This window comes from Talpa europaea (genome assembly GCF_964194135.1).
Source record: "Talpa europaea genome assembly, chromosome: 9".
NCBI classification, from domain to species: domain Eukaryota; kingdom Metazoa; phylum Chordata; class Mammalia; order Eulipotyphla; family Talpidae; genus Talpa; species Talpa europaea.
In genome coordinates, this window is record NC_140076.1 from 83,357,987 (window position 1) to 83,502,165 (window position 144,179).

At 39.8% G+C, this 144,179-nt stretch overlaps 1 protein-coding gene across 4 annotated transcripts; it reads right to left on the reverse strand.

Moving 5' to 3' along the window:
- Positions 1 to 28,091: 28,091 nt before the first annotated feature.
- CLINT1 (clathrin interactor 1) lies at positions 28,092 to 93,905 on the reverse strand (the record flags this gene model as incomplete). Of its 4 annotated transcripts, none has more annotated exons than XM_084243354.1 (12): positions 28,092 to 28,438; positions 30,034 to 30,184; positions 32,010 to 32,302; positions 36,191 to 36,265; positions 43,285 to 43,354; positions 46,467 to 46,713; positions 49,952 to 50,129; positions 53,241 to 53,405; positions 54,301 to 54,409; positions 55,964 to 56,060; positions 56,590 to 56,694; positions 93,865 to 93,905. In XM_084243354.1, 12 exons carry the CDS (start codon positions 93,903 to 93,905, stop codon positions 28,092 to 28,094), a joined length of 1,878 nt encoding a protein of 625 aa, XP_084099480.1. The 4 variants fall into 4 exon arrangements, with proteins under 4 accessions (XP_084099480.1, XP_084099479.1, XP_084099482.1 ...); XM_084243353.1 differs by having other exon boundaries at positions 30,034 to 30,238; XM_084243356.1 differs by lacking the exon at positions 36,191 to 36,265.
- Between the last annotated feature and the right edge of the window lie 50,274 nt (positions 93,906 to 144,179).

The following is a 144,179-nucleotide window of genomic DNA, read 5'->3' on the forward strand; positions in this document are numbered from 1 at the left end:
TGTGCACTTGCTATGGCCTTCTCAGCAGTATCCAGCTCTGTTAGGTGATGTCAAGGCATCAAGAATGGAAAGTAAGGTTTCACACCCAGAACTTTCTTTGTCCCATAGATGTGATTCTGCTCTACCATTAGGAGAATTTGCACTTTAGGTTGTTGGTTCTAGTATTTGGGAAGCATTTATGCTTCCTTTCTGGGACACTGTTATGACAGAGGTAGGCCATTTGTGAGATGTTAGCCAGAGTTAGCAGTGCCCAAAGTGAGTGACTTTGACCAGCCAGTGCCTTGCTCTCTGTGTATGGATATGTCAAGTCAGAAGGCTTAGTAAGCTTTAGCACTGAAGTGTAGGTGCATAGAAAGCCTTGCTGGGTACCCTTAGTGGGTCAGCAGGGACTTTAGCCTCATGGGGAGATAGTGCAGCAACTCCTTAGAGATTATCCAGTCATGAGCTATGAACTGCTCTTAACCCTCAGAAACCTTAGAGAAACCCAGGTATACCATTCTACCCCTTTTGAAAGAATAAGCAGAAACCTAACTTGGTGAAGAATGGATGTTTGTATTTCTATTTGTACTATTCCTGTAGCAGCTGACCTGGGCAAAATCCCAGAATAGAATTGGTTCTGTAAATTGTTCTTTAAATTTTATCTTTAGGAAAAAATTAAAAATTCAAAGACAGCTAGCTGTCGCTGGTGCTGCCCCAAAGCCTCCCAGTCTTTGATGCGTTGAAAATGAGTGAAAGCAGTTGCCGTGGGGCAGTGAAGGCTTGCGTAAGACTACCGTGGCATAGAAAGAATGGTTTTGCAACCATTTTAATTTTTCTTTTCCCATGCCAGATAGATGGTAGTTGACCCCTTTTCACTAACTTCTCTTCATCAGCCTCTGTTTTTCTAAGCAATAACTTCCAAAAGGCTTTCCTTAGTGATCATAAAGCAAGAAATTCTTCTTTGGCTGACATGCCAAGCACGGGTGGCTGCCATCACTTCCCAACAATAGAATTGATGGATTTCAGGTGAGCCTTTGGGACATCTATCAGGGTCCTGGGCCTCCTGTACTTAAGGTATTTTTCATGTATTTGTAAGTTCTCTGCACCCCTCTAAGACAGGCGTTTGGATGGCTTGGAGATCTGGGGGAAAAGGCAGCACACCTGAGACTTTCTGTTGATCTTTTATTTATTTAGAATAAAAAGTAGTTTAATAAGGTTTAAAAACACCCTCTCTCTGAACATGTAGGAGCTGTCCCTCAGGAAAGCTCTAAAAGCTCTTCCCAGTACGGTGCAATTGCTTTGATTTTGTAGTCCTTTGGAGCAAATGTCTGATGTTATATCTGATACTTTCTAGAGCTGTGGAGAAAAAATGTCTAAACAGTTTAAAGGGGAATTATTTAATCTGTGATTATCTGGCTGTTTTTTTGTTTTTTGTTTTTGTGATTTAGCTTGCAGGGCAGCCGTCCAGTTCTTTTCCTGTTGTCCTATAGTAAAGCAGAGAGTGAGCCATGTCTTGGAAAGTACTTTCTGGTTTCATACTGACATCAACATTTTGCTTGGCAGTTATGGGGAAACCTCTCTGCACTGTGACTTGTTGCTGAGTTGTGGCCAAGGCTAAACTTGGATGACTGTGTCTTTATAGTTTCACTATTCATGTACCAGCTGCTAAGAGAAAAAACATGACTTGTAATCTTGTCTTGAAATTACTCCTGATTGTTAAGTCCGCCCAAAGCCTTCCCATTCGGGGAGGATCGCTGCTAGTGGTGTCTGTTTGCAGTGTTCTGCTTTGGATATGTGTCGTGGAGGAGTCTGGAAACTGTAATAAATATGATCGCATTAATGTATTGACTGCTTTGTCTCTGATGATTTTGGGGAGCCTTGGGGGTGGGGTGGAGGGAGAGCCTGTTACCAAGTAAAGATGCTGAGCTGGGACATGAGAGCCTCTGAAGCCTCTGCAGACCCATTGTCAACAATTTTTGCCTTTTCTTGACCAAAGCACGCCCATCTAGATCACTGTCCTTGGGGTAGCTTTGTTCTACCAAGTTTATTTGAAGTTTATGCTTGGTCCACAACCCCAAGCAATGGTGACCATGCTGTGAATTTATTCTTCCTCATAGCCCACTGGCATGAATCCAGTCACGACCACTGAGAGCGATCCACTCTGCTGAGATCACCACTGACTCTGCTTCCCTCTTAGGGCTTTACCACCTTGACTAATTGATCCTCACATGTTCCAGAACCATCTAAATTTGCCGCCAGCTCTCCTCTGTGCATATAGGGACCATTTGCCACATCAATTACTCGCTCTCTATGCTTCCAGAATGGAGTTACCTGGGGAAGGTGGACAAACAAAAATCCATGGCTTCGTAGAGAGGAAGACTTCAAGTTGAATGTGTGGCCTCAGGTCCCCACTTTCAAACTCTACATGAAGTGGCTCAGCTGACATTCAGGATACTTGTAGCAACCACTGTGGAGGAAAGGGAGGCCAGGCCCAAGCCCCATGTGTTCTGGCCCTTGCTTGTTTATTTTTAATCTCCAAGACTTCTGATTAGTTGAGAATGGCCTCACAATGCAACACCATTATAGTTCAGTACTGGCAGGGGTGAGGAAGCCAGTGGAATGAAATGGCTCTCACTCTCCCTGTGCTTCCTGCCTGGGGTAGTAGGGAAAGAAAATTCCCTCACCCAATCCCATCCCCTCCTTGGGCAGAGCACGGCATGGCCTGCCTCTCTATCACCACTAGGTGGCAGTAGGTTAAAAAGAACCAGGTCTTCACATCTCAATCCCCGATACAGTTTACTGTTCACGATCATCAGTCCCACCAGAGGTCATCAAGGAAAAGCAAACTAGAATCAGCCCAAGTGGCAAAATATATGTTTCTTACCGATAATTGAATTTGTCTACTTTGGAGCTTAGGCGAGTGACGGCAGTCAGCCTGCAAATACACTGGAGAGGAGATGGCCCAGTATCCTATTCTCGCATCACGAACTTCCTCATTTCTTCTCAGAATATAGTCAACTCCACCCAGCCTCTTTCCAGCTGCTGGCTAAGGCTCACCCTAGGAAACTGCCCTGGTTCTCAGCAGTTGTCTCACCTTAGTTGCATATCACTTCCCCCCAGGGTCAGTGCTGGAGAACCCATTGTGAGAAGAATTTCAGCTCTCTTAGGAGTTGGAGCCCAAAACTGAGCCTCCACCCCAAGACTAAACAAACATGCTTTGAGTCAGATGAAAAGACCGTTGTTTTAGAGACAGGGGGTGGGTGGGCGGTGCCAGCAAGTCTCCTGGCACTTCCTGTCAGGCCCTTCAAAGGACCTTCCCCTCTCTGCCTCATGAAATAATTTCCCAGCAGCTTGGTGAGGAGGAATATAGTATGTGAAATAATACATACTGCTCTTCAAATGAATCTCCAGAGATAAGATAACAGCACAGAGCTACCTCTTGCCTTTTTGCAACCTCCCCATATTTCACTCAATACACAGTGTGAGGGGCAGATCCTTTTTGAACATTTGTCCTGGGACGATCCTTTTGTCCTTTTTGAATATTTCAGCCCTGGGACGATCATTTTCCATGCATTACCTTGTTTGGATACCACCACCACAAGAGGAGGTTTCATTCCCATTGTTATAGAGCAGTCCTGATATTGAATGGGTTCCTCACCCGCGGGCTTAAAAGGTACTTAAGAATACTCCACTACAGGCACACACAAAAGGTTAATAAAAGGTTTATTTACAAGGGAAAAGAAAATAAGGAAAATGTACAACTCAGGAAAAAATAGGGAAATAAAGTCTTTAATGCGTCCTACCCGATCCTACGACCTGGAAACCCAAAGTCACTCTTAGAGCTGGTGGAGAGCCAAAATGGGGATTCCCCAAAGCCCACGTGTCTGCCTTTTATATCAACCTGGCTGCTTAACCCCACCCTTAGGTCCCAACTACCTTTCCTTTGGTGGGGATGGGTTTTGGAGTTCCCAGTGTCTTTGGCTTTGGCCTGGGGTGGGGGTGGAGTCCACAAAGCCTGTATGGAATTAGCTTTAGGACATTCTTTTCCCCCTAACACCATCACATATATGAATGAGCTTAAGTAATTTGTCAGCTTCTCTCTGCACATAAGTGGCAAGTTCAGGATGCTATCTAGATCTGACTTCCTGTGTTTATTGTGGTTTGCACCTTAGGACTATTAGATTTCTCAGACATTGACTCAGAAACTTTGAGGGCAAGCTGCATCAGTGCCTTCCACTAACTAGGGACCAGATGGCTGCATTAGAAAATGGCTTGGTGCTTTGCTTCAAGTGGCTGTGGTCCCTGTTTTTTGGGCTGCAAGTGGACACACACACAGGGCTTCGTGGCTTCCAGAGAGGACCAGGGCAGAAGACAAGCCATGGTTCTATGGAGGGGCCCAGGGAGATATTTCCCACACTTTGGTGTGGCTGGGAGGAGCATGGATCCAATCTCTTGTCAAAGAAGATGCAGTGACTGGTCATTTTGCTAGGGGGAAAAGAATGTCCTAAAGCTAATTCCATACAGGCTTTGTGGACTCCACCCCCACTCCAGACCAAAGCCAAAAGACGCTGGGAACTACAAATCCCATCACCACCAAAGGGAGGGTTGCTAGAACCTGAGGGTGGGGCTAAGCAGCCAGGTTTGGTATAAAACCAGACACGTGGGCTTTGGGGAATTCCCTTTTTTTTTTTTGGCTCGCCTCCAGCTTGCAACTCAGGCAGCTCTCAGAGTGTCTTTGGGGTTTCCAGGTCGGCGGATAGGGTAGGACGCATTAAAAACTTTATTTCCCTATTTTCTCCCTGAGTTGTACATTTCCTCATTTCCCTTTCCCTTGTGAATAAACCTTTTATTAACCTATGTGTGTGCCTGCAGTGGAGTATTAATAAGTCCCTTTTTAGCGCGCGGTTGAGGACCCATAGCCAGGCAACCCATTTTATTTCGGGGTTGCTCCTTAACAATTTTGGCTCTTGAGTCTCACTCAAAGTCTGCTATCCTTTCTTCCCATCATGCTCTGACACCTGGAAGGAAGGCATTCTCTGACTTTGACTGTAAAGTCATCTTTTTACAGGAACTTTTCCAGTTTAAACTATGGACATGCCAAAGCTACAGGAAAAAAAAAAAGAAAGAAAAAAGAAAACAGATTACCTGAAGGCCTACAGTCTTTCTCCAACGATCTTAAAGCAAAAAAAAAAAAGTGGCTAGCTGCCTCCCCATCTTGTGGAATTCCCCTCCAACTTGGTGATGTGTTCACTTCTAGAATATGGTAATCCTGGGGGAAGCCCACTCTCCTTGGCTCCTTGGTTACTTCTGAACCTCGGTTTCCTGCCTCTAACATAGGGACTGTGCCGCCTGCATCATGGGGTGATGACAGGAAGTATCCAGCCTAGACAGCAAGTTTTAGTGTCACCTGTGCTACAGTGCACTTGCTTGTGAAAGCAGCTCTCTCTCTATTCCATGCTTGCTTTTCCAGTCCTGTGACCAGGCCTGGCAAACACACAGCACCTTGCTGCTGCCCATCCATTCAGCACACAGGTGATATTAAGAGCGTCCCCAGCTTCCCGACGTCTGCGTCCTTCCTCACTTGGCTCTTCCTGGGTTAAAACTTCAGACGATCATCCACGTGTCTGCTGAGCTCCCCCAGGAGTGACATTAAGCTCCACGGGACATTCATTAGTTGGGGTGATGGGAGGACCACAGGGCGCTGGAATGGTAATTTCCTACATGGGACCCCGGTGACCCAGCTCAAGCTTGCTCAGCTGCTCTGAGCATGTGGCTAATGAGGGAAGGGTCAGGGTCTCACTCCTGTGTGGGCCAATTAGTGTCACGTGGCTCCAGGGGCAGCAACAGCAGCCACACTTGTGCGTGGCCTGGTCACCAGGACAGCTCAGTGTGGCCTCATCACATTCAGAAAACCAGCCCAAAGCCTCCATCTTCCTCCTGCTCATTACCCAGCCCTTAGTGTCCAAAACCTGAGTTACTTGGAGATACGCTCAGGATTTTCGCCTTGTGCTATTAAGCAAGTCACTGTATTTTTATCTATTCAGTATTTTCCTCTTAACTGACTCACCTGTTTAGCTCACACTTGAAAGGAAGCCCCACATCACTACTATCAATGGAAACACACATTAAATTAAATATACAACTACTGCCGTTACAATATTTTTCTTCACACTCTCTGCAGACACTTCTGGGTCCAAGCCACGTAGGTGCTGTGCTGCGTGTCGCATGTGGAAGGGCCCCCTGTGGTAGCTGGCTAATGAAATACACTGTTCTGTGCAAAAATGGTCACATCAGCAAAAAACATCTTATAAAGCAGTCACTTGGTGGGAAATGTTAGAATCCGTGACTGGGTGTTTCATACGTGAGTGATGAAATTCTTGTCAGAATCACCACACCAAATGTCCTAAGAGCTATAAAACCTAAACCCTGACAGATCTGGGGGTTTAATTTACATCTAACTTGCTCAGAACTGTGCCTTGTGTTTGCACTGTCATTAACACCACGCTTCTCACACATCCTTATCAGCATCGCCTGCTGTATGATAAACAAAGCACAAACACACAACGCAGATGTGCTAACTGCTCAGCGGCTTTGTTTCCTCCAGCCCTGAGCCGGTTCAAGCTGATCTCCCCACTTAGCCATGCCTGATGCAAGGCGATCAGGAGAGAGCCCAGGTGGTAGTGGTGGAGATAAAAGCATATTCCCTAGTTGGGCATTTATAGCCAATCTAGTTAGGAAAATGTGCTCTGCAGGACAAAACCATGAACACCCACACACATAGGCGTCTGATTTTTGAGGCTCCCGGTACATTAAACAATGAAGAAATGGCAGAGAGCAGAGAGAGTTGTAAAACTGTTAGTATCTTCAGCCAATTCAAGCTCCACCCGCCACAGCTTTCAGTCCTGAGTGTGGGTGTGTGGCCTCCTGTGGAGGCAGAGCCACAGTCTGTCTGTGAGGTCTTTGTGAGTGTGAGATCCAAAGGGCCTTCATTCCCAGGAGCACAGACTTCTCTGAGGATCTGTGTATCAGCTTAACATGTGGGAACACTAACTGTTTCACTTACCAGTGAGGTTGACATGGACAGAGTAGGACTGGAATATCATTCCTCTCCTTCTTGTGTTCCCTGACCTTGTGGATCTCATGTTACTTCAGTGTTGCTGGGTCTGCCCATATTTATAGCTTTCTCATCAATCTTAGAAAGCCTTTCCTCAGTAGCAAGAGGGCCAGATCAGTTCATAAGTGCCGGGAGACTTACTTAGGTCAGCAAATTTAAATATTAAGCAAGAATGCAGTTACACAAATACTAGATATTTACATAGCAGGTAATTTGACCCAGTAAAAATCACTCTCAAAACCAGTGGATGTTAATAAACATCCTGAGGGCTCTGAGGTTAAGAGGCTGGGGAAGATAAAGGGACAAGGACTTAGGGGATGGTGGTGGGGGAAAAAAAGAATTTGTATATGTAAAAAAAAAAAACACCACAATTGAATGGGTATTGAGCATGCTTTTCTTTGTGTTCTCTGCATGAGGAGACACTCTTCCTCAGATTATTGCATTTCAGTTCACCATCAACTTTGTAGATGTTATTGACAACTCTTTGTCCAGTGTATTTCCGTTATCCTCTTAGGTTGAATTGTTTAGGGTCTTTAAAAAAAAAACAAAAAAAAAACAGGCCTCCCTGGTGGCGCAGCGGTTGAGCGCTGGGTTGCGAAGCTGCCCGCAGCCTCTGCAGCGCCGGTTCGATCCCCGGCTGCACCCCGGCCCTGGAGGAGGGTCCCACATGGCGCATAGACCTCTCCAGCCACCCGCTGCTCCCCTCAGCAGTGTACTTCGGTCCTTCTGCCTGTTCTGCTCCCCGCTCTGGCTCTGGTGAATTCTCTCACCCTCCCGAGCTTCTGACTGTACCCAGTGCTTGTATAAATAAATAAAAATAAATCTTTAAAAAAAAAAAAACAGCTTTCTTCCTTTGCACATGGGCCTGATGAAAGCTTGAAGCACAAGAACTGGAATGATTGTATATATGCACGCGCATGCACACGTACCCACACACACAGTAAAGAGCAAGGAGAGGAACCCGTACATTGACGTCCACAGTGTTCTCACTGAACAATACTCACTGGAACAGTAAGATTGTGTAGTTGTGTATATATTATGTAAAACAGTACAAAGATGGCATTTGCTTAAGATAATCTATTCGGATCCTGTTTGTATGGCCTTGATTTAAGACTGGTGCATGCATATGATCTCTACCTCTGAGGGGAGAAATCACTTCCTTCACTTGGGGGTTCTGTGTGAATCCTGTTCAATCTCTCCCTCCCCTGGCCAGGTCCAGTCAAGCCTCAGGAGATATCACCCTCCCTTCTCCCCCAAAGCTCGTCAGAGCACAGCTGTTGCCCCACAAAACACATTTTGGCAAAAGTTGCTCTCCCCTGTGGAAGGAAGAAGTCATCTGTCCTGAGTGCCTTAGCATGGTTTTTACTTACTCTATTCATATATATGTAGTCACATTTATGTGTCTTTTATAGGAATATATGTCATTTTTTTTATGGAGGTAACATTGTTTTATATTGCTGTATATGATTCAGAGATAGATCTGAATCTCTTTAGAGATAGCTCACACCTCTTTAGATATATGTTACCACACCACATCCAACACTCAGTCCTTCACTATAGTCCATGCTTTTTTTCACACATAGTCCTCCACATTTTGCTCTCCACACTTCCCTCCTCCCCCATAGCCTAAATTCTACAGTAAGGTTTCTAGTATTTATTTTTGGTTTGGTTTTGTCTAATCCTTTGTTTCATTTCTTTATACTCCACATGTGAGTGAAACCATCTTTTTCCTTATAACACACTTGATTTAGCATAAGTATCTCCAGTTCCATCCATGTTGTTACAAATGGCAAGACTTCATCTTTTTTTATAACTGCATTGTGTTCCATTGGGTATATACACCACAACTTCTTAATCCATTCATCTTCCCTTGGGCACTTAGGTTATTTCCAAAACTCAACTATTGTAAAAAATGCTGCAATGAACATAGGAGTCCACATTAGTGTTTTTAAATTCTTTGAGTAGATACCTAAGAGTGAAATTCTTGAGTCATATGGCAGATCTATTTTTAACATTTTGAGAAGACTCCATACTGTTTTCCCTCAGTTCTGTGCCACTCTACATTCCTACCAACAGTGTACAAGAGTTCCTTTTTCTCCACATCCTCACAACACTTAGTCTTTTAAGATGGGAGACATTCTCTCAGGTGTGAGGTTGTATCTCCTTGTGGTTTTGATGTGCCTTTGATGTGCCTTTCCCTGATATATGTTGATGAACATTTTTTCACATGCCTGTTTGCCATCTGTGTGTCTTCTTTAGAGACGTGTCTATTCAATTCTTCTGTTCATTATTTGATCAGGATTTACATTTTTTTACATTTTTGTTGTTGTTGAATTCTTTGTAGATCTTAGATATTGGCTCCCTCTCAAATATATGATGTACAAATATTTTCTACCATTCCGTAGGGTGTCTTTTCATTTTACTTATGATTTCTTTTGCTGTGCGGAAGCTTTTTAGTTTGATGTAGTTTCATTTATTCACTTTTTCTTTTGTTTCCATAGCTGTTGGAAACGATGTCATCTTAATAAACCAACATTATGGCATCAAAGCAATAGTGATGAAGATTTCAACTCCAAAATGCTTCAGAGACTTTTCAGCCCTTACCTGCCGAGAAAGCACCCAGGGAATTCGGAATATTTCATTTCATCTGTACCTTTTTCTACCCCAGTCCTTCCCAGATACAACCCTCAGTGGGCATACCTCAACTCTAAGCTTTTGGATGGAGTGGGTAGTCAACACTGAATACTAACTATTCATTTAGATAAATATAAGTCAGGACTTAGGCCTTATGTCAAGTCATGAAGATCTTCTAGAAAGTAGTGTGCCTGGGGGTTCACCCCACATGAACAGCTGAGTGGTTATAGCCTTGGCATGCTGAGTTATGTAATAGATGGCTCAGTTCTCGAGGCACATGTCAACAGGGTTCTGGGGGTGGGGGTGACTGAATGGTAGGAACAGAGTAGGAACATGGAACCTGCCCAGATGCCCAGATGATGTCTTCTAGAGCAACACATGTGCCCGGTGTGGATTTGCTAAGGTATCAGCAGCTGAGGCCAATGGCAAAATCTTCCCCTGCTCATCAAGGGCACAGCTTAGCTATAGAAGTTCATGCCCTGGGTGCCCAGGATGCCAGGAACAACTCCATAATATGCAGAGCCCAATGAAAAAGTAAAAAATGTAAATGTGAGCCCTTGTTCAAGAATTATTTAGGGGCCTCCCGGGTGGCACAGCGATTGACCGCTGGGCTGTGAAGCTGCCCGCAGCCTCTGCAGCGCCGGTTCGATCCCTGGCCACGGGGTGAGGGTCCCACATGGTGCGTAGACCTCTCTGCCGCTCACTGCTCCCCTCAGTAATGTACTTCATCAGTGTGCCTGCTCTGCTCTCCCCTCTGGCCCTGGTGAATTCTCTCACCCTCCCGCGCTTCTGACTGTACTCAGTGCGTGTATAAATAAATAAATAAATCTTAAAAAAAAAAAAAGAACATTTTAGGAAAAAAAAAAAGAGATTTATTTAGAATTCAGGACGGGACCTACTAAGCCAGCAGCTACACAGGTTATCCATCCTTGATGCCAGCCCCATGAATTACATAGCCAGATTGAGGGGTCACGGTGTTCAGTCGGTGGGAGAGGGGCCAGTAGGTTCTTGGTGGGCACAGCCCTGAGTGTGCCTTCACAGAGACTGGTTTCTTCCCTCTGTTTATGATTGGTGTGCCTTTGTAGTGGTATCTCTGGCCCTACAGGGTGTATACATTCTAGGTCTACAGATTAAAGTGTTACCATTATTTTAAGGTACTTTGCAAAAGTGCCCAAAGATTTGAAATGCATTCACAGAAACTCAAGGAATTTCAACATAGGAAATGTCAGTGAACGAAAAGGAAGAATTGTTAGATTCTCTAAATAACACTCTAATGTAAAAATTGGAACACTTTCAAAAAGTGATGACTATCAAGAATTTGAAGAGACATGGGTTAGAGTCTTGATTGAATTAAAAAGTCTTCATCAGGAGTTGCTATTTCAAGCAGAAAATTTGATTTTTAAAACTATATTCATGAAGAGTAAATGCAAACTTCTCATTCAAAATTAAAGAGATTATTTTTTGGAAATTTTATACAAATTTAGTATTTAATATCATTGCAAAATTTTTAATTTTCTTTCCTCATCATTATATAATATAATAAAAGGGTAGTGAAGACTTTTGCCAAGCCCCATATAGATGGCCCTAGTCCCCTCCAGTTTATCTGTCTGTATCTTAAAATATTATTTTTTTGTGTGCTGTGAAATGAAAAACATTGGAAGCAGTTATCTTGCCAGCAACTTTCTTAGCGGGTCTGAAACAATTCTGCTTCCTCTCACTGGGGGTAGCAGAGGCTGAGCGGATTTTACTGGTAAATTAAGCCATGACTGAATGGAATTCAGCCTTGGTGACTATTGATGGTACTTCACAGGGATGTTGAGATGATTACTTGAGGTACTGCGTGTCAGGTACTCAGAGCAATGCCTGAAACATGGGAAACCTCTGTGAATGACAGTGACTATTAATTACACCCCACTTTGAATAACTAAGAATCTGACAGATTCTGTTTGCTCTATGTGCAGGAATCTCTCTGTGATCATGCCCTGACTTTCCATTCCTCCTGTTCCATCCCACTGTCATTTTAGCCTTTTATCACTGCTCATCTAGACAATCATATTAGCCTCTAAATTTTTCTTTCAGCTATTAGTGTCTTCATATTTTTACTTACCTGGTTTAATTAAGAGACTTTAGGTGACAAGTAACAGAACAGTCAACGAAAATTTATTCTTTCACACATTAAGACATTCAAAGATTCCAGAGTTGGTTCATGACTCAACAACATGAAGGTTTTCGGATTTAGAGAGTGTGTGTGTGTGTGTGTATGTGTGTGCGCTCACGCTTTGTTTTGTATGTTTTGCCTTCCCTTCATGGTCTCAATATGGCCCCCATAGCTTCAAGTATTACCACCACTCATGATGACATCCAAAAGTGTGGAGGAAAGAAGCATGCTTCTTTTGTTTTTCTATTGGAGAAGAAAATTCTTCCAGAAAACCTGTCACCTTAAACCTGTCACAGGCAAAGAGCAATGGGATTATGATCATTGATTTAGACTTCCTTTCATGTCATTTATCTCTGGGCTGGGCCTACATTCCTGGAGCACAGCACTCACTTTTCTGAATCCACACAGAAACTGGGGTTCTAAGAGCCAAGGAAGAGCAATGGTGTTGGGTAAACAAGAGCCTCAGCCAGTCCTTCCTACCATCTTCAGCAGATTCATCCAACTCAAACAAAAGTTCATAGCCTGTTCCACCTGAAATTATTGTCTCCCTTGCAGACAGGTGAGATTGAATCAGCAAAATCTTCTTGTAGCATCGTATACTTTTTCTTCTTAACCCCTTATCCTGTTTGTGGTCTACATGAATTTAGGAAAATGCATGATTTGTGTCTGTCCAAGTAACTCGAAAACGTCAGTTCCACTAGGACCCTATCTGTTTTGTCCTCATTCTACTAAGTACCTCATTCTACACAGTACTTGGATACAGGGGTTATTCGCACATATTTGTTGAGTGAGTGAATGTCTATACCTGTCAAAGGGTGCAAACAGCAATTTCAGCAGCAAGGTATTTAATCTCACAAAAGCAAGTTTCTGTGTAGCTATCAAAAGAGGCTGAAGGAATTTGGTGCCTCAACATCACCAACATTTTGTTAAAGGACTAATTGCCAGGCCCCGTGTGCACGCGGGACCATTAGTAATTCTGAAGCTATGCAAATTAAAACAGTGATGTATGATTTATAGCTTTAATAACATTCTGAAGGCTCTTAAATTTTAATCACTTGCAACATCCTTTTTAATATTCAATTACTTTATTAACTAATTAGGTCACTTGCTGAAAAAGCACATAAGGCTGGTGCTATTTTAATATCAGCTGAGCCTCACAAAATACCTTTGAAATGGTGCAAATGGTTTATTTATTTTAAACAGATCATTAAGATGCTATAATTAATAAACCAATTATGAAAAAAAGGCCTGATAGTGATAGATGCACAAGTACAACAGCAGTGTCCGATGGATTAGTCATTTTTATACACATACATCAAGGGGCAAAACTTAAATGAAAATGCACCGTAAAAAGTGCTTTCCTAAATAATTAATTTGTGCAATGACTGATAACCCCCTCACGCAAACCTAACTTGAGGCTTGTTCATTACGAGAACCTGTAATGTGCGCTTGCGTTCCATCTAATGACACTTGGGATGGAAAATCCTCGGCCAGCTAAACTTGGTGTTCCTTCATGACTTACAAGGGCCCTCATTTGCAGGCAGAGCCGGGCACTTCACGACATATCGGGCGCGTTGGAGTGAGCCCAGCCTCCCAGAGGACAGTGAAGGAGACACTCACAGGGCGGAGGCAGCCCCGCTTATTGATTTCTCTGCACTGTGTTAAGGTCTTCAAAGCAAACAATATGAACAAAGAAAGCTGAGGCCCTCCCCGTGGGGATATTTCACCTCAGATTCACTCTCAGAGGAGATGGTGGACGGGAACGCTAAGCCTGCATGGCTAATGCGGAGTTGCGGGATGGCAGCTGAGTCGGGGAGGGCAGAGCTTGTGGGTTCAGAGTAGAATTTTCTTTCTTGCATCAGGGCCAGGCAGGAGGCCCAATTCACTCTGCTGTGCTAGTAAAGAACATCAGGTCCTAGAGGCCAGGTAAATGCCCAGCAGACAACAATGGAACAGGGAAAACAGTAGCAGCTATGAGCGCAGGGCCTGCTCTCTGCTGACTGCCTGTCATCCTTGAGATTCCAACCTGTTTGTTAAGTCAATGTTACTTTCCAGAGCACCTTCTGAACCAGGCTCTGTCCTTGGCCAGCGTGAGCAGGCCAGGCAGGTGCTGCTTACCTCTTATAGGGGAAGACAAAGACCACGTGCCACAAGAACACAACAAACAACTTGTGCACAGTGCCCTGAAAAGAACTGGACAGAAGAATGGTTGGATGGGATGGCAGAGGACTGGCAGGGTCCACCTTGCTGAGGACAGTAGCACTTGTAGTGCCCAGAATGGCATGAACGAGTCTGTGCTTTCCCAGGGTCACCGCCTCTTTTCTGCCTTGTGTCCTCCTCAAGTCAGTACAGGTGAAAGGGGTCAGTCCCCAGGGAGAGAGCCAGAAGATGGTGAGGGGGAGTGGCAGGTAGGAGAAACCAAGGGACAATGTCGCCATCACCCCGTGACCACGCCTGGGAGTGCCTTTGTCATCCGTGTGTGTCAGGAGGTGGAAAACTGCTATCTCGTCCCGGTCCCTCCCTTCTTTCCCACACTGTCATACTCTGCGAGGGTGCCAGCTACATTTCAGGTATTTCTAGTCTGTCTTAGCGCCTCCTGATGTGTGTTCTTGGCCCTTTAAATATTCACACGTTTCCACATTGTCCCGAGAAGACTGAGTGACAAGCCCCCACCATCATGATGGAGGGGGGAGCTGCTCACAAACATGGGGAAGAGATTCTGCCTGGGCCCCTGAGGAAGACTCAGAGAGGGCCCCACAGTCTCTCACAGTTGTGAACTACACAGCGACCAGGGCTTGAAGTGAACAGAGAAGCAGCCCCTCCTTCCTGGATCCCCATTGGTGGCCGCTGGGATATTTTAGCAGTTGGGAGACCCAGCTCTCAGGACAAGCTGATTTAGCTCTGAGGGGTGTTAGGAACATTCTTTTCTAATGAGACCAGAAAATGTTAAATATGAGCAAACCCCAGCATTAATGAATAGCCACTTTAGGATGAAGTTCCATCTGATTAAAATGAATAGTTCTTCACTAACCCAAACAATCCTAATTGTCACTGGAAGTGAAAGGAGTGTACTAGAGACTCCCAGGATTAAAGAAGAGAAGAACTGTGAGTTTTGTACTGAACTTGGACAAGAAAAATCTACTTTCCCATTTTTCCTGTCCTTGAAGGAGACTGGAAGGATTTTTCTAAGTCTTTCCTCATGAAATTCTCTATTTCTCATTCTGGTGGCTTCCTCTAATACTACTTGGTTTAAAATAAATGATTGTTTTTCACTTTTTGTCTTGTTTAATCACTAGCATTGTAGCAGCATTATAATCTCTACATAGTCATGGCAGATGTCTATTTCTACCACACTCATTAAATAGATGTTTTCTAAAAAAACGAATTACGGTAAACCATTTTTATAGAAAAATTAATTCTGGGTTACAAATGAATATTAAGGAAATTTGAGAACACAGCCCTTTTGTGGTCTGGGTCTTCTAGTGTCTTTAAAATTCAGAGCTGGAGGAGCTTAAGGCAGACGTGGTTAAGGTTTGAGATCCCCAAAGTCCAGTCAGAAATAGCTGGCACCTTCATGTGTGCAGGTGGCTCTTGGTCATGTGTCTTTTACTCTAGAGAGGTGTGGAATCCGCAGTCTCCCTTAGTCTCCTGGCTATTGTCTTGGTCCCCACGGTTCCTTCCTTGGGTCCAAGCTAAAATGTAGAGTCAGGCCGGGGGCCTCTCATCAGGACAAAAGTCCTGGTATGAGGATCATACTTTGAAACCAGTATCTGCTGAAAACAGCAGGCAGATATTAGAATAGAGATAATATGCTTTGACCAGTGGGAACAATGGCGGCCCCCCAGGCAATAGCCAGGGTCACACCACCCTAGCCTGTACCAGACGATAATGCAGCCCCTACTACACACCGCCAAACATGTACATTCCTCCATGTACTTGCCCATCTTCTCTGAACCTAGTTCTAAATAAAGATGAGTCTGCCCACAGACCGGGGCTGCACTTTTTTTATATAAGACCCTCTAGGCCTCTCTCTCTCACTTGGACTTTAAGTTGTCTTTACTTTGTCAGCCCCACTTCTGACCCATGTGACAAAGAGGATTCTTCAGGTCTCCTTCCTCCTGGAGGTACAGACAGTGTGAGAGAACACGTGTGTCAAGAGCAAATAGCCCACAGACACCAGTGCCTTGTCATGCCTGATAGTAACCAAATCTTTGGATTGAACATTCGATCCAGAAAGTGGTGTTGGTGTGGCATTATTTACAATCGCTGAGATTTGGAAACAACCTAGGCGCCCACTGGTAGAGGACTGGATCAAAAAGATGTGGTCTGCTCACACAATAGAATGCTATTCAGCCTAAAGGAAGGATGAAGTGTTGGCCATTCACAGCAAAATGGAAGGATCTTGAGGGGATTATCCAAAGCAAAGTAAGCCAGGAAGGTAAAGACAAATATTGGATGATTTCACAGGTAGGAGTAAAATAAGGAAACAAAGTGGAACTGATAAAGGAAAATAATTATAAACCAACAGCCGCTGGTAATCAAACTGAGGTTTCTGAGTTAGAAGAAAGGGAAAGGGTGAGGGTAGAGAGAAGGACCAAGGGGCTTTAAGGGACGGTGGGGGAGAAAATTATAAAAATGTCAACTACCGATTACACTCTTGCAGCTAGATGGACACGAGAGACGTCAGAAACACAGCTGTTACTATCCTTTCTTGGGTTTAATTGTCAAATAAGAGGTATCCTATTGGAAAAAAAAATCTGTCTGGTATGAATTTAACAGAAATCTCCAGAGTTATTTGGAAATAATGAAATAAAACCAAATTTAATAGTTAAAAAAATGTATTTAGCACACTGCCCCCAAACAGACATATTTTGAAGCATGACAGCTGTTCCACTGCCAGCCTGTATATTCATCATTCGTCAAATTAACTTTTCTGTATTTTAGGTAAAATAAACACAAGTGGATACCCACACCTGCCATGCACAGTGGGTCTTCAGGTATCACCGGGGATCTATGCAAACCTGCCCTGAAAGGTTAGGGTCACCTCTCTGAACAATCAGAGCTCTCAAGGTAAATGGATTTCTTGCAGAATATGCCCTGTGTGGATGGGGGTACAGGCTACAGCTGGGGGTACTGTGAGAGCATTTGGGGGCATTTCTTGTTTGAAACTCTGGAAGGGTAATGCATTAAGCAGAGCTGTCTGACTTTGACTTTCCTGGAGCTCCTCTGGGGATTACTGGTCAAAGCTTTCAAGGAGATTTGTGCTCTTTTCATACACCAGGGTCTCCCAGTTTCCACCCTTCTCACATTACCAGTGCATTCTGACCTTGTCTGAGCAGCCATTGTTATTTTAATACTTTTCTTTAAATGTTACTTAAATTGATATATCTGAAAATACCCTTTGTGTGTCTTTATTCATTTAAAGAAGAACATCAACAACATATCACCTCACACCTGTTAGAATGTTACTCTAAAAAAGACAAGAGACAGAAATAGTTGGTTAGGGAACCCTCTTTGCACTAAGTAAACAGCATGGAGTTTCCTGAAAAAGTTTACAACAAAACTGCCATGTGATCCAGCAATCCCACTTGTGGGTATTTAACTGAAGGAAATGAAAACAGGTTCTTGAAGAAATATCTGCCTTCCTGTGACATTGCAGTCGAGACGTGGAAACAGCCTTAAGTGTCCAATATGGAGCAAATTTGAGGGCATTACGCTGAGTGAAGCAGGAGAGACAGAGCAAGATGGATGCTGCCTAATGCCACCCACCTAATTGGGACATCTTTTTTCAAAAAGTCAAATTCCTAGGGCCTCCCCGGTGGCGCAGCGGTTGAGCGCTGGGTTGCGAAGCTGCCTGCAGCCTCTGCAGCGCTGGTTCGATCCCCGGCTGCTCTCCGGCCACCAGAGGAGGGTCCCACATGGCGCGCAGACCTCTCCTGCCGCCCGCTGCTCCCCTCAGCAGTGTACTTCGTCCATCTGCCTGCTCTGCTCCCTGCTCTGGCTCTGGTGAATTCTCTCACCCTCCTGCGCTTCTGACTATACCCAGTGCTTGTCTAAATAAATAAATAAAATCTTGAAAAAAAAAAATACAAGAAGGCTTCCTTTTAAAAAAAAAAGTCAAATTCCTAGAAACAGAGTAGAAAAGTGTTTGCCAGGGGGCTGTGGGGAAGTGGATAAATAGGGAGGGGTGAGAAAAGGTTCAAATTTCCAGCTACAAGATGAAGTCTGAGGATCTAATGTATACCATGATGGCTGTAGTTGGTAACACTGGATTGTGTCATTGAAATTCATGAAGAGAGCAGAACTTAAATGTTCTCATTTTTTAAAAGACAAATATAGATGTATTAATTAATTAGAAGGGGAATTCTTTTATAGTGTATATTTATATTAAATCACCAGGATGTACACTTTAAATATCTTACTATTTTATTTGTCAATTATACCTCAATGAGCTGGGAAAAAAAGGAACCTTTAAATTTAGTGGGAAACTTGTATACATATTGATTCTCAATTATGTGCACTTGAGACTTATGTAGTATTATAGTGCAATGTTACTTCAATTAAAAAAGTAAAGAAACCTAGGTATTTACCCAAAGGACACAGAAACATCAATTCCAAAGAACACCTGCACCCCTATGTTTATAGCAGCACTGTTTACAATAGCTAAGCTTTGGAAACAACCCAAATGCCCAAAAATAGATGACTGGATCAAGAAGATGTGGTACATATATACCATGGAATATTACTCAGCATTCAAAAAAGATAAACACATGCAATTTGCAGCAACATGGATGGCGCTGGAAGGGATCATGCTCAGCGAAATAAGCCAAAAAGAAAAAGAAAAATACCGGATGGTCTCACTCATAGCAGGAATCTAGAAAACTTAAAAAAGGGACCAGGAAAATGAATAACTATAAGAAAGTGAAAATCAAAATCAACAAAAAACTATGAACCAGAGACACTTTTAGGGGGGCGGGGGCGGGAGGGGAGGGATTGGGGTCAGAATGGGGGAGCTGCAATTGTATGGGGAATATAACAATAAAATTTATAAAAAAAAAAAAAGTAAAGAAAACAGAAAAAATAAGCTATGGACTTGCAGTCATGAAAAATAAATAAGTAAAAATAAATCATTAAAATTAATTTTTTAAAAGAAAAATATTCTCCCATGGGTGACCAAAAATAACCAAACCAAGCAAAGCAAAAATAAAACTACAACAGCAAAATAAACAAACAAAAACAAAAAACCCACAAACTGGGAAATATTGCTTTAAGCTTTTTTAAAAAGCCAATACCATTTTTTGCCAGATCTTCCTTTACTGGGTGCCTGCATTAATGGCATTCACATCTATAGGCATTCACATCTATAATCAAGCTTCAGGTTATATCTCAAAGCTTCACTTCCTCTCCTTTTGCATTTAAGGAGAGCTGAGAGCTCTGACTCTTGGAGACAGCCACATGATTCTCAGCGATCTCAAATGCTGACTGTTCTCATACCGCAGATTTCTGTTTGGCAAAAAGAGGAATGATCTCATTGGGTGTTCATGTTGCTAAATATTTGGGGGTGTGTTTAGTTGTGAGAGCACAAGCTCTTTCACAAACTAGGATGTCAAAGGGCTTCTATGACTCTGTCCCTCAAGATCTCTCCACCAGTAAGTTGGGAAGTGTGGTCCTAATTGCACAACTGTTAAGTGGGTGCATCCCTTACTTGAGGGGTTCCTTTTCCTTTAGACCAGCAGTCATTGCCTTAGGTGCTGTCTGTACTGGGAGTGAGGCCCCTTTTCTCAGCCCCACGAGTTCCCAGGGTCTCAGCAGACACAGACATTACATCTGACATGGTTCCAAGTCAGTGGAGGTCTAGCTTGTGCTATCTGATGGTGCTGCTTCCTGCCTTTCCCATCTGGACCAGAGTCCTTTGTTTTAGAGTCTTGGCCAACAGTGTGGTACAGTGGAACAAAACAAAGAGTTTTCTGAAACAAGACGTGGTGAGCCTCACATCAGGAGCTGGGGAGGAAGAGGCTGCTCATCAGAAACTCGACCAGAAACCCAGGTCTGGAAGTGTTTGCACTTCGGTGCAGACCTCCAAAGACACCAGCCGGGAGCAGTTGATTGTTAACCTCCCAAACTCGATTCAATGTGACAGTGACACTTCACAGCACATTGCATCCAATCTCATTTGAAGCTGACAAAGATTGTTTCTGCTTTACATCTATTGGTTTATTAATGGTCTACAGCCTCTTAAGCAGATGCATATTCATTAGGTAGCCAGCTGTTAGGGGGTTCCCAGATGTCGAATGTAACTCTGTCTTGGAACATATTTTTTTTTCCTTATCATGAAACAAAGTAATTGAGGCCTTATTAAAGAACCAGTTAATTACTAAAGCGGTACCTTATGGCACCCTTTTTATCATTCAAATCTGAGACTCTTGGGACATCTAAAAAATTTGGTGAAGAGACAGTATTTAAGAGCCAACCTTTATCATATATTTTTATAGAGAGACAGATTTTGTGTGCACGGAGGCATATATACACACACTTCCATGTTGGAAGAATTAAAAACAGGTGAAATGTTCTTTACAACTAAAACATTTCCAGTTGCAATATCCTGTCCTTGGTTTATTATAGGAATTAGGGTCAAAGGATGTAAACTTAAAGTTACTTAAGGACTTCTTCTATTTAACCTTATCACTGTCTCATAAAAGATGACTTAAAAAAAAGGTTATTTGTGTGCCTCCCCTGGTGGCACAGTGGTTGAGCACTGGGTTGCGAAGCTGCCCGCAGCCTCTGTGGTACCAGTTTGATCCCCGGCTGCTCTCCGGCCACTGGAGGGGGGTCCTGCATGGCGCACAGACCTCTCCTGCCGCCTGCTGCTCCCCTCGGCAGCATACTTCGGTCCTTCTGCCTGCTCTGCTCCCCGCTCTGGCTCTGGTGAATTCTCTCACCCTCCCGCACTTCTGACTGTACCCAGTGCTTGTATAAATAAATAAATAAATAAATCTTAAAAAAAAAAGGTTATTTGTTAACTTCTGCCTCCAAATCATTCTCCAATAAAAAAATAGTATTTTTTCCCATCAAAAATAAGATAGTTCACTTACTGGCCACCAAACTGGGGTTTGCAAATTACTAAGTATTTCTAAATGCCTTTTTAAAGCCCAATTCTACAGACATCAATTCACATATTCCTTTAAAGATACCTTAAATCTGGAAGTTCCATTTTACTTTTATTTGGTGGTCAGGAATCATAGTTCTGTTTCTCAAATGCAAGAATCACAGAAACAAGCAGAGAATTGCTGAATCCACTCTTCTTAGTAAGTAGCACAGCGCCATTTTAGACTACAGCCCATGGCCATCCACCTCTCCTGTGGCTTCTCTTAAACTTCTTGCCCTGTGCCTGGAGAAACCTTTGTGTCACAGCAAACCTCTTTGAGATTTGGTTAATGTTTTCACGCTAAATCACATCACCACTTCTACAAAACAAACAAAAGGGCTACTCTTCAGAAGAGATCAGTGTTTATTTGCTCTGTGCCTCATCTCCTGCTGGTGACCTTTAGAAAATGCAAATAGATTTCATGAACATTCAGTGTTGACTTTAAAAACATATTCGTTAACGACCATTTACTAGCTGTCTACTATGTGTGCAGCATTACATGGCATCTGAGAAAATGTGCTCAGAGACCAGTGATAGGCAAGAAAAAGCTGACTATCTGTACAGAATGGGCAGTTTTTTTTTAAATTAAAAGGTCTGACATATTAATAGAGGGGTGATGAGGGATGATGGGATGATGGGTTGGGTCACTAAGACTTGGCTGCATGGCTGCTTTGATCTCTCCCTAATGTTCATTCTAATGGGATAGTGCTGGTCTCACCTTAGGGCTAGGGTGAAGATCAGGGAGGGCATGAGTGCGAGTTCTCTCTGCAAACTGTAATATGTAACACACGAGCTACTGCTGCTTGAAATACTTAACTCGCATTTACAAATGGCCCAGAGTTTTTAAAGCCCCAATTTTTTTTAAATATTTATTTTTACTTATGCGTATGAGAACTGAGGTGTAGACCAGAGGTGTGGGGGGTGAAAGGATTCACCAGAGTGGGAACAGAACAGGCAGATGTACTGAAATACACTGCTGAGGGGAGCAGCGGGCAAGACAGGAGAGGTCTGCTGCGCCATGTGGGTAGCTCCCTGGCCGGTGGGGTTTACTAACTGGCTGGTGATAGCTTGATAGCGCTGTGTCTTTAACCCCTGCACCACCAGGGAGGACCCAAAATTGTTTTTAAGTGAGCCCTTGGACATCTGTATAATGAAAGCAAATGGGGCCTCCAGAAAATGTTGTCTCTGGTGGTTCAGGTGCCCTGAAGGACCTCTACCCCAACACCCGTTATTTTTCGCCTCTGCCTGTCTCCCAACTCCTCTGTGACCGTGAGGCTCCAGCCACACCTGGTGCACATAAGCCAGCATCACAGAGCACTTCTCAAAGTACACAGGAGGTGTAAGTTCCCAGCACCCCTTCTCATTTTGCAGTTTTCTAAAAGGCCACGATGGGTAAGAAACTTCTTAATGATAAAAGCTATTTATTAAATGTGCACTAAATATTAAACAAATCATCTTTTATTTCATTTCTCTTTGTTTTCTCCTTTATTTTAAAAAAGCACCAATTTTTATTGCTTAGTAGCCAGAAGCCAATTTCATGTAACAGGCACTTCACTTGTGAGTAAGGCGAGAGGACAGAATAAGTGCTTTGTCTTTCAAGCAGATAATTTTGGAAACTTACATATCAAGCAAACAGGTACAGTTACCAGAATGGACTGACTTATCAATTGATTCTCACTAGACCCGAGACCCCAAATATTTCCACCAGGGCAAGTCAGCACAGGTTGAGTGCAGAAGATCAGCTGTATGCTGAGTCGGGTAAAAGATTTTTTAAAATGTAAAACAATGCCACTCTTCTCAAAAGCTTCTCTCATGAAATAACAGCTTTTTATAAAATTTCATAAAATTATAACCCACAGGCAATGGGTTATTGTAAAATCTATCATTTTAAGTTACTCAGGTTTTATTTCAAATGTAGAAAGTATGGAGAGGTAACTTTTTTATTTTTTTTAAGATTTATTCATGCATGAGAGCAGGCCAGAGGTATGGAGAGCAGGGGTGAGAGGATTCACCACTGACAGAATGGGGATCAGAGCTGGTGGATTAACTGAAATACACTGCGGAAGGGAGCAGTGGGCAGGACAGGAGAGGTGTGCTGTGTCATGTGGGTTATCTCCCTGTTGGGGATTGAACTTGTGCTGCAGTGACTGCTGATAGCTGCATAGCGCTGAGACTTGAGCCCTTCCTTGCAATGTTAGGGAGGCCCTGGAGAGGTAACTTTTATTATAAATTTTTTTTTATTTTCTAAAGATTTATCCATCTACACATACAAGAACTGGGGTACAGGCCAGAGGTGTGGGGGTTGAGAGGATTCACAGAGACAGAGTGGGAAACAGAACAGACAGACTGACTGAAATACACTGCTGAAGGGAGCAGCTGGCGAGTCAGGAGAGGTCTGCCGTGTCTTGTGGGCAGCTCCCTGGCTGGTCGGGGATCAAACTCATGCTGCAGTGGCTGCGGACAGCTTCATAGGTTGCGTCCCAAACCCTTGTGCCACCAGGGAGGCCCTGGAGAGAGAACTTTTAAGGGTCTAAAGGGACCCTGAGACCAAGCTGCACTACATTTCAACTCTAAACTCTCCCATTTCATTACCAAATGAAGGCAGTGTATGCTCAGAACATTTACAGAACACGACTGCAAGCTCTACGGCCAGAAAATATCCAGTGGAACATATTAAAAAAACTAGCAACAACAAATGTTGGCGAGGGTGTGGAGAAAAAGGAACTCTCCTGCACTGTTGGTGGGAGTGCAAACTGGTCCAACCACTGTGGAGAGCTGTGTGGAGATTTCTGGACCTACTAAACATAGAGCTTCCATATGATCCAGCAATTCCACTCCTAGGTATTTACCCAAAGGACACAGAAACATCAATTCCAAAGAACACCTGCACCCCTATGTTTATAGCAGCACTGTTTACAATAGCTAAGCTTTGGAAACAACCCAAATGCCCAAAAATAGATGACTGGATCAAGAAGATGTGGTACATATATACCATGGAATATTACTCAGCATTCAAAAAAGATAAACACATGCAATTTGCAGCAACATGGATGGCGCTGGAAGGGATCATGCTCAGCGAAATAAGCCAGAAAGAAAAAGAAAAATACCGGATGGTCTCACTCATAGCAGGAATCTAGAAAACTTAAATAAGGGACCAGGAAAATGAATATAAGAAAGTGAAAATCAAAATCAACAAAAAACTATGAACCAGAGACACTTTTAGGGGGGCGGGGGCGGGAGGGGAGGGACTGGGGTCAGAATGGGGGGGCTGCAATTGTATGGGGAATATAACAATAAAATTTATAAAAAAAAAAAATAGGTAGAGTAAAATCCTAGTTCTAGTTAAAGGTAGATTCATCCACATACATGGACATAGAAATATAATTTTAAGTAGACAGAAATGGATAATGGATTTACAACAATAAAAGATCTGAAAGGAAAAAAAAAGAAAATATCCAGTGGAAAATGTAGGATTCCCAGTCCAGAGCTCTTATCTGAAGTGAGGGCATCTGCTATAAAGAATAGCAAATGGAACCCTCGTTTACCCACCAGGACTCTGAACACCCTCTAAATCCCCGGAAGCTAAGCATCTGATTCAGCCGCATGCTGACTTCCCACCTGTGTCAGCAGGCGGGTACCGGGTGCTGGGAGCTACTTGTCTGAGAATAGGGCACATGCCAGGCAGCCACTGTTGCAGAAGGAAAACACAAGAAGTAAGGGCATACACAGTTAGAGGTAAACAAATCATGTCTTCATATCTGATTGCTTCTCTGGGTAACAGAAGACAAGTGAGGTCTGTCTTAAAACTGCAATGCTTAAGAAAAAACTTCTCTATGGCTTCTAAAAGCAGGCATTCTAGTTGGGGCTACTTGTTATGGCAAATCCCATAGCAAGCACTCACAGCAATAGTTCTCACAGCTGCACTAATGTGCTTAAGTAGAAATGAGTCGATACATTCACAAAACAGCTCACTTCGAGTTTTCTTGTCTGTTAAAAAAAGCAAGCAAGATAGGAAAATCTTCAATTAGAAGTCCACTTAGTAGAACAGTCTCTCAGGCTTTCTTAACTACTTTGCTAATAGGAGTAAAGCAGGAATACGAACATTTGCGCATTTGTTGTGTAGATTAAAAGACATGCATATGAAGTATTTAACAGTGTCAGACACAAAGAAAGTTCTTGATGAGTAAGCACATTTACATAAAAATAAAAATCAGAGGCAGAGAAACACTTACAGCATGTAAATGTTGCTGATAGCTGTCACTCATTTTATCAAGCGTTTCCAGATAATCAATCCATTTTTTCAACAATATATCATGGCTGAGGAAGTCAAGTGAGTTGACCAAGGTTGCCTTGGCACTGAGTGGGTGACAGATCTGGGCACTTCCAAGCCCAGGCTCATCCACATGCAGTGCTGTCTCTCTAGAGATAAAAACACAAGCCCCTGTATTTCAGAAATCTGAGTAGCAGAAGGTGCTCTGTGGACAGTTAGCCTTATTTTTAATAGTTTAACTAGAAAACTGCACATTACTGATCATCATGAGACTATGTAAAGTTCTGAAGAAGGGAAAAGTTCTTTAAATTACCTCAGGAAGGTTAAACCAGTTTTATTACTACTTGAGACTATTAATTTTTCCTTCCAAATAAAAGTAACCACAGCCCTTAATTTATTAGTGCCTACCACCAAATCAGTAGCATTATGGATGTCATTTAAAATTTTAAGAAAAAAAGGAAACAGTTACAAGTACCATATAAGAATGATATGTGTATTTATGGCTCCTGAAGATCCTACCAGAGAAGTTAAAAACCTCAAGAGGGAGCCCAATACCTTATTCTCTCACCAGCTTCAAAGATATTAGGTAATTGTACTTTGAAGTATCACTTAGTAAGCCCCAAGACAGATCATTTAATTGGATGAACCCCCAAACGAGACGGTTCTTATGTTTCCTCTTCCACGGTTTCTGAAACAAGCAGCACCAAAAGACAGCGAACTCTGTGTTGAGGTGCAGTCATAACGGAAATGGAGGTTTCCTTTTGTTTGAGAGATCCAACACAGGAAAAAAGGCATAATATGGAATTACTTGAGAGATAAATCTTAATTTTATTAGAAATTTTGAACACACACAAAAGTTCAGAAACATTAACCTCATCCAAGAACCATATGTATTTGAAAATTCTATATACCTCTATCAATTTAAAGAAAATATCCATTTAAGATGATTGGTTTTAAGTGTCAGTGAAGATATTCTCCAGGCTGCCACCGTAGCCTGGCTTGATTGCTCTGAAGTAACAACACTTGAAAGCCCCTATTCTTTGAAACTAATTTAAACACATTGAATTGTTGAAAGATTAAAAACCACAGTCAGCTAATTACACTCTCTCTCATCTCTTATTCAGCAAATGAATCACTTTTCATTACCACTTAGCTGAAGTACATGAATTTCTGCCTAATTAGAAATGTTGTAGATGGAACATTAGCAGGAATGGAGCAGGTCAGGATATCTTTGCTGCTTCATTTTTAATTCCTAACAGTAGAGTCTAATAGGAAAGAATAGAGAAGTCATTAAATAATTTTAAATTATTTATAAAAATTACTTTGCCCAAATTATAATTATTTTTTCCCCAAATGGTCTCAAATGTCTAACAGAATGAAAGAAAAAGCAGCTCAACATTGATTTTAATGAACATTTTAATGTTACGTATAACAGAACATTATGAATACAATGGAAACAAAGTTTTATCAATTTAATAAAAAAAATGTCAACACAAAGTGGGGAGGTAATAATTTGAAACCTATATTATAGTATTTATTTTAAAAAATATTCCCAGCTTGGGGGTGAAACAATTTTGCATTCCAAACTCTAGAATCATGATTTTCATGTGAGCTTAATGCAGAATTACAGCAGGAAAACAAAAACAGTTTAATTAATTTCCTTTATTTGCCATTAAACCAATAAAATCTCTTGACTGCTACAGGTCTCCTTTAATAATAGATACTTAACTCCTCTCTCTATCGGGGCCATATTGCTAATGCCATATTATATACACTCAAAACCAAACCAAAACAAATACTGTATAAAATCTAAAAGCCAATATTGTTGATTTCTAACATTCATCTTTAACTTAAGGGTTGAATGGATTTTTACTGTTTCAATGTTTTCAAAGACACCAAAAAACATAAAAATAAATATTTTTCTCTTCTGACTGTTGGGGACAGTTACATGGTGTGGCTACAGGGATAAACACGGAAGGAAGCCTTGCCAAGTGCATCACTGCAAACTGTAAATGACAACTGCTGAAACAATTGAAAATACTGGAGGGTTTTTTTCTTTTAAAGGAAACCACAGAGCAGTCCTGAAAAAATATTTTTTTCTAGTTCTGCACAGAATAATTCTAGCAGAAGATAGGGGAAAGTCCCACAACTATCACCAATTGCTTAAAGAGGTTTTATTACAATAAAAATTTGGATAGTAGAATAGCAGAGTTGCTGGAACATTAGCAAAAGTATATACATTCCAGTTACCTTTGATTTAGCCTTAATCACATATGTATGCCTCTTTTGGACAAAAATATATATTTTTATAAAAAACTGATCATCCAACTTTAATGATTTCATATATGGACTCAAGAGTGGTAGTAAAAGGAACAGACCCAATTATGACAAGGCAATTCAGGGACAGAAAATCAAGTTCCTCAGGAAAAGAAAAGTATAAAATTAGAGATTCTAACATTTATTCAACTCTATTCCAGTCTTCCCACAAATTATGATGTTAAAACAGGCTCTTTGATTTACAAAGGCTTTCAATGGTCTCACAATCCCACTTATAGTCTATCCTCACTGGGAAAATGGCTCTGATGGTCTGACGGCCTTATCTGAAGTGCGTTGGCCCGGCCATATGGAATACCAGGTATTTCACTTTTATAAAACAGCCTTTTTGGTTCTTTATGTAGGTTTATTTTAATTAATTGATAAAAGAAAGGGGAGTCGATTAGCATTTTCCATCTCAACATCACCTCTCTGCACAGCTAAAAATCCTTCATTCAATCTGCTCCTTTACAATCTATTATTTGCTAAAGTTGGCAAAATTTGCAAAGGCATCTTGCTTGGGTTGCACAGTTCCAGAAGTCATGGCTAGGTTGGGCATGCCCATTCCCATTGTGCCTGTCAGGCCCACCCCAGCAGCTGACATTCCTAAGTTCATGTTCATGCCCATCATGCTCGGGTTCATCATTGGAGCGTTCCCAAGAGGGGCCATACCCATGGCACCAGTCATGACACTGGGCATGCTCACAGGCATGGGCCCCCCCATCAAAGGGCTAGTCTGGGGCCGGACAGGAAGCATGTTCGATGGAGAACTGAGGTTCACGGCTCCAAAACTTTGGGTTATCACATTCATAGGCTGTTGCATATCTACCAGAAGAAAAGAGATGAAAGACCTTTATTCACAGAACAGAAAAATAATACACTGCTCACCAATACTTCTATGCCCCAATAAAATTCCTTTACAGTGAGTTTATAAGAGAAGTCAATTCACCTGCATTGTTTACTAAAGTTTTAATGGCTTCTGGCTTTGGTGTCCCAAAGATGTGGTAACAATTAAAAGTGGACTAGGGAAAACATGAACCATTTTAACATCATCCCTACAAAATCTATTGTTGAATTTGACCTAACAACTCTCACCAGTTGCTTAAAGAGGTTTTGATACACAAAGCCTTAAAAATGTATCAAAAAGCCTTAAAAATGTTTATATCCTTTGATTCACTCTAGTTTTAGGGCATTATATTAAGGGAGAAAAAGTTACAAGTACAAGGATTTATATAAAATCATGGAGTAATTTATAATAGCAAAAAGCTGGAGATAAGGAAAGTAACTTAGAGGAACTACACACCAATAAGGTAGTAACTATAAAAATCTAAAATCTTGGGCCTCCCTGGTGGCGCAGCGGTTGAGCGCTGGGTTGCGAAGCTGCCTGCGGCCTCTGCGGCGCCGGTTAGATCCCCGGCTGCTCCCCGGCCACCGGAGGAGGGTCCCACATGGCGCGCAGACCTCTCCTGCCGCCCACTGCTCCTCTCAGCAGTGTACTTCGTCAGTCTGCCTGTTCTGCTCCCCGCTCTGGCTCTGGTGAATTCTCTCACCCTCCTGCGCTTCTGACTACCCAGTGCTTGTATAAACAAAAACAAACAAACAAATAAATAAACATGCCTCTATTTAAAAAAAAAAAATCTAAAATCTTTTTACTTTAGAATACTGAACACAGGGAAAATGATCATAATTTAATGCTGAATGAGAAGTGCAAGAAGCAGAATATAGGCAAAATCATCTGAAATGTTAAATACATGGCTGGAAAAGATGTAAAGAAGTATGTACTAATGGTGATTACTATCTGCAATAGAGTTCTGATGATTTTTGTTTCAGATGATTTTTATATATGCATACATTTTAAGTTTTCTACAATAGGTATTTTTATTTTAGTGATCTGGCCCTCCAAACTCACCATAATACAACAAATGTTATGCCAAGAAAACATTAAGTATGTCATTGTACTTAGGAGGGACATTAAGTATGATGTGAAGTGAACACACAGCTACCTTTGGTAGTTTGTGTTATGTATTTTTTTTTTAAAGATTTATTTATTTATTTATACAAGATTGATTGATTGATTTATACAAGCACTGGGTACAGTCAGAAGCGCGGGAGGGTGAGAGAATTCACCAGAGCCAGAGCGGGGAGCAGAGCAGGCAGAAGGACCGAAGTACACTGCTGAGGGGAGCAGCGGGCGGCAGGAGAGGTCTGCGCGCCATGCGGGACCCTCCTCTGGTGGCCAGGGAGCAGCCAGGGATCGAACCGGCGCTGCAGAGGCAGCGGGCAGTTTCGCAACCCAGCGCTCAACCACTGCGCCACCAGGGAGGCCCTGTTATGTATTTTTATTTCACGGCTTGAAGTAGTCCTGGCATCAAGGTAAAAGACGACAAACACACAAAGAAATGGATAGTCTTGTAACTTACTCTGTTGTTGAATCATTGTGTTCAGTGATGGCTGCTGGGGTTTGGAAGGCTGCATACCAGGTAGTAAGTTGTCTAGGCTGATGTTTACACTGGGATCAGACCAGGTAGAGGGCAGGGTTTTGCTGACCGACTTCTGGACCATATCTGTATTCTGATTATAGAGAGGATTAGGCTTCTGCAGCATTGTGCTAACATTTTGCAAAGGCTGGAAAATAGAAAAGTGCTCTAAAAATTGAGCATATGTTCTAGAAAGGTTATCAAATGGCAGTCTATTTTATAATTCTAAATATATAGCAGATTTTATAAACTCTTTTAGAACAATAAATGTTCTATGCTAAGCTCTTCAGTATCTTGTATCACTAGCTGTTCAAAGATGTTCTTCTTAAGTCCAATTCGTGTTTGGGGTGAGGAAAAAACATGTTGACGTTAACAAACATTTATCATCCTGTCACCCAAAGTCTGTAAGTCGCCAGCAGGGGAAACTAGCAATTTCAGGTAAATATAGCCTTAAAGAATTATACAAGTAGATACCCTAAATGGAGCTTAGAATATAATTTCTCAGTTATAAAAAGTGAATCCATCAAGACAGCCAGTTTTATTTCATACAACCTGATGACACCACCCTGCTCCTGTATATGTCAATTACCCAAAGTGATCAACATAAGTGAAGCTGCTATATGTGGGCCAAGTCAGGAGAAAGAAGCAGAGGTGCCTGGTAATTACTATGGAGAATTATGAAAAGGCAAGAAATAGGACTAGGAAGAAGAATTGAAAATGTACCAATCCAAAAAACCAAAACACAGTTACAGTTAAGTCTGAAAATAACTAGACTCAGGTCACATGACAGAAACTCAAAGAATGAACTGGTGTGGTTTAATTTAGTGGCATCTGTGTGGCCTTTGTGCCCACCCCCTTAATGTTAGGTATACTTTGTCACACGGAGCAGTCACCTTTCTGCTTCTTTCTTCTCTTCATCCTAACACTCAAAAGAGAATCTACACATTAAAATGAGCAATTAGTATCATACAAAATTATTTGGAATAGTTTCAGTGAAAAGCAGCAAATTCCTGTACAACTCAGATATTCCAAACTGGGACTTGTTCAAATTTTAAGGTACTTTAGAACTTACTATTAAAAAAATGAATTAAAAAGCTCACATTTAGTGGTTTTTCTTTATGAAATGAACTTATAACAGTTCATTTCAAAGAGCCTATATAATATTCATAAATTACAGAGCAGGTCCAGAATGGGGAAGAATGTATACCATTTAATTACTTTTTAAAAAATACTTTTAATTTATTTTTGTCTAGAAGAACTGGGGTGAAGGTCAGAGGCGCAGGGGGAGAGGGGGCGTGAGAGGATTCACAAGACAAAGAGTGGGGAGCAGAGCAGGCAGATTTACTGAAATACACTGCTAAGGGGAACAGCAGGTGAGACAGGAGAGGTCTGTTGTGCCATATGTGGGTTAGTGCCCTGGCCGAGGATCCAGTTCAGGCCGTTGTGGTGACAGTGCTGAGACTTAACCCCTGGACTACCAGACTACCAGGAAGGCCCAATGTCCACCATTTTAGAAAATAACTTAAACTTTAGCAAAAATTGTTTGTATCCAAGAAGTGTTATTTCTTTAAGGACATAACCAGCGTTCTTATTGAATGCATGCTAGCTCTTGGTAAAACTATACATCTAGTCTCTATTCCTCTTAAAAATAACTTTTTAAAACTATTAGATAGCAAGTTGTTTAATTCAATATATTTTCAGCAAGTGCCTCCTCTGAGTAAGGCCGCATGCACAGCTTTACATGGATGAGAAAGCCTTGCCCTCTAGAACCCAGGAATAAAACTGTAAGGTAAGTGCAGTGTGCAAAAGTGACATAATGAGCTCGCTTATTTTTCTGTTTTATGCTAATCTACCATTAGATTATTTAGAGTACCTCAAAGATTCTAAATTGCAATTTCCCAGGAAGGGAGACAACTTACCTGTGACCTTGACATGGGCAAACCCAGTCCCACGGTATTAGTGCTCATCATGGAGAAATTCATGCTCTGGGAAGAAGTCATGGTTGCCTGGGATGAGCCTATCAGATCAAACAGGTCTGAAGAATTTGAGGCAGCTGGAGGTGGGCCCAGAGCTGGTTGTGAGCCACCACCAAGTTCTAGAGCTGGCTGGGAGGCACTACCAAAGAGTTCACCACTGGAAGCAATGGCTCCTGGTGGGGCTTGGTTGAAGGCACTCCAGTCACCAAAGTCTCCATTCCCACTGGCTGCAGTTACTGAGAAAGAAAGAACTCTAAAGGTAAAACACTTTCTGAAATGCACAGAATGACTGTAACAATCTATAAACTTCTGAACCAAATTAGAGCTGAACTGTGTGTCCGTCCAGGTTAACATCTACAGTACCATTTCCATCTGGACATTATTCTTTCTCATGAATATTCCAAGAGTGTTAATTAGGTAGCAAAGAAAAAAAAAAACAACAACAACAACAAACAACTCCCACATATGAAGTAAAATCCATCCCTAGGCAAGTTTCAGGTGATACAGAGAACTTACAATCAAAATGTCTCTTCAACCTAAGTCTGCATATCAAATATATTTCCAGTTAAGCAAATATGAACTAGCCCAAGACCCCAATAAAAAAGGAGCAAGTACTAAACTTGTTATACTTTTTGCTGGGAGATCCAGAATTCTCAGTTGAGGAGAAACTTAGTAAAATCAGAAAATCTAACTCAAGGAAGTAACACACATACGTGAGAATAAAGTTTATAAAACAAAACAGAAAAGTATGACCAAAAAACCTGAAATTTTTATGGAAAGAGATTTCTCACTCATTTGGTCTTATTTCCATTGACAACCCAAGGACTATAGTCACAATATAAACCTAGTACATCACTTGCTTCAAATGGGACTGTACAATCTTTTAAAATAAAACATGGGGTTTGGTTTTAACAGGGGAACTCATGCTAATATTATAAAAGGAACTATCATTACACTTCACCTACTTAACCTTTCCTGTGTCTCACTTTTTAAAAAATTTGCAAGATTTGCTACAAGCAATTATAAACCAGAGACACATGGGGGGGGGTGGGAGGAGGCAGAGAAAGGAAGGACTAGAGTCAAAATAAGAGGGGAGATGCAATTGTATGGGGAATATAACCAAAACGAAAATGCATGCATTGTGCAAAGATGAAAAAAAGATGTAAGAATTACATAAAATAAAATATTTAAATTAAAAAAAATTTGCAAGATTTGTACGGATTAAATAATTTAATATATACTAAATGCCATTTAAGGGTTGTTATTACTTTGGAGCCAAGACACTGCTCTCTTTTCTTCAGACATGCCATAAAATGTGTGAATCAAGCTGTTATCAATTCTGCACCAATAATATTGACTATTTGGGACACAGTATATATAAAAAACCAAGTGATACTTAAAAACAAACAAACTTCTTAACTAGGGTATACATGATTCCACGTAAATAAACCTTTCTTAAAGAGACAAACAGATAAACATGAATTAACAGAAGCTGAAAAAGCAAAGGTGAGAAAAGAACTACACATAAACTGTCATCTGAAAGCGAATAGTATGTATTTTCAAGTTAATTAACACCATCTCTGCACTCTATGTTCACTTACAACATGGAAATACATTTTGTCAAATCTAAAAGGTAACCAAGTACTGCAGTCCCAAGTCTCATTATGCTAAACAGCCAAAGAACAATAACATTAAGTCTTTAAAATTATAATCTTCTATTACCATATTAAAAGGGAGCACCCTTAAAAGAGAAAATAATTCACTAAGAAACCCCAAGCTCTAAAAACAATTTAAAATTAGAACTGAGCTAATATTCATTACCTTAGGGTTTACTAAAACACATCTTTGATCTTTACAAAAGATTGAATTAAGAGCTTTACAATTCTATATATTAAACAATTCAAACTAGTTTAAGTAGGATGGCTGGATAAAGGTAAACTTCATGCTGGTTTTCTATTTTCTTGATCTATAAAGCAACAGAATGGACTGGGCAAAATGCACTGCCCCATCTGAAAACTTTATCTGAGATGATTAATCATGGGAGGAAGAGATTTCTAGTGGGGCATATATTGTTCAGAAATGATTAATCATTGTTTCTACAGCTTCAGCCCCTTGCGTAATGGTGATCAGGTTATATTAATCATATGCATACAGAGGAAGGCATGTATCACTTAACAATATTAACATATTTGAATTATTTGCATGGTAGGCAACTTTATATACCTAAAAACTTTGAGACAATTACACAGGTAGTATGTAAAATTGGGGCAATGTTTATCTTTCACTTTGATTTGCCTAAAGTAAGGCTTTAACCCCTTTAAGGGATATCTATAATTCCAAAATACAGCAGTTAATTGTTCCACAATTCTAGTTTCTGGGACATGCTCAGAATTTATACAAGTAGGCTCTCAAAATAACACTAATCACATTAAAGCTATGCATATACCTTCATAAATCCTCACAACATTATGAAAGAAATATTTTCATTCAATAGCAAAGGATAACTACTTGAAAGGAACAAGACTAATTTAGCTAAATTATCTTTCTGCTTCACCTCATGTTTTCTTATAGCTAAATATTTTTAGATTACCTCTCCAATTTCAGATGTTTTTACAGAAAACCAATTCTACCAACCCCATTCACAACCTAAATATGAGATAGTAACAAATGTCCTCCCTATTCTACCCACTTCTACAGACATCAATTTATCCTTATAAGGAACTATGATAGGTAGCATTATTCCTACTTTACAGAGTTGGAGGCGCAGAGGCCTTCCCCAAGTGAACAAGTTTCATAGCACATGGTAGAGGGAGTAAGATAAAATACTGCTATAAAAATGGAAAAAAGACAAGGCCTCCCTGGTGGCGCAAGGGGTTAAGCGACACACTAAGAAGCAATCTGCAGTCTCTGTAGCACAAGCTCGATCCCTAGCCGGCCAAGGAGAAAAACCCACATGGCTCAGCAGACCTCTCCAGTCTCGCCCGCTGCTCCCCTCAGCAGTGTATTTCAGTCACTCTGCCTGTTCTGTTCCCCACTCTGTCTCTAGAGAATCCTCTCACCCTCCACACCTCTGGCCTATACCCCAGCTCTCATATGTATAAATAAATATTTAAAAAAAAATGGAAAAAAGACAAAACTTTCACCTCAACCCTTGATGTTTAAGCCTATATATTCTGCTGGGATAGTGGAACTATTTTTTAAACCCCTCCCCACCCCGAATGGTATAATTGACATATAACATTATGTTAGTTTCAGGTGTACAACATAACAATTCAATATTTAAACATACTGGCAATAAAATCTAGGACATTTTAAAATGTCTAACATGGAATAAGGAAGTTTTGCATACGGTTAAAACTGCTAAGAATGTTTCAAAAAGAAATTCAGTTCTTTTTCTTTTTCTTTTTTAAAGATTTATTTATTTATACAAGCACTGGGTACAGTCAGAAGCGCAGGAAGGTGAGAGAATTCACCAGAGTCAGAGCGGAGAGCAGAGCAGGCAGAAGGACCGAAGTACACTGCTGAGGGGAGCAGCGGGCGGCAGGAGAGGTCTGTGCGCCATGTGGGACCCTCCTCCGGTGGCCGGGGAGCAGATGGGGATCAAACCTGCACTGCAGAAGCTGCTGGCAGCTTCATAACTCAGCGCTCAACCACTGCGCCACCGGGAAGGCCCAGAAATTCAGTTATTTTTCATAGAAATGGCTCTTACAAGAGTTAAGTTACAAAAAAATGGATTTTTAGTAAGACAATCTGCACAATCTAAATGTCCTTGAATTTCATTCATAAAAATCATATAAGCTAAACATAAACCATAATATTCTTGCAGCTAAATGAGTTTATACTCCATAAACTTTTTCCCCCAAAAGAGGTTAAATAAGAATTACTTATCAATAAGGGCCATTTTATTTAAGTATAACTGAACAGTCTGCAACCAAGTTAATTCCTTGGACACATTTAAGCCAGTGGCCCAACAAAATACATTTGCGAAAATTTTTTTAGAAATTAGTAATTACTATACTACAAGGAGAAAAATGCCCCAAAGAAACTGATTTGAGGGTTAAGGCAGTTGTGTTGATAACCTTTTCACAATCTCTAGATTTCTAGTCAAGTAAATCATATCATACCTTGGGAAGGGAAATTGCCTGATGCAGCAGCTGAACTAAAATCAGCAAATCCTCCAAAGAAATCAGTTGATCCTCCTAGAAAATGATCATGATGAAAAAGTTAAACTGAGAACCACAGAACATCTAACAGCAACTTCAGGAAGCCGTTTTAGCACACACTTAAAAGACAACAAGTACTCAAGGCCCCTTATTGGTGGTAAAGCTAGCTAGCTAGAGGTTTCACGTCACATGTGACCTTTATTCAGACTTTACACTCTCAGCCCTTCATCTACTAAGATAACTGATACTATATCTGCAGCTGGTTATCCCTCACTTGTATTTCATGAATATAAGGTGGCACACAATTATCCTGCCAATTATACTCTTTGTAAAAATCTTGGATGCATGCTAAGTTCTAAGTAAAATATTGGTGGAGCATAAGATATCCACAGAATCTCAAAATGTCAGGTTATTCAGCGAATACAGAGGGATGAAGTTACTTTTATAATGGATAAATCAGATGGGTAACACCTTAAACAACTGATAGGCTTACTACCACTAATAATCAGACAAACAGTTAAACAAGTGATCAAACTTTAATGTCACTAATAATCAGACAAAATCATATTTGCGGGCCTTCTAAGGGAAGGGGACTGGAAAGGATAGCATCACTCAGGTAGACATTCTTGCCAAAAATATTTAACCTGAATTCAATGAGGAATGAATCAAACAAATACAAATTGAGGGACAGTCTACAAAACAATTATCAAGACTCTTCAGAAAATGTCAACATCATAAAAAAACAAAAAGACCAGCACTGTTTTAAAGGAGCCTAAAAGCACGGGACAGTAAATGAAATGTGTGAAAGACATAATTGAGATGCCACAGAAATTTGCATTTGGTCTGTTTATTAGGCGGTAACTCTAGTTTTAAAATGTTAAATTTCCAAGCACAAGACTTATATTGTGATGGCAAATGACAACACCCTTGTAAGTAGATACATGTTGAAGTGTTTTAGGGGCAAAATGTCATCATATTAGTAATTTTCTCTCAAATGGCACTCAGATAAAAACCAAAGAATTAGAGAGCTAAAACAATGTGGCAAATTTTCTGTATGTTTGAATTTTTATATAAAAAGAAAAAACTTGCAGTTGATTTAAATAAAAATCAGTTTTAGTAGTTACTGGAAGAAAAAGATCAAAATAATGACTTTGGTGGAAGATTTTTCTATTGTTTACTCCATGAGGGAGTGAATACCAGCACATTTTTAATCCTTGGAAAAATAAAAGCCTTTTGTTATTTATAGCCCAGTATTTTTAAAGGAGTGAGATCTAAATCAGTCTATGTGTAAAAATCACATTTTACACAAATTTTTATTTTTTGTAAATACTACATGGGTAAGAACATTTTTATCTATAATTTAAACAGTAACATTAAATTTTAATGTTCCATTTCTAATTTGCTTATCAATGAAATAAATAGCAACAGCCAAAAAAACTAGAACCTTAAACAGTTGTTCTTGTTTTTGCTTGTCCTTAAAGATTTCACCTCTTAAGAGTCACAACCTTAGAAGTTTTGAGCAGCAGTTCAATTATGGTGCTTTTAGTGTTATGCGAACATTATATAGGTTACATCACAGCTGCTTAGCCCGCAGTGCTTAGAAACTAGCCAGGTGGGACTGGAACATCTGGGCTGCACTCAAACACCACCAGGGACAGTTTTCAACATCTGGTGCCATTTCTGAATTGTCTTATCGCTGCAAGACATTCTGCCCCATCTGCTACACTCAACTGGGTTAATTAAACTAGAACCATCTCCTCTTCTTAATAAATGGCCAGCAGTGGTAAAAGGAACAAATCAGTTTCTGATACATGAGTACTTAGTATTTCTTTTTAATGTGCATTTACTGTAGGCAACTATCAGCAGGCATAACTCATTCCTCATTCTTTCACCTCATTATCGATGCACATACTCACAAGTATTCTTACCCACTATGAACTAACACCCTTCAAGTACAAAGTTATCTACTCCTACCAACACTACAGCCTCCTTTTCACTTTATCTAAGGGATCATATCATAGTGATTTTTCTCTTCTTTATAGATACAGACAGCATGATAAAATACAATGAAAGGCACAAAAGACCAAGGAGCTATATTTTGAAACTATAAATAAGCACCTACATTAATAAATACTAGCAGGAAATGAATGTTGCAAACAGTTGCTACTTAATGTTTGTAACTTTGGTCAAAATATACTGTTAAGGAACAAAATGATAGTTATTCACGTACTAGAACATTAAGAGACTTGAAAATTAGAGATTATTTTAATTTGCTTCCTCCAAGCAGTGAATAAACATCAACTTGTAATTTATTATGCCAAACAAGTTAGGGATTTCACATCTTATCTAGTCTGGGTTATGAAGAAAATTCACTTGAGTATAAAAACAGTGACTACTGTGTATTACAACTTCAAATGGGTGACATTGTATTTCTATCATATACTGAATTTTATATTTTGGATAATTACCTACTTTGGCTATTCTACTGCCCTTCCACAAAGAAAATGAAACTATATTTACAATTTATTTTCAGCAAATAGTCTTCTTCTTCATTCATACTACAGGAAGTTTGATTTCAATATGAATATAAGAACAAAACTTGGGAGTAGAGAGTTGAACACCTAGGAGAGTATTACACAACAGAAGCTGCCTTTGCTCAAAAAGGATCTAATGTTTCACTAATCTTAACAAGTGCCACAGATAATGCTTCTACTTTTGTTTTACAGAAAATGATCTTTAACATTGAAAACTATCTGAAAAAAAAATTCTAAGAGAAGTTCTTCTTTCTAGGAGGGGATACATGCACATGCATTTGCACGCATGCACACACACACGTCTCACACAGACATATAGAAACATGAGTATGTATCTCTATGCATGACATCTTCAATGCCAGTACCTTAAGTTCAACAAACTTTCTATAGTTTATCATTTTCACAGATAACTTCTAAGAGAATTTAAATAAAAGAGTCTACTAAAATTTGCTGCATGTGAAGACTGCTAAATTTCACCACGAGCGATTCTTCAAGTTTCCCACATGAGAGCTGTCATTATAAATGAACCATTTCCATCTGCCTTTTTCAGGGCAGCAAGGAGGTTATTTACAATCACCAGCTGGGAACCTGTATTTTCTGAAGCAATACTGTGAACAGGAAAAATATAACTCAACTAGGCAGTGCTTAAACTACAACTGGGATTTTCTCTAAAGCATTTGAGCTTGAGTACATTATGAAAAATAACCTTTTGCACGAATTCCAGTGCAAATAAAACTGAAATAACAAAATGCAAAAAATAACTGCAAATATATGCTAAAGAATATATATGAAGGTTTTAGAAAACAATATGGATTAACATCCTCCACCCGGACAAAGAACATAAACAGACAAGTTAAAACTGGTCTATAAAAACACCAAAAATATTCAGGCTCAGTGGTCAAACACAATGCAAAATAAGATTATTTTCTCTACCAAGATTTTGAAAGATACTATTTTGCTACTTTATAACAAAGAAAAAAATTGGAAACAATAAAACAAAACCTTTGTGCAAAAAAATAAGTCTAAATTACAGGTTATCCAAATATCCTCTTTATTCCTCCTCCCACCACACACACAATGTAAGATAAGGCAGTTGTAAAGTTTTGTAAAAGAACATCAACTATCATAAGGTAATGGGTCATGAGACCCAGTTTACTAAAAGGGATCTAGAAGTCAAAAAAATTTTTGCCATAGTAAATGCTTAAATAAATATATTGAATGACTGTATAGAAAGTGTATTTAAAAGAATATTCATCAAAATTTATTTATTTACTCATATTACATTTTAAAAGGACAGACTACAAAAGGAGAAAGGAAAAGAGGCTCACCTGGGCAGTCATTAAAATTATTAATAGCTAATTATATGTATCTAAATTATGGTGAATCACTTATTTTCCATCACATTTCTAATTTGAGCATGCATCACTTTTACTTAGTAAAAAAAAAGTGAAAATGTTTTATTTTCCATAAATTTGGTTAAAGGAGATACAACTCATTTAAATTCTAATTATAAATTGTTGTATTGATGCCATAACAAGGTGGTGCATATTCATGTAAATGTCCTCAGTGAACTTTAGTGATCCCTGAGTACCAGACAACACACTGAAATGTAAATATGATGAAAACCTGGAATCTGATACACCTTAACCTTTAAAAAGTTTTTTGACTTCAACAAAACATAAGTAATGTAATGTCCTTCTGTTTTACCAACTATGGTGTATTTTCTCTTCTATCTCACTGACTAACAATGAGTTGTATAACAGTATGTTAATCAAGATGTATGTATACCCCTTAATTACAAAAGGCCAAAGGAGACAACATGGGCTTTCAAAGAGGTGAGATACACCGAAAAATAAAATGGTTTTTGGCATTCTATTTTCAATTTGCTTATTTTCTGATTACTTTTAATGATTTAATTCTTAAAATATTTACTTAGAAATGTACTATATGTAAAAACTAACACAACATTTTAAAAAGAGCACCATCACAGAAGGTTATCAAGACAATCTAAAGTAAATCTTGATGAATGGGTTTCAAATGTGTATTCTTATACTTGGTAGATATTCACAATGATTTTAACCACATACACCTTTGAAGATACTAACAAGATGGATTTAATAAGATCATGTACAAAAAAAAGAAAATTGGAGCATTTTCTCTAAGGAGAGATTTATCTAGTGAGTAGTACAGATGCCGTATCTGCTTAGCTTTACAGTTCATGCCCATCTTACTTGCACGACGGTACTATTATAAACATAGGCACAGCTGGTAAATGACACCCAAATGGCATACCAAATAGCAATGCTAATATAGTAGATTCTTAGACTTTCTCATGTGTAGGTGCTAAAGATTTAATGTTCAATTTTTTCCACTGCTGAATTGAATTTAAAATATATTACTAAAATATTTAAATAGAGATCTGGGGTAACAAAATTTATGTATTTACGGGGAGGAGGTTGCATAAACTGTTGCAAATATGGGATAACTTAAAAAAATAATTTTGATGTCAACCATATTGTTTTTGTTTTTTTTTTAGAGTATTAAGATTAAATAGACTTTAAGGGAAGAAACTTTCCAGAACACATTCAAACTTTGTCTCAATTACTGTATTAACATTAATTGCTAATTTTACTTAGTCACTCTTCTGTTTGCAATGGGGAAGAAAAATCACTCTGAGGTTTGTTTGCAAAGCAAAAGAAGCTTACTGACATTCAATGATTTCTCTCTCTTTAAAGCAATCGTGGTATCACTGAGGAAAAGATAATTCCAATCATCAGACCTTCCTAGTTAATTTCTCCCTGATTGCTCCATTAAAATTTTCCACAGAGCGTGAAAGGGGCCCTTTAATATTTCATGACAGAAAGTCAGAAATAGTTGATATTCATTGACACTATGTCTTTATTATGTGACTATAAGCTAACTACCAGTTAATAACTACAGTGAAAATCTTAAACATACAAGAAGACAGCATATATATCGTTAAACAACAACTGTAGTTGTATTTGTGACCTTGAGCATGACAGCTCAACAGATCTTAAAGAATAATTTTATGAACAGTTAAAAAGTTACAGAAAAAAAGAGAATGGGAATTAGAGAATTTCAGAACCTAGCCTGAACCAGATACCCTATGAATTTACTCCCAGTTCAAGAATTTTATGATAATATGCTAGGAGAAAATAATACTTTATATTAATTACATGTACTAAACATCAATATGTACTGAACTATCAATAAAAAGTAATTTCCATCACAGATTTCCACTTAAACATTAATTTTAAAATAATGAATATCGGTGAACCAAATAAGACATCAGTATAAAACAATAGTAACAGTACAAAACACAACAAAGCAAAAACACAATTGTAAATCAGAGACATCCTGTAGGGGAGAAGGAGGGAGAGGGATCAGAGGGAGGGAGGGAGGAGCACAGGGGACTGAGGTGATGGTGCACAGGTGCATTGGTGAAGGAAACTCTATGGGGACTGCACTTGAGGGGGTGGGGGGAAGGAAATATTGTTTAAAAATGAAAAATTATGTAAAAAAACCAATATTTAAAAAATAAACAAAGTTGTACACACACACAAAATAAATGTATAAGATAGGAAAAAAACCAAAACAACGCTGCTTTTAAAAATCATTGTATAGAACTAGGAATAATAGGCTCACTGTGCACAACAGTTATACTCCAGTCGTGACATCTACATTTGAACATGAAATGAACTCTAAAACAGGTTGGGAAAGACTGCCATTAAACAGAAGTTGTCATTCTTAAGCTCTTTTGACTTGAAGGACAGGAGTTTACTAAAACTCCATAATCATCAAATGCAACTAAAATATCTATTTTCTTGAAAAAGTTTATAGGGAATTAATTGTTCAAAATCTAGCATATACTGGAAATCAAACTGAAGATATCAGCAATCCTATATATGAAAAAATTCTGGTCAATGGACTTTTGCTCAAATCTCTTAAGATATGTCAGGTCACATGCCCCTTTCTCCACAGTACTCTTCATGTTTCTAAGTAGGGAACTATTTACAATTTTTTGATTAAGGATTACTTCCTCTATTTGACCTTCCCATGAGGGCAAGAACTGTTTTACTGAAAAAACACTATACCTCCAGCACCCAGACCAGTGTCTGGTTCAACAAATAATTTGAATGAAAAGTTCCAAATGGGGTTTAGGCATGGCTATTGAGTAACAGAATGAAGATTGCGGGGAAGACAGAGGGAAAGACAGTGAATAGTTCTGCATGGAAAGCAAAGGACTCCAAATACTGCTAAAGAAATTAAGAAGAGAGAAAGATTACTGAATTTTCAGTCAAATATTTAAGCACCATCTTTCTTATTTTAGGTAATTAAACAATTCCCTCCAAATAATGCATATGTCTCACTAATTTCACATTAAAAAGAAATCCAACACACAAAAAAGCATTATTTTTCATTCAATTTTTTATTTGGCGTTAAAAATTACCCGAAAACTAAGATTTCTAAAAAGAAAGAAGATAGGCTATGGAAGCTTACCTGTTGACTGGCTGGTGCCATCAAACAGATCAACAAGGTCACCAGACGACCTGCTGCTAGGCACTGAGGTCTGGAACAAATACAATGAACAAGCTGAGAAAACACATTTTTACTATTTTTTTTACTAGATCTGCTCTATTCACTTCTCCCACTTAGACATAAAACACCAGCAATTACCTTAATAAGTACATACTTAATTTTCTGGGGGAAAAGGGGGGGAAGTATCCTTACATCTTTATAGAGAGGCAGTATTTTAAAATAATTCTATTCCTAGCACTGTAAAAGCCCCTAACATCTACATTCCTTTCTTTCCTATGTCTTTTCTTACTACATTTTACTCCGGAAAATATACCTTTCAGATCCCACTTAGATCTTCATTCTCAATCCACAATCATTTGAGAACAGTACTAACAAATATGTAGATCCCAGTCCCATCACAACCTGAGTCCTGTTCAGAATGCCATGCTGGCCTGTACAGTCTTACAAAGTTGCCTGAACAATTCCAAGGTCTGAGATGCTAGTCAGCTCTAAAATTCTACAATTCTGTGACTGTATGTAGTAGAATACTACTAAGTCATTTTAATTCTATTAATAGACTGAGACACTTAGTTGTTTTATAGTATTTGTAGTTTCAAAACTACACTGTGAAGTTGCAGTTTGAACATACTTTCTCTTATCCCTAGTCCTAAGCACCCTGAAGTGTAAGTCCTGCTTGTTCAATTCATACACAGTAAATCACAACAGAACTGCTAGGCAATGATGATACTGTAAGTTCCTAGGCAATTTAATTTGAGCTTTGAAGATTAAAATACTGAACTGTGATTCAAAAAGATCTTGAGATTGAGTGAAAGCAACTGAGTAAATCTGCAAGAACTTCAACCTCCTAGACATTTTTTTTGTAGTAAAAACTACAAATAGAAAGTGTTTATGGGGCCTCCTGGTGGCGCAGTGGTTGAGCGCTGGGTTGCGAAGCTGCCCGCAGCCTCTGCAGCGCAGCGCCGGTTTGATCCCCATCTGCTCCCCGGCCCTGGAGGAGGGTCCCACATGGCACGCAGACCTCTCCTGCCGCCAGCTGCTCCCCTCAGCAGTGTGCTTTGGTCCTTCTGCCTGCTCTGCTCCCCGCTCTGGCTCTGGTGAATTCTCTCACCCTCCCGCGCTTCTGACTGTACCCAGTGCTTGTATAAATAAAAAAATAAATAAATCTTTAAAAAAAAAAAAAAAAAAACAGTGTTTATGGCAGAGTAACCTATGTTCAGGTTGTACTACAAAAAGATATTTACAGGGGGCCTCCCTGGTGGTGCAAGGGGTTAAGTGTCAGCACTGTGAAGCTATTGGCAGCCACTGTAGCATGAGTTTGATCCCGGGCCAGGGAGCTAATCCACATGGCACAGCCGACCTCTCCTGTCTCGCCTATTGCTCCCTCAGCAGTGTATTTCAGTGGATCTGCCTGCTCTGCTCCCCAATCTGTCTCTAGTGAATCCTCTCACCCCCCCACACCTCTGGCCTATACCCTAGCACTTGCATGCATAAATAAATAAATCTTAAAAAAAAAAAAAACTGATATTTACAATCCTTTGAGATAAAAATGTCTCAATTTATAAAGATATAGCTTGGATGATTTTCCACATGCAACCTTGAATGAATTCTCCATATTGCAGCCATCACACATGTGGGTTTTAATGGTGACTATCTTTTATCTACCACATCCTATACAGCCATCAGAACAGGGAAATACCAGGAGCACAAAAAAAGCAGAGTTAATCCCCCTCTTCAACTACAACTGAATAATTGTGAAGCTTTCATCAAAACTAAAAACAGGGCCTCCCCGGTGGCGCAGCGGTTGAGTGCTGGGTTGCAAAGCTGCCTCTGCAGCGTCGGTTTGATCCCGGGCTGCTCCCCGGCCACCGGAGGAGGGTCCCGCATGGCGCGCAAACCTCTCCTGCCGCCCGCTGCTCCCCTCAGCAGTGTACTTCGGTCCTTCTGCCTGCTCTGCTCCCTGCTCTGGCTCTGGTGAATTCTCTCACCCTCCCGCGCGTCTGACTGTACCCAGTGCTTGTATGTACAAAAAAATAAACAAACAAATAAATTAATTAAAAAAATGAAACTAAAACCAGCACAATATGGAGGAAATGATATAGCATTCCAGAAGATATGTGGCAAAGGCTGACAAAGTGCTTGTTCCTGCCACTATGTAGGACTAGCACTACTTCTAGAGTTAATTACAATTTGCAGGATACATTAGAAAAATGTTTCCTAGCCCTGACTATTTCTGATGCAGAGTGACAAGTTGGGTAAACACCAGTAGCAGGGGGGAAAAGTGTTAAAAACAATTCAGCCTTCTGGTCAAATTTCCCCCTTCGGCATATTTCTGTCCAAAGACTAGCGTGTGACCAGGTATCTGTTAGTTGGCTTTCATTTTTGTGGTTAAAAAAAAAAAAAAAATGAAGACGTCCAGGAAACAGGCCTCCCCAGTGGCGCAGCGGTTGAGCACTGGGCTGCAAAGCTGCCCGCAGCCTCTGCAGCACCGGTTCGATCCCCGACCGCTGGGTGAGGGTCCCACATGGCGTGCAGACCTCTCCTGCCGCCCACTGCTTCCCTCAGCAGTGTACTTCGTCTGTCTGCCTGTTCTGCTCCCTACTCTGGCTCTGGTGAATTCTCTCACCCTCCCATACTTCTGACTATACCCAGTGCTTGTATAAATAAATAAATAAAAATCTTAAAAAAAAAAAAAAAAAAAAAAAGGTCCAGAAAGCAGTTTTGCTACTCATCAACTGTGACTATAGGCAAATAAGCCAGCCCTCCCTTCACAGACACCATTTCCCACATAGCTACTTAGTCCCGCTTTGTCATTTCTTACAACTCTCAAATATTCCTATGATTTCCTTTGTGAATCTTGTGTTTGGTTAACCAGTCGTGGTGTCTAGAAGGAAACAGATGCACTGCATTGATTCACCACTTTTATCAAATGAACCAAGAATATAATTTCTACATTCACAGAAAATATGTATACAATCACTCAGCAACTGGGCAGCTTTCATCTCCCAAAGAGATTTCTTATTAGTAATGACTCCGAATGAAACATGCCAGATGATCTATATAATTAATATGACTGCCTAGAAATGCCTGCCTTCCAGTGCAGTCATTGTGAAAGCAATGTACATTGTGAAGCAGTGCCATCCCACCTTCACTGAAGACTGAGGGGCATGACTTGAAGCGTTCTGATCTGGACCTGCTTTGTCTCCCGTGTAGTGTGCTGCTGCTCCAAGGTCAATGGTTTTGGAAGGATTTGCTGTGCGCTTGTGTCTGGTTGTAGTGGTTTCTGTGGCTTGTGTGATATGGATATGCTTTGTTGTCACAGTCTCCTCTTCATCTTTGAATTCACCTTTGGGAGATCTGCCTCTTCTCGCTTTCTTTTCCTCATCGCTGTCACTAAAAGATATTAAAAATGAAGCAAAATAATACCAGGAGTAGGGATTATTTTCAAAATGGTGCTCTCAGTGATTTGAGCTTAAGCATTTCAGATGTGGAAACTTCAAAATTTCAATAGAATGTTATCTAAACTATCTGAATAATGATTTGTGTGTGCGTTGAGGAGAAAGGGGGATCCTGCTGAATTCCCTTGATAAGTAGAAAATATTGCTACAGAAAAGTTTTGACAAAAATGCGTGCTAATAAAAAAGTCTGAAATAATTCAAGTGCTTATTTGTTATGGACCTAAACTTTTATTAAAAAATAACAGGATTATCAACTGATGAGACCTGGAGAGAGCAAACATCTGCATTTGATAACCATTTTCTTGAAATAGGTTGAACGCAAAAGACTACAGTTTCACTTATATAATAATTCTGTCACTGACTCTCATATACTAATGCACATACATAATATTACAATTTCACTGAATACCTTTTAAATGTTATCCTGTTTGAATCCAAATGATTAAATTCTCATCTGTAAATGCTAATGCACTTTACAATTATGTGCTATTTTAACAGGTATCAGGAGATCAAACACAACACTGAAAATTGCTCTACAGAAAACTTAAATATATTTAAAATGTTTTGAAATAATTCCTTTCAGGCACATTCAGAGTTTTTTTTCCTCTTCCTTTTTCAACAGCACAAAAGAAAAAAGTACATAGTGAGTGAAAAACTGGGTTTTTCATATGCCACAAATTAAAAATGTAAGCACTCATCTACTCTCCAATAAGAAGACACTGGGCTTTTTTCTGCATGTGGGACAGACAGAAAATACCTGAAATATGTTCCATTATCTATATTACTTAATTTTAGAGTAGGTGGTTTAATTTATAAATATCCTGAAATAAAACACTTACAATTATCTTTAAAACTATGGCTATTACTTATTCAATTTAACTAAAGACTAATCTAAAGCAATTTTTACTTAAGTACATATAAACCAATTAGGAACCTCTATAAGAATCAAGAATGGCCTCCCACACAGAACAAAAGGGTTAAATGTATTTTTACCTCCAAGCATTTTGGGGACTGCAAGTTCTGATTAAATATTCAAATGTCCTTGTCACTAATTCTTCAGCAACAGATGACCTAAAGATTCCTACCTTCAGTCCTATAGTACAATGATAACTTCTTACCTTGTGGTTCCAATCTGATGTCAGTGCAAGATAATTTCTTTACAAGTTGAGAATATAAACCTGACTAGCACAGCATGAAACAGAAGTTTTAGATCAATGATCAGAAATGTCTTGAACCTAATAAATGAACTAAGAAGTCTAAAGTTCTAGTTAACATGCCAAGGATATCACACTAAACTCTGTCTATAAATCTATTCTTCTCTCATAAATACTCCAAGATGTTCCTGGTATGACTTTTAATTATAAAACAATATACAATATATTTTCAACATTTTTAATACTCCCTATAAAAGATTTAGGGATTTTAGCATTTCTTGTCTTAGAGATAATACAGAATAAGAAAAATCAAGAGAGAAACAGAAAAAAAGAAAAAAATGAAGGCAAATCAAGGAAATAAAGTAACGACCAATGATACAGATAGGTGATCTCCAACCAGCCTACTTGTCTGATTCTTACTTCTTCATGGAAGATCAGAGTATATATGGCCTCTATGTTTTCTCAACAAAATCAAAAACATAAACACACAGGCCACAAAACATTAATGAGGGAAAAATTGTACAGATTATTTGACATAGGTACCATTTCCCAAAATCTGGTATTAATTATTGTATGCATACTCTTGCAGTATAAAAGAGGTAGAAGTATAGTTGTAAAATAGATAAATTCAAAGATATACTAAAAATAAATTTGGCTATTCAAGATCACATTCCAGAAATAATTTTGAAAATGATAGAAATTCCAGGGATTTAATATGGAAACAAACTAAAAAGAACTTGAGTAGTTTCAAGCTTTTATTTTAATTTATTTCTAATGATCCCTATAAACTTAAGCTTTTTTTTTTAGGAAGTAATGAGAAGCTGTAAGAACTCACTTGATGACTAAATTGCATCACTAACTGTTACTTCAGGCAAGCTGCATACAGCCTGATTGGACCTCAGGTTTTATTTCTAAAAAATAAAGGTTAACAGCCCTACTCTAGCCTATCTAACAGAGATCTTGTTGCGCACAAATGACAGTCTCATACAACTTGATTTGCAAATTATGTGCATACAGACTGAGGAACAGCCCTTTGAACTGGAGGAAAAACCACTTTAGAACAAAAGTGAATACTGAAAAGTTCCTAATACTTTTCTATATGAAACTAAATACAAATGCCTACCATCAGAAAATGTAGTTTTTGAAAACATATACTGAAAAACATTTTAGTCAAAAATTTCACTTGGTTTTACTATTTTGTATACTCTAGCTAGCACAGAACCACGACGAAATGGCATAGTGAGTTAAACCTCAAATCCTTCAATTTTATTGTTTAAACTTAATATATATTAACTCTGTCGTCCTACAGCAATACCTCAGAGATCCTTGGATCATCTGAAATTCAAATGCAAAATATGCTGTGAAAATTCTTACTGAGAAAAAAAAAATTTCTAATCGTCAGTCTGAATAAAAACATATAGGAAATGTGATCAACTTCAGATGTATGCATAGGTAACAGGGAAAGTGTGTTAATACGAATTACAAAAGATGTTTGACCTAGCATCTTAAAAACAATATGCTTGAATCAGTAGCAAATATACTCAAATGGAACAACATGGAGAAAGTTAGCATTCTCTGTGCCAGGATGACATGCAAATTCAAGAATTGTTCCAGATTTTTGCACAGAGCATTTTCAAGGCAGTGAAATTACTCTGCACAGTTCTGCAATGGTGGCTAGTGTGCATTTATTAACTGCTCTACATAGTGAATCCAAATGCAAAAACTAGACTCTAGATATTAACAGTATATTAACATTGGTTATCAACTGTTAGTAAAGTATATCACAGTAATGCATGATATTAGGAACAGGGTAAACCCTGTATGTGTGTGGAGGGTGTTATATGGTGACCCTGTACTTTATGTACAATTTTCCTGTGAACTTAAAATTACTCTAAAATAATAAAATGTATTTTTATAAAAAGAGCTGAAATTCAAAAAATGCTAATGCCCAAAACCAAAATAACCAGCTGCATAAATTTAGTACCCTTTCTAAGAGACCCGGAGACAAAGTGTTAATACCTGCATCTTTCTGGAGAGTCTTCTCTGTCTTTCCTCCGGAACTTGCTGATGGTGTCATCAATTGTGCTTCCAATTTTATCACTCAGTTCACCTAATTTATCACTGAATGGAAAAGCACTCTTGTTTTTATCCCACTCCTCATCCCATTTTGATTTGGGTTCAGGATCATATCTTTCACCTACATAAAGCATTAAAAAGAGAAACAACTCTAAGGGCATTAAATTCAAAAGGTGTCTCCAGTCCTTATTTCTTAAGCTTTCCCTCATAATAAAATAGTTTTCAAAGGAAAACAGAAAGCTCCCACAGTGCTGAATCAACACAATTACAGCAAGGCACAGCATGTAGTGCCAGTCATTAAGTGGCAGGAATGCAGATTCAAAAGCTTTTGTTTATGATAACTTACACAACCTTCATGCACAGCACAGCATATCATAAGTTCTTAAAATAAAGCTGTTGAAATGAGGAGAGGAAACACAAAAACCAACAGGCTGTCTAAGCAAAAGAGAGATGAAATCTTTTTGTTTTTATAAGTCATTTAATTCATTGTATTTCATTCCTGTTTCTTAATGTTTTTTCAATTATTAGAAAAGTAGTGGATAGCAACACTCTCTTAAAAAACACAACTATAAAAAACACCACTCTGAATGCTGTAGCCCTAATATTCTGTAGACTTCTATCTGTCTAGTATCAAACTTGAACAAAAACTCAATGGCTATCACGGCACGAGAAAGAATCATTTAATTAAGGTTACAAGGAAAGTATATTCTAACTATTAAAATCCCCACACACAAGAATCATGAAACATGCACAAACACTGTGGAGCAGCGATGACGTATTCAAACACATGGGACTGACGAGACCTAGGGAAGCCTCTGTGTGAACTTGAGAATGAAGAGAATAGTTCATGGGAGTAAATAAAACCCCTAAAATACCAAAGTTTTAGTCCCTGATCTTGGGAATTTAAAGGCAAGGCAGAAATTACAGGCACTAACTGGAACCTTCCATGCCCAAACTCCAGAATGGAAGGCACAGAGAAGTCACGTGAGATTAAAAAAAGAAAACATGGAAAATTAAGGCAAGTGGGAGAGAAAGGGAAAAGGCATTAATAAATAACAAAATAATCAAGAAGTGGTTAACTGAGCATGAGTTTTGAGCTTTGGTTAATAAGTTCTTTCTGATGGCACCTGTGCCTTTAGAGATCAAAAAACATTTTGTTGAACTGCCTGGTAAAACTGCCAACCCAAAATTTCTAGATTTTAAAATATGTTTATTAAACCTACAATCGACCAACAATTGAAATGTAACACATCAAAATGAAGTTTACGAGGCATAATTTAAACCAGAATGTCTTTATGAAAGAGTGGTTCCCAACAATGAATATGCACAGTTCAATGATGTGATTAACCAGACAGTGAAAAGAAACAAACTCACAGGAAAAAAATGAAAACTAAACCAATCAGGAGGGTGGACATCATATAAAATGAGCACTGAAGATGCTATCTGATGTCCAAGTGAAAAACATACAAAACAGCTAAAGTTGATTAAATATCTGAATAATATACACAGCATTAAAAGTAATTTATAAAAAAATGTGATGCAAATACACAGGATGTTCAACTCTACTGCTAATACAGATGTTGCAATTCATTGTGACTGAATCTGAAAACATTTAATTTTCCAAATTTATCTGATATAATTACACATCGTGCTAGCAAAAAGACGGTTACAAGCAAGTAGAGAGAGGAAATCAGATACGAAGGGCAATTCCTACTCAAAAACACACTAAATTATTATAGCTATTTTGAAAAAAGGCGAAGAATAAAAGAACCACTTGGACAAAAAATTCAGAAACTTCTTACCCCCTTTAAACAAATGGAAACTCCGAAAGATAGTTATCATTATTTAAGAGATTAAAGATTAATGCTATTAAAGATGGCATTATTTAAGAGAAATAGTTTTGTCCAATTCAAGAATTGACTTTTATGTGATGCTTAGACATAATAAGAGTTCTACTGCAGTTAGAGATATCCTTTAACAGTTAACTAAGTGAATTATTTTTTCTTTGAAGGCAAGAAAGCAGAGAGCAAAAGTGAAGGTATTACTTTATTGGTAATCACAAAATAAGAAATAGGAGATTTTTACAGTTTCAACGAAGAGTTATGATTTTGCAGTATAATCCAAATATATCTGGGTAAGGAGGCTGGAAAGCAAGCTTGCTTCACAGCTGCCAGATGCACAGTACTAGTCTGTCAGTGCATTCACAAAATGGTCAAGAGATTGTCAGACTCAGAGAAGACAGAATGAGCCAAAGGGACATGCTGGGAAAGAGCTCTCTTATTTCTGTATGTTTCTAAAATCTAGTAATCGATTTTCGAGAAATATTATTCCATTAAAAATAAACATGAGGGCCTCCCCGGTGGCACAGCGGTTGAGCACTGGGCTGCGAGGCTGCCCGCAGCCTCTGCAGCGCCGGTTCGATCCCCGGCTGCTCCCCGGCCGCCAGAGGAGGGTCCCACATGGCGGGCAGACCTCTCCTGCTGCCCGCTGCTCCCCTCAGCAGTGTACTTCGGTCCTTCTGCCTGTTCTGCTCCCCGCTCTGGCTCTGGTGAATTCTCTCACCCTCCCGCACTTCTGACTGTACCCAGTGCTTGTATAAATAAATAAACGAATGAATGGATAAATAAATAAATAAATCTTTAAAAAAAATAAAAATAAAAATAAACATGAAATGATTATTCCGTGTGCTCTTCAGAATGTTAGGAACAATAAAACAACAGGCCTAGAGGAAAAACTGATGGCGTTGTCAGTCCTGTTTTTCTGTGTCAAGTTAATGCTCCACTTAATTAAAGGGAGACTAAGGTTGGAAGTAACTTATAAGAGGTTTATTTTTGGCCAAAATTAGAGCTAAGTTGGTTTTGAATTAGAAAGATGGATCTCTCGCTGCAAGTTTTTATTTTCTTGATTTAAAGGATGAGCTAAAGAAATGCCTTTTTGGGTTTTTTAAGAATGGTAACCTTAAGAAAATAGGGTATGCATGCTTCCCTCTCTGTTTATCAACTCAAAGTTTGCAGTCATTTAATCATTAATGATTAAAATGATATTCTTGAAAACACAAAAGTAAAAAACAGACAAGGAGATTCCCAAAATCAATGTAGTAAGAGCCAAAATGAGTATCATACGTATTTTAGTACTCCATGGATTTCTGAAAACAATAGCATTTGGGTCTTCAGTATGCAATATTCTTAAAATACACCTAGATTCAGAGGTGCTGCCTGGCTTTGATACTCACTGTATCTGAATCCTCCGACACTGTCTGAGGAAACCCCAACATACTTGTCTTTGTTCTTCTTTGCTTTCTTTCGCTCTTCACGAAGTCTGTCGTCATCCTGGGCAAACTCAACCAATTCTTTCACCTTTTGGCGAATATTTATACCTTGATCCTTACCATGCTCATCTGTCAGGATGACAAGGGATAAATAAAACCTTACAAATTCAGTCAATATGCATCAACCTTAACACAAAAAACAGAAATTTCAAATTAACAGAAAGAGGCTTTTGTCCCTTTTTTCCCACCAGCAAATTTTAGGTCTTGAGGTGCAACCTTGGCTTCTTAAGAGCATGTAAAGATGAATCAAAAAGGCCAGTGATAATGGTGCTATGCAAGATTAAAGATCCACTAAAAAAGAATTACTAATTACCATATGAAGTGAAGTTATACTCATAAATGTTATTTTCTTTTCCCATAGTATTTTAACAAAACAAAAACCACTGCAACATTTTAATGACTGAAAAGCCCCCAAACTCCTTGGTTTCCCCAATGCAAGTTTGGAAACACTAATTACCAGGATTTAGTGTAGCTGAAAACTGAATTTTAAGGTGCTTTCAACTGAGGCATGCTACAAAATGGAACGTGGCTCACTCTGTAGTTTCTTTCACATTCAGAACACACTCTGGCCTTGCTGTCTTTGCACAGTAAATATTATTTGGTAGGAGGAAAAAAAACCCCAGCTTCAAACAGATGTGTGTGTTTTGGAGCTCTAACCTTTTCTTCCCATATGATTAAAGCTATTCCTTTATGGACACCACAGGGGACCAGTCTCCAGTGCATATTTTAATATAAACCCGAACACTCATGTTGTGTTGGTTCTGTTGTTATTAGCCAGTCTTTTCTGCAAGTTCTTGTCTTCACTAATTAATACTCTAGGGCCCCACGTCTTGGATTCTGCACTCGTCACACAACCAGCAACAGTCACATTCTAATTAGAGCGGAGAAGCTTCTAAGCTGGTTCAGGTGACTGACAACTCCAACTACTGTTTTAATTTGCTTATAAGGTTTTTCTATTGCTCACCTACAAAGTGGTAATTTTCCAGGGATCGCAAATCATAAATGTGTTCTCTGGCACTTGTAACAACACGCTCTGATCCATTCCTTATGAGGTAAGCTAGGAGCAGCAATGACTGCAAGAATACAAAGAACCAAATGATTTAATGAAATACATTCTGGTAGAGCTCTGGTAAATAGTTTAAAAAAAATATCCAACGTTAGCAAATAAATAATCTTCATGTGTGGGGTGGCTGGGGAGAATTTCCTTTACCTTATATAAGATATTAAATGTACAGTCTAAAATTATCAATTTTAGGTGCTCTCATACAAGCATAATAAATAATCACAAACTGCCCACTAATAGCATATGCAAAAGATTTTTTAAAAATTCTGACTTTAAAAATATGTGAATATATCATATGTATAGTAAGGTTTCAGAAAGCTGGCTCAGCTACTTTTCATCTGGGCTGTATGGAACCATGAACTGTTAGAAATGTTAGTTCAAAGAGAATGATTATACTTAGTGATTATATGATATGGTGGCATTTCCCACCCCACAGATAAAATTTAATTTTGGGTGTTAAATGATATGGCTTTTATTTCAAAAACGTGCTGCCAATAAGTCAAGAGAAAAGAATCTTTACATTTATGGGGTTTCTTTTTGGGGTGGTGAAAAGCTCCTGGAATTAGATAGTGGTGACAATGGCACAACTTTGTGAGTACCATGAAGAGCACTGAGTACACCCTGAACCTAACCTGACTTGGAATAAACCTCAGATAAAGAAAATTAGATTGATGAAGATCTAGTTAGGTGGTGAAACTGAGGGGCAAAAAGACTTCCATGCCTAACAGGAATTTAGTCTTTAAAAAAGTAGTTACCTGATAACTAATTTTTAACTCTAATTAAAATAAAACAAACTAAATGTACAGAAATTTCAACTAATTCATCATAACTACTGTGTGCGTTGGAGGGAATGACAGTGAAGTTCTCTGAAGCAAACAACATCAAAACATGGAACTAAATAAAGCATTGGTTTTTACTCCTGAAAGTCAGAAATTCTGATTTCAAAGTTTCTAATTTGGATGCCATATCCATCTTGGAAAGCATAAAAACTATTCCAAGTAGCAAGAAAATACGGTGGGGACAGAAAAAAAGATGATTATCATGCTTTAGAATCCTACATTATATGACAAATCGGAACTAAATGAAAGGAATCTAAGAATGCATATTTGTAAATTTAAAATGTTAGCCATTTTGTTTTAGAATCGCTAATTGTACTAACATACATTTTGGTACAGGATACCGTTATAAATTACATAAATTTTTATGTTGAGAAGATAAACTATACTGGACTGGTTTTCATCTTAATTATTCATACATTTTATAAACATGCATACATTTTTCTTCACATATTTTTAGTAAGAAAATAGTCAACAAATATAGACATTTACTTTTAAGCATTTTGAAGTACTATTGTTAATTTTAAACATTTTTCATTAAGAGTAGTTTATAGTGACTAGAAATCAACAATGCAAATAGAAAATATACTTCTTTTACCTCTTTTAGAACATTCTATTCTAGAATTTAATGTCCTTGAAAACCAGTATGTACACCTTAAAATTTCAAGCATTTTATTTTTAACATGTCAAATTAAAACAAACAAACAAAAAAACCCCAATGGCCATACCTTATAAACTCTTCTCCAATTCTTCTTGTTGTCTTTTAACATTCGTGACCAAAGCATGTTCATAAGTTCTGGAAATTGTTCATACATAAATGTAGCCCTGAAAAGAGAATAATTTTCTCAAGAATTTGTAATATGTTAATTTTAACAGTAGATGGCAGGCTTGTTCCAAGTTACTGTTCTCCCAAAGATCTTAAAAAAAATTAACTAGCTTAGCTTAATTCAAAAAATTTACTATGCTTCCTTAAAAATGTTTTTCCTATATTTTGTATAATAACTAGCACATTCATAAACTCCACTAATTAATATCACATTTTATAAGTCCTTCGTTCACTGGCATTGGTCCAGATGTTCATCAGGAAAAAATTTCCATAACTTTATTTCAAGTTATTTTATACGCATTTGTCAAAATTTTACATGGTAAGTTACAGTACATCTCTAAACTTCATAAAAAAGAAAATTTTTGTTTTATCGTTTGAGCTAATTTTTAAGGAGAGTGGAACCTGCATAAAATTTACTCCCTTATATTTATTTGGCAGCTAAATAGTTTGAAACTATAAACAAATTTTACTTTTCTGTGTAAAGATACCTGGATTCTTTCTGCACTGCTGAGTCAAATTATCACTTACTTGGCAATCTCTCCCATGAGTTGCCCAGAAGGTCCCCAAGGATCATCATTCGTTGCTTCTCGAACTTTAGACTCAATCTCTGAATAATTCATAACCACATTGGTGCTGCAGAGAAAAAAAGATGCACACACATACGCACAGAGATTAGAATCAAAACTGAGAAACACATGAAAACTTAATAATGACACTACTGGGTGTCCTAATGAGATACCTCTACAGGGTGGGAAAGAAAACATCTTTTGTGCACAAGCTACCCCGAGGACACTCTATAACACACTTACGTTATCTTTAAGAAGATTTAACTATTATTAGCCTTCAAGAATACAGATGAGAGATTACATTAGAGCTGGCATAAGTCCACAAAAAAATGGCTTTGGGTCAAATTAAAAAAGAAACGGAACATGCTAGAGTCTATTATAAAACTAAGTCGTCTGTTTTCTGACCAAACCTGGTTTATATGCAGTCTCATGTTTCCTGCTCATAAAGATCCTGTAAATTAGCAAAATTATATAAAAGCTAAAGATAAATATTATGTTAAAAAATTAACAAATCAAAGATAATACTCTAAAGATGTTCAAACTACTGTGAACATTTAACTGTGGTCCTTTAATTTTTCCTTATCCTAAACATTTTCCATGTCATTAAAGATATTGCGACCCTCACTTTTAGTGACTACATAATATTTCTTCAGGAGATTTTGACCTTTGGCTAAGATTAAATTCTCTTAATCTCTGTTTGCTAAATGTAAAACAGGAAGAAGGATAGCATATTAAACATAATAAGCATATTAAGCAGTACTTATTAGAACAGTTTCTGATATGCAGAAAGTGCTCAAAAAAGGTTTGCTTTTATCATTAGTGACAATATTCACCTATTAGAATTTAAAAATATTAAACAATATTTTATGAATTAACTTTGAAAGAGTACCTAATAAAATTAAGGCATGAGACAGAAAAATGTTTGGTTATTAAAACAGTACCTCTCATGCTTATATGAATTTAAAAATTTAAAGACATTGGAAAGAATGAAAAACACTCTGAAAATGTGATTACTATATTATACACTTGACATCCAGAGCTCCAATTATTATTGAACAACTGTTATCAATAAACAAATGCCTATGAATGGTAATTCAAATCTTCCATTTAAGATTAAGTCTGAGAAATAGTGAAAAATGAGAGTTACATATACCCTTTTGTTGTATAATTTAGTCATCAAAAAGTTCTATTTTTTAAAAAGGGAAGGCTTGGTTAAAACTAACACTCATCTCTCTTTCAAATACAAAGAAACCTCAGATTTGTACATAAACACTTTAATTCTTTCTTTTTTTTTTTAAGATTTATTTATTTATTTATATAAGCACTGGGTACAGTCAGAAGCGCAGGAGGGTGAGAATTCACCAGAGCTAGAGCGGGGAGCAGAGCAGGCAGAAGGACTGAGGTACACTGCTGAGGGGAGCAGCGGGCAGCAGGAGAGATCTGCGTACCATGTGGGACCCTCCCCCGCTGGCCTAGAGGAGCTGGGGATGCTCAACCACTGCACCACCAGGGAGGCCCTAAACACTTTAATTCTTTTTTAAGGAAGAGACTAATAAATAGTTTTGGGTCAATTTTTTTTTCTTTTTAAAGATTTATTTTTTATTTATGGAATATCTGGGGTACAGGCCAGAGGTGTCTGGGAGGGTGAGAGGATTCACCAGAGACAGAGTAGGGAGCAGAACAGGCAGAGAGAATGAAAGCACTGCTGAGGGGAGCAGCGGGCGCGACCGGAGAGGTCTGCCTCGCCATGTGGGAATCGAACCCGCGCTTCAGAGGCTAGACAGCTTCACAGTGCCGCGCTCAAGCCGCTGCGCCAGGGGGGAGGCCCTGGGTCAAATGTTAAAGGATATATATATTATGTATATAAAAGTCCCTTGGCAAATCACAGAATAAATCTGGTCTTTAGAGTTACATTTAAAATACTTTTTACTAAGAAGTGAAATCCTGTTTCTTTTGAATATTGGGGAAAGATGTCTTCTAAAATATCAACTAGTTTGAGTCCTTCAAAATTTCTATTAATGAATTTTCATAAAATCTCAATGATTCTATCAACAGTAAGTATGTAAATAATGACTTTTTTTCTGATTTGTCAACAATGGAAACAAAATAAAGGCAACCAATGACAGATTTACAATTTAAGATGCCATAAAATGATGGATTTCAGAATGCTTTTGCTGATCCTAGTGGCTCAAGAATGCCTGGCTTAAGCACTTAAAAGTGTCAAAATGCAGCGGTGACAATGAACAATAGCAATTAGGATTATAATTCACCCAAGCATTTCATTACCAAGAATGTACTCGAAATCTGTTTGCATTGTTTAATTTGTTGGAGAACAAGATGAAAGGGGTTAATCTCTAGTCCATGTACATGAAATATTTTTACCAGAGCTTTCATAAATGCTGTAGTTTTCAGAACACTACTTTCCTTGTTCAAGTTACAAAAGCCCATGGGTCAAATGAGAAAGGTTCTGTTTCTATAACCCTTCACAAGACTCTTAGTGGAAGCTGTGTGTTTGAGGGCTGTGTGTTTAGAGGGAGAGGTGGCAGAGAGCCAATAATTTAAGAATCTTATTTCCTTGCTTGAAAACAAAGGGAACTATGTAAAACGATAATTTACCACTCATGAGATAGAGGATATCTACAGAAAGATATGGCAATGATAATGACATCAAAAAATAAAAAAGTTAGAACACTTTCATGAAGATAACTAGGCTCTATTTTAAAGCTATTTTCCAATGAAGTTGTTACTTTCAGAACTGGAAAGAATTCTCTTAAGATGAGATCTGATGTCATCAAGAATTCCAAAACAAAGTATTTTTAAGCTGCACTTAATTCAGAAACAAATGTAAACTAAAACAAAACAACACTGTATAGTTTGGACTTACTCCAGGTCATTCAAAAATAACTATTTCTAAAAAGGTAGAAACAGCATTTTGATCCTTTCTTTCCCATGTTTTCTGCTGCCCTCAATCCACGCCCTACCCATAATTCCAGTGACCTTTTTAAAAAAGGAAAATAACCCCCTTCTCCCCAAAAAAGAAAAGTTAAAAAAAAATCATGTCCAGATGTTAAAGGAAAAAAGTTTAATTCCTAAAACTTCCTATGATTGACATGTTTTAAGAGTGGATATTTCAGACACTAGAGGGGGCTCTCTCATCAGTTTTTAAAATAAAATTCAGACAAAGGTCCAGGATCTGTTCTGCAAACAAAATTATAGGAAATTGCCAGGGAATGACCCAAGAACAAAGAATAGAAGCTGTTCATATTTGAAAATTTTATCTTAATACTGAAACACCAATTTCTTTTAAAAGGATAAAATCCACACTTAAAATCACTGTTGTTTGTATTTGCAGAACTGTTTGCTTCCCAGTGCTTTTATACACAGTCACATAATTCTTCACAACTCTCCAGCAATAGGTACGTGAGGTCTAAAGAGAGTCCCAGAGAGTACTAAACTATGGACAATCATCACCACTCACTCACAGGCTCTTCGATGCTAAAGGTTACCATTAACTTCTGCACATATCTGTCTGTGGGCCGCGTAAACACAGCCAATGTTCCATTAGTCAAGGGTGATTATTCAATTTGTAAATTATTAATGTTCATTTGGTCCTCCTCTTCCCCCTAGTCCTCCCTCTCCCCCCATTTCTTGCTTATTTCATCACTTAGTAGTAGTACAATACCCAGTTATTTCACTTGATAAACATTTTGGTTCATTGTTTTATAAGTAAAATTGGATAAAAGTAAAAGCTAAAATGGGGCTTTAACGGACAGCGGGTCAGGTTGGTGTTTCTTTTAATTTACATTAAAAATTATCAGTAAAATGAACAGCAAGAAAAAACTGGAATAGTCCTTATGGGTTTTTTTTCCTGTCAAAAGTTCAAGAATGTACTTTGCTGAAACTATACACTGAGAGAAAAGGTAAAGTATTGGTATAATCCAGTCCTAACTGGTAACAAAAGAGTAAGTTAGTATTTTTCCCATTTTGCCCCTTAAATTTTATATGTTTAAAAAAAATGGAATCCAAAGGCTCGATTTTTAATATGGTTTTCTTTTTTTGTTTAAAATTTCTTATAAAGACTCCATTCACTTCAAAATCAAAAAAAAGATTCAGCAGCATCTTCTAGACTTTTACATACTCGAGTTTTGTTCCATAGTCTGAAACAGAAAAAACAGGCAGCAAGAGCAGAGATAAAGTTAGCATTTAAAGTAATGGTCGTAAGTAATGACATTTTTTTCTCTTTATACTTTCCTGTGTTTTCCAAATGCCACCCCCCAAGAATACAGGGAAAACTATCAAATACCATTAAAAATATCAATCAAGTACTATATCATCACTAGCTACATTTTATCTATAAGGAAAATAAGCATCATAGTAGACCACATGAATATTAACTGTACTGCCAAAGTCTTGTTTTATCAGAACAAGCACACAGTAGCAACTAAAATACATGTACACAAAGTAAAATAAGTATACAATAAATACAATTTAAGTATTTAAATTAAGATTAACAGGATTAAAAAAACAACTATTACAGAAGAATGATTCCTGACTAAACCTACAAATCACCTCTTAATCTCAATCCCACAAAGATTTTAGAAGATTCATTTTTTATGTAGATAAAACTATTATGCTCCTTGAAAGTATCAATCTTTAAAAAAAACTTTTAAAAGTATCAAAAAGCTCATAAAACTGAAGACGGAAGAAAAGTTTTCTAAGGTAACAAGTCAGGAAAAATTGTTACTTTTCTTATAGTTTAGCCAAAACATTAGGGAAATCATTTTTAAGGATATCTACTCTAACAGCTTAATAAAAATGGATATCACATGGTCCTTTTATCAGGGGGGCGGCCTTACCATGTTAATCACATTTGCAAGCTGAACATTTTATATGCTCAATGCTCAATTTTAAAGCCAAGTTACATATTATTACAGTCCTAAGAATGGTATCAAATTTATAGTCAACAACCAAGAAGTTAGTTCTCCTAAATTTAACAAATATGTAACTTTCACTGCTAGCAGAAAATCTGAAGTTGTACAGAAATGGCATGGAGGAGGTAGAAAAACTAATTCATCATTTTGCCTGGGTATTTGCTATCCATCAGTTTTTTCTTAATCTAAAGATGAAAGAATGCATTCAAAAATGTCTTATTACAGGGATTGGTTCAGGAGGAGAGTTCATGTAGTTAAAGCAAATGTTACCACATTTGATCATGTAGTATCTTAGCTATAAAACAGAGCTACAGCGGTAAGATACAAAAAACTTACAGTACCCCCCCCCATATAAGAAGTAAACTAATAAAATAAATATTGCAATGTACTGGAGAAACCTATACCAAACCTAACCCTGGCCACTTCCTAGTGCTGCCATGACCAGCAACAGTCCCTTCTTCAAACATATTTAACAGCAGTTAATAGAGAAGTTAAATAGGAATCACATAACTAGTAAATGGTAATAGATGTCCAAACTGCAGCAGGTTTTCTAATTTCAAAGCGCATTTTCTCTCATGGCACAAGGCCCTAAAATCTGAGAACTAGCAGTAACATATAGTCTAATCTAAATGAAAAAGGCTGCTGACTACTATATAAGGTGGTATCACACATTGCGCTACTAACAGAACTAAAAGCTGAACTTATGCTTTAAAAGGTAAATTCTTGGTGAGGGAAAATAATTTCCTTTGGTTTTGCTTAGGTTATATTTATTTTATTTAAGTTATATTTGTTTCATTTTATATTTATTTTATAGGTTATATACTTTGGTTATATTTAGGTTAAACATAAAGTATCCAACTGATGAATCCAATGAACTTCCCTGTTTAATGCACATGTTCTTAAAAGCAAGATAAACGAAAGAAACAACCAGTTTGAAAAAGTAAAGATTGAAACTGAAGATATCCAAAACCTGAGGCTCTCTTATCCATCTTCAGAAAAGAGCAACTTGGCTACTTAAAAAGGACACCCTATTTCAATCCAATTGTACTGTATGTATATGAACTGCTCATGTGCAGATTACTTATGACTTCACTTATTCACACAAACAGCTATACTGTATTAATCACCGTCTACATTTCTTTACTTTTCAAGAAGGACCATTAAAATGTTAAATGCTGAAGATTAAACATTTTGTTTTTAAAAATAATCAAGAAATTTCATAGAAATATTACACTTCATATACAGTCAGAATTAAAAAAATGAAAACCAAATAAATACTAAAGTGTAGTTTTACTTCCAGGTTTTATAGTCCATGTTCCCCAGTTTTATTGACATAATTGACATACATCACTGTTTAAGTCTAAAATGTACAGCATAGTCATAGTCCTTTTTAAAACTTCTACATTTAGAATAATTTTGGATACTCAAAGATCAAGTCTGAAACTGGATTCCTAACACAGTTTTAAAAAATATGGTGCAGACAAAAAGACAAAACAACAAAAAAACAGAACTGACCAAGGCCAAACTCAAGCTGCCTATTTTTGACATTAAAAACCACAGAAAATGTATTAATCATCAAAAATACCACTTGAATTGCTCCTGTTCCACATGATGTAAAACAACAGGAAAGTCTTCCTAACTGGCATAGTCATTTTTGTAATTCTAATTGTTCTAAATTGTGAGAAAATAAAGGATTGAATACTATATTTCCTAAACCAAAAGTTATTCCTGCATCAACTTGACTACTAAATTCTTTGATTCATTCTGACCAATGCTAGCCTTCAATTTCAGTAATACTGATGCTCAGTCCAGTGTATCATGGGTGTGGAGAATTGGACTAAAATTTTACTCACTCTTGATGTGAGTAAACACTAAACTACTACTAAACACTCTTTATTGACATTGTTCAATAGTCTTATAATCTTAACTCAAAATTTTAGACATTTGGTTCTACTTACGGATAAAGTGAAAAGATGAAAAACCATTTTCTATAAAAAGTATTTTTCAGATTTTTGTGGGGGGAGGGGAAACAGAACAAATTAAGCACTGAACACTATGCAGGTAGAAAAGACTTTAAAGACAAACTCTTAAGGTTGTTAAGGATTAGTTGAAGACTATCTTCAAAATTATGAAAATAAAAATGCACTGAATCCTGATAATCTTCCAGTTTAGATCTAGAGTTAGAAGTACCTTATGCCTTTTATACTTTCTCAACACAGGGCAACCAATATTTAGATTCAACAAATTTTATTTCTCAGGTAAGAAACTTTTTCGTGTGACAGAACACTCCTCATAATTTTTAGTGATGCCATACAGATCTGAGTGTGTTATCAACCCATGCTACCAACAAACACAATCAATGTGTTTCTTTCTAAATGAATGTGAAATTTCTCCATTGTCCATCTGTGATTCATCATTCTCTCAGGCGCTGCCACATTCACAACTAGTACTGCAGGCTGGCTTTCTTTGAGTGGCTTTTCACAAAGCACTGAAGCTGTTCCGTAGCCCTGGAGCAGGAGCACAATGAAGCTGAGCTGTGAGGTAGATGCCAGGGAATGGCTTAGCTAAGTGAATTGTTCCCACACATGCAACACAAATCAGATTTGCATCATAACAAAATTACACATTATTTCCTGCTATCAAATCTGCTAGATCTGTTTTTAAGAGCCAAAATTTTCACAGAAAAATCAAGAATCCACTGCATTTCATAAAAGAGAATAGTTGCATAGTAGCAAATGTAATACAAAAAAAAAAAACTAAAACCAAAACAACCTGGAAGGACATGTTTATTATTAACTGACGTTAACTAATTTACAACATACTTTCGCTTCTAATATTGAAAAACACCCAATATAGATTATTCTGCATTCCAAGTGATATTTTTATCTAACCATTTCAAGCTTAAAACCAGCATTCTAAATCTACATAATTCCAAATTGTGCATTAGAGAAATACTTGGTTCCTTACTTATGGAAGAATTTACCTAACATTCCAGGAAAATTTCTAGTATTGATTCACCATCAGTCTGCATGGGTCCAAGCTAACCAGACTGACGTAAAATTTCTAAGACTATCAATAACTATTATGTTCTATAACTTAACTATGGGGAAGTTATCTAAAGTTTAACCAGCACAAGTAAGAAATCCTAAGATTCCCCCTACCCCCCAAAAAACACAAGAAACCAAATCATTATTTTATGGTTTATATAGAATGCAAAGTCAGAAAAAAATGAATAATTAAAAGAGCCAATACTCCAATTTAGTTTTAAATGGCAAACTATGTACTAAACAAGAATGAATACATAAATTGATCACTGAAAAGATAACTTACAGAAGCAGTGACTAAAACACCTCATGTTAAATAAAATGTCATTATCTGTAAGTATTTTGGGAAAGACAAGAAAACACAGAATTATTTCAATGCCTAAAATAATACATAATTTGAGCCAAAACAAAAAAGTACTTATTCCATGATGGTAATGGGTATTCTGTCCCTCAAAGACTGTCATTTAATTCTTTTTTTTTTTCCCAAAAGGTACTGACCTCTTGATCACTATTAAGTGTGACTTAGACTGGCAAGTTTTCAAGGCATAGTTTAGTAATTTATGTAACAGATGTGCAAGGAAAACTACATGAACAAGCCAAGAAAAACATCCTGATGTCCACATCTAAATTATGACCTGTGGGAGGAAGAAACTATAAAATGATTTCCCTTTCCTTACAACTTCAGTGGTTACAATACCAAATAAAATAATCCATTTGATAGCAACCAGTTTTCAGACATTAAAATGGGCCTTGATTCCAGAAACTGTTCCAAAACACAAGGCCACACGGAAGGAAAACACTGCATGTAGGTATGTATGCATGTATTTTCATAATTTGCTTTATCTTTTGACTATTTGGTATATAAGTCATAAGTGTACAACTGATCAAGGATCTGTTAAGATATAATAGGGCCTGAATCATATCTGTGATCTGGACAAATCCATCACTCTGGAAGGTAATTCCAATGAGTCAGTAGGGAGATTACACAAAATATGTTTAAAGCATCTAGCACAGTTATTTTTCTGACACTATTATTTTTTGCTTAAACATATTCTCTATATAGGTCCTTATGAGTAGAACGGCAAAGTTCTTTACTTACCCACACCTCATTTGCTGTTACAGAACTTTACAGTTAGGGGAGCTAGCAGCCTGTCTGACCCACAGTGTAGACACTGAAAAAGTACGATTTCAAGGATAGAACTCGATAGCAAGGCAGAAAGGACTGTTACTAAGAAATGGCAAAGAGCTGGAAATGAGTATCAATACAGACAGGGTAAGTATCTATTAATACAGAACTGCTAGAATCAGTATTTTGAAACTCATGCTCCTTAAATAATCTTGATATACCACCAATTATGACCTAGGTTTTTATTTTACATTAACGAGCAATTTTACCTTTAGCAGTAATCTGACATCACTTAATAAAATAAATGTTCCTGGCTTTTTGGGGATTCACTAAACTAATTTATATCATTTATTATAGTTGAGCATTCCAAAGCAAATTACACCCCCCCCCCAAAAAAAAAGATTTGTAAGCAACTATAAGGGAAATTATCTAGCATGAAGTTTATATTTATAATTAAGAGATATCAAAATTTGAATTCTCAGCTTTCAAAAAAGCCAAAATTAAGTTTCATGTATCAATAATTCACCCCCTGGGGTGTCTGCCTGAACAGAAGAGATTTTAGAAGGGCAGCGAATCCTAGTTTCTGTCCCATGCTCTATAACCAGTTACTATTTCCTCTGAAGAACAGAAATCATTACACTGGGAAATGCCGGGAGGGTCACCAATTTTGACTTGCTGCGGGAAGCCCTTCTACTGCTTCTATAGCACAGGCGTTTGTTGCTTAACACCTGAGCAGATGATAGGCTTGCAATTACAAAACGAGATTTGGGCAGGGGGTGTCCTATGGCTGGCAAAGAGAAGCATGTATGGTGTGATTCTGGGAAGCAGGAGGAAAAACAACTTCCCAAAGTGGCATTTGGAACAACGTAGCAGCAGTACCGACCCAGGCAGCACCACTAGGAAATTCTTTTCCTTTCATGGTCACAATGCAAGACTGTACAAACTCTAACCACTAATCAACTATATAAACATATGAGTATGTGGATAAACCCAAGAAAACTCTGCATGCGTGCACGTGCATGTGTGTGTGTATGTGTGTGCATGGGAGTTGCAGTTACTTAAAATTATATTTACACAATGAAACAACTGATTTTTAAAGGAAAACAAATCACTTGTATATAAAACTTTCCACTTACTAGGGAAATATCCCAGGGCTGGGCTGATTTAATTCGGCTAGGGATTACCTTCTACTCGCCTGGCTCAGCAGTATGCTTTCTGAAAAGACAGCTTTGGAAAAGAAGGACAGAAGGAAATGGTCTCGAGTTGCTCTCTGTTCCATGGCAGCTGCAAAAGCTGCAAAGCACTGTAGACTCTGGCGACTGTTCCCCAGGCATGTAGGCCTCAACTATTTTGTTTCAGCTGATCTTTCTTTTGTATCATACAGCTCTGTAACTTCTAAGATTTTCATTTTATTTTTTCTAAAACAGTACTGTAGTGTTTTGTGAAAAATACTATGGGAGATATTAATAGGTGTAACATGAGAAAAGGGTTCCACAGGGAGCTTGGGGAAATGCTATCTCACACAAAGGCAACTTTTTTACTGTGACACTTTTCAGGGACTTCACTGTTCTCTGGCATGCACTGCAGTCTCCCAAAGAGGACTATGTAGTCACTATTTCTAGAATTTTAAGGACAACCCATCTTGTAAGTGTCCCAAGGAACTCACTTGGGCATATACTATTTTTATAATTGCCCTTTTTTCAAACTTTCAAAAATATTGTCAGTTTGTACTTTCCATCCTATTCTTGTTTTTAGTATCTGTTACTTCTTATTTTTTACCCTATGAATAGCTTTCCCTTTAATCTTTTGTTTTTAAATTCTTATTTGTTGACTAGCTTTTAGTCTTTTATTTTACATTACATCTCATTTACTTTTATTATATTAAAAAACCCACTTGATTGATCTTTACTTTTGACCTTAGTTTTTTATTTAAAATGACTCATTTTACTGTTTTTGTATCCTTTTTTATATTGGGTTTAAAAAATTTTAAACTTTATCCCAATTGCTGCAAAGTTCTTATTTAAGCTTTAAGTTTTAATTTCTTACTCCTCATTTAATAACCCTGTTACCTTGTGCATCTTGTGCTTTCCATTATCTTGAAATAAAACTGAAATGATACTGGCATGCTTGTTCACTGCCCCTCTCTCCCTGTGGACTGAAAACATCCAGGGGACACAAAATCTCCTCTTTACGCAAAAGTCCCCCAGTGTCTGGAACAGGCTTTGGACAGCAGATGTTTAATAAATGTTTTCTGAGTAAAAGGATTACAATTCTTAAAAAGCTTATTTCCTCTGATTAAAACAGTACTAAAGGAACTAGAGATAGTACCTGATGATCTGGCCGCAACTTACGCCCAGCCTTTTCTTCCATTCTACTTGTTTCATTTCTTTTATGGGATAATCATACTGCTAAAATTTAAACATGCCTTTTAACTATTCACTCCTGAATTCCCACCTCTCAGTTAAAATCAAACCTAGTTTTTAACAAATATGAAAAAATAAAGCCTTCCCGATTCTTCCCAAACTCTAACCTCCCCTTTGTATGATAAAATCTAACATTACAGATATAAGAAAACGTGTCAGGTGGGGGCGGAGCAACATGGCGGCAAGGAGACGCTGCGAGTAAGATCTCCCATTAAAAAAAGTTAATAGGGAGGAAAAGCGGCAGGTCCCAGTGAGAACTGGGACACGTAAGATAAACGGGTGACTCCAGCAAACTACCCGAAGAAGAAAGTGGCCATCAAAGAGGACTAGAAGGGAGGGAAGCGCAGAACCCTGCTCCCCTCCCCCGCCCACAGAGGCGGCACTCTCTCCGACCAGCAGAGAGGAGGGAAACAACAAACCAAAACGGCCAACAAGGACGCAGCAAGCGGGACTGTGAGTGGAAAGGAACTATTGCAGCCACCACACCCCGTGAACGGGAGCTGTGCAGAACCCTGCAGGATTCGCCGCGGCGGTGAGCGAACGGCTCCGGGCGCCATTAGAGAAGAACAAAGACCCCGGGAGACACGCACACAGCCCGGGCTGCTGGTAAGCTGGCGCGGAAAAGCGGCGCGCTGGGCACGCTTGAAAAGCAAGTGCAGACCTGGATCGCGGCTGCCCAGGTCCCCACGCCTGCGGCCTAGGCTTGCAGGGAGACGCGAGGTCCTCACTGAGGTGAAGGTCCCTCCCTGAATAAGCAGGAACCAGGCGCCCAGACACGGGAGCAGTGCAAAAGGCGCCATTCCCGCGCCACTGAACTGGGCTACAGCCCGCGTCCTGGAACTGAGGGCTTTGAACTGAGACCCGGGGCACGAAAATTCGGGGCGTGGGTTCTCCACGACGGTGGGGCACAAGGCAGACACAGCACCCCAAAGCTGTTGAGGTGTATCCTACCATTCCCGCTCTGTTCCCTGTCCCACGGGGTGGGGGGAGGCGAAAAACAGCCCCCCAAGGACAATAGGAGAGATCTCTGGCGCCACCTAGCGACCAGGAAAAAAAAAGTCACTAACACCCCATAGAACAGGAAATTTCTTAAGACTGCTTGAAAAGGGCAGAAGGCTTCTGGAGGACCCAGTGGCCAGCCGGGAAGTTAGCCCACGCCAGGCCCCTTCCGACCAGCAGTCTGAGCCCACAGAGGGAGCAGGCACCCACGTCCAGGGCAGACCGGGTGCGCAGAAGAGTGTGCCTGAAACCGGAGGCGCAGGGACTGCATCCCGCTTTGCCATTTTAGAACAGGGACATTTCTTCAGTAAAAACTGCCTAAAACCAGCAGAAAGCTCCCCCAGAAGACAGAGATGGCTCCTGGAAGAGCCAGAGGGGAGCAGAGAAGTTCACCCAAGATGCCAGTCAGTCCGAGCAACACAGTGTCCCAACGCATACAACAAATTAGAAAACAGACAGTAGGGAGTAGAAGAACCACACGCAACCTAACAACTCCTCAGGAAAGAAGCACACCACAAAAAGAAAACCACTCCCCAGATTGCAACGACAGCAACTTGGAAGAACTTCTGAGCCTTCCAGAAAGAGAATTTAAAATTGCCATGATTAAAAAAGTGATAGATCAGAAGAAGGAAATTGAGTCCCTAAAGAGGGAAATAAAAGAAATGCAGGAGATCAAAGAATTAATGGAGGAATTAAAGAACTCTGGGAAAAGCAATGAAAGCAGAATAGATGAAATGGAAGAACGAATAAGTAATCTTGAAGACACAGAAATAAAAAGAACCAAAACAGAAAAGGAAAGAGAAGTACGAAGGAAAAAGAATGAAGAAAGACTTCGGGAATTATCTGACTCCATGAGGAAAGGAAATATAAGAGTTATAGGAATTCCAGAAGGAGAGGAGAGAGATGTAGGAACAGAGAAAATATTCATGGATATAATTGAAGAGAACTTCCCAAATGCGAAGGAGCTGAAAATTGATATACAAGAAGCAAGAAGAACACCAAACTTCCACGACGAAAGGAAAAACACAGCAAGACACATAATAGTAAAGCCCCCAAGAATCCAGGACAAGGAAAAAATAATGAAGCTGAGAAGAGGGAAGAAACAGATAACATTCAAAGGAAAACCAATCAGGCTGACATCAGACTTCTCTGAAGAAACACTACGGGCAAGGAGAGAGTGGAGGGACACAGTCAACAGACTCCAAGAAAACAGATGCCAACCAAGAATACTCTATCCCGCAAAGCTCTCTTTCCTCCATGAAGAAAGAATATGGACCTTTCCAGACAAAGAGAAACTCTGGAATTTCATTACGACTAAACCCCCACTCCAAAAAATACTACAAGGAATCCTAAAGCCAGAACCTCAGAGGGACGAATAACAATGAAAGAAGACCAAAAAAAAAAAAGTTATTAAAAGAATAAATAAATAAAATCAAAGGAAAGACAAACATAATGGCAAATACAGATGCTAATATATCAATATTAACTCTAAATGTAAATGGACTAAACTCTTCAATAAAAAGACACAGAGTTGCAGCCTGGATTAAGAAACAAAACCCAACCTTTTGCTGTCTCCAGGAAACACATTTAGCTACAAAAGATAAAAATAGGCTCAAAGTCAAAGGATGGAAAACAATCCTACAAGCAAATGGGCCAAAAAAGAAAGCAGGAACAGCTATACTTATATCAGATAAAACAGACTTCAAACTCAAAAAAATAAAAAGAGACCTCAATGGTCACTACATTATGATTAAGGGGACAATACTTCAAGAAGAAATAACACTCATTAACATATACTCACCAAACGAAAGAGCACCAAAATATATCAGACAACTGTTGTCCTCTCTGAAAACAGACATCAGAGAAAACACATACGTAGTGGGAGACTTCAACACACCACTATCAACAATGGATAGATCAACAAGACAAAAAATAAGTAAAGAAACTAAAGCTCTAAATAAGGACCTAGAGCATTTGGGCTTAACAGACATCTATAGAACACTAAACCCAAAAAAAACGGAGTACACATTTTTCTCAAGCGCACACGGATCATTCTCAAGGATCGATCACATACTGGGGCACAAGACAAACATCAACAGATACACCAAGATTGAAATCATACCAACCATCTTTTCTGACCACGAAGGCATCAAACTAGAAATAAATCATAAAAAGAAGGCAAGGAACTATCCTACCTCACGGAGATTAAAAGCCACACTACTGGAAGACCACTGGACTAACGAGGAGATCAAAGAAGAAATTAAAAAATTCTTTGAATTGAATGACAAGGAGGACACCAATATCCTAAATGTATGGGATGCAGCAAAAGCAGTAATAAGAGGAAAATATATAGCAATAGAAGCTCACATCAAAAAACAAGAACTCAAAGAACAACCTAATCTCGAAGCTCAAAGATCTAGAAAAAGAACAACAAAAAAACCCCAAAACCAGTAGAAGAAAAGAAATAATAAAAACCAAAGCAGAAATAAATGAAATTGAAACTAAAAAAACAATCCAAAAGATCAATGAAACCAAGAGCTGGTTCTTTGAAAAAATAAATAAAATAGACAAACCCCTAGCCAGGCTCACAAAGGAAAAAAGGGAGAAAGCACAAATACACAGGATCATAAATGAAAGAGGAGAAATCACAACGGACACAGCAGAAATCAAAAGAATAATCAGTAACTACTATGAACAGTTATATGGAAACAAGTTCAACAATCTAGAGGAGATGGACACATTCCTACAACTCTACAATCACCCAAAGCTAGATAAAGAAGAAATAGAACACCTAAACAGACCAATTACAAGCAGCGAAATTGAAATGGTAATCAAAAACCTCCCCAAAAACAAAAGCCCAGGACCTGATGGATTTACAAATGAATTCTACCAAACATTCAGAGACGAATTAGTGCCTATCCTTCACAAACTCTTCCAAAAAATTGAGAAGGAAGGGACAATACCAAACACGTTCTATGAAGCCAATATTACACTAATACCAAAACCGAATAAGGACAACACAAAAAAGGAAAACTATAGGCCAATCTCCCTAATGAACACTGATGCAAAAATCCTCAATAAAATTTTAGCTATCAGAATCCAACAATGTATCCATAAGATAATTCACCACGACCAAGTTGGATTCATTCCATGGACACAAGGATGGTTTAACATCCGAAAATCAATCAACGTTATCCAACACATCAACAAAAAGAAATATAAAAACCATATGATAATATCAATAGATGCTGAGAAAGCTTTCGACAAAGTGCAACACCCATTCATGATAAAAGCCCTTGAAATTCTTGGGATACAAGGAACATACCTCAACATCATAAAGGCCATCTATGACAAGCCAACAGCCAGTATCATTCTCAATGGTGAAAAGCTGAAAGCAATTCCATTAAGATCTGGAACAAGACAAGGATGTCCACTCTCACCACTGCTTTTCAATATAATACTGGAAGTCCTAGCCAGAGCAATAAGACAAGAGAAAGACATCCAAGGAATCCAAATAGGAAAAGAAGAAGTCAAACTATCACTATTTGCAGATGATATGATAATATACATAGAGAACCCCAAAATCTCCACAGAAAAACTAATTCAACTCATCAATCAATTCAGTAAAGTGGCAGGATACAAAATCAACACGCAAAAGTCAGTAGCCTTCCTATACACAAACAATAAATCTGAAGAAGAAATCAAAAAAAAAAAATCCCTTTTATTATCGAAACAAAAAAAATCAAATATTTGGGAATAAATCTAACAAAAGAGGTAAAGGACCTATACAAAGAAAACTATAAAACACTGTTAAAAGAAATAGAAGAAGACACAAAGAAATGGAAAGTCATCCCCTGCTCATGGATTGGAAGAATAAACATTATTAAAATGGCCATCCTACCAAAAGCAATATACAGATTCAATGCTATTCCAATCAAAATCTCAATGGCATTCTTCAAAGAAATAGAACAATTATTGATGAAATTCATATGGAATCACCAAAAACCCCGAATAGCCAAAGCTCTACTGAAAAAAAAGGAAATGGAGGCATCACACTCCCAGACTTCAAACTATACTACAAAGCCATAATCATCAAAACTGCATGGTATTGGAACAAGAACAGACATACAGACCAATGGAATCAAATAGAAAATCCAGAAATAAACCCACAGATTTATGGTCAACTAATCTTTGACAAAGGAGCAAAGACTATGCATTGGAGCAAAGAAAGTTTGTTCAATAAATGGTGCTGGGAAAACTGGGTCGCTACATGCAAAAGAATGAAGCTTGACCACTACCTCACACCATACACAAAAATCAACTCAAAATGGATTAAAGAACTAGACATAAGACCTGAAACCATAAAATACATAGAAGGAAATATAGGCGAAACACTACGGGATTTGCACATCAAAGACATCTTTACAGACACATCACCCAAAGCAGTGATAGTGAAGACAAAGATAAACAGCTGGGACTACATCAAATTAAAGAGCTTCTGCACAGCAAAAGCGACAATAACAAAAACAAAGAGAAACCCCACCAACTGGGAGAACATTTTTGCACCCAACACTAATGATAAAGGACTGATCACAAAAATATGCAAAGAGCTGATGAGACTCAGCAACAACAAAGAAAATAATCCAGTCAAAAAATGGGCAGAAGAGCTAAAAAGAAACTTCTCTGAAGAGGAAATGCAAATGGCCAACAGACATATGAAAAAATGTTCAACATCACTTGTAATCAGGGAAATGCAAATCAAAACTACCATGAGATACCATCTCACACCAGTGAGAATGGCACATATTAAAAAAACTAGCAACAACAAATGTTGGCGAGGGTGTGGAGAAAAAGGAACTCTTCTGCACTGCTGGTGGGAGTGCAAACTGGTCCAACCACTATGGAGAGCTGTGTGGAGATTTCTGGACCTACTAAACATAGAGCTTCCATATGATCCAGCAATTCCACTCCTAGGTATGTACCCAAAGGACACAGAAACATCAATTCCAAAGAGCACCTGCACCCCTATGTTTATAGCAGCACTGTTTACAATAGCTAAGCTTTGGAAACAACCCAAATGCCCAAAAACAGATGACTGGATCAAGAAGATGTGGTACATATATACCATGGAATATTACTCAGCATTCAAAAAAGATAAACACATGCAATTTGCAGCAACATGGATGGCGCTGGAAGGGATCATGCTCAGCGAAATAAGCCAAAAAGAAAAAGAAAAATACCGGATGGTCTCACTCATAGCAGGAATCTAGAGAACTTAAATAAGGGACCAGGAAAATGAATATAAGAAAGTGAAAATCAAAATCAACAGAAAACTATGAACCAGAGACAATTTTTGGGGGGTGGGGGGCGGGAGGGGAAGGATTGGGGTCAGAATGGGGCGTTTGCAATTGTATGGGGGAATATAAAAATAAAATTTATTATTTTAAAAAAAATAACATTACATTTGTAACTCTTATGAAACATATTCTGCCTACACAGTGGCTAATCATGAATCTAATTACTACCCTGTATGTTTTTAAAAAACAAGTAGAGTTGATTTTAGTTAACTGAGGATTGCAAATTTGCTTCCTCACTAAGATGCCTTTGTAATTCCAGTCTATATTCACAGCACTTTTACGATCATTTGTGAACATGTGCAGAGCTGTTTGGCATGCACACTTCCAGCTGAGGTGAGAGGGTGATGCTTCAGTTCTCATACCATAAACAAATGTCCCTTTGGTGTCTACCCAGTGCCAAGGCTTTCCCATCATTGTGCCTTCTGATGACTGGGTAATATGGCCCCAAACCTAATGCTGAAATGCTGTCTAATGTTCTTAAACTAAGAAGGTTGCAAAGTACCTTACAGAGCAAATACCTGCGTTAGGTCAGCTTTGCTCAGGCCTGTGTTATATATAGTGCTGGTGCTGAGTTCAATGTTACTGAACTGACAGAATATATGTATATTTTAAAAATAAAATGTCTTTAGGGCCTCCTTGGTGACACAAGGGGTTAAGTCTCAGCACTTTGAAGCTATCGGCAGCCACTGCAGCATTGTATGAGTTCAAACTCTAGCCTGCCAGAGCTAGCCCACATGGCACAGCAGACCTCTCCCATCTCACCCACTGCTCCCCTGTTCTGTTCCCTGTTCTGTTCCCCACTCTTATCCTCTTATCCCCTACACCTCTGGCCTGTACCCCAGTTCTTCATTTGGAAGCTGTTTTTACCTGATAATGTAGTAATAAGTTGTATTAACAAGATAATGATCTGTGTTGCATTTCAAAATAAACTGGTGTGTGTTATGTCTGGATTTGAAATATATATATATATATATATATATATATATATATATATATATATATATCTCATAAGGCTATGCACTGATCACTTAAAATATGGTCACCAGAATCTCACAGAAAACTAACCCTGTATCTCCCCCAGGAGCAATGCTTCAGACTTTACTAATAACTTCATGTTCATGGTGACTTTACAGAATTTGCTACTTCAAATAATAAGAACAGACTGTACTATGGATTATGCATTTTTATTTCTCAGTGCCTAATAATAAATGGCTCACATGAAATGGGTATTTAATAACTTACTAGCAAATACATATATGAGGTCTGTGATCTCCCGGTAACAGAGAGTGGGATGGAAAGGAAAGAAGCAAATTTATGAAGAGGAGACTAAAACAACTCCACTGACCAATAAACACACAAGAAAGGATGATATGATCATTAACATCCTCACAAAAGTTGTTTTAAAATAGAAAAAAAAGATGGAATAACATTTTAATTTGAGTTCTTTGTGGGGCATGGCAATAAAAACTTGTTAATTTGCTATATGCCCTAAAATTACTTACTGACCCTGACAAAGACTTAAAAAAGTGAAGGTACCTTGGCACAAGACTTCTATGTCTCATAAAAACATGTGAAGAGCTAACATGTGAAATCTAAGGCTGAAAAACTAACAAACTTATCCCCACTCATGCTCAGTGAAATCTATGAATTTTTTAAAAAGATTTCTTTATTTATGCATATAGGAACTAGCGTACAGGCCAGAGGTATGGGGGGTGAGAGAAGTCACCAGAGACAGAGTGGAAACAGAACAGGTGGACTGACTGAAATACACTGCTGAGGGGAGCAGCAGGCAAGACAGGAGAAGTTTGCGACACCATGTAGGTAGCTCCCTGGCCAGCCTGGGATAGAACTCTTGCCCTGCTGCAGTGGCTGCGGATAGCAACATAGTTCTGTGCTTAACCCCCTGCGCCACCAGGGAGGCCCTCAACTATGAATGTGGGAACCATCATGGATTTCATTTCCACAGATGCTATAATTCTCATATACAAATAGTTCTCGCTTTGCATGGGTGCCTTGTTAATGTAAACTAGCACAAATTCGAACCTCATTCTCACTTTGCACAATCTTTTACCACAGCAGCAATTCTGATGTGTTCCCTCCGAAGTCAGGCAGATGGCAGAGACAAGAGAGCACTTTGAATTTCTTGATTCACATTCTCTTCCATCAAATGGCTATATTAATATATTGGGTTTTAAGTATTTCTATAACTCTATGGGCTAGGTAATGTCTTAATTCCTTTACAGCTCTTCGAGGCAGATACTATTATTCTCATTTTACAGACAAGGAAACAGCACAGAGCTGTTAACTATTTCACGGAGGCCACACAACTATTACTCAGGATTTGAACACAGACAGTTTGGCTCTAGAGATAAATGTCCAGGGCGCATGTTCTTAACTACTATGCCACACCATTATGGGAACCTCTGCTTCCTCTGGGCCATTACCAAACTAGGCACCAAGAGAGAGCTACTTCCGTGGGATCATTTCACTCTCTTGTGTAACAGAATTCCTCACTGGATTCATATCACACTTAAAATATATCAAACTCTACACAATGGTCTATAAATCCCTGAAATACCCTTCTTCTTCCAGTTTCTTGCCACACCTCCTACTTTCTCTTTCCCCACTCAGCCTTTGCTCAGTCTATGTCACCCTCTCACTGGTCCACTTTTTCCTTTTCACTCTGTACTAAACTTTAAATTCCTGAAGTCTTCTTGTAGATGCCATATCCTCAGAAAGGCCTCATCTTTCTACCTTATTTTAAATACTACCTTTCATGATTCTCTACTTCAGTACCTTTTCTTCCTAATGTTTAGAGAATATAAAGTTTTACTTGCTTTTATTTATCCCTCCACACCAAAACTTGTTTACATCTGTACTCAAGTATCTAGAAGAGTTCCTGATGATCAACATTCATTAAGTGAATAAGCCAGGTTATTCTGGGGCTTCCTGCATTTTTAGTACAACACCTTATTCTCCCTGTGATATAAATCTCTGACCATTCACTGAAAGATTTATTATCACCATATATTCTTTTTTTTTTTTTTAAAGATTTATTTATTTATTTATACAAGCACTGGGTACAGCCAGAAGGGCGGAAGGGTGAGAGAATTCACCAGAGCCAGAGCGGGGAGCAGAGCAGGCAGAAGGACCGAAGTACACTGCTGAGGGGAGCAGCGGGCGGCAGGAGAGGTCTGCGCACCATGTGGGACCCTCCTCCGGTGGCCGGGGAGCAGCCAGGGATCGAACCGGCGCTGCAGAGGCTGCGGGCAGCTTCGCAACCCAGAGCTCAACCGCTGCGCCACCGGGGAGGCCCTATCGCCATATAGTCTAAAAGCTCATACTTGAAAAATGCTACAGTATAATGTCAATTATGTGTTGCTATTTTTCCAGTTATTCCTTCTAAATCTCACCATGGCCAAAAGGGGTTATTACCTATGTTATAAATAAACCAATGTTGTATCGTTAGCATATTTCCCAAATTCTTCAACCCTTAATGTTCAAATCACCTACATTTGTTTTAACTATTTAAAATTGTGCGATTTTGTTGCACATAAAATATATTTTAATAAAATTTTAATATGATAAATATTTTTAGTTGCTGGAAACATGTTTTCTATTTTGAGTCAAAATAATTTCATCTTCCAAAAGAATTACGTATTTGGTTTGGGGGTAAAGTTCGCATTAGTATATGCCTAAAATATGTATATTTCAAGATCACCCTCAGAAAATTAATCTTCAATACCCACTACAAATGTTGCAAACACAGGTATTTTACACTTGCTTGCTAAATAAAGTGCCAACATCTAGCATTCTTATTAGAATACTGCTGCCATAATTAAGTGATACTTCAATCACTCAGTAATCATGTGCTAGTATAAACAATTCAAAAGCCAATCAGGAGTTATAATATGACAGAAGTGTGTGAATAACAGGTAAGGGGCTATAACAGAAAATAGCAATAGGAAAAATACATTCTAAGGGAGCATTTTATTGATATAATCAGAATAATTATCTACAATGCATTCACTTTCAGAGCATATGCTTTGATTTTTTGTCTTTTCATAGTTAACTGACTTATAGAAAGCAAATTACGTAGCTGGAGATGGAAAAAGAAAGGAAGAGAACAGCAATGTAGCATCTTTCACCAAAAAACCCTTACAACCTATGATCCTGAATCATCTATACAATACCTTAATTATGATAAGACTCTCTATAGATCTATCACATAATCTCTACTCTAAAACCTGCATCACCACTTAAGAGGAAACAAAACCAGGGGTCCTTGGAGAAAAGGTGACTCCAGAGTTGAAGTAGGGAGAGTACAGAAAACGCCTGAACCAACGTGTGCTACAGGGTGCTAAAATGCTAGCTTTACAGAGCACCCAGGCCACATATGACAATCTGAGTATTGAAATAAGTAAGGGCAGTGATAGATTACAATGTACTGGGGGGGGGAAAAGTCCATGAGGAAAGGAGGTGAGAAAAGAACAAGAACTATTGCTTATGGTAAACTGATCTAGGTATGGAGAGAAAGGTAGAGTTGGAAAGAGGGTCACCATTTTGTAATCTTTGCAGTAAAGATTGCTTCAAGCAAGAAACAGTAGTAGTTGCTAAATATAGGTGAGTGTGGGGTTAGTTTGATTCACAGTAGTTTCAGAATGTCTCTCCACAGACTACTTATTTGTCCAAAGGAGAAAAACACTATCTGGAGGAGGAACTGCAATACCTCGACTGAGTGATCAAAATTAACACCAGCAAGGAACACATAGCATTTTCCTCCCAAATAGGACAAGATGTTAATATTCCAGCTCAAATACATTACCCATGGAATAGCATCTAGACCTAAACAGAGGAATATTCTACAAAATAATTGCTTGTAATCTTCAAAAAATGCCAGTGTCATCAAAGACAGGTTAAGAGGCTCTATAAGTCAATTAACAATACAATATGACAATACAATACATAGGACAATACAATACAGTATGACAATACAATACATAGGACACTAACAAAATTAGAACAACTACAGGAGAGGTAACTTTCAAAGTTAAATTTTTTGAATTTGGTAACTATAAGTGGCTCTGTGAGAGAATCATTCTTTTTCTCAGGAAATGAACACTGAAGTATTGAGGCAAAGGGGCATGTAACCAGCCTACTTTGAAATGGATCTGAAAAGTAGTATGTGCAGAGAGTAGATGGAGGAGGAAAATGACAAGAAATATGGCAAAATCTTGAAAACTGGTGAATGTGGATAAAGGGAGATAGACAGAGGATGTCTTTACTATTCTTAAATTTTAATTTAAAAAATTACCTCCTCATACAAGATTGTGAATGTACTGCCATTGAATTCAGTACTATAAAATGATTAATTTTGTGTTATGTCAATCTTACCTCAATTAAAAAAATCTTTAAAAACACAGCTTGCAACAACATATAACTTGGAAAAAAGTTAAAGCTTTATGAAAAAGAATGGTTGGTTTAATTCCTTTTAATTCTGAGTGTTAATCAACTTGATCCTACAATTCGAGTAGAATTTCAGTGTAGCAGTAGGCATCAACTAGCTCTCTCTAGTGTACTCATTTTTCCACCAAAGCATTGAAAAGCTAGGATGCAAAGTGAACATTATATTAACAGGTAAAGAACGTTTAAGTGTGAAGGAAAGCATACCAAAGTTAAACACTTTATCAAATTTAGGATTACTTGATTTTTATAATGTCATTTAATTTTACATTTAAGTTGTAAAAGGAACAATTAGTCCGATGTGTTATACAAACCTTATTCTTTTGGGACACCAACTACCACATCCCCTTCTCTACACCATGTCGAGCGTTCTTAAGTATTTATATGAATAAAAAAGTCTAAAAGTCGGGCCTCTCTGGTGGCACAGCGGTTGAGCGCTGGGTTGCGAAGCTGCCCCGCAGCCTCTGCAGCACCGGTGCGCTCCGCAGCCACCGGAGGAGGGTCCCATATGGCGCGCAGACCTCTCCTGCTGCCCGCTGCTCCCCTCAGCAGTGTGCTTTGGACCTTCTGCCTGCTCTGCTCCCCGCTCTGGCTCTGGTGAATTTTCTCACCCTCCCGCGCTTCTGACTGTACCCAGTGCTTGTATAAATAAATAAATCTTTAAAAAAAAAAAAAGTCTAAAAGTCATTTTACTCAACTAATAAATAGCCCCCCCCAGTTTTATTTATCCTCAATAAGACTTAAGATCTGCAAAGCTGCAGCAACTGTTCTAGTTATAAAGTTTTCATGTAAAATAGTAACCTATTACCATATTTAATGACAAAAGTTAATAAAAGCTAGTGAAATGTTATATTTAGATACAATAGTAATAGAATATGTATGAGACTAAATAACTAGGACACATATTTCCATTTACTAGGAGAACTTTTAGTCAAATGTTTAGCATAAAATATTTATTTGAAAATTATTTTATAAACACCAGTCATTACAGATTCAACTGTATATCCTGTGGTACACAGTATCAAGAACAAATGCCTCCAACAGTGGAAATGTAAACTGGTGTAGCCTCTATGGAAAACAGCATGGAGATACCTTTAAAAACTAAAAATGGAACTACGATATGACCCAGTAACACCTCTTAGGGATCTATTCAAACAATATGAAAATACTAATTCTAGAAGATACATACACTATATTCATACCAGCATAAAAAAGGATGAAATCTATCTTTCATGACAACATGGATGGAACCGGAGGTGATGATGCTAAGTGAAGTAAGTCAGAAAGTGAAAGCCAGTACTGGATGGTTTCTTTCCTATGTGGAATATAAATGACCAAAACAAACAAACAAATCGTAGACAAAAAATAACTTTCTTTTCAATTATTTTTGAGGCAACCTTGGTTTACAACACTACATATACTGTAGGGTTACAGGTTCACCCACCTTTAAATGTATTTTATCACATCACACCCACCACCAAGGCACCAATAATCCTCATTATGGACAAAACTAGTCCATTGGGCCCCTTCCCATTTTGGATCCCTGCTCTGCTTCCCCACTCCCCAATTCTGGTAGCGTCAGTTCCGCAGTAAGACTTCAAGGGCTTGTTTTGGTTTAACAAAAATAACTTTTAAATTCTGTAAAAAATATGGTGATTACCAGAGGGAGGAGGGAAGGAAACTGGAAGGAAAGTGTGAGCGAATCAATCTGATAAAGCAGAGTTTACTGAGAATAAAACAGTAAAAGTTAAACTTTTCATTCTAACAGTTTGGAAAGTAGATTTTATACAGTAAAACTGGGCACATTCTCTCAATTTTTGATGTCTTCCCTCCAGATAATCCTCCTATACCTCATTTAAAAATAAAACTGAAAGCCAAAAACATTTACTCAACTTGTGCATACTCACAACCAAGAATTCTTTTAAAGTATGTGGCACCTTATCTAAAACACCCCATTAAAGTGGTTTTATTAAATGTATTATCTGACTGAAGGCAAAAGAAAAATATCGAATGGTTTTGATGCAGGATAAGAATTGAAAAACTGGAGAGCAGGCGCCGTAAGACCAGAAACCTGGCTCACAGAAGGAGGTGGGGGTAGAAGGGATCACAAAGCCACTGACCCAGCTATAGAAACCAAGATCCTTAGGTGCCAATGCCTAGATTACAAAGCATAAAATCCAAGCCGGTTTCAGAGTGCCATAGGGATTGTCAAGAGCGCAGACCCAAAGGTAAAGATAGGGAGATTGGGCCCATTGTGGAATCTCTGGTCCCTGTCAGATTCTGCAGAGTTATACAAAATCAGGCCACTCCACAAAGGCGTGAGCCCCTCCCAAAAAGAATACTAGATCAGTGCAGTCTCTGCACTAGCAGAGGGCAGCAGTCCTTTTGCCCACCTGTGACTATGCAGGTGCTTCTTTTCACCAACTCTGACCCTCCACAGGGCAGCAGCCTCCTGCCTGCCCGTGACCTGCACCATGCCAGGACTTTGCTTCACTGACCTTCCTCAGCGGAGGCAGCGCTCCTCAAGGCCGCCCGCCTGCAACCATGCAGGCCTCTCTCAGCAAATCTGTCCCTTTCGGGGCAGCTCTTTCTGCTCACTTGTGTCTATGCAAGTGTCTTTTCCTCTTTTGTTCTTCTCCCTAATAAACCAGTTCTTTTAAATATAACTAAGGTCTCTGTCTCATGGAGAAACTCGCCTGGGAAAATCGCTGGATGCTGCTGAAATCAGGGCGCTCTGGTAAAACCTTTCCCAGAGTGAACCTAAGGACCCTGTACTCCAAATCCACTCATGTCCAAAAACACATCATCTGGTGCCCAGCGTCAGTTTCACTTATATGGAAAGTAGAGGAAACAACGGATGGGGGTGGGGAGTAATTATAATAAATTAAAATCAGGGCCTCCCCGGTGGCACAGTGGGTTGAGCGCCGCACTGTGAAGCTGTCCGCAGCCTCTGAACGTGGCTTCGATTACCTGGCCAGCCAGGGAGAAACCCACATGGAGAGCAGACCTCTCCTGTTTTGCCCGCTGCTACCCTCAGCAGTGTCCTTGGTCCGTCTGCCTGGTCTACTCCCCGCTGTTTCTGGTGAATTCTCTCACCTTTCCGCGCCTCTGACTGTACCCCAGTTCTTGTATAAATAAAAAAAAAAATTAAAAAAAATCAAAATCAACAGGCAGCTATAAATCAGAGACATTCTGCAGGGGAAAAGGAGGGAGAAGGATCAAAACAGGAGTGGGAAGAACACAAGGGACTATGGTGATGGTGCACGGGTGAATTGGTAGTGGGAATCATGGGGACTACACCTGAGAGAAAGCATACATTGTACAAAAATGAAGAATGATGTAAAATATATATAAAATAAAAAATGGGCAGAAGAGCTAAAAAGAAACTTCTCCAAAGAGGACATGCAAAAGGCCAAGAGGCATATGAAAAAATGTTCAACATCACTTGTAATCAGGGAAATGCAAATCAAAACTACAATGAGATACCATCTTACACCAGTGAGAATGGCACATATTAAAAAAACTAGCAACAACAAATGTTGGCGAGGATGTGGAGAAAAAGGAACTCTCCTGCACTGCTGATGGGAGTGAAAATGGTCCAACCACTATGGAGAGCTGTGTGGAGATTTCTTGACCTACTAAAGATAGAGCTTCCATGTGACCCAGCAATTCCACTCCTAGGTATTTACCCAAAGGATACTGAAACATCAATTCAAAAGGGCACCTGCATCCCTGTGTTTATAGCAGCACTATTTACAATAGCTAAGCTTTGGAAACAACCCAAATGCCCAAAAATAGATGACTGGATCAAGAAGATGTGATACATATACACCATGGAACATTACTCAGCAATCAAAAAAGATAAACTCATGCAATTTGCAGCAACATGGATGGAGCTGGAAGGGATCATGCTCAGCGAAATAAGCCAGAAAGAAAAAGAAAAATACCGGATGGTCTCGCTCATAGCAGGAATTTAGAAAACCTAAATAAGGGACCAGGAAAAAGACTAATTGCAATAAAGTAAAAATCAAAATCAACAAGTAACTATAGACCAGAGACATACTATAGTGGGGGCGGGGGGAGGAGAAGAGGGATTAGGCTCAGAAAAAGGGGGTGGGAATTGTATGGGGAGTATAACCCAAACGAAAAAGCATACATTATGAAAAATGAAAAATGATGTAAGAATTATATAAAATATTCATAAAAAAAGATAAATTAAAAAAAGATATTATCTGACTCCTTCAGAAAAAAACCTGAAAGAACTCACTGAAATTAGCTAACCTCAAAAAAGGGGGAGGGGGAATGATAAAATAATGAGACATCCTGCACAGGAAAACATGTGAAAATTACGTTTTTGTAGACACAAATGCTATTACAGAGTTTGACTTTTTAAATCTAGTAAGTTCAGATGCACTGCCACTTATCAAACACCAACTCAAGGTATGTAATAAATAAAATTCTATCAACAGAATGAAAAAGTGAGAAATCGTGCAGATCAGCAATGTTTGCAAAACTATGTTTGTGAACTCAAATACGTTATACCTCAATTAAAGTAAGTTTTTTCATTTTTATCCATTAACTGATTAAATTTAGATTTATCCAAATGCATTCCAAATTTCAAAACCTAGTCAATTTTGACATGAATTGTTTCCAGAACCTCAATCACTAAAGTTTTAAAATCTTCATAATGTATTCCTCCTCAAACTCTCAAAAAACCTAATAGCTATACTTCAAATTAATTTATTTGGACCATACGATTGGGGTGGAAGGGAAACTTCCTCTCAGAACACAACAGCTTCTCAGATAGTATTCACTGATGTCATCCTATGTCTAGAACTATTTGGGTGTAGGTTATTGCCAGCAACCTACATCATTTTGGTGGTGTTTCAGATTTTTCTCTCCCTGTTTTAATACTTAATTCTGCTTCACCTTCCTTTCAGCAAACACATTAAAAAAAAAAGGCTCTATCTCCTTTATAAGTCTTTTGCTTATCTGTTTTCATTCTCTAAATTTCTATAGTAATTACCCTATACTCCATATTCAGTTACCATTTTACTTCTTTTTCATGTGCTTTTCTCCTGCATCTGTTTGAGACCTGTAAGCTGCCACTGGAAGCTTACAGTCAGTTTCTCATCTCACAGGTATTCTACAGAGCTCATGGTAGGAATGTGATAAGTACTCACTGAAGTGCCCTGGTCAGGTATGGCCAAAGTCAGTATGGATATCCATATCTTTTCAGCTACTGTACAACATTTAAATATTTATAACTTATTTGCCCAAATTAAGCTACTTGGAGTTATGTAGCGGACTAAGGAAAAATATTCTCAACCAATCCAGTTTGAACATAAGAAAAAGTGGGAAAAGTGCTTAAATCAGATGAATGACACAGCACTCCAGGAAAAGCACACAGACCACAATATGAAGATGAGATCTCAGGAAACTTATTAAAGTTGTAAATGCTGGTTACAGAGGACTATTAATTCTGAAGCACACACTGCAGTTAATGAATGTCACTTTTTAAAGGATTAATTACATTGAGCACCTTCAGAATGATAGCCTTTTTTTTTTTTGCCTACAGAAACATCTGTTTGCTTCCCTGTCATTGAGGGGTGTCCAACTTACAGACATTATTCAGAGTACTATAAAAAGCCAGAAAAATTCTCTATGACAGATATATAGGGAAAAACTCACTGAAGTGGGTTCAGAAACTTAAAGTATTACTAATACATGTTTTGAAGGTAAATCACCTCATTTTAAATTGACTTTCTTTTTTTAAAAAGAACTGGGAGAACTGGGGTATGGGTGAGAGATGCGGGGGGTTAGAGGATTTGCAAGAGACAGAGTGGGGAGCAGAATAGGCAGATCTACTGAAATACATTGCTAAGGCGGGCAGTGGGTGAGACAGGAGAGGTCTGCTGCGCCATGTGGGTTAGTTCCCTGGCTGGGGATTAAACTCAGGCTGTTGCAGTGGACCATTGAGGTGGTAGTACCTAGCCTTAATCCCCAGGCCACCAGGGAGGCCCAAGACTATTTTCTTGATGTATTACTTTGGGCAAGTTCTTGGACTTCTCTGTGACCAATTTCCTCATCAATAAATTGAGGAGTATCATTGTTCATGGTACATGACAAATACTCAGTTATTATAACTTTCATTATTAGAAATGATGAATAACACACTTATTGAAAAATAAGTACTGAGCACCTGCTATATGCCATACACTATTCTAGGATTAGTAATACAACAGCAAACAATGTATGCTCAAGCAGCACACATCCCAGGGGAAGCAGACAAGAACATCTAAATAAAGGAAGCAGAAGGGAAAGAGTGATGTGTGAATGCATGCTTTTTTCTCTAAGTACAGAAGGTTGAGAGAAGAAAGCATGGTGGGAGAGTAGGGCAGAAGAAAGCCAGATCACGTCAAGGCTGCAAAGTAGTAAGATGAGAAGTGAGGGGCCTCCCCAGTGGCGCAGCGGTTGAGCGCTGGGTTGCGAAGCTGCCCGCAGCCTCTGCAGCGCTGGTTCGATCCCCGGCTGCTCCCCGGCCACCAGAGGAGGGTCCCACATGGCGCGCAGACCTCTCCTGCCGCCCGCTGCTACCCTCAGCAGTGTACCTTGGTCCTTCTGCCTGCTCTGCTCCCCGCTCTGGCTCTGGTGAATTCTCTCACCCTCCTGCACTTCTGACTGTACCCAGTGCTTGTATAAATAAATAAATAAATCTTAAAAAAAAAAAAAAAAAAAGATGAGAAGTGAGTGGAGGTTTGTGAGCAAATGTGACTTGATATTTTCAAAGCATCACACTTGTTGTGTGGAGAGTGCATTTTAGGGCTAAAAATCTTAACTTGGTTTCATGAGAAATGAGCCACACTTTAAATGCCACTCAGTACAAAACATAATCATAAGGCAAGCATATCAAGCTAAAGATATTTAACTGAAAATTAAAAAAAAAACAAAAACACCTGAAATCACTAAAATAGGAGAACTGAAGAATGAATGAGAAAAATAACAAAAATGTTTTATTAGCATTTTCTTTAATGTTTTGCTAAAAATGCATGAAAACAAATGGCAAGAAAAATAATCAGCATTTTCAAAACATATCTTAATCATACTATAAAAATACATGGTTATCTAGAAGAGAATTCTTGAGTGAAACATTTCAAAAGCATGCATACACTTTTACCACCTACTAAAGCATATACATTCGCCTAGTAGTGAGTGTAAGTTATACAATTTTTTATATTAGAATTACGTAAAACTGAAATACTCTTAAAAATGAAGACACTAAACACAATTTATGTCAAAAGAAGACATTATAAAATTCACTAACAAGACTTTTCTGAAGTATGAAACATGCTTGTTTATTGATGTACATTAACAAAATCACTCATCTTTAACAATTCATTATTGGTTCCAATACAGGACGTTATGTACTTTTACCTGTATTTAATTTTCAGGCTGAAGATAAGCCCTGATTAAGTCCAAAGGAATTTATTGCCATTAGGGAGAATAGACTGAAAGTCTCTTCTGCAATATGCTTTCCTTTTACATACTATTAATCTATGCTCAGAGATGACAAATTTATCATACTTTAGAGAGCTCTTTTTCTCGATTATTGTTCAACCTCAATAAGAATAAACTGCAAATCAACAAAACTGTACATTTTGGAAGAAATGTTTTATATTAGCAGTATCTTTAAAATCTTAATAAAGCACAAAACATGTTGGGAAAAATATTACAAGAATTGACAGATGCAAATTGCAATATCTTTCCTAAGACTTTATTCCTCAACATGTGTTTCAAAAGAGTTTTTTCTGTAATATGCTCTGGCAAACACAAGGCACAATAGAGTTATTTATGACTTTTCCTACATGTAGACTAAGATGTCTACTTAGGAGAAAAGTTTTAGAAGAGAATGTTCACTGAAATAATGATTTATGGATTAAGACACAGTTCTCACACACTTGCAAATAATCAGGTCTGACAATTATTTTTTAAAATTCTTTCAAACACTATATTCTTTTGCTATAAATTTTGTACATTATACAAAAATAAGTTTTGGAGCTTAGAAGTAAGATTTTAAATATTTCATATGCATTTAATCTTTACAAGCATACTGTAAAATAATCTCCATTTTATAAAGAGGGAATCTTAGGTATCATTTCAATGTCCAAGATCACTGCTTCCTAGTAAAGAATCTAAGATTTCAATCGAGTTCTGATTTCTGAACCACAAATTGCTTCCCAGATCCATTAAATACCACTGGAGGTGCCTATGTACAGGCAGAGAATTTGTGTGGCTAGCAAAACAGAATAAAAATATATAGATGGACACACATAATTAGATTAAGCAAGGAAAGCTCATATGGAGTAACACTTTGAGAAACAGTTAAATATGTTGTCTCTAGGTGTTTAGTAGTATCAGCTGAGACAAAGAGGAGTGCACTCTTTGCACAGAACACCCAACAGATGTACTAGAAAGGTACCATGAATCTATCAAGTAGTCTTTCTCTAAAAATTGCTACTTGAATTTGATGAAGTGATGAGATACAATTACCAACTTAGAAGAAATATAGAGATTAGCGATACATTTAAATAACCAGCATAGGATGCAATTAGCAAAATCCAGATTGAGGGAAATGCAAATAATTCAGTTTCTTCAACAAATAAACTGCATGGGGAAAAGAAATGAAGACAGAGGTAAAACAGATTAAGAGAATCAAGAGCTGTATCCACTAGATCAACAATATCAAAAAGGTATTGTAAGGCAATTAAGAAATAAATACTTAGTGGATTTTGGATATTAAGTAATAAACTTCTTAAAAAGGTGTGAAAATGGCATTGTGGTATGATGTTTTTTAAAAAGATGAGTCCTGACCTTTTAGAGATTGGAGTTTCTATGCATGACATACTTGGTTTCTGGCATTTCTTTAAAAATAATATGGAGTGTGGGCCTCCCTGGTGGCGCAGGCGGCTGAGCGCCACACTGTGAAGCTGTCTGTAGCCTCTGCAGCACTGATTCGATCCCAGCCAACCAGGGAGAAATCCACATGGCGCAGCAGACTGCTCCTGTCTCCCCTGCTGCTCCCCTCAGCAGTGTATTTCAGCAGTCTGCCTGTTCTGTTCCCTAATCTGTCTTTGGTGAATCCTCTTACCCTGGCCTATACCCCAGTTCTTGTATAAATAAACAAATCTTAAAAAAAAATAGTAATACGGAGTGGGGGTGACAGCTACAAATAAAGCAAGATTGACCACACTGTTGAAGCTAGCTTATATATACACAAAGTGCATTGTAATAGTGCCTCTACTTGGACTGTAATTGAAACTTTCAATAATAAAAGCTAAATTAAGAATAAATTCCACCTATCTAGCAGGTCTAAACAGAGTAAACAGTAAAGTTTTAAGATTAAAAGTTATTTAAGTTGTCTGCTTTCTTTTTTTTTCTTAAAAGTAAATATTAAACATTGGAAATAAGAAGGCTCAACTGTGGACCCATACCGTAAAAACTAGGAGCACTAGGCAAGTGGTACTTAAAACTTAAAAAGCCAAGTACTTTTAGTGGATGTATCAGTAAACAGATGAAAGACTACGTGTAAACTAACACTAAAGGACACAGGAAGAATTTAGAGGCAGCTAAGTGCTTTTTAAAAATACTATGTCAATAGTACTAAATAGACCACTGCAGAAAACCAACCCCTACGAAAACACCAGCAGGCAATATATTGAACATATCTTTCTTTGGAATTAAATCTTAGTATCTTCTTGTGTCCAGTTACTAGAACACAGCAAGAATTCATTCACTGTTTCAGTAATAACAACGGTCTGCAACTGGTTCAAGGAAAAGTTTATAATGGAAAGCTAGAAAGCTGACAATCATCTTTGCTTTCAAGTTCTAAGAAGTACACTGAACAGAGATTTACTGGTAAAACAGAAAAGAAGGGGAAAAACATCTAAGGACTAGAAGAAAGCAAAATCAATGGAAAGTTCATGTTGTAGCATATTTATAGTGGCAAATTTCTTGGAAGGCATATATGCATTTCAAATTCAGGAAATCAAATAATATATGTATTATCTGTTGAAATACTGAATGAACTACTGTCTATAAAAGCAAGAGGTTCTCCCTACTGGGTCTGCTAGAATAAAGAAGTTTCTACAGCTCTATTAAATCAGCTGAACATTTAGGAGCTAAAAACCAGAAAATAAATACAAACAAGAATCAAGTTACAGGGGAAAAATACAAGCTATGCTTAAGAGAAAACCTAAAACAGATGATCTATAGAGCCATTGCCTTAGGACTCTGGCTAGTGCTGATTGAATCACAAAAGTAAGGGCCACTGATGAAAGAGATTTACTATTAATATTACTCCCTGCGATGAAACCGAAGATTTTTGGTCTACCACTACTGTGTCACCTTCACTACAATTTACAAATCTGAAGAAAAAATACAAGAGGGGCAACCCTGGTGGAGCAAGGGGTTAAGTCACAGCACGATGAAGCGATCCGCAGCCACTGCAGTACAAGTTCGATCCCCTGCCAGGGAGTTGACCCACATGGCACAGCAGACCTCTCCTGTCTCGCTCACTGCTCTCCTCAGCAGTGTATTTCAGTAGATCCACCTGTTCTGTTCCCCACTTTGTCTCTAGGGAATCCTCTCGCCCCCACCTCACCCCCCTGGCCTGCACCCCAGCTCTGATATGCATAAATAAATAAATCTTTAAAAAAAGAATAAAAAAACCAAAAGAACTATAACAACTATGCATTTATGCCATGTATGGTATGACAAAACATGAGAGAATGCAGTTTTATTACATTCTCAAACAAAGGGAGGCAGGTCATAGGATGACAATGGTTAAACTAGTCCTCAGTGGTGGGAGGGTGCCCCTTATCCTTTCCTGCCACCTCTGCCTTTTATGCAACTTGGCTGAGAATGAGTGGGAGGAAACTGGCACTCCAAGCTCTGGTTGGCCTATGGCTTTATCTTCTTTTCCTCAGTTCCACAATGTTCTGCAAAATAGAGTCATTTAATACCACCAGGAGGTGCAACAATTATGGAAAACACCCTCTCCCACCCTCCAGAAAAGCGTTCAAGGTCTCAAAAGCCAGTATTCGAAAGCTATCTTTACACTTAACAACTGCCACCATACAGGATCTAGCAGTAGTTCCAGGGAATGCATTTTGAAAAGGAATGCATTTTCCTTTTTGAACTAAATCTCACTGGATAGGGGCATACCATAAATAAAAGTTCTAGTTTTCCTGAGTCATGGATTCCACTTATTTATTGCAAGAAGTATTTAAATATAACATATTGATCATCATGTTTTCAAAAACATTTCCTTTACAACCTAAATTGTCTCCAGAGGATAATGTCTTTCCAAAATTTATTTTCCAGTGTGAAAAACAAGTTCCATTTTTTTCCTTGATGGACATTCCTGTCTCCAAATAAGCTACTGAAGATGGAAAGTCTCACTTCAGCCCAATCCCCTCATTTTGCAAGTAAGGAATCCATGGCCTGGAGATTCACATGATTTGGCCTCAAATCATACCTGCAGCTTGTGAAAAGGGCAGTGTTGGAATCTGAAGTCAGGTCTCTAAATCCCCCAGTCTCCCTTCTATCACAAAAGCCTTCATGATATTAATTCAAGCTCTAAGAACAGTTGTTAAGTATGCCATTGTTTCATCATTTCCAAGTTCCCTTATCTCCTCATCTTCACAGCAGCCGTTGCACTGCTCCACTTCACCTCCATTATGGCATTGTAAGGTGTACAGTCTGGCTGGACACAAAGTCACAGGTACATGGTTCTGTGAGCTGCTTACATTTTTTAGAAGGAATTTCTTTTCTACTAGTGAAAGATGAAAATCTAATGCTAAAGCATTCCTCAGTAAAATAACCTCATGTTCTAATCTTAACATCATATGTCGCATACCCATGAAAGTTTTTAAAAGTCCTGGAGGCAACAGTCTTACATTTTCTAGAATAACTTCAGGTCTCCATTCAAAGTGGGACAGTAAAAAGGAAGAAGTTATTTTTCAACAACAGTTCTTCCATTAGATGACTTGGTGACCACTTACATGGCAAATTTAATATGAAGCACTTGGAGAATGGTAATGGAGTTGATAAAGAAAAACAATATAAAATCAACAACAGCAGCAGAAATACTGCCTTGATTTCTGTCTCCTGAAAAATGTACAGCCTCTTCAAATTTTTGAGTACCACAAATTTAGTCCTCTAAGATAGTAAGGTGTTTCTTAGGTGTTTTCTCCGGCTTTCCTTTGGCTTAGAAATAGTGTTTTGAAAAGACTTTGCAACGTTTAAACTATTAAAAGTGGCACCTTAGTCTTTCCACCATATTAAAAAACAACCAATGAACCAACTGATTAGTCAAGCTAATTTCCATTTGGAAAAGAACCATGACTTTATCTTTGGAGAGCAAAAGCACAGGGTATATAGAAAGGAAAACAGTTGATAAAGGAAAAATTATTAAAGGAAATCACTTTTCAAACATGGTGCTTATCTCTTAATGAAAATTAACACTACAGGCCATCTGCAACAGTTATCAAAAGTAGAATGATATGCAACCTCAGTCTTTACCCTTTAATCCACACAACCACCTTCTAAGGTAATTATCTATTGTTACTTTTAACTTGCACCTGAGAAATCTGAGGCACTATAAGGTTAAGTCACTTGTCAAGGTTATAGAGCTTGAACCTAGCTCTGCAGGTTCTGCAACCTGTGCCCCTACGGCACTCCATTGCCTTCCTGGTAGCAAAGAAAATTTTGACAATAAGTTCTCTCTGATGCATTATGCAAGTCACTGTGAATTATTTTTTTCTGGTGTCCAGAAAGCCTCAACAGCTTGCCAGTTACACTTCCTGATTTTAAGTTGGATGAGTAGAGCCACTGAACCATTTTTGTAACCACAGTTACTGCATGATCACTAAAACCCAAAAGGAAGGGGATTGGTTAAATTCTTAAACTTTATTTCCTGTTGGCCTAGAAGAATTTATTTAACCACTATTCTTTCTGGTACGCTAAATATGTGTTAAGGTTTTCCTAGAACAAAAAGTCACTCAAGTTATCAGCTAAGTCTTAAAGGAAATCAACTATGTATTAGTCACTGTACCTATCAGGGAGGTTAAAAGCAGATCAACAGGATATAAACCTGGGTTGTTTTCTTATTCAGGGGAAATTTTTTAACGGCTTCGTAAAGAGAATGGAACAAATGGCCCACCGAAAATAAAGTGTAGTGGGAAAAGAAACGGAGAAAATCACAAGGAGTTATTCGGTGATCCACTTTCACTGGTGTCAGAAAACCAAAGGGTGAGTCTCCTCTTGAGGAACTTCTGCCTGATCACAATGGCCACTTGTTACACCTACCACCCACTCCACCACTTGAGGTTCATTAGGAATTACAACTCAACAAATTAAAGACCTACCCGATCTGGCCCACAGTCTCCACCCACACCCGGAGCGACGCAGCGGGACAGGGCACCGCGTCCCCCACCACGGAGCCTCCGCTGTCGCCCGGGAGGCCGAGCCCACACACAGCCCGGGGCCCAGCCGGTCCTCCGGTCAGGGCAATGACCCGAGCTCCAGGCCACCCCGCCCCCTGCTTCCTCGAACATAGGTTGGGCACCCAGAGGTGTCCGGGCGGGGGCAGAGCCAGGGGCAGGGAGGACGGGCTCAGGGAGAAGGGGGCTCCGAAGCCGTCCCGAAACCAGGAAGGGGCCCCTCCCAGCCACGCCGGGAGGGACGGGGGACTAGGGCCGGGGCGGGGGCGCCGCCATGATGGGGCTGGCCGAGCGGGGGGCGTGACGCGACCGGCCGCGCGCCGGGCCAGCTCCCCTGACCCCTCGGCCGCCTACTCCGCGTGGGCCTGGCCACAACTGCCCCTGATACTCACGCTTTGTCCACCAGCTCCCGCACCTTCCACATGTTCAACATCGCGTCCCGCGCGGGCCGGCCCGCCGCCTCCTTTTGCCGCTCCCCACGGAGCCCGGAGCACGTCGGCACCGGGGCAGGTCCAGGCCGGGGTCGCCGCAGCCGCCCGCCGCCTCCAACTCCCCAAGTCAGCTCCGCCTGCCAGAGCCGCGGCGCCGCCGGTGACACGTCGAGACGCGGGGGCAGCGCGCTGCGTGGACCGGAAGTGCCCGGCCTTCCGCCCGCGCGCGCAGGGCACGCCGGGACGAGTAGTTCAGTCCGCGCTCCCCCAGGGACCCGCCGAGCTGAGGTGGGGGCGGCGTCCAAGTTGGAAAGACTTTTCCTCAGTTCTCCCGTTCTCCGCGTCCCGCCCGCCCTTCGTCACCAACGGAACCAGAACTCGGGCTTCAGGCCCAGCCAGGTGTGCTTTAGCCCCCGCACAGGCTCTCCCAATATACAGTCTCCGGAGGTGATGAGCTGTGGTTCCACCGCGCTGTGGTTGGCATGTGCGTCCCTCCTGGGCCGACGCCCCGCTGGAGTTCGTCCCACATGACCCTCCCGGTCCCTGGAAGGGGATGTGTCCTAAAACCTCTTCCTCTCTATGTGGATACTCAGGTTTTCTGGCCAAACGGCCCCCTGCTGTGAGAGTTAGTCATTTATTGTAAACACCAAAAACTTAGTTACCACGCCATGGAAAACTGTTGAAAGGCAAGGGGACAACTCTGTGACACACCCAAGAAGTTGGCAGGATTGTGTTCTTAAAGTCTAAGTATAAGCGCGAAAGTCTAAGTGCACACACACGCTGCATCCAGTGTTTTTATTGCGATGCTTATTGCCATTTCGCACTCATTTTTGACAATGTTCTTGTTAAACCTACCAGTAACCTTAAAGTTATCAATAATTTGGACCAGCTCCTTACATTTTGGTTCCTTTTAGTCGACAGGTATTCATCGAACATCTTCTCGGTGCAAGGAGTGAGGGATACAGAAGCAATCTGAGAAAAACAGAGCCCGTCTCAGGATGTAACACTAAAAGGAGAGACTTTATATCCCTTCCATCTTAAAGGTCTTTGGAGGAAACAATCAAGGAAACATTTGAGAGAAATGCTGATAGAAAGAAACAGAAAGTAATGTTAAGAGGAAAAGAGCATTAGGAAATGTTTAGGGCTTCTTTGAGGACATTATAGTTCAGCTGAAATTTAAGTGATGCAAAAGAGTTGACCATAAAAATATCTGCAAGAAAATTAGTTACTCATGAAACCAATTAATAACTATCCTAAATCAAGACTCCAGACTCTCCGACCCCTCATACCTCGGGTCAAGTCAACTTTTCTTGTTGCATTCACTTAATTACAGAAAGGGTTTCAATACAGCATTGAGATTAAGGTCAGAGAGAATTGCCAGATTGAAGGAATTGCCAGGCAGAAAAGTACAAAAAACAGACATCTGGGCAGAGTTGTCATAGAGTTTTGTTGACATAGAGTGCTTGGGCTGACAAAAAGTGAATTTGGAAGGTGGCGTGGGAGAGCAGGTAACAGTGAGCAGAGAGAGGTAGAGGAAAGAAGCTTTTAAATAAGAAATTTGCGTTTCCAGCCCAGGATTCAAAGTATGGAATATGACCAGAGGAGATAAGAAAGAGAAACTACTTTGCATAAATAAGAGTTCAGCAAGTTAATTTTCAAACAAGCAGGTCCAGGGTACATTGGCAGCATGGGTATGATAAAAAAATAACCACCTTCCCCACTGGGCCAGTTTGCACATTCCTAGCAGTTCAGCATCAGCCTCACCAGTTACCAGAAGAGTACAAAGTCGTCTTCTTTGCTTGTTCCAACACCAAATTTGGATGTGTCTAGACTTAATCCAGAGTTGTCACCTGTGACATTTCGCAGTCAGCTCAGTGCCAAATGTAACACCAAAACCTGTGCCCGTCTTTGAGTCAAGAGAGTCTTTTGTGGTCTCAAAAGAACCAGACAAGGGAATTTGTTCAAAAATGATCTCCAGAGACTAACCATTTGCATGTCAACAAAGTGTTCCATTTATACCTGTTTTTTTTTTTTTTTGCAAGTTTTGGAGCAGTTTCCATAGTAACTTCTTTGTAGGAATTTAAATGTGTCCATAGTAGAAAAATAAAGGAGAGAACGTTCCACCTACCTCTCCTCAGGAAAACATGTATTTTTCAATAAATGAGCTAATATTGTTAGTAAGACCAAACCAACACAAGGTCCAAAGCAACTGTGCTCTGCTGTGTTATTTATATGAATAGTTGCAGACAATGCACACTGACAGCTTAGGTCCCATGGCTACCTCCTTGGTGTTTCCTTTGGAGGAGTTTAATTCATGGGACACAGGTACGATAGCTTCTCCCCTACTCCCCCCGCTCCCAGACCTTTCTTCAAGAGAACCAGTTGTGAGGAGTGCCTTCCAGCAGCCACTCTTCAGAATCAGCCACAGCATTTATGCGAAGGCCAGGCTGTCACCAGGCTACTCCAAGGCAATGACTGAGCAAGGTGTGCTGGGGCCAGGCTATTTCTGTCCAGTGCATGACTTCTCTATGTGGCAACTGCCATCCTGATCTCGCCTGCCCAGATTTCCTCAGAGCTTTGCTGCAATCAGACAGATGCTGTTCCAACCCTATCTTCCTTCCCTCTCTCCCTTGACCTATGTCCCAACTTCCTTGTGGTCTGAAAGTCTCCCCACCTGTTCTTGCTCCTTCTTCTCTTTATCCCGCATAGGCATTCACTCCAACGAATATCACACTTCTGATTCCATCTTGATCCATCTTCCTGCATTACCCAAACTGACAACAGACACACATTGGGCTGTTTTCAGTATTTGCCTCCATGAGTCTTGCTTTGGCTCACAGCTGTCTACTTCTCCCTGGGAGTTGGGATACTTGGTTTCTGATCCTATTAAGAAGGTTGCCAAGCAGATTATATATTGCACACTCTGGGGCACCATTTATGTGGACTCTAAGGAATTCCAGACAATTGAACTCAGGAAGGATAAGACAGGTTACACGTGTGGATTCTGGGCTTAGACAAATGTAGCCACAAATTCTGCATCTGCTATTCAGTAGCTTGGTCATTCTGGAAAAGTAAACTAAATCAGCATAGTGTAGTACTTGTGAACTGGGAGGCTAGAGCCAGACTGACTGGGTTTGAATCTTAATTTTGCTGTGTGACCTTGGGGGAAATTATTTGCTATTTTTGTGATCAGTTTTTTCATTGTAATGGGAGATATGGAAGCCCACCTTAAAGGCTTAGATGATTGAGTAAGTTATAAGGAACTTATAATAGCACCTGACACAAAATAAGCACTTAGTAAAATTGAATGATACTGCTGCTACTATCAATAATTACATATTAATCTGTAAAATTTATTCAATATTCAACATGTACTTGGTGAGCACCTACTATGTTCCAAGCATTGTGTTAGATGATGGTTATGCAGGTTTAGTAACAAATGTAGTTAACAAGCAAATAGATGTAGTAAATACAGTATACTCAAAATAATGTGCTGAGGAGCAAATGAATAATTTATGTAATTCACATCATAGTAAATACTCAATAAATTCTACATCATCATTATCAAATCCCTTTTCTTATGTAGACCTCAGCTTTTTTCTTTATAAACGCAGAGATTTGGGCCTCCCCGGTGGCGCAGCGGTTGAGCGCTGGGTTGCGAAGCTGCGCACGGCCTCTGCGGCGCCGGTTCGATCCCCGGCTGCTCCCCGGCCACCGGAGGAGGGTCCCACATGGCGTGCAGACCTCTCCTGCCGCCCGCTGCTCCCCTCAGCAGTGTACTTCAGTCCTTCTGCCTGCTCTGCTCCCCGCTCTGGCTCTGGTGAATTCTCTCACCCTCCCACGCTTCTGACTGTACCCAGTGCATGTATAAACAAAAAAACAAACAAACAAACCAGCAAACAAATAAATAAAAAGCATGCCTCTATAAAAAATAAATAAATAATAAAAAAAATAAACGCAGAGATTTGATTTGTCAGAGTATCCTAAACTTAGCCGAAAATCAGAAATTCCTAGACACTCTTAAAAATTTCATATTCTTTTGCCTATACCTTGAAACCCTGATTCAAAAGGTGCATTTTTCCTTATACTTCTGGTAAGTATAAGTGACAGAATTTCAAAATTAACTTTAAGCAGAGCAAGGGAATTTATTCAGACTGGAGTCGGGGTCATGCAGAGATAGAATTTGCCTCAGGAATTTAGCAAATATTACCAGAACTCTCTCTCATTTTCATTTTCCTTCATTGCAGTTAGGTTTCTCCTAATTGACGGGAAATAGGGTTACCACCGTATAGGAAATAGGTACCATTTTTTCAATCAGGCAACCAAGGGGGAATGAGACACTTTATATTTCATCCTCTGAGTCCAATATCACAGGGAATGCTCCGAATGGGTCGTTTTGGAGCCTGTGGTTCTGTCGGGGCTGGTCACCTCTAGGAAGCATGCATTACAGAATTGGTAGCCCTGGAACATGCAGTGAGGATAAAAGAGTTTTCTGAAAAAACTGAAGAAGGAACTGTCCTGGCAGACAAAAGAACAGTTGTTTATTATTGTAGGTCTAAGGTCAGGGTCTAGGAATCTGAATTTTTATTTTTTATCCTTTTATCCTTTTATGATAAATGGTCTTTTTCCAGGCCATTTTTACTGAAGTGACATTGTATCATAACATTATATAAATTTCAGTTGTGCATCATTAAAAATCAACATCTGTATATAATACTACATTAAGTTCACCACTAAAAGTCCAATTATATCCTTCACCAAACCATTGACCCTTTTACCTGATTTGTCCCCCCTCTTACTCCCTGCCCTTCTGGTAATCACTAATTGGTATTATAGTCTACAAGTTTATTTTTGCTTTATTTGTTTTCTCTTGTATATGCATATGAGTGAAATCATAAGGTATTTGTCTTTTTCCATCTAACTTCATTAAGCATAAATCTTCTAGGCGTGTGCATCCAAGTTGTTGCAAATGGAAGGATTTCACCTTTTTTTTTTTTTATACTAAGTAGTACTCCATTGTGAATACATACCACATCTTTATGCATCTGTTTCCAGCTCATGGCTATTTTGTAAGTATTGCTGCACTAAACTTGGAGGTACACATGTCTCTTCAAATTAGTGTTTTTATAATTTTAGAAGTGGGATAACTGGACCATGTGGCATTTCCCTATTTTTAATTTTTTTTTTTGAGGAATCTCCATACTGTCTTCTATAATGGTTGCACCAATATACAATCTCACCAACAGTGTACAAAGATTAGGAATCTGTATTTAAGGAAAAGCATTTAAGTGACTTTGCCAAGTTTTGTGATGCGCTGGGTTAGGTAACAAAAGATCCTTTCTAGCTCTGACACTGTGTTGTTTTTTTTAAGGCCCCAGTTCTACAAATATAGCTGTACTGGAGAGAGCAGAAGAGAAAAGAATATTGTGGGGGCTCAGAGGAAAGCAAAAGAAGTGTTGACATGTTGAAAGGAGGTAAGTGGAGTTGTGTGTGCAGTGCAGAGGATAGGCTGGCGACAGGGCATGCCCTCGCTATGGTTTGGTTCTCCTGACAGTTGGGCTCTTCTTGGATGAAATTCAATCTCCTTTCAGGGCTGCCAGCAGGGCTCAGGTGGGCCTATTCAGAAAGCCTGGTAGGTGCTCTCAAGGGCTGACACACTTGTAATCCTTCTGCAGGACTTGCAGGTGCTGTGGGAGGTGAAATGGAGGCACAGTGCTCTTGAAATCATTTTGCTGCATCCCAGGAGGCTCGCTCTTTCTCCTGACTACAAGAGAGCAGAGTGGATGTGCTGCTCCTAGATCTGGCCTCTGAAAATTTCTAGTCACAGGGAGCCACAATGCCATCAGTGAAATAAACCCGGCCACTTATGGCTGTGGGAACCTACTCTGCATTGTCAAATCAGATACAGGGGAGAATAAGGTAGCTGTCAGACAGGACAGACTTGCTGGTTTCTGAGGTGGGGTCTTTCTGGGAAAGCTTCAGGTGTCACACAGAGTCTCTGCCAGTCCTTGAACTATATCAATCCCTCAAAAGAATTGTGCTCTAAAGAAAGAGTTCATGGCAAGGGACATCAAAAGAGTCTGACAGACAGACCCCTGCTCTTTAATAACCAGAATGAGTGTAGCTATAGACACTGGGGTGCATAGCACAAGGTATACTTCCCTATTGGGAAAGAGTTAATGTTAACTGTTTATCGGATACATATAGTGTGCAGTGGGGTTAAATAAAGGACTGAAACCTGTTGTTACCCAAGGAGCTTATCGTCTAACCTGGAAGATGGACATGAAAACAAACAAAAGCTACAGTGAGATGTTTAAGAAGGTAGCATGGTAAAGGGAGAGGTCAGAGCACCAGCTGTGGTGTCAGCAGGACCTTGGTTTGACCCACGTAGCTGTGTGACTTTAGCTAACTTACTTGACTTCTCTGTCCTCAGAACCCTTGTTGGGAAAATGGGGCTAAGTGTCCCTGACTCATTAGGTTTTTGTAGGGAGTGAGTGCGAAGATATGCATGAAATTTCTAGCATTGTGCCCAGTGTAACAAGAACCCTTTAAATAAGATCTGCTATCATTGCTAAACTGTCCAGAGATCATGGGTGACAGGGGAGAGGGTGTTAAAGCTGGCTCATTAAATCTTCCAAATACTTATATATTTGGGCACGTGCCTATTGTTAAGAATCATAGTGTGAAAAGCAGACCTGATTGCTATTCTCATGAAGTTTGCAGTCTGGTGGAAGAGATGGAAATGAAACAAGTAAGTCTACCCTTATCCCCGATAAGTCTGTGCTTGCAAACTGTGATGAATGCTGAGAAGAGAACAGGATGCTGAGTGGGCACATGGCAGTGATATTTGCCTTAGAATGGGCAGGGTGAGGGCCAAGACAGTTAATGTGGGGGTGGAAAGATTATTTTGAGTTAATGATCTAGAGAGGGAAACAACATTTAGATAGAGACAACAGCTTGTGTGGAGGCCTGAGGTGAGAGGCAGTTTGGCATGTTCTGGGTGTGAAAGAAGGTCTAGTGAGGCTAGAAGGAGAGGAGCAGGGTCCTCAGAGAGGAGCCGGAGAGGTTATTGCTGCTTAATCTGTTCTTCCTCCTGTCTGCCCTACCCTGTGCCCTCCTAACCTCTACGTACTTACATTCTTGGGGCTACTACACTGACCTACATTCTTGGGGCTCCTGCCTTCCTGTTGGGTTCAGCATGCATTCCGAGGTAGACGAGAAGACAGAGGAGAGAGGTGGTGATCTTTCTTAGTCCTTCCTCCCTGACTCAGAAGTTTGGTTCTAGCACTAACCAAGGTCCTCTGGGGCCACTGCTGGTAAGATAGCCCCCTTCCATGGCTCCAATTCTGAAGTTTCCATCCCTGGCCTCTTCAAACTTTTGGGGAACAGTGTCTTCACCCTGACCAGTGGCTCCCCCAAATGCTGTTAGTTTTCTGACTTTGACTTCACTGCTGTGAAGTATCCTTCTGTGATGTTCTCATCAGCTGAACTCTGAGTGTACAGTGTTTACTGCTGCAGCCCTGCCTGATGTCAGGATTTGCTACATGGAAGGATTGAGTGTCAAGTTAAGGACTTGACCTTTTTAGACTTTTATCTGAGGAGCCACCAGAGCTGCAGACATGCTACGGTTACTTCCTTGTTGCCTCATCTTCCAGCTGGAGCTGGTTTCTTTGCTCCCTTTATAGAGAATGTCTTCATCACAAGCATTACTTCTCAAGCCACAGTAGATTCTCTTCCTTCTCGAAACTCCCCGCTCTCTTACCTGTTGTGAATCCAGTCTCCTTGTTCTTCCTATATGTCAGGTGCCTCAGTTTTATCCCTCTCTCTGGGTTGGAGACACTGAGGGGTGATCTGGGGCTCTTTCTTCCATCTCTACTGCCAAAGTCAACCACAACCATATCTTGCTTAAACTACAAGTAAATAGTTCAGGCAAGAGATGATTGTGCTTGTTCCTCTATGATCTTTTCTAATCACTGATCAGACCATTTATTTCCTGTGAAAAATAGGCCTAAAATGGCTTCCCTTAGCACTTAGAACCCTAACTGGACCTATCAGTGTCCATGCCTAGTCCAGACAACTGCAGACAGGAGGAAATACTGGTGCTGTGTGACCTTCCTGTGGCTTAGAACACAAGGGCCAGTTCTGAGAAAAGAGGGTGGAGGTGGACCATGGACCTGGAAGGAAATCCTGAATCTGTCACTGAAGAGTGACTGTACATTTTTTTTGTATGAAGATATTTATTGCAACATTTTTATAACAGGGAAGAACTAGCCATGGAAAGGGAATTGGTTAAATTAACTGGTTCATTATATAGCATACTATACACATACATGTTGATATAATTCTACATGCATTAAAGAAACAAGGCAAATTAAAAAAGATATGTTACAGAGTTATATATTATTTTGCCTTATTTGTGTAAAATAGTATAGTACTTCTTTTCTTACATTAAGAAAAGGTAAGATAGTCCAGCCAGTCCTCCCTAAGGGTAAGTCTTTGTGGTATTTTTTTGATTTTTGTAGTATCTTGAACTTTCAGTTCAGGTTTGCAAGTTACCCAGATCTGGTTCTTGATTTGTTTATCTACCATCCTGAGGTTGCTTCTGCTACTCTCATTCTTTCTGTTGATTTGACTAGTTTCAGAATGCACTGTTTTCTTCTCCTGTTTAGTGCTAAGTATCTATTCCGTTGACACCTTGTTATTACAGAATATGGGTGTCATGAGTTCTGTTTTGCTTTGTTTGCAAGTAGTTTCTGACTGGAGTCTGTTTTTCCTGTGTGTCAGCACTTCTCTTGAATTATCATTTGAATCTATGATTTCTGGTGGGTGGTATATAAATCTAAACCTGTTGGGCAGGTATAGCATTAGAACGTTCCCATCTTGGATTATTCACCCTGAAAAGTTGTGGATAATTGATCTGTTCGCAGTGCCCAAGATCTGACAGGCTCAAACTCCTCTTGGGAGTGGAGGGAGTAGAGAAAAAAGTTGTTATTTATTATTATTAATATTTTAATACAGATTCAAACTATTTTCTCCAACTTTTTCTTTAAAATGTTAGTTCTTTAATAATAAAAGTAGAATATACTTATACATCCTCACATATCTACCTTTTGACCCAGCATTTAAAGCTGGGTCAGCTATTTATCAAGAGAAATGGCAATCTATGTCAAAATTCTCATGCAAGAATATTCATGATTGCTTTATTCACAGTAGTCAAAGTCTACAAACAACCAAATATCCATTGACAGGGTGTGGATAAAACAATTGCTATACATCATTTGGATGGACTGTGACTCAGCAACACAAAGAAATGAACTACAAATATATGCACCATCCTGGATGAATCTCATGGCCAAAGCAGTGAATGAAAGCAGCATGATACAAAAAGTTAGATAATATTCTACAACAGGTGATTTTAATCTAAGGTGAAGAAAATTAGAAATTGCCTGAGGCAGAAGGGGAAGTGTCAGGACAGGAGAATCAGACAAGGGTGAAATACACTTATTTCAACAAATGAAACAATCCAAACATGCAAAAAGAAAAGCTAATCTTTTCCCATTTATTTTCATTTCACTTTGGAAATCCTGTTAAAAGTTTGATATGTATTTTCCCACACTGTCTCCATAGTTACACAAATATAAACACATATAGGCACACATATATAGGTTTTGCTTTAGGATCATGCTATATGTAAGGCTTGCTTTTTAGAAATATCTGCCTAGTAATAGACCATAGCTCTCCCTCCAGCTCAGCAAATATAGACTGAACTCATTCTTTTTAACACCGATCTAATGCCTTAATATGAAGGTATCATCATTTACTGAATTATTTTCCTTTTGATGGTGTAGGGACAGGATGGCCATCGAGTTGGTTCTTTATGATCTGAGCAGACCGGTGGGTAAAGGAGAGTCTTGGAGTCCTCAGTGGCTTTCTCAGGCTTTTATTGAGCTTTTACATGTACTGAGGCAAGGCAGGAGGTGCTGAGAGGCGGGAGTGCCCGGAGGCAGGAGGCCACTAGGCCTCCAAGCCCCCAGCAAGTCTTTACTCAGGGCTTCTTTCTCCCTTTCTCTCTCTCCTACCTCTTCTCTTGCTTCTCTCTTGCCTCTGCTTCTGTTGGCCAGTATCTCAATAGTGCTTGCCACGGCCCACAGAAGTAAACAACATAATTTACAACAATGTAACAAAATGCAGGTGCCCCATCAGGCAGGGCAATCCCAGTGGCAGGAGGGCAGAAAAGCCTGAAAACCATTTACCCTACAGATGGGTTGTCAGGTTATTTCTACTTGAATTTGCCACTGTAAACAATGCTGGAATAAAATAAATCTCTGTCTAGCCTTCTTTACATATAGAGTTTAGAATAGATTTTCAAAAGTTGGACAGGGAAGGATATATGAATATTTTTTAAGTGTCATAGGATAGGGCTTCCCTGGTGGCACAGGTTAAGACACAACATTATGAAGCTATCTGCAACCACTGCAGGACTGAGTTCGATCTCCAGCCAGTATGCATGGTGCAACAGACCTCTCCTGTCTCACCTGCTGCTCCCCTCAGCAGTGCATTTCAGTCAATCTGCCTATTTGGTTCCCCACTCTGTCTCTGGTGAATCCTCTCACACCCCCCACACCTCTGGCCTGTACCCAGTTCTTGTATGCATAAATAAATAAATCTTAATAAATAAATTGTAGTGGGATATTGGCAGATTGTATACAAAGAGATCATAGCAGTTCTCATTATCACTAGCATCATATTGGAAAGCCTCTGTTGTCACATTCTCACTAGTACTCAGTGCTACTGCTCTCTTGAATTTTTGCCAATTGGATTGATAAAAATATGTTGCCTTAATTTCAAAGTACTTTTGGAAAAACCTGTGCTCTCATACCTTGTATCAAAGTCCCTTTTAACTTCTCTCCCATTTTCAGTCTTGTTTCTTCTTGGCCAATGTGACTTATGATCCTCAGAGTGACACTTTCAAGAGTACTGGGACTGGGGGTCAGGAGGTACAGGTCCCGGGGGCAGGAGCTATTCCCATGGTTGGTTGGTTGGTTTTCTCCTTCAAATATTCAGCCTAATCAGATGAAATGAGCCATAACCTAGAGATTTGAGAAGGAATTTCTAGGTATGTAGGGCACTCCAGGGAGACCCCAAAAGGAGTGACTAGACCAGAAAATAGATAAGCTGATTTGCCTCCACTTGCTTCCCCCAACCTGTTTGCCTCAGGATGCTTCCTGCAGATGTTAATGGTTAAAGTTGAGTTAGAGGAGGAGAGGGTGGGGAAGAAGTGAGAACAAAATGCAGAGGGACCACAATGGACTATGATGGTGAACTGTGGATGCGTTGGTGGTGGTTGTACTATGGTAACAATATCTGAAGAGGGTATCCATATTTCCAAATACAAACCACAATGTAAACCAACCTTCCTTGTCATAGTATCTGCTTACATTCATCCTAATGTCAACAGGAATTTGTAATTTTTTTCATTTATTTATTTACTTGTTGCATCAGATAGGGTGACAGAACTGAAAACAGAACACAGAACTCAGGGCGTCTCATTGAAGAGAGTGAAACAAACAAGCCTTTAGTGGAGGCAGGGTCAAGTATAAGGGTATGAATAAGTATGTCGATTACCTGGGACCGCTGGCAAGGAGGAGCCACTGCTTCCAGTTTCTGTATCCGGTCTGTGTGACACACTGTTCCCAAATGTAGTCACTTTAAAAAAACAGCTCCCTGATTTATAGTTGCTTGTTGATTTTGTTTTTTACTTTATTATAATTAGGTTTTTTCAAAGGCACACTATGGGGCTTGGGGGAGGAGGGAGTAGGATCAAAACAAGGGGGAATTATATGGGGACTATAACCAAGATGAAAATGCATACATTGTGCAAAAATGAAAAATGATGTAAAATATGTATTTAAAAAAAGTGAAGAAAAAAAAAGAACGACTCCCATATATTTACTCACAGTTCTTTGTTTGAGCAGGGCCTGGGGAAAATGGCTCATTTCCTCTTGGAGGAAATCAAGTTGGGGTTGACTGGAACTGGATGAGAGTTCCCTCCCCTGTCTAGTACCTCCGCTGAGGCGGCTGGGATAGTGAGGGGCAGATTGGCTTGTCTCTCTTCTCTCCATGTGGGTTTTCGTTTGATTTTAATAGATGGTTGGATCCTAGGAAATTTCAGTGCATGTTGCCGGGTCTCTTAAGGACTTGTCCCAGAACTGAAAGAGTATCACATTTCTTCTGGTCAAAGCAAGTCATGAGGCAAGTTTAAATTCAAAGACAGTGAAATAGATACTACTTTTTAAAGGGAGGAGCAGTATATGTATATAGGTTTGAAGTGAATCCTTACTGGCCCTCTGCAGATAATCACCCTCACATGCCTCAGTATGAAATGACAAAGGGAGAAAATAGAATTACCAGTGAGATCTGGAGCTGTGGAGGAATGTGTGTCTTGCAGGCGATATGTTGATGAAATCTACTACCAGAAGTGTGAGGCTGAGGCAAAGAGGGAATGCAGAAGAAATACCTTCATCACCTTCCTGTTGCCTGATTTCTGCCCATACAAGAGCCCCAGGTGATGCAATTCACAGAAGTCAATCCTTTCCAGGACACAGAGCAGGTCAGAAAAGGCCACCAAATGAATGGGGATGAATGGGCAATTGAAGAAGAGCCAGCATTTAAAATTTTTTTATCTATTGTACTAGAATACATTTCATCAAGACAGAGTAACTTTCATTCTGATCACAACCAACTCCCCGAGTCTAGCAAATATCTGGCAGGTCACAGGTGCTCAGTAAAATGTATTGGACTGAACCAATGTATTGGTCACTTATCTAAGAACCTCTCATAAACTTGACTTTCCTTTTTTGTGATACTGCTGAGGAAACACCTGAAAGATGGTAAGATGGAGGTTATTGAGAAGGAGACCACTTTGGTCCTAAGACTGAGATTTATGTTTGGGGCTAGTTTATATATATAGCCTGTCTGTAAACTCTCTAGATTGATGCAGAGAGCTACTAGAAAACTGATCATAGAAGCTAGTGGTTCCCTCATGCTGGACTTAGGAGCTTTGAAGAAAGTGATTTATTTTCCTTAATGTATCACCCATGAGAAGGTGGAAATTAATCTTTATAATTCACATACCACAGTATTTATTCTTTTAAAGTATAATTTCATGATTTTTAGAATATTCACATTATTCTAAACCATTCCACAGTCTAATTCTAGAACATCATCATCATCTCCCCTCAGAACCTGTATCCACTGCCTTCCCATTTCCTCCCAGCCCCTGGCAACCACTAACATGCTTTCTGTCTCTATGGATTTGCCTATGTGGACATTTCTATAAATGGAAGCAACAAGTAGCTTTTTGCGGCTGGCTCCTTAAATTAAGCATGACATTTTTAAGGTTCACCCATGTTGTAGCATGTATTAGAACCTCATTTCCCTTTTACAGCAAAATATTATTCCATCATATAAATAGGCTATAATTTGCCTATCCATGCATCAGTTGACATGCATTTAAATGAGGTACATTCTTTCTACTTTTGGGCTACTTTTGAAACAGGAGCGGTCAGGGTGGGAGGAGGATGGATGCTGGAATGGTTGGAATGCTTGCCCAGACTTTAAGGAGCTGCCAAAAGCTCCAAAAGGCTAAATGGCCCAAGGACTACAGAAATACAGTATCTATATAACAGGGCCTCTGGTCTATAGCTGAACAACGTACAGTGCCTGATAGAGGACAGGTCACTATTGGTGGGTTCTCACTTGCACACACAATGTCAAGAGATCTCAGGCTCTAGGAAAAACCACCAGGGAGTTTATTTTACAAATGGGAAAAGCTTACTGTAGCCACTAGTGGCCAGCTATCTCACCTCAGATCCACCAGAAGTACAGATGTAAGTACAGATGTCACCTCTCCACAGAACTGCACAGCAATGACCAGTAGTGATGGTCACCACCGGTCACCAGGAGTGTTCATCACCACTGATCAACAGGAGTGCTGGCCAATGCTGGCCAGCAGTGATGGTCACTACTGGTTTCCCAGAGGCAGTGTCAGAGACACCAAGTGTTAACAGCTCTCGGTGAGTTGCTGGACTATACCAACAAACAGGTCTTTGTGACACCAGGCCTGAAGCCTTTAGTGCTATTTTCAGACAATATCAGTGACAAAACCAGAGGTCCAGTCTCTCATCCTATCTCTGAGGTCCAGTCTCTGACAAAGGTCTTTAGCTTCTCTTCTCCCTCATATCTTGGCCATTGGATGCTTCTTCTTTTCTTCTTTTTTCTTTTTTAAGGATTTATTTATTTATACAAGAACTGGGGTATAGGCTAGAGACACAGGAGGGTGATAGAATTCACCAGAGACAGAGTGGGAAGCAGAACAGGTAGACGACCGAAAGCACTGCTGAGGGAAGAAGTAGGCGAGACAGGAGAGGTCTGCTGCGCCATGTGGATATCTCCCTATCTGGCCAGGAATTGAATCCGTGCTGCAGAGGCTGCAGACAGCTTCACAGTGCTGCACTCAACCTGCTGTGCCACTGGGGAGGCCCTCTTCTTTTTTCTTTCCAGATCAACTTCTTTCTTCTTTGTTTGGAGGCCAGAAACAGAGTCTTCTCCTTTTTTTCAGGAAGATGGAATAGTGTCGCTCAGCTCCCTCCAACCCTGGATTATGTGCTCTTTCAGGGTGTCCCACCTACAAGTCTAATTGGACCATCTTTTTTCAATCCTTTGACTGATTGGACTATTTAGCACCAATCATCTCATAGTTTGCTTGTGATTGGTCCCTTCTATGATTAAAGAAGTATGCATGAAAGGGAGGTATGGAGCAGCAGGGTGAGAGAGCTCCCAGTGGTGGTTCCCGCCACTGCTGAGGTGGCTAATTTCCACCTATTGCTTGTTCCAGTATCACTTTGACTGGTACTGCTGTGAACATTTGTGTATAAACTATTGTATGGAAACTTTTTTAAAATTCTCTTGAGCATATACCTAGGCATGGAAATTCTGGTATACACAGTAATTCCCTCCAGCAAAGTATGAGTGTTTCAGTTTCTCCACACCCTTGATAGCCCTTCTTTAGAGCCATCCTAGAGAGTGTGAAGTGGTATCTTCTTGTCATTTTGATTTGTGTTCTCCTGATTGCTAATGATAGTGAATATATTTTTATGTACTTATTTGCCATGTATTTAGCTTCTTGGAGAATTGTCCATTCAAGTCTATTCAAGTCCTTTGCGCATGCTGTAATTACATTACTTGCCTTTTTATTGTTGAGTTGTAAGTGTTCATTATATTTTGTCTATAAATCCTTCTTAGATATATGATTTGCCAATATTTTCCCCATTCTGTGGGTTCACTTTTTTTTTTAAAGTTTATGTATTTATTTATTTATACAAGAACTGGGGTATAAGCCAGATTCTTGGGAGGGTGAGAGGATTCACCAGAGACAGAGTGGGGAACAGAACAGGCAGACTGATGAAATACACTTCTGAGGGGAGCAGCGTGCACGACAGGAGAGCTCTGTGGCGCCATGTGGGACCCTCGCCAGCTGGCTGGGATCGAACCGGTGCTGCAGAGGCTACAGACAGCTTCACAGCACTGTGCTCAACCCGCTGAGCCACCAGGGGAGGCCCTCTGTGGGTTCACTTTTCACTTTTTAAAAATATATCCTTTTTAAATAAAGGTTTACTTATTTATGCATACAAGAACGGGCATACAGGCCAGGGGTACAGGGGCTAAGAGAATTCACCAGAGACAGAGTGGGGAACAGAACAGGTGGACTGACTTAAATATACTACTGAGGGGAGCAGCAGGCAAGATAGGTGAGGTCTGCTGCTCCATATGGGTCAACTCCCTGGCCGGGGATTGAATTTGTGCTGCAGTGGCTGTGGATAGCTTCATAGTGCTGAGACTTAACCCCTTGAGCCACCAGGGAGGCCACTTTTCACTTTCTTGATGGAGTCCTTTGAAGCACAAAAGTTTTTAATCTTGATGAAGTCCAATTTATCTTTTTTTTTGGTACTTATACTTTTGGTGTTATTTTTAAGATACTATTGCTTAATCCAAGATAATAAAGGATTGCCTCTATATTTTATCCCAAGAGTTTTGTTGTTTTAGATCATGGATTCAAATCTTTGATCCATTTTTAATTTAATGATATAAAGTAGGGACCTACCTTTATCACTTTGCATCCAGTTGTCCCAGCACCATTTGTTGAAGAGACTATTCTTTGCCCATGAATTATTTTGGTACTATATTGAAAGCCAATGGATGATAACTCTGAAATTATACCTAATGTTAATAATAATGACTAGAATTATTATTGACATGAAAAGTCTTGTCTCTTCCCATTTTAGCACTTTTATTTCAGAGTTCATTGCAGAATCTCAAACTTGTATTCTTGATTAACCCAATACCAAATCCACCAAGGTTAACTAGCAGCACTATGGAGGAAAGGTAATGGTGTAAATCCTAGTCGAGACACCTGAGAACCAGGAGTGCTGATAGGTGAGGTCAGGAAAAGATGATGTGTGAGAGAGAGAGAGAGAGAGAGAGAGAGAGAGAGAGAGAGAGAGAGAGAGAGAGACAAGAAGGGAGTGAAAGGGAGAGGGACAGGGAATTCACTCTTCCTTCACCCTTCCTCTACCTTTTTTATTCTTCAGATCCTCAAAGGATTGGATGGTGCTTACCCTCTTTGGGGAGGGCCACCTGCTTTACTCAGTTCACCAATTCAAAAGCTGGTCTCTTCTGGCCACATTCTCAGACACCCAGAAATAGTGTTTCATCAGCTATCTGGGCATCCTTTAGTTCAGTTGATACACATAATTAACCATCATGCGATGAAATGAGTTTTAAGAGATGCCTATAGAACTGCGCATTATGGGGGAATAACTATGAGATGCTTTACAGATATAAAAAGGCAAATGTCAATGCTTTGGCCAGAGTTGACTAGGATGTCAGAAAGCAAGCTTTGCTCTGTGATTAATTAGCTGGGTGACCTTGCCCAATCACTTGAACTCTCTGAGTCTCAATTTCCTGGTCTACTGAATGTAGGTAATAATGCCAGGTCTAACTGGTATAAAAGTGCTTTGGAAAACTTGTTATTCTGGGCATTGCTTGCCTTTGAGTTGTTTATAGTACCAATTTATGCCTCTGCTTGGGGCCAACCCCAAGTAATGTTTACCATAATAAATCATTAACATGAGATTTCTCTCCACTAATCTGGGTGAGGGCCAGGCCCTGGTACTTGGCTCAAAGAAAGTAGTCATACAGTATTTAATAACAGCCATGCTGCAGGGAACTCTCAGTAAATACCTTTGGTAAAAAGTGACCAAAACAGATCAACCACAGTCATGTATTGATCCCTTAGAAGGTAGAGGAAGAGTATTGAAAAAAGGAGGTGAGGGTATCTCAGATGATCATATATACATTGCTCACTTACCTCCCATTGCAAGCAGTTTGGGGGAGGAACATGGTTTGCCCAAGGGAACCCCATTTGATTGGAGGGGAACAGTGAACCAATTAAACAAACCATAATAATCCAAAGCATGAATTCTATTGCAGAGAAAACACATTTATGAATTATGAAACATTTAGCACTGGTTCTCTATATCCCTATGGGTTGATTTGGACTTAAGAATCTCACAATTCATGTTAATCTTTGGAAAATACAGATATCCCAACTGTTATTGATGGGCTGACATAAAATCTTTAACCATCATTTACTAAGTTAGAGAGTTACTGAAGAAAACCTGGAGTACCAACAACCCTTTCCAAGCCTATATCCTGACAGATTTCTGAGTGTTACTCTAGACTGAGTAGTTCAGACTGTTGAGATTTTTCACCTGTGGGGAACACATCACCTGATGTTGGGGAAGAGGGATGGCCCTGGAGCAAGAACAGCCCTTGTGAGGAACGGTGGAATTTTCCAGAGTGCTAAAGAAAAAGATGTTGCTTTCCTGTGAGAATGTGAAGATTCAGAAACGAGATTAGGATCTGTGGGCTTCCAGGAGGGAAATTCCCTTTGTGAGGGTTTAGCCTCTTAGGTGTTTTTCCCTTTTACCGCAAATAGTTGTACCGAATACATAGTTTTGTACTATTTCACTCATGGTCTGTAATTCCCTTTTGCTTCTTTGAACTCTCAGAACACAGCTATTTATCAGTTGTTAGTAAAATGGGGCTAACATTTAGCTCATAGGTGAGGATGAAATGAACTAGTATACATTCATTACTATGCTAATTCCAGTGAGTGAAGTCAGGACACGTGAGTGCTCAGTCCATGTTAACTTTTGTGGTGACTGTCATGACCACACCTGCTTCTCCTCTTCCTCTTCTTTTTTTTTAAAAAATATTTATTTATTTATGCATATAAAAGCTGGGGTACAGGCCAGAGGTGTGGGGGGTGAGAGGATTCACCAGAGACAGAGTGGGGAACAGAACAGGCAGATTGACCAAAGTACACTGCTGAGGGGAGCAGTGGGTAAGTCAGGAGAGGTCTGCTGTGCCTCCTCTTCCTCTTCTTAAGGCCTTTTAGACCTGAGAGATCAGAGGCACTTGTGTTTTCGGCAGCTCCCTTATTAAAAAATAAGGAAATTACAAAAAAAGGATTGCAAAACACTGTGGTATGCTTTAAACAAAATTACATGTAACAAATTAATGTTTTGCCATACACATAGTAACAAAAGCCAAAAATGGTGCTCTTCACTAGTTTAGGGAGTTAGGATTGAGCCCAATGCCAAAAGGTGAACATTAGTATCTTCGCATCCTGTCTGCCTGTCTTTCTATCTTCATGTAGAACCTAGTTTGAAAATTAATTTAAATGCTAGTTTTAATCCTTTTTTGAACTGGGGGCTGGACAAAAAGGCCCTATGCACTCCTTGCTCCCCCAGTTTTTTTGTATTGAAGATGGATTCACAAAGGGAAGTAAGGATTCTCTCTTTCACACCCCCTTTCATCACCTTGGCAGATAGAGAGGTGGCTAGTGAAGGAGCAATGTAAAAGGGGACCATTCTGGAAAGGACAAATCACTAATGCCCAATTCCACCTCAGCATTTTCCCTAAAAATTGAGGAGAAGAAACTTCATCCTCTGCTTTGCTCTTAGTACATGATACAGAATGCACACGTTTTACCACTGTTTTCTTCATATTTTCATATTGGTGTCATAGTTCAACATATGTCTTCAAAGGGAAAGGAGGTTTGGTATTCACTTCTGCAGAGGTGACTGCAAGGCCTTCTGTTGAATCAGGACCAGTTTAAATGCTTTTTTGCATTCTGTTTTAGTGAAGAGCACTAATGGCGGAAAAGAAAGATAAGCTCTTTAAACACAAAGTAAGTAAGTCAAAAGGTCTATTTCCAGATTGAAGCTACTGTCTCTTGATTCTGGTTTCTACCTTTTTTTGTTGTTTGGATCCCAGAGGCAGAGCATGGTCATGGGAAGGGCACATAAATTGTGTACCACAGTCCTGATGATGGTTTAATTCTGGTCTTTACCAGCTTGTGGTTTCAGGTATCTTTCAACCTTAGATTCCCTATTTGTAAAATGACCCAATTTCCTCCCTGTAACAAGATGTAAGGCAGTAGCCATTTGTGAGTATACAAATAGCTGTTGCCTGGTGCCTGTCCTGCAATCATAGGGGCTCCACCCAGGGTTTTTTCAAGGGCCATTTCCCTGCTGCTCCCTAGCACATTAGTCTGCCCTGTTTTCAACTCACTTTTTTTGCTCTTGCCTGATGGGATGCATGGCGCAGACCACCCATTCATTCTTTCATTCATTTATTTACTAGCTGTTATTATGGAAAACTTCAAACATATCCTGAAGTGGAGAGGCTGGTAAGATAAATTTCAGTGTACTCCTCCCCCAACTACGTCCATTAACTCATTTCTACTCTTGATTCCCCTGTATTCTCTCTGCCTCCTTCCCTACTAGATTCTTTTAAAATAAATCCCTGTATGTACACACACACATCTACATACATTTACCTACATATAATGTATATATAAGCTTTTATGCATTTATACAGGTTATTAAAATAACTTATTAAATATTATAAATACAGCATATTAAAATAACTTCTCTGACTTGCTTTCTCACTCATCGTTGTACCTTGGAATTCACATCATAGCATTTTTACAGCTCAGGGAACATACTTGAAGGTATAGGAGCTATTGTTTATCTACTGACGAGCATTTAGGTTATTTCCAGTCTTTTGCTATTCCAAACAATGGCTGTCTATACTTGGCACAATATGCATGTCACTTTTCATATTTCTGTAAGTGTGCTTTTGGGGTAGATACTTGGTATTGGGACTTCTGAGCCAAAGAGAAAATGAAAATGAAAAAATTTTAAATGTTGTCATTTCTCCTCTCTAATGGTTGTACTGTTATAGGACAGGGAGAGGGGCAGCCCAAGCCCCGCAAACCTGCCTATTCTAAATGGGTTCTGCCGTCCGCCGCATCAATACAAAACATAGGAGACTTTAATGGGAAGGAACTTTAATAAAACTAGGAAACAATACAGGTAAGGCAAAGAGTCTAGTTTCTAAATGAAGCACCCAAAGTTACCCGTCCCCTCGTGGGTAAAAGTCCATCCATATGGGATTGGCCCAGAGCAAGGCCCCAAAGCCTGCCACAAGTCTAAAGCATCTTCCAGTGGGGACCCACAGCAAAGGGTCAGAAACAACCGTACAAGCCCGGAAGGAAAAGAGCAAAATCAACATCAAGATAAAAGCTGCCATGGTCACCTCTCCACGGGTCTCACCCACATCTGTGTCACCCAGTCCACGACCAAAAGACAAGCGCAGTTTCTTCACGTGTCTCTAGGCTCCATGTGCCTCCTCCAGGTCTCCTTCTGGCTCCATCCTGCTTCCTTCCTCAGTCTCTTCTTCTGCTTCTCCTCTTCCTGCTCAGCTCCACCCTGCCTTGGGTGGGGCAGGGAACCTCCCCCTTTCCTGGGGACCACCCTGTTACAGTACCATTGGCCTTTTCACCATTAAGAAATGAAAGGATACTTTCCTCCAGTTGTCATCAACTTTTTGGACTTCTTGCTAACCTGAGTGGTGAGAAATGATATCTTAGCGTGGTTTCAGTACACATTTCTCTCATGATGAGGTAAGCGAGGATATTACTTCAAATGTTTAAGTCATTTGCATTTCTTTTATTTTTTTAAATAAGAATTCTTTCTGGTTCCTTCCCTTTTATCATCTCTTGTACTTTCCAGACCCTCAGTACTCCCCCCATCTGGCCTCAGGTCTTTTGTTTCCATATAGTCCTGCACTTCCTGCCACTGTGCCTGTGTCAGGGCCAAGTGGTGGGAGGCAGTGAAAGAGAAAAAAGCAAAAGATGGTCTTTCTGTCTTTGGGGTACCACAGCCCCTCCAATGGGAAGAAAACCTTCCCTCCTCAATGTTAGGCTTATGGACCTGGCTGCTTTCCCATGCTTTCCCAAGTTGCCTTGTGATTTCCTGGGGCTGGTGTGTGAGAAAGCAGAGAAAAGAACCCCTCCCCCACAAAGAATTTTTCTATTCTGCCTTAGCATTAGGAATTACCATTCTCTCTCCTGAGGTCAGAGCTAGAAAGTTTCTGCATCTCCATTTTTCTGTGCTCAATGCCCAGCTCTGGAAGTCAAGATATTTGAAACCAGGTTGGGGACAGAAGAAAATAAATAGAGCAATTTACTGCTTGTTTGGTGGTATTGTTATAGAGCAACCCCGATATTAAACGGGTTCCTGGCTGTGGGTCCTCACCCGCGCGCTTTAAAGGGACTTATGAATACTCTACTACAGACACATGCAAAAGGGTTAATAAAAGGTTTATTTACAAGAGAAAAAAGAAATAAGGAAAATATACAACTCAGGGAGAAAATAGGGAAATAAAGTCTTTAATGCGTCCTACCCGATCCGATGACCTGGAAACCCAAAGTCACCCTCAGAGCTGGCCGGACGCTGCGAGCTGGTGGAGAGCCAAAAATGGAGAGACCCCCCAAAGCCCACGTGTCTGCCTTTTGTATCCACCTGGCTGCTTAACCCCACCCTCAGGTCCCAGCCACCTCCCTTTGGTGGTGATGGGATTTGGAGTTCCCAGTGTCTTTGGCTTTGACCTGGGGTGGGGGAGGAGTCCACAAAGCCTATATGGAATTTGCTTTGGGACATCCTTTTCCCCCTAACAGTATTTCAAATGCTCCAGCTTACCTTCTACTGTTTTAAATCAGACCATTCCATGTTCGCCACACATCTACTTGGAGAAAGAAGGGAATGAGCTTACCCCTTCTTACCTGGAACTGGAATGAATCCTTGCCTCAGGGATTTTTATGTATTTTCTTACTTACTGAAACTATCTTTTCACTTCAACCAATAATTGACCTACTCCTATTTCAGATTTTACTTCAGATATCACCTGCTCAGAACAGTGCTTCCTGACCACTGTCTCTTAAATAGCCTCTTCTGAAGCCAGATTACCTTTGCCACCTTCCTCTATTTTGTTGTCTTCATAGGTCTTATGGAGCAGTGAGGTCTCTGCTTTACATGCATAGATCAGACAATGATATCAGATATTTGAAAGAGATGACAGCTTTATTTGTAAGTTGATTGGCAAGCAGGTAGGAGATAAATCTATCTCCCCGGTTACAAACGAAGGAAGGCCATATAGGTTTTGGGGACTAGGACTGAGAATAAAGGAATTAAATTTTATTGGCTGAAAAGCCAGTCCGGGGCAAAGAAATGTGGAGTTGACTGAAGTTCATTGGCTGTTATGGGTCAGTTCCCACATGAAATATGAAGAGGCTTTTCTTTAGATGGCTGGAGTTTTGAATTTCTGTTAGTGTGTCACCGCCCTGCACTTCCCCAAAGCTCTTCCTTTCTCTGGGTTCTCAGTTCCCAGCCAGCGTAGAAGCTCAGGTCATGGTTGTCCATAAGCCTCAAACTTTGCTGTGTCTGTAAAAGCAAGACTCCGAAAAAGTTTAGTTTTTTTCTTTTGTACTTTGGGGTCTGAGACCATTTAACTGTTTATCTTGGGCTTCAATAACATTTATCATGACGTGACATTTAGTTTATGTTTCCTTGTTGCTTGTCTGCTTCTCCTCTACACTGTGAATGCAGAGACCTGTCTCGCTAATTACTTCCTCACCTGCATTTAGAATATTCATATGTAGAAATTGCTCAGTAAGTAGGTGTTGAATAAAGGAATGCAAAGGAATTAGCAGCATTTGGGTAAAATAGTATTTGTTGACTGATGGCCTGAGGGAGGTAATACCATTAGCAGATAGCTTGGTGGCCATTGGGTTTAGGAGTGGGGCTGAAGATTGTGCTTGTCCTGGCTCTGCTGAGAACTTGCTCTGCAATGCTACAAGAGTTTCTTCATCTGTCTAGGCCTTAATTTTCTATCTGAAAAATACTGAAATGAGATTCATTGAACACAAAATTCCTTTCAACTTAAGCATCTTAGCTGAACTTAGTTCTAAGTTTACTTACATGATCCAAAGTCTCAGTTATAACTGAAGAACCCATCTCTGTAATATGAAATCTTTTATTATTATTATTTTTTAATTTTTTATGTATTTTACATCACTCTTCATTTTTTTTTTTTTTTTTACACTGTATGCTTTCTTATCTCTGTTATGCCCCCCGTGAAATTCCCTCTACCATTTCACCTGGGTACCATCACCATAGTCCCTTGTGCTCTTCCCTCCCCTGTTTTGATCCTACTCCCTTCTCCCCCTGCCCCCCCCCACAGAAAATCTCTGGTTTATAGTTGCTTGTTGATTTTGATAAGAAATCTTCTTTTGGCAAGAATGTGAATGAGATCATTATGGGAAACAGAGGTCTCCTTGGGTTCCAACATGGAAATGACCTTCTTGTTCCGGGCAGGATACATCTATAATATTTATTTATTTTCTTTTTATTGAGGTAACATCAGTTGACAACACCATAGATTTCAGGTGTGCAATTTCTTACCTCAGCAACCAAGTATGCATCTATTTTAACAATTATGTTTTTCTTCTCCAATTTCACATATAACATCTCCAAATATAAATTCCCACTCCTATACTACATTGTCATTTTGACTTTGGGCATTGCTGGGGATTTCCTTATCCACATCCCCCATATATACACAGCACACAGGGAAAGGGCATTTCTGCAAACTTGTGGCAATACCAGCCTGTCTCCTCCCTGTACATTCTCCTAGCACTGACCCTCTTTTCTTCATGTTTTCATTTATTTTTTGGGTCTTAATATTCATTCATTCATAAAAAATTTACTGTGTTCTATGGGATGAATCTACATTCAAGGAGACCTTTTATTTTCCTTAGTAAATATTTTGACCTTTGATTGCTGTTTAGTTTTTTCATCACTGCAGTTCTGAATATCTGAAGATAAAATGCCTGTTTTCCTTAATATAAAGCTAATAAAGTTGTCATTCAAGGTATTTTTAAGTGACCTGAATAATGAGCAGATAATCTTGCTGCTGGGCCATGGGGTGTAATTTGATTCTGCTGCTATAAAGAATTAAAATGAGAAAGTTTATGGACTGTTTGTACTGTTTGAAGAGAGTTATTTTTCATTATTTGTATGGGCTCCCATATTAAAGAGTGATGCAGAGATTCAAAAACCAATGCAAAATCATCACATTTTATGTTCAGAGCTGTTTATTTCTATGTCATGTAAAACAATGGGTATGATTTGATTGGCCAACACTAGAAAATTGATAAATTAGAAGAGAATTCAGTACAATTATTGCAATGATTTTAGACTGGTTATGGACTTAAGTTACAGCAATATATGACCTGATTTTATTTTTTAATTAAATCAATAAATTTGTGATAATTTGTAAATAATAGTTAAAAATAGTTTTAAAAAATAAAGTGTTAATATTATTTACATGTAAAAAATTTAAATAAATAAATATTTAGCACTCTGTATATGTTTATACAGAGATATATTTTTATATTTATACATATATATTTACCAACCTGAAGAAAAGTCCTTAACTCCCTTTAAAAATCAGTAGTGATTTTTAATCATCTCTAAATTCTGAGTCATTTAGAGCCTCCCTGGTGGTGCAGGGCTTAAATCTCAGCACTATCATGCTATTGCCACTGTAGGCTGTGTTCGATCCCCAGTCAGGGAGCTAACCCACATGGCACAGCAGACCTGTTCTGTATAGCCTGCTGCATCCCTTCACAGTGAATTTCGGTAGACCCACCTGTTTTGTTCCCCACTCTGTCTCTGGTGACTCCTCTAACCACCTCCTCTCCCGCACCACCCGCTGCATCTCTGACCTACACTCCAGTTCTTGTATGATTTATACTATAGCACAGTGGTTAATCTCATGGACTCTCGAGCTAGATGAATCCTGGTCCTACTGGACCGGACCCTGTAACCTTTTGCAAGTTACTTAGCATCCTATTGTCTCAGTTTCCTCTCTGTAAAATGGGAATGGTGATAGTATCTGTCTTGCTGGGTTGTTTGAGTAATAAGTTAGTTGACAGGGGCCTCCCTGTTGGCTCAAGGGGTTGGGCGTCAGCATTATGAGGCAATCCGCAGCCATTGCAGCACAAACCACTGCAGCATGAGTTCGATCCCCGGCCAGAGAGGTGACCCACAGAGTGCACAGACCTCTCCTGACTGGCCCACTGCTCCCCTCAGCAATGTATTTTGGTCAATCTGCCTGTTCTGTTCCCCACTCTGTCTCTGGTGACTCCTCTCAGCCCCCACACCGTTGGCCTGTACCCCAGTTCTTGTATGCATAAATAAATAAATTTTAAAAAAAGATTCTAGTATGGGGAACATAAAACTAAGTTCAAGTCCCTCTCAGCTACTTCCCACCTCAGTCAGGCTCCTTTGGTTGGCCTTCTGTGGAATAGGGTTAGTCAGATCATGTCTACCATAAATGGTTGGTGTGAGGATCCACTGAGCAAATAGGTAGGGATACTCTGTGCATACTGAAAAAATCATGTATTTAAATGTTTTTGCTTTATGTTTTCACAAAGTATGGGACATGGTAAAGGTTCAGTAATTGCCATAAAAATGAATTCATGATCATGCTTTTCATTTCCTAGGTGTTCAGATACCAGAGATCAAATTAAGTAAATTGTTTCAGGTTCCACCTAGATTGTGAGCTAAATGGGAGCAAAAGTTTGATCCCAGCACCTAACAATGCTTGGCCCATGGTGTGCTCCAGGTAAGTTTATGGGAGGAAGAAAGGAAGGGAGGAAAGCAATGTCATTCAGATGGGAATGACAGAAACCTCAAGGTCTTTCCACTCGATCATGGCACTAGGTCATGGAACCAGGTCAGTGGTTCTCAGAGAGTGGTACCAAGATCCAGCAGCATCAACATCACTTGTAAACTCCTCAGCAAATCAAATTCAGAGGCTCCACAGGAGATATGCTGAATTAGAATCTCTGTGGTTGTGGGGCCCGGCAACCTGGTTTTCAATAAACCTTCAGGTGATTCCAATGCACCCCACAGTTTGACAATTGTGGAGGAGAAACCACATTGGTGGAGGAGAAACCACATTTGTGGAGGAGAAACCACATCCTCTGCTTATATTTGACACTAAATGAACAGAAAAAGGTGAATTTATGGGCCTCCCCTGGTGGCGCAGGGGGTTGAGCGCCGCGCTGTGAAGCTGTCTGCAGCCTCTGCAGCGCCGGTTCATTCCTGGCCGGCCGGCAAGGGTCCCACATGGCGTGGCAGACCTCTCCTGCCGCTGCTTCCCTCAGCAGTGTATTTCGTCAGTCTGCCTGTTCTGTTCCCCGCTCTGTCTCTGGTGAATCCTCTCACCCTCCTGCGCATCTGGACTGTACCCCGGTTCTTGTATAAATAAATAAATCTTTGGGAAAAAAGGTGAATTTATTTACAGCTTTTAAATAATTTATTCTAGAAACCTAATGCACATTATTTTCATTGTCATTTCCTACTAACATGACACATGTTATGTATAACAGGAACTATAAAATATTTTATACATTTATATATCATATAGCATTACATGTAAATGTGCATTTTACATATTATACTACATATATGTACACACATTTTTACATGTATAATACATTATATGTAAATTATAAATAACATTTATTACTTAGCTCCAGTTTTTGAAGGGACTCAATGTCTACTAGGACAGGTAACACAGGAAACACAATACTACAATACAAAATAGTAAGAATAATAACAGTAGAATGCCTTGGGCACGAAGGAACCATAGAGTGAGAACACAGACCCCAGCCTGGCTAGCAGGAGAGTGTCAGACCTTGTAGCCTAGTAGAGGAAGTCTGGGGGAGCACATGGAGTAACCAGTCCTGAAAAATGGAGGAAGCAGCTCTGTGTCATGGTACCTGTGTTAGAAGGCAAGGTGGTGATCATAGTGACCAGGGTCTGACAAGCAGCGCTCATACCTCCATCTCCCTGGAATGCACCGTACCCATGTTCCAATACAAACCACAGCAGAAAGAGAAAACCACAAAGCCGACTGATATCCCTTTTCTCACTACCTCATTGCATGGGGTGGAAGATGAATTTTGTGTGGTTTTGAAAAAATATAAACACATGTCACTGCTCATATCTGGAATATTGACTCACAGTGTTATAGGACAGGGAGAGGGGCAGCCCAAACCCCGCAAACCTGCCTATTCTACATGGGTTCTGCCATCCGCCGCATCAACACAAAACATAGGAGACTTTAATGGGAAGGAACTTTAATAAAACTAGGAAACAATACAGGTAAGGCAAAGAGCCTAGTTTCTAAATGAAGCATTCAGGGTTACCCGTCCCCTCGTGGGTAAAAGTCCATCCAAATGGGATTGGCCCATAGCAAGGCCCCAAAGCCTGCCACAAGTCTAAAGCATCTTCCAGTGGGGACCCACAGAAAAGAGTCAGAAACAACCAAACAAGCCCGGAAGGAAAAGAGAAAAATTAACATCAAGATAAAAGCTGCCATTGTCACCTCCCCATGGGTCTCACCCACATCTGTGTCACCCAGTCCACGACCAAAAGACAAGCGCAGTTTCTTCACGTGTCTCTAGGCTCCATGTGCCTCCTCCAGGTCTCCTTCTGGCTCCATCCTGCTTCCTTCCTCAGTCTCTTCTTCTGCTTCTCCTCTTCCTGCTCAGCTCCACCCTGCCTTGGGTGGGGCAGGGAACCTCCCCCTTTCCTGGGGACCACCCTGTTACAACAGTTTCTACTCACTAAAAGAACTTTCATACAGACTTCAATTCATTGCAAATATCAGCAAGTGCCATTTCACATGCTAAAAAAAAAAAAAATTGGTGCAGGATTCACCTTACCTGCCTTCCCTCCCCCATTGAATCACCTGACTTAGGGGTTACTGATTTTCTCACCTCCTTCCTTCTCTCCTGGCAGTCCTGGCTTAGCAAATGCAGAGCTTGCCTCAGCGTCCCTGAGGGGTAATCTTGGAAAATGGCTGACTCTGGGTGCTTACATTTCAGGAGGGTGGTCAGTATTGTTTTAGCAGGCACTGTATCTTTTTCTTTTAATGGCTGTCCAGGTTTTGGTCTGTCATCAGCTCTGCAGCTGCTGCTGCCACACACATAGTCTTGGCAAGAGAATATCACCCCACACCTCACTTCCCCCCCCCCCCACCACACCCTTTTTTCTCTGTAAACCTCTGAGGACTCTAAGGAAGGAGCAGGTTGCCACCTGTTACACTGCCCTCCACCAGTTTGACTGGTTTTTCCAGCTTCTGCTGCCCAGTCTCTCTCTTCTGAGTGCTGGGTCACCCACTGAGACCTTTGTGGTTTGTGGTCATAGGACAAAAAAACTCAGATTTGTCAGGCAAACAGTGAAATTGGTCTTTTCGAGTGATTCTGAGACTATAAAGAGCCACTTTGTTATAAAAACCTGTGATTTTCCTTTCTGCTTTCCAATGAGTTGAATTTTTGAACTATGCTTAGTATTCTGAACTCAAAGTGCTCTTTTTGCTCCTTCCTGGAGAAGGTATTCCAAAGTGAGCCCTTTCTCTCTGTAAGGGGCAGAGGGCTTTTGGAGAACCCTGCTGCTTTCCTTCATTGGTAATCATATTTGACACACTTCTACTGGCTATCATCACACAAGTTCTCCCTGCATTTCTTAGCAAGAAAGAGGGAAAATGGTTCTGTTCTTAAAAAGAAATGTGCAAAAATCTCTAATTTAATTCAAGTTTTACCTAACTAGATAGGCACTCATTCCTGGGGAAAGTGAGGCATGTACCTCACATCCCTAACACCTATTCTGTGCTAGGGACCCTGCACATACTCCCGCTTCTCTCTCTGGCAGCTAGCTTGGCAGAGTGTACTGGGTGTCCGGCTGATTTGGTATTTGTCATTGATTCCCTGTTCTGTTGGTGAGACTCACGTCAAGAGGGAGCAGACTCACCTCTTGGTGGGAGTGGCTGCAAAACAGGGAGTAATACAGGGCTGGGATGAATTATCAAGGCCGTCCTTGTAGACCGTCTACCACCCTGGACCTGTAAAAACAGGATGATGACAACCTACTTGTGCCCAACTCTGAGGGTGCAATATACAATAAGACAACATCTACAATAAGTTTTGAGCCCATTGTCAGATGAGTACATTGTAAGGTTGAGGTGTAGGGCAAGAATTCACTATAAACAGAAGTAGGTAAATTTAATTAGATTTGGAGGGTATTTTTACAATAATCAGACAAAATGTAGTCAATATTTACTTAGCATCCATGTCATTCACTATCAAGAGTTCTAGGGAAGTCAATGTCTAGAGCAGCCCGCAGGCAGCTTGCTGGGAGAGACCTGCAGAAGGATTAAGATGTTTTGGGCAGAGAAAACAAACAGGTTTCAAATATGAGCCCTACACTGAATGTCAAAAGGGTGAATGCCTCTTATGGCAGGTGTTGATTTGCAACTGAGCTGTTTCTCACGAAAGCGACAATTGAAAAGCAACTGCCAGGGTTTATTTCTCTAACCATGGTTAATGATTCTCCAAGTCACACCGGGCAGGCATGCTAGTTATCAGGGTCTGTTATTTCCCTCTTTCTAAAGGCTCATTTGATGACAGTTAGCTGTGAGAAGCCGGGCTCAGGGAAGTTTACTTCTTAGAATGGCCTTGATGTCCCTGTTTCCTGGTGATGGATTCATAGTGCAGCCAAGGAAACACTTTACCTGGCTGGAGAGGGATAGAAAAATGCCTGAACGTGAAAAATACTATACCCGGGGTAAATGACCATAACATCGGACTGGGAGGTAGAAAACCTGGTTTTAATCTTAGCTCTGTGACTTAACTAGCTATGTAACCGTCGATACTCCCCCCACCCCCACCCCCGTCTCACCCCACATCAGGGTAGTTATCTCTTGAATCTAATTACTTCACAATTCTTCTCTCCATCTGTGATCCAAACTTTCATCAGTTGCCCTTTGGGTTAATGCCACACCTTTCTAGAATAAACTATTGCTTCTCCTTGGCTCTTCATTTCCTTTCTGGACACTTGAGTCTAGAAAAGACCTATCTCTATGGATTTACTTTTTGCCACTGCTCTCCCTCTGTGGTAGATTGATAGATCCACATGCTTTGCAACAAGGTTGTGTAGCTTCTCTCATGGTGGGGTGGCGGGGATATCTTTCGGCCACCACCTTGCTGACTCTGGACTGTCCTTGTGACCTATGTTGGCTGCTTGAATACACTGGAAGTGGCGCTATGTCTATGTGACCTAAGGCAGTGGCCTCACTGGAGAGTTTCTGCTCTCTCTCCTGGAACCTTGCCACCACCAGGTGGCTGAGACCAGCTAGTTTGCTGGAGCATGAGAGATCTTGGAAGAGATCCCAGCTGTCACTGCTGGGGCTCTTCTAAAGCAGTCTACAGCTAGCCAGTGCTGGCTGGGGGGCTGTAGGGAGTGGGAATGGAACCTAAGAGGGAGCTGCCTGCCCAACTCCCAGGTGATGGGGATATGTGAATGAGCCTGGCCAAGATACAAAGGACTGCTAAGATGATCCAGACTCATCAGCAAGAATGGTGCTGCTATCTTAGCTGGGGTGATTTGTTACATAGCAATAGCTAACTGATATACTTTTCATTCCAGCTCTCTGCAATGTGGGCTGCAGTGAAGCTAACTTCTTGCCTGTTTTGTTTATGCCATCCTTGTTTTTACCTTTTGGTCTTTGCACAGGCTGCTACCTCTGCCTAAAATGTTTTTACCTTCTAGCTTCACCCTCTGCTTGTCTAAAGTCTATTCCGTTTCCATAACTGACATAATTAGCTCTTTTTCAAGCAAGACTGGCCTCAGCCTCATCAACAGTAGGTTTGCTGTCACTGCCCTGTTTTACCATAGCATCCTGCCCTTGTTTCTTTCTCAGCAGGTGTCATACTCTGTTGTGTGTATCTGTCTCCTCATCTGCCTTCCCACTCTCTTTTCCAAGTTCCTGAAGACAGGCCTGCATCTCATTCTAAGGAACACTGTCTGAACTTAGCATAATGTCTAGTATATCGTTGAGTCACAATATAACTTTTTCAATTAGTGAATAACATTATTCTACTCCCCAAAATGTACTTTTCTCTTTATAAAGTGTAAAGTGAATAGAAAGAATCAGGGAGGAATGTAGGTTTTGTTTTGTAGGTTGACTCTGAGCCCTCGCACCTGAATGTCTGTAGTTCTGTGCTGGGAAGGGTGTGAGGCTGGGTGTGGAAGAGTGTCATGATTAATTAGTTTTGTCTGCCATGGTCAGCAAATAGCAAGTGACAGCAATTCTGCTATAAGTTTTCTAATCTAGGGAGAGATGACTTCTCTGATTCCTGCAAATTGGAATCTTGCTCAACCCAGCAGTGTCTGCATTCTATGTTGTGCAAATGAAGAAGAAACCAAAGGAGAAACTGACTAGATGCCAGGATAAATGTCACATGCTGTAGTCAAGGCCAGGTGCTTGCCATTTTGTTTTCTTATCTGCCAGAGCACGTTTCTCCAGCTGTTTGCTAGTTTGGACCACATGACCAGCTCCCATCAATATGATATCAATAAGATGTGAGTCACCTCAGGGATGAACTAGGTAAACAGAAGAAAATTTTTTAGTGCTTCTTGACCAGTTCCAAATAGGGAATGCCCTGGAAATACCTGGGCACCTGAGAGACTGTGCCCCACATGGCACTGGAGTGGGAATGAGATGTAAACCTTTGTCTACCAAATCTGAGATTTGGGGGTAGAGGGTTGTTATCCTATTATAATGGCTATCTTTTTTTCTCCACATATTTTTATTTCTAGGTGTGCAGGCCTGAGGGAGTTAAATGCCAAATACTGATGACATCCATGGAAGTCAATAAGAATTCCATTTACCCCTTCAAGTGCTTCTGGTGACCTAGTGTAATGACTGTCTTTATAGATTGAGACATATGAGAAGTCTGTGCTGGCCTGGTCTGCATTTATTTATTGCTCTTTCTATCCTTTGGTTCTTTTCCCTTAGACATTGATCCACCACAGGGATATGACAGAAGTTCCACATGAAGCACCCTTTCTCCCTGTCCCTTTCTTTTGACTTCAATCACCCAAAGACCTTGCAGATGGCAATTTATCATTCCTTAAGCCCAAAAGGTAATGATTTCTCCCCTCCAATGTCCTGCCTCCCACAATTTGACTGTAAAAGCTTCCAAGCTCATGACAGAAACAAAAGCCTAGTTTTAAAATATGTGCACCTTTCTTTCTTTCTTTCTTTTATTTTTTAAAAATTTATTTTTTTTAATTTAATTTTTATATTCCCCATACAATTGCAACCCCCTTATTTTGACCGCAATCCCTCCTTTCCAAGTCTGGGGCATGAATATGCACATCCAGACAGACAGCTGTGACCTTTGGATTCAGGGAAGTTTGACTGCAGAGCCTTCCTGTATTTCTGCCCTCCAATCTTGGTACCTTACCTTCTCTGCTCCTGCATATCAAGTCCTCCTTCCTCCACCAAGTAATAATGGTCCCAGGAGCAGCCTGTTTTCATGCAGTAAAATGTTTTCTCCCTATGATCCCTTCCAGACTTTTCCATCCTGTGGCCAGCTCTCTCACCTGGCTCTCCTTTCACTGTACTAATCAGATCAGTTTGGGGGAACTAATCACTTACTGTGTACTAGTAAGGAAGTGACTACCACAGGAATGAACATCTCTATAGTAGCCCATGGGGGACAATGTCTAAACTGCAAGTCCCAAACTGGATGGCTCAGGCAGTGAGGGCAAAAGGAAGACTCTAGGATTAAGGAGGGCAGATGAATGGGGGAGGTCCTGGGATAAACTTGACCTCCTGCATTCCTCAAGTCACCCTCTGAAGGTGGGGTGTGGCTACTAATGCCAGGGCTGGTCCTGTGTGTATGCTGTGATGGTAGAGGAACCCAGGGCAGTGGAGGCAATTAAGCTCTAATGGAATGGGTGTTGGGATTATAATGAGTGCCAGGTTGTATGTGAGGGGGCTGCCTGAATAAGGGTCAAGGGGGTGGTGTCAATTTCTGGCAAAACCAGACCAGGAGCAAGGCTGTGACTGGTGGGAACAGACCAGGCTTTGGAATGCAATGGCAGGCAAACAAGAGAATGCGATATCTTGGAGTTTGTTTTATGATGTTTTCCTTCCAGCCTCCTGTTCTTCCTTTATCCATGCTTTCTTTCTTGCCTGCTGTCCTTCTCTTTCTGTTGATCTGAGGACTTGAATTTGTCTGTGATTTTGATTGACAGGAAGACTGCACCACCACCAATGCCACACAAAGTCACATTGATTGAGCCCTTACATGGACCATGTTTCATTTATTGCTCCATGCAATTCTTTACAATCTAGCTCTCATTATCCCATATTTACAGATGAGGAAATTGTGGTTAAAAAATAACTGTGTAAGGTTGCACAGCTCGTAAAGTGGCAGAGCCCTGAGTCCTGTTCTTAACTACCAAATCTTGTCAAAAGCACCATAGAGAGATGAGGGGGGCAGAATCCTCTGTAGGCCTGCACTGCCTCTTATCAGTCCTGTCTTTTTCATGAAAGGTGAGTAGATATCTAAAAGGACCAGGTAGCTGGTGCTGAGCTGTTCAGTTGGGGCTCAGACTTACAGCAGCAAGACTCACCAGCCTCCTTGACTGACTCTCTCCAGGCAAGTCTTTGAGACTGTGTCCTTGGCGGCTTGGAAGAAGTGGGCTGCCAACTTGTGTAAAATAAAGAAAGCCTCTTCGGTGCCAGAAAAAGAGAAGCATGGAGGTGAAAGCCCTGGAGAGTCTGGGCTGTCAGGCACCTTGTCAGGCTGGTGGGCCCTCCCTATGGAAGACTCCTGGGCAGTGAAGGGCCCTGGAGAAAGTGAATGTGATGCCCTTCAGAGAGCCGAGGTGATGACAGAAGACATGTAGACATAACTACACATGTGTGAGTGGAAAATCCATTGTGACAACAGGCTGCACTCCTGTCCCCCAATGGACACAGCCACCTGGCTGGAATTCTGCCACTATGGCATGTCTAGAGAAGCCAGCCATTGCTCCAGTCCTGGCCGCTGGTGCAAGGGAAGTAGTTTAGCAATCAGGTCTTTCAAAATCAATTTAGCTCATGCTCCAAAGTCCTGGCTGTAATTGACAGCAACTTCCTCCCTGGTTTCCTTAACTATCAGATAAAAGTGTTCAACTGTTTTAAACCTTTTTGAGGTTGGGGTTCACTTTCAAGTGGAATTTTAAGAGGCACCTGCAAAGATATATAACTTAATTCCAGACCTCTCCTTCCTGCTAGTATGGATAATTAGCAGAGCAATCCTGACCTTCGGTACCCACAGCTTATGTAGAGTGATCCAAAGTGAGGAATATTAAAGATGTCTGGGTTAGCAGTGGATTGAAAAGATTTCTACCCACTTCTCTGTTCTGTGGCATGGGGATGGCAATAATGAACTTGCTGGGAGGGTACAGGCCAATTAGTCCAAGTTTATAAAGCTCAGGATCTCAGTCAGAGCTTTACCACTCATGGAGAGTGGTCAGGACCTTCATGTGACTTTGTATTTGAAACTAATTGCCCTGGAAATGTTGGGAATTTGATCTTCCATCAAATTCTCCAGACCTTCAGGTCCCTTGACAATCTTCAGCTATTTGCATCTCAAGCTTAAGGGGACTGTTGCTTTCTGGATGCTAATCAGTTGTGAAAACTTTTGATCTCCTCTTGAAAACTCAAACTCACTGCAATTGCCCTGTTCCAAATGTGATATTTCCCGGGCAGGAGAGGGCAGACAGGCTGGCTTAATGGTAATCAGCAATGTGTTTAGCAGTTGTGAATTTTGATTCTATTTTCCTTAGGGCTCTGTGGAATCCTGGAAAAATCACAATATTTCTGAGTACTCTTTCCCTCCAAAATGTGACCTGAATTTTGCCATATCTCCCCAGGGTTGCAGAAATTGCTATTATGAAACTCTAGTTCATAATAAGCTTAGATAATTAAAAGAAAGTTTGCAAACATTTTTTTTTGAAAAATATAGATGCCTACACATACACATGTGTACTATTTCTACAGAGCAATTTAGCCATACTAGGCATTTTTAGAAATAAAAGTTAATCCTTCTATATCTGTACTTCTCAACAGTGTTGACATTTTTTTTTTATTTTTTTTATTTTTTTTTTTTTGGAATACCTTTTGATGTTTATTTATTTATTTATTTATTTTTTTTTATAAATTTTATTGTTATATTCCCCATACAATTGCAGCCCCCCATTCTGACCCCAATCCCTCCCCTCCCGCCCCCGCCCCCCTAAAAGTGTCTCTGGTTCATAGTTTTTTGTTGATTTTGATTTTCACTTTCTTATAGTTATTCATTTTCCTGGTCCCTTATTTAAGTTTTCTAGATTCCTGCTATGAGTGAGACCATCCGGTATTTTTCTTTTTCTTTTTGGCTTATTTCGCTGAGCATGATCCCTTCCAGCGCCATCCATGTTGCAGCAAATTGCATGTGTTTATCTTTTTTGAATGCTGAGTAATATTCCATGGTATATATGTACCACATCTTCTTGATCCAGTCATCTATTTTTGGGCATTTGGGTTGTTTCCAAAGCTTAGCTATTGTAAACAGTGCTGCTATAAACATAGGGGTGCAGGTGTTCTTTGGAATTGATGTTTCTGTGTCCTTTGGGTAAATACCTAGGAGTGGAATTGCTGGGTCATATGGAAGCTCTATGTTTAGTAGGTCCAGAAATCTCCACACAGCTTTCCACAGTGGTTGGACCAGTTTGCACTCCCACCAACAGTGCAGAAGAGTTCCTTTTTCTCCACACCCTCGCCAAGTGTTGACATTTTTGACCATATCTTTCTTTTCAGGGGCTAGTGGGACTGTCTTAGGCATTGTAGAATGTTTAGTAGCATCCCTGACCTCTATCTACTAGATCCAGTTGCACCCTATTAAACAAGGAGACCATTAAATTGAGGTGTTTCTAATGGTATAGCAACCAATGTAAGCCAACCAAAACCTGAGCTATAAATGTCTCAAGGTTAAGAAATCAAAACCTAAGGACAACCCATCACAAACAGCCAACTAGGTTTTCCTATATAAGGCATCAGCTTAATCCAAAACCAATTAAGTTAAGTTCCTTGCTTTTTGTCTGCAACCTGTCTATAGAAGTTTTCTTGTCCCTACCTCTTGCCAGTGGAGCACTCCTAACTATTTCTGGTTAGGTACTAGCTGATTCAAATATATTTTTGCCCAAATGACCTCTTAACATTTAAAGCTTTGGCTCAGTTTATATTTTAGCAATTCTCACCATCCCTCCAAGTTGTGACAACCAAAAATGTCTCCTGTCAACACAATTCCAACAAAAGTATCAATGGCGTTCTTCAAAGAACTGGAACAAAACTACTGAAATTCATATGGAATCACAAAAGACCCCAAACTGCCAAAACAATCCCGACAAAAATGAAAGAGAATGGAGGTATCACACTCTCAGACCTCAAACTATATTATAAAGCCATAACAATTAAAACAGCCTGGTACTGGGATAAAAACATATACACAGACTAATGGAATAATATTGAGAGCCCAGAAATAAACCTACAACTATATGGATAGTTAATCTATGACAAAGGGGCCAAGACCATACATCAGAACAAGGATAGCCTCTTCGATAAATGGTGTTGGAAAAGCTGGACAACCACATGCAAAAGAATGAAACGAGACCACTATCTCACAAAATGTCCATTCAAAATGATAAAGGATTTGGATGTAAGACCTATAATCATAAAATACATAGGAGAAAGCAGGCAAAACCCTTTATGACATAGGCATTAGTGATGTCTTTAGGGATTCATCCCCAACAACAAGGAAAATATAAGAGAACACAAACAGTTGGGATTACATCAAATGAAAAAAGCTTCTGAACAGTGAAAGAAACTAAAACCAAAATACCCGTGGTGTATGGGAGAAAATATTTGCACGCAATACATTTATCAAGGTACTGATATTGAAGATCTTCAAAGAACTCATACAGCTTAATAAAAAGAAAACAAATATCCCAATCAAAAAATGGGCAGAACTAAACCAACACTTCTCCAAAGAAAGCAAACAGACAGTAAACAGGCACATGAAAAAAATGTTCATCATCACTTATCAGAGAAATGCAAATTAAGACCACAGTGAGATACCACCTCACACATGTGAGAATGGCCCATATCAAAAAGACGAGAATCAATAAGTGCTCATGAAGATGTGGAGAAAAGGGATTTCTCCTACACTGTTGATGGGAATGCAGACTGGTACAACTCTTGTGGCAAACAATATGGAGGTGTCTCAAAAGATTAAAAATGGATCTCCCATATGACCCAGTAATTCTGCTCCTAGGAATCTTTCCTCAAAATCAAAAACACTAATTCAAAAAGAAATTTGCACTCCCGTGTTTTTTGAAGTGATATTTACAATGACAAAATAATGGAAACAAGCCAAGTATCCCAAAACAGATGAATACATCAAAAAGATATGGCATATGTACACAATGGAATAGTACTCAGCAATCATAAAAGACAAACTCATGCCATTTGTGGCAACATGGATTGATCTGGAAGGGATGATGCTAAATGAAATAAGTCAGAAGGGGAAATATACTTATTGGATAGTATCACTAATATGTGGAATATAGTGAAAACAAACTAAGGGTCAGATAAAGGTAAGCTTAAAAACTAACTTGAAAACTGATTACAGAACTGAAGCATCCAGAGAGGAGAGGGGGTAGGGGAAATTTAAAAACAAAGAGGGAAGGAAGTACAGTGGACTATGGTGGTGGACTTGGGTGATTTGGTGGTAGGTGCTCTACTGTGGTGATACCTGATAGAGGGATCCAACTGTTATAATTCAGTTAAAAAAATAAATTTATGAAAAAACAGAAAAGATTAGGCTGCTTCCACTGGGAATTGTTTCTCTAAGAGTTGTTTTTCTTCCCCATATGCTTCCCTTCCCTGTATGAGCTGTCCCAAAGAGGAGTTTTGGTGAGCCTGGGAGGATGGACGTAATGGAGCAGCCATTACTTTCAGTTTTTGTGTCTGTTATGGTTAGATAATTGCCAACAGAGGGCCAGTTTGTGCTTGGCACACATCTCAGGTCTTCCTAACTGTGGACCGTGGATCCCAAACTGGATGCTAGACTGTGGATCCACAGAAGTGACTGTAACACAGAAGCTGTAGCTTTAAGTCTTTCTCCCAGGTTCCTCCCCTCTGCTTCTACTTAAGAAACTAGTTGCATCTCTGAGTGACAGGTTATCTTTTGTTTTTCCTCCTTGATTTTACTCCCAGCTTCTTCAAAAATGTGTAAGGTCTTGTTTCTACCTTAATTATTTTGTATGTGCATGGTGGTTCTGTTCCCCTGACTGAACCCTACTGGTTATCTCCCTAGTTCTTGGAGGTAACTGGAAGAAGTTCCACACTGTTTTTCTGAATTGTAGAATGAGAACTATCATGGTGTAACAATACCAAGCAGAGGCCTGTAGATACTTGTTGGCTATGATTTGTAAAATATATGTAGAAATTGCTTGGCTACCTGCATCTCCCTTCCCATCATGCCAGAAAACAAGCCTCAATCACTGCATTCTTACTCAGAGAAGATGGTTTTGGTTAGCAGTGGCCTTTGAGTAACTCATTTGGCCTTTTTTGCAGTAGAGAGAATTTCTCTGCCTGTGATTGGGGTTTTGCTGTCTTGCAAGAGTCCTTTTTATTCTAAAGCATGGTAATTCCTGTATCCCTTTTACCTGAATCCCATAGACTAGGGCTTCCCATTTGTTTCTATGGGAAACTTTTGAATATGTGCTAGAAGAAAAGTGTTTGCCTTAAAGTTAGCCTTAGTGATTGCTGCCCATTCCTTCCTGGGGGTTAAAGTGTAATCACCCAACAGGGGCTTTAAATAGTATATAGTGACTTAATTGCAAGGAATTTACCTCCTGCAGTGAACCCTAAGACCTTAGGCACTTTGCTGCTGGTAGGAGCAACCAATACAGTGTCCAGGTCTCTAACACTGTCCTCCGTGGTGATCAAAATAAAAATAACAACCACAACAGGGTTAGAGACCTGGTACTATGCTTATTGTTTGTAAACTGAATTGAGGATAAACATTGTTGTGGGTTTCTCCTTTGCAACTTCCCTGAGAGAATAGATTTTGGGAATGCTGGCTAGTTTGGGAGGGTGGAGTGCATGATGGATTCCATTCTAGGGTTGTTGAGTTGAGATGAGATGGTGACAGGAGATCCTCTAGAAAAGAGATGCAGATGTGGTTTTTAAAAGAAAGGTCAGCCCTAGAGATGATAGAATTGGAAGCATTTGCATGCAGATGACTGTTTAAGAAGCAGTGGGAGTTGAATACTTAAGGTGTAATTGTGCATGGACAGAGGCCCTCTGGGTGGATATCAGAGACTGTCCCATTTGATGGGTTGAGGGAAAATGGGGATGAGCCAGTGGAAGAGCGTAAGAAGAAATATGGGGGAAAATCATCACCACTGTATTGGGACCCTTCCCCATTCCTCCTTTACTACCAAAACTTAGCATCCCAACCCCTAGATCAGGACTGGTACATAGTTGGTGCTCAAGAAACTCTTGTTGAATGACTGAATGAGTGGAATACAAAGGATATTTTCTAGGGGGAATCCAACGTCAATAGTCTCCAATGTTGAAGCAAGACTGGAATGAATGAGGAATGAGGAAGGAATGAGAAAAGGGTCTTGGATTTGGGGATTAAGAAATCACTAGACACTTTACAGTGTGCATATTACAAACTCTTATTTTCCTGCACTTAAGTTTCAGGAACCTGTCAAATGCAGATGGTAGGACTTAGTTCCTTGGATTAATGTGAGGATTTAGTGATAGAACTTGTCAAAGGTCCTAAGTACATAACTCAGCCCCTCATTCATTCATTCATTCATTCATTCAACTAATATTTAATGAATGTTTACTATGGGCCAGGTGTGGTTGTCATATCTGTAGCACAGTGAGGAGAAAAGACAGGGTTTGTGCTGTTATGGACTGTCTAGTCAAACTGGGGTGGGATAGCTAATGATGAAGCATCTGAGATAACTGATGTGATGTAGAAATGAAAAGGCTGGTGATCAGAAAGAGTGATGGAGGGATACTTTGGTAGATTGGACAGGTAAGGACTCTCTGAGGAAGCAATGCAAGCTAAGAGTTGACTACCAAAACTTGCTGACATGAAATGTTATTGTTATTTTCTTCTTTTTTATTACCAGTTCTCTTTCTTTCCACTTCAACTCTTCACCTGCCTTATGTACCATCCTGTCTCATCACATCACTTTTCTGCTGGAAGCCCTTTTCTGCCTCCCTGAGTGACTTTGCAAGTTGCTGTCTGGACTCAGCTGGCAGGGAAAGTGCTGCTCCCACTTTATAAGCTGTTTTGTGACTCCACATGGTGCTGTATAAAAGGCATCCTTGCCCGAGGCAAAGGCATTTACACCTTCCAGGGAGACCTATGATTAGAGAAGGCAGAGGAGGCACAGACACAGACACAGAGACTGGTGGGATAGGAAGCTAACTGGAACTTAATCTATTAGAAGAGGAGAGGACTTTGAAAAGTGAATTAACGATATTTATAGCTGCGCCAGGTAAGAAGCAGAGAGCTTGCTGATAATGAGGCCAAGGTTGAATTCCCACATGGATCAGGCAGCTTCATGTGGAGAAATGGTGTTAATCACTGCTGGCTAAGAGACTTAGGCCAACTCCTAAGTCTCTCCTTAGCTCCCCAGTAAAATGGGGACATGCATCCCACCTGCCTGCCCATAGGTTATGAGAAGCACATGAGAATTGATAGTAAAATGCTTTTTAAAGTGATGCATTTTAAATGTATGATCTGCTATAATTACTAATTATATTATTATTTTCTTGTTCATTGATCACTCCCTTTTCCTCCCTTTCTCTCCCCCCACCCCACTTCTTCTGCGTGGAATCAGCTGACTATCTCTCACAGCAGAGAATCAACCTTATCAATCAATCAATAGCCTTTCAATAGCCCATTATATTGACCCTGAGTCAGGAAGACTATTTTCCTAGAATGAAGACTCCAGTTCTCTTCAGAGAACTATAAAAATGACCATTTGGCATCTACTGCCCTAGTGATGACATTTCTGGCATACATGCTTCCCCATCCAATTCCTGGCTCATCATGGACTAATGATGAGTGGACTAATTGATTATCGCACGTTCTCCTAGTGATGTGGCTTAACAGATCTGACTAATAGGTAGCCTCTGGTCACCTGTGACTAGTGACCTTTTGAAATATGTCCAAAATCACATATGCTATGTAGGTAAAGTATGCACCATATCCTGAAGACCTAGCAAAAAAGAAAAAGGTGGGAAATATCTCAATCATTTTTTATATTGATGGCAAGTTGAAATGATAATAGTTTGTATATATTGGGTTAAATAAGATATGTTAGTAAAATTAATTTTAGCAGCTTCTTTTAATCTTCTCAAATGGTTCTAAAATATAAAATTATATATATATATATATATATATATATATATATATGGCTTGTATTTGTGGCTCATACAGCGAGGCCTTCAGACAGTTCTCTAGTCAACCAGTTACCAATGAAACAGAAACAAATGCAGTAGTATTTTATGGGAGCAAGAGTGAGTCTGACACATTTTGAGTTTTCTATCTTAGAATGAAATAGTAATTTTAAATTTTTTCTAGTTTAGTGGTACCCAAACGTGTGTGTGCATGAGGAAATCCTGGGATCTTAAATAGTGAAAATATAGATTTCAGGATTCCAAATCCCTGGGGATTCTGGTTTAAAAGTTCTGATATAGGGCCCCAGATTATGTATTTTTTCATAAGCATATGGGGGACTCTGATGTGCAGCCAGGTTTGAGATCCTTGAGCTAGGAGTTTTTACATTTCCGTTAAGGGGCTTTCTTGGGATGACAAGTTATTATTGGCAGAGCTAGGACTAGGGCACATGCTCTGCATGGATTATATTTTGTAGTGTAGATTGGTAGGTTATTTTGTACTACTGTGACCTTAGAGTCTTCCAGAACTCAGGAGGGAATGAGGAACTTAGATGTCTGACAGCAGGTGGTCACACAGCCTGTCCTTACTAGGAAAGCCCGGGTTGGCTCAGCAGCCCCCTCTGCTGTCAAAAATCCTCAGTGCAGCCTGGTACACCTGGCTTTGGGGAAGGGAGCAGGGAGAGGAGCTACATAGAAGGTTGGAGCTTAAGGGATGCTACAATGGGTGAACCTATTTGCAACCAGGCAGTGGTCAGAAGGAACCACTGCCGTCCAAGACCTTTAGAGCCAGAAGGTTCTGTAGAGGTCACCCGACTGCCTGCCTCCTGGTTGGTGGAGGGAATTTGGACAAATCATTTCTCTGGGCCTCAGCTTTCTTTTGTTTTCTTGAACAAGGGATATAATGACATGCTTTGCACGGCCTCCCCATGGTAATAGTGGTAATAGTCTCTTGTTAGAGATAGAGACAGACTGAACTCTGGTATCCCAGATAATTGAGGTGTACCATGCAATTTCAGCTAACAAAAAAGAAATGTGTTTGGCTGCTTCCAGAGGGCCAGGGGCAGAAAAAACTCACCAGGGAGGTTGAGGCTGGCCTCATGCCTACATGAATTAAAGCCAGGTAGCTATCTTCTTATTTACATATTCATTCATTACCCATTTGTTTGGCTTATATTTAGGGAGCACCTCTTGTGTGATTGAAACTGTGTAAGACGTGTTGATACTAACTCAAATTAGACATGGTTCTTGTTATGTCTATGGTTCTTGCTCTGTCTCCGCCAGTGTTTCCTTTGTCAGAGATATCTGCAGCCAGCTGTCACAGTACACAAGTAGCATGACTGGGTGACTTCATAACTGCCATCATTTGTTGGGAGTTAGCTGTGTGCCAGGTGCTGTGAGGCACTTCCACGGATCATAACAGAGCAGAGGAAGAACTAGATCTAGAGAGACTTAGCACATTTCCAAGGGGTCAGTGTGTTGAGGTAGAGTCAGAGTCATGCCACCCTTTAAACCACAAAACTTCATGTCCTTGATGATAATCAAGGTGGTCCTTTTGATAATCGAGCTAGGTGACTATGAGGCCCTAGGCAAAATACATATGTCCCTGTGTATGTTCATCGAAGTGTTGTTTGTATAGTGAAAAGTAACCTTTATAGTGAATATCCATATTCTCACCACTGAGATTCTCCAGTTAACATTTTATTTTTCTTTCTTTGTCTCTTTTTTTAAAATTAATTAATTTATTTATACAAGCACTGGGTCCAGTCAGAATCACTGGAGGGTGAGAGAATTCATCAGAGCCAGAGCGGGGAGCAGAACAGGCAGACTGACACTGCTGAGGGGAGCAGCGGGCATGGCAGGAGAGGTCTGCGCGCCATGTGGGACTTTCGCCGGTGGCCGGGGATCGAACCAGAGCTGCAGAGACTGCGAGCAGCTTCGCAGTCCAGCGCTCAACCGCTGCCCTACCTGGAAGGGGAGGCCCCTCTTTCTTTCTTTCTTTCTTTGTCTCTTATCTATCCATTCCTCTATTTATCCATCCTACTTTTTAAAAAATTTTTTTTAAGATTTTTATTTATTTATGCATACAAGAGCTGGGGTACAGGCCAGAGATGTGGGGGGTGAGAGGATTCACCAGATACAGAGTGGGGAACAGAACAGGCAGACTGACCAAAATACACTGCTGAGGGGAGCAGCTGGTGAGACAGGAGAGGTCTGCTGTGCTATGTGGGCTGCTCCCCACCTGGAGGATGGAACTCGTGCTGCAGAGACTGCGGACCGCCTCATAGCGTGGCGCTTAATTCCCTGTGTGACCAGGGAGGCCTGTTTTAAAAAAATGAAAGAAGAGACATTTTATAAGAGTATTTCTTAAGATGGGATGTCAGGTCCTGATACCGACTCATCCTATTTTTTTTTTTTTTTTTAAATAGAGGCATGTTTTATTTATTTATTTATTTTGTTTACACATGCACTGGGTACAGTCAGGAGTGCGGGAGGGTGAGAGAATTCACCAGAGCCAGAGTGGGGAGCAGAGCAGGCAGAAGGACCGAAGTACACTGCTGAGGGGAGCAGCGGGCGGCAGGAGAGGTCTGCGCGCCATGTGGGACCCTCCTCCGGTGGCCGGGGAGCAGCCGGGGATCGAACCGGCGCCGCAGAGGCCGCGGGCAGCTTCGCAACCCAACGCTCAACCGCTGCGCCACCAGGGAGGCCCCATCCTATTTTTTTATGCAGTTCCAAGTAAGTTGTTGACATCAGTATGCTTCTGCCCAAAGACTTCATCAGGTATGTTGTTAACATTCAATATTTATGTGCTTCTTTTTTCTTTGAGGTAAGGTTTACTTGCAATGAAAGGCACAAGTCCTATGGACCTTCAGTGGGTTCTGACAAATGCATCCACCTGACAAATCAGTATACAGGGACTTATCAACATACAGAACATTGTTATACCCCACAAAGTTCCCTCACTCTCTGTCAGTTCCTGTTCCCAAAGCAACTTCTGTTCTAGTTTTCTTCCAGCATAGATTAGTGTCACCTGTCATAGAATTTCATGTAAATGGGACCACACAGTGCATAATCTTTTGTGTATGGCTTATTTTACTCAAAACAATGGTTTGGGGATTTCTTGTTAGTATTTCCATTCTCCTATTCATGGACACCTAGGCTATTTCCAGTTTTTTGCTATTATAAATAAAGCTGTTACAAACACTCTTACACCAGTTTTTTTGGTGTGCATTTGTTTTTCTCTTGGATGAATACCTGGGTGTAGGACTTCCGAGTGATAGGGTAGGTATAATGTGCAGTTTTGTAAGAAACTGCCAGATCTTTTCCCAAAGTGGTTGTTCCATTTTATACTTTTGCCAACAATGTAAGCAAGTTCTTGTTTCTCCCTATCCTCACCAATGTTTGATGGTATCAGTCCTAAAAATTTTTACCCATTTCAATGATATATAGTGGTATCTCATTGTGGACAACATTTTTTTTTATCAGAAAAAATGTTTTATTGAAAAATAAAACTGAAATAATGCCTAGAAAAAGAAGGGAAAAGGTATAATTTTGATAAAATAAATAGTATTTCCTGGGTGACTTATGAATGGATTCCTTTTTTGTCCTATCTTGCCTTACTTTTGCAAAGCATTCTAAATAAACTTGAATTCTTTTTATTGTGGAAAAAAATTATCTTACATTCTGAAAAAACAATGGTGGGTTTGACAGGTTATATTTGGGCCATACCTGTAAATACTCTATGAGATTGGGACCCCTCTTTCTGGGCTTCACTTTCTTCTTTTTTTATGAGTGAGGTGAAACAGGCACTAAGTCCTCCATCAGGTATATAGAAGGTTGTGAAAAAGCTGAGGAGGCCCTGGGGAAGTGAAAGACAAAGAGCAAATTTTGGTGGGCAGCAGAGCCTTGGTTCTTTGGGGTATCAAGCTGAGTAAAAGAGCCATTTGCTATGAGACCCATAGAGGTTCAGGCCGCAGGGAGACTGCAGGGTGTAGTGAAGAGAGTGTAAGCTTCAGAATCGATGGTCCTGGATTGCAATCCAGATACCACCTTCTTCTTACCCCTTGATTGTGGGTAAGTGCTTTCATCTGCCTCAGATTTCTGCCTCTGTTAAATGAAGATGGTCCTATTTTCATCTTCTTGGCTTTGTCTTTGTATTAATAGATATTAGCATTTATAGACGTACCTGGGACAGTCTTTTGTCTGGGAATGTAGTAGGCAAATGACAAAAGTGGGGGAGAAGAACCTGACATAGAAGGGAAAACAAGAGGACCAGAACAAATTTAGAAATGTACATTGTAAAGGGGTAAAGGAATGCTTGAGATGATCTAATCAAATCCTTTTTTTGAAGAGAAGAAAAATAAAGCCCAAGATTGATTCCCAGGGGAGGTGGTGACTGGGACAGTGTGGAAGCCCAGGGCATACCACAAGCCTCCAACAAACTCTACAATGTAATCCTCTCCTGGTAGCAGTCAAATGAACGAGAATTTCTATTTCACATCCCTCTTAGACCACTCAGTTTGGCTATTTTTGAGTGCTGCAAGCAGCAGAGAGTAGACACAAGCTCTTCAGGAAACTTGTCAGTATCAGATTTAATGCTTCTCTTCAATTCTGAATTTTACAAGGTATAAATACCGCATTTATGATCAGCTGAGCTTCATCTTGGAGCTTTTTGTTGTATTTCACTCTGATTCTTTTCAAGCTCAGACTCCACAGTCCCTGGAAAGTACATACTACCCAATGAGGAATTCTCTGTGTATTCATTTCATCCATGAGAAGTTTCCCCCATTGTCCTGGGTTGTAGGCTAGAGATTTACTCTCTAATAACTATATAATTTTCTGTCTCTTCCCAAGGAGAACAAATGTCCTTGTCATGGATGATTTGCCCAGTTTCTTTCAAGATTGTTTACCACTGGTTGGATGGCATTGCCTTGCTTCTCTGCTTAATTTCAGAGAAAAAAATTTCTTTTCACAATGCTGAAAATGAAGAGCTTGGAATGCCTCCTTTCACACTTTTAGTTTTTTGGTGTGTAAAAGGAATTCAGCAATCTCTTGGGAGGTTTTGCTGACTGAGGGAGGAAAAGAAAAATCAAGGTCCTTCTAGAATCTTCTATTGCTCCTTGATCTGAACCTCTATAAAAAGCCTTCTTTACCTGCACACCACACCACTCCCTAACTTTGCAAAGGGACCCTCCTGATAGGCCCTGGAGATCTGAAACCGGAAATAGCTATGCTGGAGAGGACTGTTTCCACTGGAGAATTCTTACTCTAGCCTCATTCAAAAAATAATGAACCTCCTGTGAGAAAATTTCTTAGGAAACTGCTAGCCTAGTTTCTTAAGATGTTATGGGGCATCCGGAGGGATGAAGGACTTTGTGACCCTGGAGACTGATGTTGGATCTACTTTTTCTCATATATTTCTTAGCATCAGGGTTAATTTCATGATGAAAGGAACAATTTCTACCAAGCTCCTTCAACCCAAGGTCTAGAAAGCATAGAAGAAGTATTGACACGTTCTTGTGCTTTCCAACACAAATGTGTTTTATAGAATCATTGCTGCTATAAAGAAATTCTTTGAAAGTGAAGTATAAGAGAACTTTGTTTATAGAAATTCCTTTCTTCCCTCAGCTAAGGGCTCCTTGTTCATTTGCCATCTTTACTCCCTCCCTGACCTGCTTTGTTTATATGGCAAAGTCAATATTGTATTGCATTTAGTGACATTCACTATAGTAGGAATGATTGTAGGAAAGTTGTAAGTTGTAATTCCAAAGGCAATATGGTGGAATAGAAAGGCCTGCAATTCAGAGGAGCATCAGACTTCATAACTCAGGGCTCTGGTTTTGCTAGTGACTTCTCAGACTTCAGCATCACTAATTATATCTAAGAAAAATATTTTACATGTCGTTATATGTATGAGACATTTTAACACAGGCCCAGGCACAAGGCAATAAATTCTGGCCATAGTTGGCTTTAAAGTTTGTCTCACTGAACGTTTTCTTCCTTAATAGGTGTGGGTGGCAAGATGGTTGGACCTCCAAACAGAACAAGAGAGATGACTGCTGAAAGGGGACAGGGCATACGAAGAATGACAGTGTTTGTTGGAGACTATAAGCTAGTCTTATAAGCTAGTCTTGTTCCTGGGGTCTTGCCTGTGGGTCAGTGTGTGAAGTACTAGAAATATAGTAGACTTCAGTAAGACAGATTTGGGCTTTAGGCTCTATTCTGTTGATTTTAGTTGTGCAAAATTATGTAAGTTACTTAGAAATATTTCTCTTACAGGTTTAGTAGACTGACCCATGTTTTCTGTGTTCTTCATGCCCACTGTACTTGATGCTGAGAAAACTAGACTAGAACACTGGAAACACTTCCATTCTCTGTGTGAAACAGACCCCGAAGACGTAATTAAGGCAGCCGGAAGGTGTTGGCAGAAGCCTAATAAACCTTATGGGTGTGTTATTGGGAGTTGCTAACCTTCCTCACAATTGGACTCTTCTCTTCACAGATTAATACCAATAATTAGTCCCATTCAAGAGAATGGCTTTTATTGGTTCCTAGTTGTTGCTTTGGGATAAAAGATGACTATCTACTCTGAGAATAATTTATTGGAAGCTGTATCTAGAGGTTCTTCAAATGAGCTCATAAATAAGTGAAAAAATCACACTGTATCCTGTTTGTTTGATTTGTAGAAAGCCAGCCTCCTCCAAGCAATCTGATGGGAATGTATCTATGAACCCACAGAGTAATTTGGCACCCACAGAGTATTTTGGATATTGAATTTGTGTACGTGTGTGTGTGCATGTATTTTAGAGAGAAGGAATGTGTGTGATCATGAGTTTAAAGCCATGAATGTGAATTACGTCTCATTCACTTTAAGAGAGTTATCTTAAGAAGTAGCTGACATTGTATTTCCTTTTTCCTTTATTCATTTACTCAGTCACTCAATAATTATTGGTGATGAGTCACATACTATGTGGGGGATGATGTTGAACAATCCAGAGTCTTGCCCTCAGATCTTATGGATTGTGCTCTCCTTGTGGTCAGCAGAATAACCCCCTCATTCCCTCATATCCCAGATGTTCATGTTGTAATCCCTAGAACCTGTGACTGTATTGCCTTATATGACAGTAGGAGACTTTGAGATGTGATTAAGTTAAGAATCTTGCAATACGGAGATTTTCTTAGAATCTCTGGGTGAGTCCAACATAACTACAAGTGTTCCTATAAGGCAAAGTGGGAGGTCAGAGAGTCCAAAAAGGAGATGAGACAACAGAACAGATGGGAAGGGGACTGAGCCAAGGATCATGGGCAGCCTCTTCAAGCTGGAATTTTCCCCTGGAGTCCCATAAGGAACACAATCTTCCTGACATTGACTTTGGTCCACAAGATTTCTGAAATCTCCAAAATTTTTTAATACACTTGTGATTTTAAGTCAATAGGTTGTGGTTATTTATTTCAGCAGCAATACAAAACTCATACACTTATCTTTTTGCTTACTTACTTGTAAGTTGAGGGTTTGCTTCATTGTAAGTTTTGTCTGGTTGGTTCAGGAACCAGGTAAGTTTGAAGTTTTTCCAGAAGACAGAATTGATTTTGTTCCTGCTTGCGTGATGTCATCAGGTATGTGCTTGAAATTTCCCTGGACTGTAGCTCTCGTATTTAGCGCATCTCTGTTTTCTCAGTACATTGAAACTCCAACACTCAATATAGGAGATATCCTACAGTTGGTGCAAGCCCTTCCTGCAAATAGGGAGACTCAAAGGAGAGGTGGTTTCTCTGTTGCTTAGTAAATTCACTGATGTGTAACCACTTTATGTAACTGCTTTGTGTACAGGGAAAAGGTTTACTACCCAGTCATGGTGGTTTAGTCACATGCTCTGTGCACTAAACTACATATAAGATACAATTTTCCGAGACCCAGATAAAAGGACATAACATTTCTGTTCAGGAGTCTTTCTTAACTTTAAAGAGAAAATCTTTGGCAATTCTAAACTCTCAATATTTACCTATCTCTGTGCCCATCTGACACAGTCATTTCCTCTTGAGAATTTTCCAATCCAAGTGATATTTTCCCAGCTTTCAGACTTCATTCTGTGGCCTTCTGCTCCAGTCTGCTGGGCAGAGAGAGGTCAGGGTGAAGTTTGAAGGCAGAAATAGCTACCAGTCTTAGAAGAAAGAGCACGAAAATAGGAACTCCATGTTCTCTGCCTTCTTGACCTGAGATCAGACAACTGATTCTTCCCTTTATTCAATTTTTAAAGATCTTCTAAAAATGAATATATTCTTTAAAAAGAAAATAATTTCCAAGCTGCTAGTAGAATGTGGCAATTTTGTGTTAGGAATGAAATCTAAGGATTAAAAAGTCC